General features: G+C 44.1%; 3 protein-coding genes across 7 annotated transcripts; 2 read left to right on the top strand and 1 right to left on the bottom strand.

Annotated features, from left to right (window-relative positions):
- Positions 1-36,213: 36,213 nt before the first annotated feature.
- Positions 36,214-64,611, bottom strand: SPATA18 (spermatogenesis associated 18). 3 transcript variants are annotated; one of them, XM_028143791.2, is made up of 13 exons: positions 64,521-64,611; positions 58,317-58,422; positions 58,089-58,204; positions 56,595-56,707; positions 52,022-52,117; positions 49,928-50,236; positions 47,981-48,365; positions 46,203-46,361; positions 44,669-44,844; positions 41,176-41,299; positions 39,372-39,455; positions 36,783-36,828; positions 36,214-36,412 (listed from the first exon to the last, which is right to left on the bottom strand). In XM_028143791.2, the coding sequence occupies exons 1-13, from the start codon at positions 64,605-64,607 to the stop codon at positions 36,405-36,407; spliced, it is 1,809 nt and encodes a 602-aa protein (XP_027999592.2). In that variant the 5' UTR covers positions 64,608-64,611; the 3' UTR covers positions 36,214-36,404. The 3 variants fall into 3 exon arrangements, 2 of the variants coding, with proteins under 2 accessions (XP_027999592.2, XP_027999593.2); XM_028143792.2 differs by lacking the exon at positions 52,022-52,117; XR_008558776.1 differs by lacking the exon at positions 36,214-36,412 and having other exon boundaries at positions 41,126-41,299.
- Positions 63,715-95,576, top strand: SGCB (sarcoglycan beta). 3 transcript variants are annotated; one of them, XM_054729125.1, is made up of 7 exons: positions 63,715-63,793; positions 64,229-64,379; positions 79,655-79,864; positions 87,037-87,222; positions 88,242-88,433; positions 89,007-89,138; positions 92,498-95,576. In XM_054729125.1, the coding sequence occupies exons 3-7, from the start codon at positions 79,685-79,687 to the stop codon at positions 92,699-92,701; spliced, it is 894 nt and encodes a 297-aa protein (XP_054585100.1). In that variant the 5' UTR covers positions 63,715-63,793; positions 64,229-64,379; positions 79,655-79,684; the 3' UTR covers positions 92,702-95,576. The 3 variants fall into 3 exon arrangements, with proteins under 3 accessions (XP_054585100.1, XP_054585097.1, XP_008138521.3); XM_054729122.1 differs by lacking the exons at positions 63,715-63,793; positions 64,229-64,379 and adding exons at positions 64,650-64,703; positions 65,129-65,159; XM_008140299.3 differs by lacking the exons at positions 63,715-63,793; positions 64,229-64,379 and adding an exon at positions 74,982-75,026.
- Positions 95,577-98,866: 3,290 nt separating this feature from the next.
- LRRC66 (leucine rich repeat containing 66) lies at positions 98,867-115,386 on the top strand. Its single transcript, XM_008140298.3, is given in 4 exon segments — positions 98,867-99,362; positions 108,124-108,293; positions 111,334-111,523; positions 112,725-115,386. Coding segments are annotated over 4 exon segments (3,075 nt in total). The 3' UTR covers positions 114,944-115,386.
- The last annotated feature ends 28,793 nt before the right edge of the window (positions 115,387-144,179 follow it).

Consider the following 144,179-nt stretch of genomic DNA (forward strand, 5'->3'; position numbering starts at 1 on the left):
GTTTTCCTAACTTGCTACCCAAGAAGAGTTTCCAGACCACAGAGCAAGGACTGGGAACCCAGGTACAACTTGGCAATCGCTCTGTGTTGAAAAGATAAGAGTTGAGAGTCCAGGAAAGCCCAAGAGTGTAAAGTTTCAGGGCAAAGGACTAAAGAAGAGAGAACGATACAAAGTGAGAACCCTAGAGGTCTGTCTGTAGATGGTTAGGGTGAATATATATTTTGGGCCCCCGGCCTCCTCCTTCCCAGGGAACCTAGGAATCAGTCCCTTGGCCCATCCTCACTGCGGCCCCAGGAGTTCAGGCCCCCAACCCCTTCCTCCCCAAGGTCGCTGGAGTCCAGGCCCCAGCCCCCTCCTCCCTCAGCCCTGAGTCCAGCCAGGCCTGTCTGTCTGGGGAAGGCACAGACAGCCCGGCCTCCTGGATCCTGGGTCAGAGGAAACCTCACCTGTTTGGGAGCTTGGCCCCTGAGATCAGAAGGCTCCCTACCTACCTGTCAGGTTCAGGACTCCAGGATCAGGCTGAGGCAGCCCAAGGGATAAAAAGCTTCAAAGCCTCTCTGGGTCTTTTCCCCTCTCTCATCCCTTCTTTTGGCCTCTCATCATTTATAATGACGACAGCTATAATCCCTGAGCTCTACCACTGCCCCAGGCCTCGGCCATCTTGGTCCAGAGACCCAGGTACCTTCAGCACTCTGCCTCCCAACACCCCCATTTTGCAGGTGGGAAGGCTGAGCCTCAGGGAGTTTCAGGGACTTGGGCCCTGTAAGTGGGGGAGGCTTCCCAGGTGGGCAGCACCCAGCACGTTAGGGTGAATATTGATCAGCACCTGGATGTAAGGAAGCTACCCAAAGCCAGGAAAAGAACCACCTTGGAACGATGAGAGCGAACAGGCCCCAAAAATCACACCCGGCCAGGAATAACTCTTGTTCCTACCAGCCAGAGTGGAAAAACCTCATAATTCATGGGCATTAAGTAGAGTACCTTGAAGGGTTTTGCCTCAAGAATGTGATAAAATCAGCCCTACACCAAATGCTGCTTTGGTGTCACCAAACAAAGCTTAAAAGCAAGCCCCAGGAGGATCAAACTGTTTACCAAGTAAGTTAATTTATTAGCTTTCTACTGCTACATTAAACACTACCCCAAAACTTAGTGACTTAAAGCACAAGCTATTATTCCTCTCTGGCACAGTTTCTGTAAGTCTGGAGTCCAGGAGCAGCTGTGCTGGGTGGTTCTGGCTCAGGGTTGCTCAAGAGGCGGTACTCAAGCTGTCAGCTGGGGCTGCAGGAGCAGAAGGCCTGACTAGACATGGAGGATCTACCTCCAAGATGACCCACTTACATGCCTGTTGGTTAGAGGCCTCAATTCCTTGCTGACAGTTAGCAAGAAGATTCAGTTCCTCACTACATGAACCTCTCCATAAGCTGGCTTGAGGGACCTAATGACATGATAAACTTATAGGCAGACTGACCAGGAATATCAAAGAGAAGACAGATTTCCATTATGAAAAATGAGAGAGGTGACATCACTAAAGATTCTATAACTATTCAGAAAATAATAAGGGAATATTATAAACAACACTATGCCAACAAATTAAACAACATAGATGTAATGGACAAATTCCTTGAAACAAGCTACTAATGCTCCCCAAGAAGAAACAGATAACCTGAAAACCCTTATACCTATTTTTTTTTAAATGGAATTTTTAGTTTAAAAAAGAAAACTCTAGGGCCAGATGGCTTCACTGAAGGATTCTACCAAACATTTAAGGAGTAAATAATTCCAATTATACACAAACTCTTTCCAAAAATAGAATGGGAGAGAATACTTCCCCACTCATTTTATAAGGCCAGCATTTTATTACCAAAACTAAAGATAGGATAAGAAAACAATAAAACCACAGACAAATATCCTTCAAGAACATAGATGTATTATTTCAAGAATTCTAAACTAAAAATACGTAAAAAGAATAATATATAATAACCAAGTGGGATTTATTCCAGGAGTAAAGATTGTCTTGACATTCAAAAATCACCAATCATTGTATATTGCTGTATATATGTAATTCACTGTTTTTACAAACTAAAAATGAAAAGGCATATAACTATTTCAATAATGAAGAAAAAGCATTTGGTGAAATCCAACACCCATTCTTGACTTTAAAAAAAAACAAAAACTTTCAGCAAACTAGAAATACAAGGGAATTTCCTCAACCTGAAAAAGGGCATTTATAAAAACCTACAGCTAATATCATATGTAATGATAAAATACAGATTGTCTTCCCTTAAAGATCAAGAACAAGGTAAAGATGTTCATTCTCACAACCTTTATTCATCAGGAACAAAATAAAGAAGTCCACTCTTACAACTTTTATTCAACAGTTATACTGGAGGTTCTAGCCAAAGCAATTAAGCAAGAAAAAGAAATAAACAATATCCAGATAGAAAATGAAGACAGAAAATTGTTTTTATTTACAGATGACATGATTATGATTATCTCTGTTTAAAAAAATGCTATGAAATATACCCAAAAAAAGGTACTAGAACTAATAAGTAGATTTTGCATGGTTGTAGGACTCAAAGTAAATATTCAAAAATAAATTTTATTTCTGCCCTAGCCACTTTGGCTCAGTGAATAGAGTGTCGGCCTGTGGGCTGAAGGGTCTCAGGCGTGTACCTAGGTTGTAGGCTCCATCCCTGGCCCAAGTTGGGGTGTGTGTGGGAGGCAACCAATTGATGTGCTCTCATATTGATGTTTCTCTCTCTCTGTCTCTCCCCACTCCCTTTCACTCTCTCTAAAAAAATCAATGGAAAATATCCTTAGGTGAGGATTAACAAAAAATAAAACTAAAACTAAAAATAAATAAATAAATAAATTTTATTTCCATATACAGTAAGAAACATTTAAAAATTGACATTTTTGGAGAGAAACCAAGATGGCAGCATAGGTAAACACCTAAACTGCTGCCTCGCACAACAATTTCAAAACTACAACTAAAAGACAAAACAGACATCATCCAGAACCACAGGAAGGCTAGCTGAGTGGAAATTCTACAACTAGAAGGAAAGACAAAAGCACACTGAGACTCAGAGGAGCTGCAGAAGGCAGAGGTACTGAGATGCGCACATGGAGAGGACTGGCAACTGAGTGCGCGGCTGGCTTTCTCAAGTGGGAGGGAGACAAAAGCTCCTGACTGCGGTGAACTCCAGTTCCGGGTGAGACTCTGGGGACCCAGACTCATACGGGGTGAAACTGGACTGTCAGGAAAGAGAAAAGCACACTGAGACTCAGAGGAAATGCGGAAGGCAGAGGTAACGAGACGCACGCACGCGGAAAGGGCGGGCAACTGAGTGCGCGGCTGGCTTTCTCAATCAGGAGGGAGACAAAAGCTCCCGAATGCTCTGAACTCCAGTTCCAGGTGAGACTTTGGGGACCCAAACTCATTCGAAGAGAAACTGGACTGTCTGGCAGCGGGTGAAACTCGAGGGCGGCTTTCTCTCAGAGGTGCTTACAGCAATTACCACGGGACACTGAGACACAGGGGCCTATTAGGGCAGGGCTGACAGAAAACCAATGCTGTCTGCTCCACCCTGAGACTCTGCCCCATCCAAGCTGAGCACAGAGGCTTTTGCAAGTCTTGTCTCATAAGGCTGTCTCCAGCACAGAAGTTCTCATCATAGACACAGCTGATTCTCACAGCCAATTGGCCTGGAGGTCAATTCCTCCCAGTGATACCAACAACAATCAAGGCTTAACTACAACAAGACTATGCACACAGCCCACAAAGGGATGCACCAAGAGTGACCACCTCAGATAACTGGGGAGGCTGAGCCACTGGGCCCTATAGGACATCTAGCATACAAAGCCACTCTATCAACTCAGGGAAGCAGCCAAAATGTGGAGACAAAGAAACAGATCACAAATTAAAGAAATGGAGGAAAGCAAATGACTGGATATAGAGTTCAAAACTACGATTATAAGGTTTTTCAATAATTTTCTAGAAAAGGCTGATAAATTTAGCGAGACCCTTGAGGATATGAAAAAGGACCAACTAGAAATTAAGCATACACTGACTGAAATAAAAAATATTATACAGAGATCTAACAGCAGACTAGAGGATCGCAAGAATCAAGTCAAAGATTTGAAATACAAAGAAGCAAAAAACACTCAACTGGAAAAGCAAAAAGAAAAAAGAATCCAAAAATATGAAGATAGTATAAGGAGCCTCTGGGACAACTTCAAGCGTACCAACATCAGAATTATAGGGATGCCAGAAAAAGAGAGCAAGATACTGAAAACCTATTTGAAGAAATAATGACTGAAAACTTCCCCACCTGGTGAAAGAAATAGATTTACAGGTCCAGGAAGCACACAGAACCCCACACAAAAGGAATCAATCCAAAGAGGACCACACCAAGACACATCATAATTAAAATGCCAAGAGCAAAAGACAAAGAGAGAATATTAAAAGCAGCAAGAGAAAAACAGTTAGTTACCTACAAGGGAGCACCCATACAACTGTCAGCTGATTTCTCAACAGAAACAGTGCAGGCCAGATGGGAGTGGCAAGAAATATTTAAAGTGATGAATAGCAAGAACCTACCACCAAGATTACTCTACCCAGCAAAGCTATCATTCAGAATTGAAGGTCAGATAAAGAGCTTCACAGATAAGAAAAAGCTAAAGGCATTCATCACTGCCAAACCAGTATTATATGAAATGCTGAAAGGTATTCTTTAAGAAGAGGAAGAAGAAGAAAAAGGTAAAGATAAAAATTATGAACAACAAATACATATCTATCAACAAGTGAATCTAAAAATCAAGTGAATAAAAAATCTGATGAACAGAATAAACTGGTGAATATAATAGAATCAGGGGCATAGAAAGGGAGTGGACTGACAATTCTCGGGGGGCGGGGGGGGAAGAGGTGTGGGGGGTGTGAGAAGAGACTGGACAAAAATCGTACACCTATGGATGAGGACAGTGGGGGGGGGGGGTAAGGGCAGAGGGTGGGGTGGGAACCGGGTGGAGGGGAGCTATGGGGGAAAAAAGAGGAACAATTGTAATAATCTGAACAATAAAGATTTATTAAATTTAAAAAAAATTGACATTTTTAAAGTAGCATTTACAATAGTATCACTGACAAAATCAGAATGATAATTCTGAAAAATATATGTAAAATCTGTGCACTGAAAACTATGTAACATTGCTGAGAAAAATTAAAGAAGACCTAAATAAACAGAGAGATAGATTATTTTTATGGATCAGGCACACATTATTAAGATGTTAACTCTTCTGGAATTAACCAACCTAAGTCCAATCAAATCCCAACTAGCTTTTTGTGCAAAAATTGACAAGCTAATTCTAAAATTTACATGAAAACAGCCTGGAAAAAAATTGAAAGACTTATATTATACTACCTGACTTCAAGACGTATTAAAAAGCTACAATTATTAAAACAGTATGTTACTGGTGTCCAGGTAATCAAAGATCAATGGAACAAAACAGAAAGTACAGCAATAAACACACACATGTATGCTATACTGATTTTTGACAAATGTACAAAGGTAATTCAGTCAGGAAAGGGTAGTATTTTCAGCAGATATTTTTTGGATAAATTAATATCCATATGCAGAAACAAACAAACAAAAGCCCCTAATTTAAATCCACATCTCACACCAAATACAAAAATTAACTCAAAATAGATCATAGACCTAAATGTAAAACCTAAAACTGTAAAATTTCTATCAGAATATAGAGAAGAAAATATTCATGGCCATGGGTTAGGCAAAGATTTCTTAGATAACATCAAAAGCATGAGCCTTAAAAGACTAAAAATGTATACCTTGGTCTACATCAAAATTAAGAATCTCTGTCCTTTGAAAGACCCTGTTAAGAGAATAAAAATAAAATTCATAGATTAAGAGAAAATATTTGCAAATAATATATCTGTTAAAGAGCTTGCACCCAAAATTTATTAAGGATCCTCAAAAATAAATAGTAAGAAGAAAACAAATAATTAAATTAAAAGTGAGTAAAATATTTTCCCCTTTATTTTATTTTTTCCATCACCATTTATCAAAAGTGAGTAAAAATTCTGAACAAACACTATATCAAAGAGTGTAGGTGAATGGAAGGAAAAGAAAGAAGAAAGAAAGAAAGAAAGAAAGAAAGAAAGAAAGAAAGAAAGAAAGAAAGAAAGAAAGAAAGAAAGAGAAGGAGGGAGGGAAAGAGGAAAGGAAGGAAGGAAGAAAAGGAAGGAAGGAAGGAAGGAAGGAAGGAAGGAGAAAGAAAAGAAAGAATTTATCTTTAGTGAAAAATCTGTCGAGGTGCTAGGGGCAAGGAATATTACTGCTGATATCCCTAAAAAGGTGTTCAGGAATCTGGAACTAAGACCTCAAGCTCTCTTAACCAAGAGCAGAAAAGTAAGTAAAATAACTAAACTTCAAAGATTCTTGTTTTGGAGACTTTTCCTTCTAGTTTGTTAGACCTCTTGCTAAATTACACAAAGCTTTTTTCAGTTCCAGTTTTCCAATATACATATACTGCTGAATTTTTAGTCAGGTAATACCTTCACAATATAGGTTAAAACTTAATAGGTTTATAGTGTGTATTAAAATGCTTTTTATTGGTGTGTTCCTAAAAGATAATGATAAACTATTCAAGACATTTATATGTTCTTCTCTTTCTCTTCTTCTCTCCCTATTCCCAGCTCATATCCTCTTTTCTTTAGGCCAAATACTGAACAGTGTATGTCAAAAGTCACTGGAAGTATAAGGAAATAAGGAAAGGCAATAAGGAAATAAAAATTGCTACTTTTTCAAACAGCAATTGTTTGTTTCCAGAATCCATATGAAAATAATTGGTTAACTGGGCTTGATCTTATTAAGTGAAAAAGAAAGGATATTGAAAGCATCACACACGCACACAAAAGAATTATTAAATTTCATTTATAGTACAATGAAACCTACACAATGCAACTGAAAAACGTTTGCTATGGCTGACTACCTCCCTGTTAGCAGATGTTGTTGCCTTTAACCAGTTTTATACCAACAGTGGGTGAAGAGCTTTCTAAATAGTGTGTGTGTGTATGTATATATATATAATTAGAGGCCTGGTGCACAAAATTCGTGCACGGTGGGGGAAGGTGTCCCTCAGCCCAGCCTGCACCGTCTCCAATCTGGGATGCCTCAAGGGGATGTCCGACTGCCCGTTTAGGCCCGATCCTATAGGGATCGGGCCTAAACGGGCAGTCGGACATCCCTCTCACAATCCAGGACTGCTGGCTCCCAACTGCTCACCTGACTGCCTTCCTGATTGCCTCAACCACTTCTGCCTGCCAGCCTGATCACCCCCTAACTACTCCCCTGCCAGCCTGATTGATGCCTAACTGCTCCCCTGCCAGCCTGTTTGCCCCTAACTGCCCTCCCCTGCAGGCCTGGTCCCCCTCAACTGCTCTCCCCTGCAGGTCTGGGTCCCCCCCAACTGCCCTTCCCTGCAGACCCAGTCGCCCCCAACTTCCCTCCTCTGCCAGCCTGGTCACCCCTAACTGCCCTCCCCTGCAGGCTTGATCACCCCCAACTGTCCTCCCTTGCAGGCCTGGTCCCTCCAACTGCCCTCCCCTGCTGGTCTGATCACCCACAACTGCCCTCCCTTACAGGCCTGATCCCTCCCTGCTGGCCATCTTGTGGAGGTCATCTTGTGTCCACATGGGGGCAGCCATCTTGGGTGTTGGAGTGATGGTTAATCTGCATATTACTCTTTTATTAGATAGGATATATATATATATATATGAGGCCCAGTGCATGAAAATTCATGCACTGGTGGGGGGGGTCCCTCAGCCCGGCCTGCCCCATCTCACAGTCCAGGAGCCCTTAAGGGTGGGAGTCAACCCGACTATCAGGGGAAGGCTACGCCCCCATCACACCTCTGCTGCTGCCACTGTCGGCAGCACAAGCCTCAGCCTGGCCCTGGTTACCTGAGCCTCAAGTGGCCCTGGGTGGCTGGGCAACCACCATCCGAGGCTTGCCTGTGCCTCAGGCTGTCCCTGAGAGGCTGGAGGGCTGAGGGGCCTGGGGGACTCCAGAGGCAGGCGTGCCTGCCACCCCAGTGGGGCTGAGGGGACTGGGTGCCACCATCTTGTGGCTGTGGGTGCCGCCATCTTTGAGGGAGTGGCTGTCAATTAGCATATTCCCTCCTTATTGGCTGTGGGCACTGCCATCTTTGTGAGGGTGTGATGGTCAATTAGCATATTCCCTCTTTATTAGATAGGATACACACACATATATGTATGTTTACAAGTTATCCAATAGTCAAGTGGCATAGATCCATTTTTTTAAAATCTGGGATTCGATTTCCTCTTGATTGCCTTGATCTGTCTAATAAGTTTCAAGTAATTGTGTCCTTCACCATATCCCCACACTGAATGGATTTGGCAAGAAATAAATAGAACACTGATTTTCTCTTCATCCACTCATCAAGGTTATTATGTGCTGTTTGTTTGGTTCTTTATTCCTCTGGCTCACAATCTGTTTTACTAAAAAGACATGCATGATGCAGAAAAATTTAAGGCAGGATTATCTCCTGGCAATCAGTGACCAAATGTGATTACTAAATTTGTCGGTTGCTAGTGCCTTAAAGAGCATTTGGGAGAAAGAGCATTTTTCAGTCTCACTTCATTTGTAATAGAAAATTTTAAAGTGGACCCTGGATGAATCATCTCCTATTGACACTTACATTTTTATTTTCTCTGCGAATCTAGTGAGTAAAAATTTCCGCTACATTTCTGCTGAGATGACAAATATAAAAGGACAATTCTGAATTTATTTTCTTAAATGGATTAATTCTTCATAAATATTCCCCCTTTTTCTTTAAAAAAAAAAAAACACACAATAAATTTCATTGGTTTTTTCAAATGTAAAAAAAAAAAAGTATCAATTTGTCTTGTACATGGATTCTTCCTAAAACCTTCTGGTTTTATAACTTAACTAGAGGCCCGGTGCATGCATGGGTAGGATCCCTAGGCCTGGCTGGGCGATCAGGGCCAATCGGGGCCTTCTGGCTGCCAGCTGGGGCCTTCCTTCCCTGGCTGCCGGCTGCTGACCCGGGCCTTCCTTCATTCTGCACCACCCCCTGGTGATCAGCGCATGTCATAGGAAGCGATCAAACTCCCGGTCTCCCAGTCAAACTCCCGAGGGGACAATTTGCATATTAGCCTTTTATTATATAGGATATACACTGAGTGGCCAGATTATTATGCGTTCAGAGATCATAATAATCTGGCCACTCAGTGTATGTAGATTCCTTCAAAAGCTGGCTTCATGGGTGTGTGATCCATGCTGTCTCACCGGATCTCTCTCCTCGGAAGGGCCCCATGCTAGGTTTAACACTCTGCTGTCACCATTTGAAATTCTTAATAATTATTAAACAAGGAACCCCACATTTTTTATTTATACTGCCCCCTCTCCCCCAATTATGTAGCAGGTCCTGCTCAGTTTATGTAATTGACCATCAAAGTTCAAGTGAAAGATTATAATGGGCCTTTGGGGTATAACAATAATAGAGAACATTTGTTAAGCATTATGTGCTGTTCTGAGAACTTTATTGGTATTAACTCATTTGAGCCTTGAGAAAATTACCACAAGGTAAGTGTTATTATTTGCCTCATTTTACAGATGGGAAAATTGAAACATGGAGGTTAATGAAATTAATCACTCAGTTAATTGTGGGGCCAGAATTAGATCCCAGACAGCCTGACTCCAGACCTGCTACGTTCAAAGTCATGAGAGCAGTTAAAGAAAACTTCAGAATCACATGGCTTCCATAACAGAGTCTCCACCCCCAGAAACTCATACATCCAATCTTGTTGTATGCCTCTATTTCCCCCATCCCCCCACCCACTTTCAGACATTATTGGGGTAATGTTTTATTTAGCAGAATTTATAGAATGCCCCCATTTCTTTGCTCCATAAAGTATATCTATGGACCAAAGGATCACATTTTAATTCCTCTGGGAGCATCCACATTGCTTCAGTACATCCGAGGGTGGGGGTGGGGGTCAGGTTAAGATTTATTTCCTAATTCATTTATTTGCTAACTCAGGAGACTCTTCCTTTTTACTTCTTATTTAAGGTGGCTCAATTCCTTGGCTGAACGAAAACTGCATTTTGCCCCATAAAAGTCACTCCAGCAGATTTGTAATTAGTTTGCCTTCTGTCAGCAGTGGGGAAACCAGCTTCTGGACACTAATATTTTTCAGGCAGGGAAAGCAGTAAAATCTGGCAGTCAGCATGTATGAGTAAAAACAAAGAAAGCAGAAAGGAATTCCCATTTTGTGAGACATGGTAATAACTCAAGGCCAAAATGTCTATGTGGTAAGTGATTTGTTTAAAAGTATTTTAAACATATAAAAGAAGGTGTAGCATAAATACCTCATTGAAGGAAACATGGCTGAAGGTGCTAGAAAGGCTTGCCAACATATGCCCAGTAAAGACAGTGAGAAGAGGTTAGCCTGGTGGCTCTGAGCTAGCTCTATTGCTCAAAGACCTGGCTTTACATCCTGACTTTACCACTTACTGAAATTTTAGGCAAAGGTCTCTCATGTGGAAAATGAACACCTACTATGTGCCAAGCGTTTTTGCTAAATTCTGGATACATAGAAGTGTCTGATAAAAAGCCAACAGGGTGTCCACCTTCGAGGCACTTGTGGTCTAGTGAGATGGTAGAGTTACACATATATAGAACACTGTAGGAGACATACAGTGAGTTCCCACAGCACTCTATATTCCCCTTCTCTGAGGAGCTGATTATAATTTTTTTAATATATTTTATTGATTTTTTCACAGAGAGAAAGGGAGAGGGACAGAGAGTCAGAAACATCGATGAGAGAGAAACATTGATCAGCTGCATCCTGCACACTCCCTACTGGGTATGTGCCCGCAACCAAGGTACATGCGCTTGACCAGAATCGAACCTTGAGTCCACAGGCTGACGCTCTATCCACTGAGCCAAATGGGTCAGGGCTGATTATAATTCTTAACGAAGGGCTAAAAAACCATCGGTACTTGGCCATGAGTGCCTGGCTTCTGAGTTCTTACTTGCAGTGACAAATAGAGTCCACTCTCTGCTTAGTGCTCCTCAGGAAGGAAGTCTTTGCTTCTTTCCACTGGGCTGTGTACAGTATTGACTACACACACACACACACACACACACACACACACACACTAGAGGCCCAGTGCATAGATTCGTGCACAGGTGGGGTCTGGCCAGCCCCAATGGGGGTCCATCGGGGGCGGGGCTGGCTCGGGGGAGGGCTCCAGGGCATGTCTGGCCCGTCTTGCTCAGTCCTGATCGGCCAGACCCCAGCAGCAAGTTAACCTACCGGTTGACTGTCTGCCCCCTAGTGGTCAGTGCACATCATAATGAGCAGTTGAGTGGCCTTAACACATCCTTAGCATATTACACTTTAATTGGTTGAACAGACGACTGGACACTTAGCATATTAGGCTTTTATTATATAGGATATACTTATTTATTTTGTAATCCTCACCTGAGGACAGTTTTTCCATTGATTTTTAGAGAGAGTAGAAGAGAGAGGGAAAGACAGAGAGAAATACTGATATGAGAGAAACACATCAATTGGTTGCCTCCCACACATGCCCCAACCAGGGCCTGGGCCAGGAAGGAACCTGCAACCGAGATATGTGCCCTTGACCAGAATCAAACCCAGGACCCTTTGATCCGCAGGCTGATGCTCTATCCACTGAGCCAAACCAGCTAGGGCAATTATGGCTTTATGATGCTGCAACTCAGTGTGCTTCTGACCTGTGTCATCATCTCTGGGTTCCCTCTGCAAGGGAGTACCTCCAGCAACCTATAGAAATGGGAAGGTGCATTTAAATTCCTTTGTTGGCAAGAGTCACTCTCCACTGAGAATCCAAGCTAAAAATGATGCCACATTGTGAAAACGTGCATCCCTCTGATCAATGCCACAAAACATCGCATATATGCAGTGACCCTTAACAACTGTACAGATGCTGCCTGATATCAGGTAAATGCATACTCCCCAAGAACCTAAAGTATAATGAGCACATGAAGTCTCAATAAGAAATCTTCCTGAAGCATCAATTCGCTCAAAGATCTGAGAGGAAAACATATATTTGGTATTTTTATATTCTTATTCATATGAATCTGGATTATCAAAATGTGGCAACAAGGCAGTAGGAAAAATGAAACAGGCTGACAGCTGGGGGCGGGGGTAGAGGAATACTGGATGAAAGAAGATGAAGGGATTAGCTAAAGAACATATATTCATGGCAAATAGTCACAGACAACAGCGTGGTGATGGCCAGAGGGAAGTTGGTTGGGGTGGGAGCTGGGTGGAGGTGGGCAAAGGTGGGGAAATCAGTACATCTATAATAGTGTCAGCAATAAAACGAAGTTTAAAAAAAGAGAGTAGGAAAAGGACCCAATGCTGACCTAATGTGCAGTGTTGGTTCTCTGCCCTTGAGCCCGGTTCCCCAAATTTATTTTATATAATTTATTTTACCCAGTGACCAGAAGAACAAGTAGGACTTGTTTTGGGGCTTTGAAGATAAAGCTGGAGCTCTCAAAGTTCCTTGCTTGTAAAAGTATATTTTCAGCTACCTTTCCAGACTGAGCAGGCATGACATGGTAGGGCCCCATGTTAATTCTCTTCTATTATTGGATGTTTTCATGATCAATATGAGGAAAACACTGATCCAGGAGATACCTGTGCACTCTGGGTGTTACTGATTCTCACACCACCAAAGAGGTTAAATACTAGAATTTTCAACCTACAGGAACCCTTAAAAACCACCCCACCCGGGGGTCTCAGGGGCCATGGCAGAGGTGAGGTCAGGCCAAGGGGGAACAGCTCTGTCTCCCCCACATCATTGCCTCTGCCACCAACATTGCCCATTTCCCTCATCAACCACATCAATAGGATCCACTTTGATCTTATTTTTTTTCTCTTTGCCCAGCATTTCCAAGTAAGATTTCAGTTAAGGAAAAGGTTATAAGAAAAGAAGTTTGGAAGTAGCCAATGTGATCCAACTCTCTTATTTTGTTGACTATTACCAAAATGACATCATGCCCCAACTCAGTCCCGCCCACCCTGACCTGAAGCCAGCAAGCACCTAACACAGGGACCCGGAGCCAGCCCTGCTCCAGAGGCTGGGCAGGCATCTCCAGTCTCCTTTACGCGGCTGGCACCAGGATTCTTTGACCCAGCATTATGGTTAATTAGCCAACTGAGTGAATTTAAGAAAGTATTGTTTCAAGTGGTGTATAACTTTCCAGCATTAGGGGACAGTAGATGTGATCCTTTCAGAAGAGGACACTCGGAAACTGTGGCACAAAACCCCCAGCGCCTCCAATTTGGCCCTTCTTGCATGCAGGGACCAGCCAGCCCATTCCTGCTCTCTCCCATGCTCCACCCCGCTTCAGAGCCTAGACTCAGAAAGGATGATAAACCGAGTGCTTCCTGAGACTCCAGTCATTCATATGCCATTTTCATGATTTTCATTATATCTACATACCAATTGCTCTTTCGTTTACTTAATGTTACTCTTTATATCAGATCAAGTTTTAATGTTAGCCAGGCCCTACGCAATAATATCCATTAAATCATGAGAACGTATGTCTTTTTGCTGATACACCTTAAATACAAAATTATTAAATGAAAAATTTTGCATCTATGCCAAACCATATGATGTAACTTTTTTTGGAAAACACTGATCTAATTCAGTCATTCAACTAATAGTCACTGAATCCTTGCTCTGGCAGACACTGCACTAGGTGTTAGATATACAAAAACTAGTAAGGGGCTATGGTGAGTTGGGTTTTTTTCTGGCTAAGATGATGTAAGCTCTTGTGCTCAAGTCCCAGGTGCTTAATGAGAACATGTACCCTTGAGAGAATCAATTTCAATGGTGAGTGTGTGTGTGTGTGTGTGTGTGTGTGTGTGTGTGTGTGTGTGTGTTTAACCAAGGCATGTTACCATCATTCATAGCAAATAATCATTGGCCCTGGAGACTCTTGCCTGAAATGAGGCATTGTCCTCTGAAAGCACTTTTGCGAAGGAAAAGAGAATGCTCAAATCTCCATGAGATAGGACCATAAGTGGCTATTGAGGACTCAATATGTTGCACCCCCCCCAAAAAAAAATAATAATAACAATAATAATTACCTACCCTTTTCCTCCAATGTGACTTTTTTAAATATCAGGTGCCTATACTTGTATGTAAGGATTTCTGGTACCAAGAATTAACCAATCAGATACAACCATATTATGCAATGTGACCAATAAGATGCAACTCAGCCTGGCTGGTGTGGCTCAATGGTTGAGCATAGACCTATGAACCAGGAGGTCATGGTTCAATTCCGGGTCAGGGCATGTGCCCAGGTTGCAGGCTTAATCCCTAGTAGGGGGCATACAGGATTCTCTCTCATCATTGATGTTTCTATCTCTCTCAACCTCTCCCTTCCTCTCTGATATCAATAAATACACACACACACACACACACACACACACACACACACACACTAGAGGCCCGGTGCATGAAATTCGTGCATGGGGGGGGGGCTGTCCCTCAGCCCAGCCTGCTCCCTCTCCAATCTGGGACCCCTCTCACAATCCAGGACTGCTGACTCCCCCAACTGCTCACCTGCCTGCCTTCCTGATTGCCCCTAACTGCTTCTGCCTGCCAGCCTGATCACCCCCTAACCACTCCCCTGCCTGCCTGATTGATGCTTAACTGCTCCCCTGCCAGCCTGATTGTCCCTAACTGCCCTCCCCTGCTGGCCTGGTCACCCCTAACTGCCCTCCCCTGAAGGCTTGATCGCCCCCAACTGCCCTCCCTTGCAGGCCTGGTCCCTCCCAACTGCCCTCCCCTGCTGGCCATCTTGTGGCAGCCATCTTGTGTCCACATGGGGGCAACCATCTTTGACCATATGGGGGCAGCAATCTTGTGTGTTGGAGTGATGGTCAATTTGCATGTTACTCTTTTATTAGATAGGATAGAGGCCTGGTGCATGGGTGGGGGCCAGCTGGTTTGCCCTGAAGGGTGTCCCGGATCAGGGTGGGGGTTCCCTTGGGGCGTGGGGGGGGGGGCCTGTGGTGGTTTGCAGGCCAGCCACACCTCCCGGTGACCCAAGCAGAGTCCCTGGTATCTTCTATAATTGAAACTTTGTAGCCTTGAGTGGAGGCCTGGGCCAGCCAGGGTGTGCAGGAAGCTTGGCTTCCTCCATTGCCAGGAAACCCAAGCCTCCTGTTCGCTCTGTGGCCGCAGTCATCTTGGTTGGGTTAATTTGCATACTCACTCCTGATTGGGTGTGACTTGTGGGTGTAGCAGAGGTATGGTCAATTTGCATAGTACTCTTTTATTAGATAGGATATTTTTAAGTCTGGAGTCTTGTCCCACAGTGCTGCCCTTTAGAAAAAAAAAAAAAAGATGCAACTCTATTATATGGCCTATATATTTATGGTTTAAGATGAGGCATTCACACCAGACAGCTATTGTCATTTTTTAAAATAGTCAAGTATTGCATGTTTTAAAATTCTTGCAGTACACCGGTTGAAAAACGCTGCCCTAGGAGATAGAAAGAGCTTCGCCTCACTCAGAGGGTCTCCCACAGTCTCGGGCTAAGAGAGGACACACAACACATGACGTCAGCTGCACACAGGGGCCGGGCCCACTCAACACTTGCCTTCAGCTGCTAATGGTGTTTAGGGTTCTGCCCTGGGAACATTTAAAGTACTGAGTCAACGAAGATGACTAAGTATTTTCTTAGGGCTAAGACTAAATTCAACTAGAAAACTGGGAAATTTTCAACCCTATTTCTCCAAAATGTGGGTGTTTGGGGTTTTTCAAAATACTTTTCCAGGAAATTACACACGGCTTGTCCACAGAAGTAAACAGCAGACCAAGGGCAGATGGTGGAAATCAGGGCCCTCGGAGCATGAGCTATGAGAACATTTCTCCCTGAAATGTCACTGAACTTCTGCAGCCAAGTTAAGCACAGCGTGTGTGCCATGTTTATTCCCAGGGCAACGCTTACTCTTATTCCCACCAGCAAAGGTTATGCATCATGGTTGGGTGTCTTGCAGCTTCGTAAATTGTGGTAAATGGAGTCAATATTCTTTTTTCCAATGTAACTGAGCAACAAAAACCATTGCTCTTGATAATACAAAATTAGAGTTGTTGACATGGGCTCACTGGGCATATGACAGGTTTATAGGTCCTTTCATAATATTTCCCATTTAAGGTCCAAGTTTGTCCGGTGCAGACTTGAATGTCGGTTTAAGTGATTTTTCACTCTTTTTTCTTTTGTTTTGAAATATTTTTATTGATTTCAGAGAGGAAGGGAGAGGGAGGGAGAGATAGAAACATCAATGATGAGAGAGAATCATTGATCGACTGTCTCCTGCACGCCCCACACCAGGGATCAAGCCCGCAACCCAAGCATGTGCTCTGACCAGGAATCGAACCAGGACCTCCTGTTTCATAGGTCGATGTTCAACCACTGAGCCACACAGGCCGAGCTAACTTTGTATTCTGATGGTCTCTCTGGATTAAAATACAAGTCTCTTGTCAAGTTAAACTTTCCAATGGAAACCTCCAACTAGTTGTGTGCTTTTCTTTTTTTAATGTGCTAGCAAGATTGTCAAGCAAATCTAGTAAAAAAAAAAAAAAAGGCATAGGGGCACAGATGAGGGGTGAGCTAACAGGGGTGGATAAGAAGAAAACTTTAAGCCCACCCGACATGGCTCAGTGGTTGAGCATTGACCTATGAACCAGGGGATCCTGGTTCAATTCCTGGTTAGGGCACATGCCTGGGTTGTGGGCTCAATCCCCAGTATGGGGCGTGCAGGAGGCAGCCGATCAATGATTCTCTCTCATCATTGATGTTTCTACCTCTCTCTCTTTCTCTCCATTTCTGAAATCAATAAAAATATATTTTTAAAAGAAGTGAGCTATCAAGTTATGAAAATACATGGAGGAACTTTAAATGCATATTACTAAGTAAAAGGAGCAAATCTGAAAATGCTACCTACTGAATGATTCCACCTATATGACTTTCTGGAAAAGACAAAACTGTGGAGACAGTGAAAATATCAGTGGTTACTAAGGGTGGGGGGTGCGGAGATGACAGTGAAAATACTCTGTATAATATTATGATGATGACCATATATCATCAGACATTTGTCCAAACTTATAGAATATAAATCAAGAGTGAGCCCTAATGTAAACTATGGACTTTAGGGGTTTATGATGTGTCATTGGGGTTACATTCTTGGTAAAAAAGTTTTTAAATGTACCATTCTGGTGAGCGATATTGATAATGGGGAGGCTGTGCATGTGTGGGGTAGGGAGGAAATCCCATATTTGCAGCAAGATGGGTGAACCTGGAGCACATTACGCTAAATGAAATAAGCCAATCACAAAAGAACAAATACTGTGTGATATGACTTATATGAGGTATCTAAAAATAGACTCATAGAATCATCCAATAGAATTGTAGTTGAAAGGGGGTGGAAAAGGGAGAAATGAAGACATTTTTCAATGGGTACAAAGTTTCTGTTATGCGAGATCAATAAGTTCTAGAGATCTGCTGTACAACACAGTACCTATAGTTAACAATATGGTATTATACACTTTGAGATAGATCTCATGTTAAGTGTTCTTACCAAAAAAAAAAAAAAAGAAAACCAAAAATCCATAAAAGAACATAAGGAAAGTCTTGGAGATGACAGATATGTATGTTTAGTACTTTGGTCATGGTGATGATATCATGGGTGTATTGCATATGTCCAAATCCATTCAGATGTATATATTAAATGTGTGCAATTTTTATGTATCAATTATACCTCAATAAAACCTTTAAAAGAATAAAACTTTTAATATATAATTTTATACTGATTGCTGTGCAGTGAAATGGTGTGAAGCTCCTTCACACTAACCCACAGACCTTTAGCATCCACAGCTGTGTATTTACCATTGTTTGGGGAGAAAGATCAAGAAGAAGACCCTAATTCTGGAGCACTATGGAGCAGAGAAAATACAAACAGCACTAAGATACAAAGTACAAAACAAGACTTCTGAGGACATAGGAACTCAGACCCTGAGGTGACAATGAATTTCAGAATCTTGGGTAGACTTTAAAGTCAATTTGATGTCTTTATTTGGGGGCCTAGGCCACACTTACCTAGATCAAAAAGGTCCAGGAAATCCCAAATGATGCCCAACTTACACAACCATTGTGTTTCATCAAGAATTTCTCATTGAAGTCTCCCATCTGGTTCCATTCTTCCTGCTCCAGGCAAATGCAAACCACAGGTATTCAACCTCAGTGGGGGGACAGGGTATCCAGACAGAGTGAATATGTGGGCTGTGATGTGTGTATTTTCCCAGCAGCCTCTGCAATTAAAGAAGTTGTCATTCAAGATTGGCATAAGTAGTTGTTTAAGAGAAAATGGAATCTGTTTGAGGTTTCTAGATGAGGTATGGATACCTAAATCTTTAACTTGTGTTGAAATTTTTACTTTTAAAGGTATGTCTTCAGAGTATAGGACATTTTGCCATTTTTGACCTGGTGGAAAGTTTGATCTCAAGCTCTTGACACTAAAAGCTATTTCGCTATACATTTTAATCAGTACTGTATCAATACTGATAAATTTCGTATACCATTTTTCAGTACAAAGTTAATTAAGCCAGTATACCAGTTAGGAATTATATTCATCTCTGAATAAACTGAGACATGAAAAAAAAAATAGTATATTGATCACAGTAGAGTTTATTCTCTCATGTAAAAGACGTCTGAAGATGAGTGCTCCAGGAATGATATTGTGATTCTATGTGGTCATCAGGATCCTTGCCTCTCCTATCATCCTACTGCTCCATCCTCAGCCTGTGGCTTCTGCCTTTAAGGTCCCATTTTTGTCTGAGGCTGCTGGAAACCCAGCAATAACAGGAGGAAAAGGAAGGAAGATGAAGAGCTTGTTTCCTCCTCTCAATGAGCGGCTTCAGAAATCCTCCCTATTACCTGTACTGACACCTCATTGGCCAGATCAGACATATGGTTACCCTTAAAAGCAAGGAACACTGGGAAATGTAGTTTTCACTAGGATGTTTTGACTGAGGTTCCACTGAGAAAATTGGGAAAGAAGAGGGTATGGAACTACACCACATCAATTCTTTGATTAACATTGCACTTTTTAATTATCTCAAAAATTTTATTCTACCCCAATTAATATTTAAGGAAATGTAAAAAGAATATTTCTCATGACTTGGGAATTCAAACAGCCCAGTGTATATAAAATGAAAATAAACATTCTCACCTCTATTGCTTTCCTCAGAGGTTACTACTATTACACATTTCTTATGTGTCCTTTCATAAAAAGCTTAATATCTATTATATTTGTTTCTTAGCTAGTCCAGGAGAAAACAGAGAATAATTTGATAAAAGAGAACCTTAGAAAAGCATAGAGGAGAAGACTGCAGGAGAAACCCACAAAACCAGTTTAACACAAGGAAGCCCAAGTAGACAGAAGGGCAAACAAAAGAAAAACCTGCTCCATCTGCCTCCAAGGATCTTGAGGTGAGGCAGGTGAGATAGTGGTTGGGGAGACAGGAGGCCAGAAATGTGCCCCATCTCCCTGCTCCTGATTGGGGAGAAGGTACAGTGGCTAAGTTAGGAGGACCTCTTGCCTTGTGGGCTGTTTGAGACTAGCTGGAGACCACTGTACAAGATAATCCTGTACTTTTGCTACCTGAAAGGCAGCATAGAGGATTCAGTTTCATGAATGCTGGCTTGAAACTAGCTGGTCTGCATGGTGCCCACCTTCTTGGGAGAAACAAGTGCACCCACAGCCCCTACTGCAGGCTAGACAGCCTAGACCAGAAACTGATGGACACATGCCAGGGACTCCAAAGGAAAGGATGGGGGAGAGCAGGGAAGGACTTCCAGACTCTGACCTGTCTGAGAAAGACCAGACCACACAGGTAAAACCCACAAAGATGCAGTGATGCCAGAAGGACATTCAAAGACAGGACCAGGCCAGCCATACATCAGGGGCACAAGTTCTGCACACCAGAAGTCCAATACAAGGTCAAAAGTGCCCTGCCCTACAAGACCATGAGGTTGTGGAAGCCCGTGGGTACCATCTTGGAGAAGAGTAGGGGAGAGAAGGAAGAGATCTGAAGCACTAAGAAATTATTCCCTGGGACACTGGACTAAACCATGAATAACTTTACATCATGAAATCAGGCAAAGTTTTAAACTGGGTTGGCTACATTAGTTCCCACCCACCCCCTTCCCACTTCCCAAAGGACCTGAGGATGGGAGGAGTTCTTGAGGCAGAGCTAATCAGTCGTGTATAACTACAGACGTTTTCTCTGCATATCAGACTAGGGAGAGGCCATGTGTGACTCCAACAGAACTGCTAAACTTTTTAGTAACCCAAGGGTCGAAATGTTCTGCTTCATTCCTTAACTGCTGTCCCATGTGAGTCTCACTGGAGGTGGCTCTGGAGACATGACGACCTTCATTGCACAAATAACCAGAGACAAAGGATGTGGGTCATAAACTAGGAAGAGGCAGGGCTGGAGGAAAGGCTCCGATTTCTCCAGCCAGTTCTTCCCCCTGACCAGATGAATGTGAGGGGCTCCAGATTCGCCACCAAAGACTGGAAGCCCAGCTTTTGCAGGGCAGTGGACTGCTCTCTAGACACACTGACATTTCTCACTCCAGCTTTGCACAGAGAAGGCCCCACACATCAAGGCCTGGGAGAAACTACCTGGCTGCCCTTGGCCTCTGTTCTGTTCTCCCCAAGCATCCACAAAACCTGTGAAAGCTCCAGACCCCCTTTCTCATTTCATTTTATGCCAGGGACAATTTATTTACAGCTTCATCAACTCCCACAAGTCCTCACTATAGCTCTATGGATCTGATTTCATTAAAATCAAGTCTTGAAAAAACTCACATACAGGACTTACAAGGTTCATTGTTCTTCTTTCCTAGTTTACTGGAAAACCATACATAGACCCAACCTTAGGATGACCAAATATTTATTCCTCACTTCTTAAACTAATTACATACCCAGGTTCAGGTTCCCAGGAAGCCCCAAGATCTCATGCAACTTTTCAGGGTCCAGGGATCTGAGCTGTGTTTCCTTTAAGATGGACTGGAAATCTAGCATCGAAATGATGTTTCTAAATCAGATTCTCTCCATCTGTGGGTTCCAGCTGCTCGGGTTTCATGAGGATGACTTCTCGGGGCCTTTGGATCTTATTTCACATCAAGCTAAGTCTGGTCTTGATTAACGTTGCAGTGAGGAAAGCATATGGCCGTCAGAGAGGCCGAGGCTGGGTAATAAGCCCCTGCAGGCTCACGCTAAAGAAAGTAAGAGCCCATAAACTGTCTGCCATCCATTGAAGTTGGGCTCCAAATGAAACACGAGCTTGCACCTTCCCCGTGTTTACGTAGTTGAGTTAATTGAGATTTTAATTATTAAAAGCGAGGAGAGCCAGGCAAGGGATTTAGTGAACTAAGTATTAAAATAACACATCATTGAGGCCAACGTTCTCCAAAGTCCCCCCCCTCCCCCCGCCCCAACACATTGCGTGTGGAGACGCTTGGCTGTCATATTGTCATGGAAAAGCAGGGCTGAAGCGGAGACATGCACATTTTACTAAGCTTTTGCATCTGCAGAGAGGAAGAGATGATGCCTGTAGCTTTTTTAATTCCGTTAGGACGAGACAAAACACTTCTCCCAGGAGACACTTCCATCGGCTGCAAGAACTGGCCATACGAAGAGGGAAGGGAGGCTCCCTTCCTGTCATCAAAGCCCCAGGCCGGGCCGGCCAGAAATCACACCACCACACAGCGCGGGAGCGGTCTCCCTGCGGGACCGGCCATGGGTTTGGTCTTCAGGGCTCAGCCGTTCTTCATGCCATCCGTAGGAAAAGAGCTTTGGAGGCGGTTAAGTTCCCCGGCCTCATAAATGGTTCTTTCTTAATAGAACAGTGGAAAGCAGCGATTTTCAGCCTTTTACACCACATGGCACACGTACACTGATGACAGTACACCATTCTGTGGCACCCCAAAAAATACATTTTTTGCTAATCTGGCAAAAAAAAAAAAAAAAAGGTATGATCTTGATTGGTTTACAAAAATAATAATAATGATATTAATTATCTCCCCTTTTTGCTCCAAAGTGACTTTTTAAAAAACCAGGTGCCTGTACTTATATATAAGTATTTCTAGTACCAAAAATTAACCAATCAGACACAACCTTATTATGCTACATGACCAATAAAATGCCACTTTATTATATGACCTATATATTTATGGTTCAAGACAGGGCATTCACACCAGGCGGCTATTGTTATGTTGGCTGTTGTCATTTCTTTCTCTGACAATCTAAGGGGTCAAAAGAGGTCAGTGCCCCTGACCAAATAGTCAGGTGTTGCCCGTTTTAAAATTTCTTGTGGCTCGGTGGTTGAAAACCACTGGTGTAGGGATATTTCAAAATAGAACAATAGCATTGCAGGCAGGGTGTGTTTTAGGATGTCTGCTTCCTTTCCTGTTAAAACAGCATGCTATTCGGTCCTTTATTTTATGCACCGTTTTTAACCACTGCGTTTCAAACAGATTAATTCTTTCTAAGGAATTAGAAAGGTGCTTCCACAGCAGCCGGTAGGAAAACCAGGTTTGACCTGGTCACCTGGCCACTGGGGTCTCCTTCCCTAGCAGCGTGTGCTGCCCAGCGAGAAGGCAGTGTCCTCCTGGGAACCGTACTCCAACCTCCCCGCCTCCCCGCCTCCCCGTCTCCCCGCCTCCCCACCTCCCCACCTCCCCACCTCCCCACCTTCTAACCTCCCCACCTCCTCACCTCCCCGCCTTCTCACCTCCCCGCCTCCCCACCTCCCCACCTCCCCACCTCCCCACCTCCCCACCTCCTCACCTCCCCACCTCCCCACCTTCCCACCTTCCCACCTCCCCACCTCCCCACCTCCCCACCTCCCCACCTCTCTCCTTACCTCTGGCCCTCATTTTGCACAGAATAGTCCCACTGCTCTCAAAGCTTAGCCAACGGAACGTGATCAAGTGGAGAACCCAGCTCTCTTCTCTCCATAAAACCTGGAGAGGTCTTCTAGCTAGGAAGACAGCTCCACGCCAGTTCCTGCTTCCACAGTCTTTGGTGTGCCCGTGGCTCTGAGACACCATGCCCAAAGCTGCCTCGGTGCGGCCGGCTCCAAAGTTAGGACCGTCTACCTGGGACACTGCGGGGTACTGAGCAGAGGGCCTCCCAGGTCACCCGGGGTCTTTGCTCCACGTGGGCCATAAGGAGCAGGGGCAACGGGACTCCTCCAGACACTCAGAACCTCTTTTCCAGTCTGGGTTTCTGGTAACAACAGGCCGGCCCATCACCCAGGGACTCCTGATGGGAGACATCACAAGAGGCTCTGGGGACCGAGCAGGCTGACCATTTTCTCTAAAGCCTTCCGTAGACAGACTGGCTTCATGTTTTGTCCCTTGTGGGTGTTATTTTGCCTTCAATGACCTTGAGCCTTGAACAAATTATGGTGCACCACCCCCGCATTCCGATTTTTACAGTCTAAATCCAAAGTTTAAGGAGGTCCAACAAAATCCTGATTTTTTTTGTAGAGCTACTTACAGTACTTTTGCTTAAATAACAGACACTAAATTGTTTTATTTTGGAAGTGACCTTGGTTTGCGGATGGATCCCCTAGTTCAGTGGTCGGCAAACTCATTAGTCAACAGAGCCAAATATCAACAGTACAACAATTGAAATTTCTTTTGAGAGCCAAAATTTTTAAACTTCTTCTAATGCCACTTCTTCAAAATAGACTCGCCCAGGCCATGGTATTTTGTGGAAGAGCCACACTCAAGGGGCCAAAGAGCCGCATGTGGCTCTCGAGCCGCAGTTTGCCGACTACGGCCCTAGTTCATGCTAAGTCTGACTAGCTGCAGCCAGGACTGGTCCTGGTCCTCGTTTTCCAACTTTAAGTCAAAACAGAGCGTCACTACTGGTTGGAAGCGTACACAGATCTGCAGATTTCTGGGGGAAAGGTAAACAAGCTTTATTTTGTTTTCGGAATTCTGTTATCACAATTAAGAATATTTAGAAATTCAAAACATTACCTAAATAAATCAACAGCTCTTGGAAAGGGGCTATTCAATGAGAGGAGGCTTAGTGGGACATCAGGATGGTCTCCAATGGACTATCTTTCCGAAGTTGCTTTATAAAGTTCTCATTGTACTTCAACGCCAAGACCAGTCACTGCATCCTGCAATGACTAAATTAACTTTCTAAGGCAACTGTTCAGTGTAGAGACTAGAGCCACACGAGACAAGTTTTTCAGAAAGCTCCCTCAAGGAAAGCACCACGGAATCGCATCCAGTAATGAACAAACTAACTCCCATTATCTTCGGCTTCCCGAGGAAACGCCTGCCTTACTGACACGAGATGTTCTCTTTCAGCGTGAATGTCAGAGACTGTATTTTGCTCAAATAAAACAGTTCCTGTGTTGTTGGGTCTCTTTACATTTTTATTCACTGCACCCTTGATTAGGAATGGCCGTTAGGTCCACCAGAACTAATGTCCTGACAATTCCATCCTATCTCCACACTGGCCTGAAGCACGCCTCGGAATAAAAAGGAAGCGTATTAATCAGATCAATGTAACACAGGTCACGGGAACAGAAACTGGAATTGGGCAACCTCTCGTTATTTCTTAGATCTAGCACTTTGCATTGTGTGGCTTCCGAGAAAAGTTGCTGGTAAATGCAATTTCACTGATGCCAGAAACGGCTACCTTGGGGCTGTTTCTGTTTCCGATCTGATTTACTGAAAAGATACAGAGCACAAAGCAGCTCTCTCGTAGGAGCCCAGGGATACTAGCGATACTGCGCTGCTCTGCAGACAATTCGGAGCAGCCATTCAGAACCTGGGAAAATGTGTTATCACTATCATTCTGCCTTCATTTAAAATGCTGACACCTTGGCGAGGATGCGGAGAAAAAGGAACCCTCGTGCACTGCTGGTGGGAATGCAGACTGGTGCAGCCACTGTGGAGAACAGTATGGAGTTTCCTCAAAAAACTAAAAATGGAAATCCCATTTGACCCAGTAATCCCACTCCTAGGAATATATCCTAAGAAATCAGAAACACTAATCAGAAAGGATATATGCACCCCTATGTTCATAGCAGCACAATTTACAATAGCTAAGATTTGGAAACAGCCTAGGTGCCCGTCAGCAGATGACTGGATCAGAAAACTGTGGTACATCTACACAATGAAATACTATGCTGCCATAAAAAAGAAGGAATTCTTACCATTTGCAGCAACCTGGATGGAATTGGAGAACATTATGCTAAGTGAAATAAGCCAGTCAATGAAAGAAAAATACCACATGATCTCACAAAAATACATGATCTCACTCATTTATGGATAATAAAGAACATTATAAACCGATGAACAAAAAGATAGATACAGAGACAGTAAAGCATCAAACAAACTGTCAAATTACAGGGGGAAGGTTAGGGAGAGGTGGGGGAGATATGAAATCAAACAAAGGACTTGTATGCATGCATATAAGCATAACCAACGGATGCAAAACTCTGGGGGGTGAGGGCATATATGGGAGTGGGGTGGGGGGCAATGGTAAGATATGTACACATATAATACCTTAATTTAAAAAATGATAAAAAAAAATGCTGACACTTTGGTCACCAAGGATTTTTTCATTAATTTTGATTTTTTTAAAATATATTGCATTAAAATATTATTTATTACTGAGTGTTTTGTACCCAATGCAACTGCATTGCTTGCTTCACCCTCATCCAGATTCTGGTCCACACTCTCCCTAAAGAACCTCAGAAGAAAGGCAGAAGCTTTGTTTGAAGAATATGGTTTCTATCCCTCAACAGGCAAATAGCCAAAATGGTCATCTCTTCTTACGTGAGGCTTTCTAAGAACTTTGAAGATGCCATCAAACCGATACTAAAGCCTCCTCCTCTGACGCCGGTCCCCTGCATATTATGGGGCAATGCTGTTCTCACCACTGTCTATGCAGAGCTCCTCGGTGCTACTGCCAGTCCACCAGCTGTTGGCTATCGGGCCACCATTAAAAAGGAGCTTGTATCAGAATTTACATCCACTGCGTCCCTAAGCATGCTGTTAGGTGCAGTTTGAGTTTGTTTGTTTGCATTTTTAACATTTGAAACTTTTCCTTTCTGTTTCCTGGGTTGGCTCTGAGGCAAAGGTTCTAGCACACTATTCTGGCTAAAGGAGACCTGACCCAGGATGACTTCTGGACCCCTGTTTATTTATTAACAACTATTTATTAAAATTTAATACCATTAAGGTAGAGGCTCCCAGCACTGTTCCAGCGTGCCGAGTGCCTATGATATCAATCAGCAGCTTCCTTGTTGTTCGTAAACCCACACCGAAGAAGTTTCCTTGCCTTCGGCCATCAGCGGCAATATCCTAGAACCTCAGTATCTCTAAGAATGCCAGCAAAGCTGAGCCCCTTCCACAAAAGTCTGACCTAGATGGAGTGGAACCTGAAGAGCTGGGGTTGGAGGCTTGGTGAGGGATGGGGGAAATAGACCTTTGTAAAGTTTTGCTCGGAGATTTTAACTTAAACTTAGGTATGTAGTCATTGACAGGAGGCATATGTAACTGATCAACTCATTGTAAAGACATCAATTTTAAGATAGCTGTTCTCTGAAAAATTACCTTGTTAAAAAATAAAATGGGGTGGGGGGGGGCGTGTGGATCAAGCTTAGGGAAACCAAATAGAAATCTACATGTTCAACAGGAAAAATCTGTTTCTGTGGAAACAATTTTTTAAAGAAAGAAAATAGTTTTAATGTCAGAAACTTTTTTTCCCCTTTCATACTGAATTGTGGCTTTTTCAAACACTCCTACAATATTATTCTGCTGAATTCCTGCAATTTCTTAGAGAGTTTCTTAGAAATATTATTCCATCTTCCAGATGAAAACTGAAATATTTGCTTGAAATAAGCCCACGGGTTTCTGAAACTGAGCTCCCTGCCCAGGAACTGGGGAGTTTGGGCTGCGTGAAGCACTAACAGTTGGAAAATCTTGGAAATCTTAGAGGACCATTAAAGAAACCACCCGTTTCTCCTATGTTTAAGAGCAAAGAGCTATGTTCAAAACATTTACTAACAAACTGAATTGTGTCTCAATAAGAACCCTAAGTTAACAAGATGGTGGTGTTAGGTTTCATAAACGGATTTTAAAATTAACACACACATAAAATCTTTGTTTGCCATGGCCAGTGTGGCTTAGTTGGTTGGAGCATCGTCCCGCACACTAAAAGGTTTGATTCCCCGTCAGGGCACATACCTAGGTTGTGGGTTTGGTCCTCATACATCGATGTTTCTCACTCTCTCTCTTCCTTCCTCTCTAATATAAATAAACATATCTTCGGTTGAGGATTAAAGAAAAAAATTTTTTTTGTTCTAGCAGAGGAATTGCTTTCTGAACCTTGGAGACCAAATGCATAAATCCCTTATTAGGTTTAATAATGTAGTTATTTAACACTACATTTTCTACCATACTCTGTATTTTATGCCTGTACATCCTCCCTTAATTTAAATTATTCTCCAAATTTGTGGAGAGCAATAAAACTAAAATTAAGTTATAGATTCTATCTGAGGCAGTACTATTTATTTCTGTTTGTCTTGTTACTGCTAGCATTCTCTCATTTCTTAAGCAACATTGCCATCTGGTGGCTAAGTCCATACATTTCCCAGGGAAACGGACTTAAAAAGACCCCCCCCACAGCACCAAAGATTGGAATTTATTTATGTCCCTAGAATTTCCTCCAGTTGTGGATCTTAGTAAGAAAGGGAGAGGTCATACTAAGACATATTACAACTTTAGTTTCCAATACTAAATGTTGTTTTGTTTTACATTTCCACCTTTGGCTATTCAATGCAGAAACGCTGAATTCAGACAAGGAAAACATTAAGGAAAAAGTCTATCATTATTTCCACCCAACATCTCTATTAGAACTATTAGCCCATGTATTTCAAATACTAGATATTCAGAACTGGTGATCCATTTGGCCCTCTGTATCAATATTTCTTTCCTGGAATTTTCCCAAACCTGCTTTTCAACTTAGACACTGTAGTGATGAGAGATTCTAATGGGATGTAAAAGGAAAAGATGTGCTTCATGAATAGATATTAAAACACGTTCATTTCCAATCTTCTCTTTGGGACATTTAGTACTTTGCAAAGTAAACAGAAAAGGCCAAATTTCTCTCCTCTATTCAATGTTTGGGAAAATTCCAGTTGAGATAGGCCACCTGTGAGGTCTAATATTTGGATGTCAGTTTCACTCTACTTTAGATTTTTCTCTAGAGACTCATATGAATATTCATAAAGATGTTCCTAACTCTGAGTCATCCAGGTGACTAGCTCCATCTGGCAGACAACCACGACTAGGCAAAACATGGCCAATCGGGTCTCATTATTCTAGCCATGACTAACTCTCAATTATACACAGTGAACACAGGCCTACAAGGTGGAAGGGAATGACTTATGAGTTCAGTATGAAATATATTTTGTGACAGCTCAACAAAGAAGCTGTCCAAATACAAAACATGAGAGGAAAATTCTAACCTTTAGGGAAGAAAATTAAAATTGCTATTCTTTTTCATCCCTTTCTTTTATTGAAAATCTAATTGCATAGCCCATGATTGGCCATATTTTTATATGTATGTATGCAGATAAAGAATACATGTATTAAATCTTTAGTAATTTGCCTGTTACTGGAGTGTAGCAAATAATATTCTCAGAGGCTTTTAAATAACATAAAACATATGCAATAAAGTACTTATGCAATATTTTGTTTGTGGGTCATTAAAGCCAGATCTAGACTAGTGTTTCACAAACTCATTCGCTGATATTAACAGATACCCCTGGGGATTCTGATGCAGTGTATTTGAGTGGAATTCAGTAATGTATCTCTGATAAGCATGCCAAGTGAGTTTCATCACCAAACAAATTTGGGAAATACAAGTCAACATGTATATTGAAGCGACATAAGATGTAAATAAAAGTATAGCTCTGACTTATTGGAAGTTTATCATTTAAGAATTGACTGTCATTTTAATAACCCACGCATTCAAAAATGTAGAAAACAATTATTTGAAATTTTCATAAAATTGATGCATTGTATAAATCAGAAGTGAAGATGCAAAGGTAAGGGATTTAAGGAAAGACACGAATGCTGGAAAAACAACAATGACAACTATTGGGCTAAAGGGAATTTTATTTCATGATACAAATGATAGAAGGGTAAAGAAAATAAGACAAAAGGAAAAGATCAGCAGAAGTATAAGGAACGGGGATAAATAAGACATTCCTTGCTTTGGCCTTTCATTAACTAATTTATTGCATGAAAGTCTTACCAGGTGATAAGAGTCAGGATTCTTCATTCACTTGTAAAAATTGATAAAACCTAACTCCAATGGTCAGCAGCATCTGCAATTCTCAAAAATTAAATAGGTCCTAAGGAAGCATTCCTGAAACAGGTCTTCAAGCACAGTACCTCTACAAGAGCTGCATGCAAAGAAAAGGGTTCCATGGCGGGATAAATTTAGAATGCTGCACATGACGTTGGCCTTGAAGTTGCCCACGAACAGTAGAACAGTGAGGCTCTGCAGAGTCCTGCAGAGAAGATTTGTTCAACTCACTTTTTTTTTATTGTCTATAGTTTTCCATATGTCTCCTTTTTCCCCCAATTGACCCCCTCCCCCAGCCATTCCCACCCAGGGCAAGCCTTTTTTAACTTATTTTTCAAACCTACGTGACCACAGAATACTTTTTTTTCACTCCACATCTTATTATCCTGTAGAATCAGTGAAAAGAGTATGAGCTCAACATAAGAAAACCTGGCTTTGAACTTTTGCTCCAACATTTACTAGGACAGCTTACTTAATAATGACCTTGAGCCTTAGTTCCTCCATCTATAAAATGGGTTTAATAATATAAAGTGCTTAACACAACATCTGGCATACAGTAAATGTTAGGTTAAGTACTAGTCATTAGCATTCTATAGATGATATTCTGGGAAACTTAAGGTCATCTTAAACTTTCCATCAGATTATCAAAAGTATATGTATTAAATTATGCCAAATCATTTATAACACCCAGAAAAAAAAATATTTTTCTAATTAAAAAAACAGCTACCCTCTTCCTTTCAGTTAAGCCATTTCAAATCAAACCAAGAAAGGTTAGAAGTCAGTCACATCATGTCAAGGCCAGAGAATAAGTGTCCCATCAGCAACTGGATATACATGAATACAAATGGGTCTTGGATCAAAGATAACCATTGTCTTAGACTGTTCGAGCTGCTATAACAAGAATGGCATAGACTGGGTGGCTTAGGCAACAGACATGTGTTTCTCGAAGTTCTGGAGGCTGGGAAGTCCAAGATCAAGTGCCAGCAGATTTGGTATCTGGTGAGGACCCACTTCCTCCTTCATAGAAGACTGTCTTCTGCTGTCTCCTTCCACGGCAGAAGAGGTGAGGGAGCTCTCTAGAGGCCTTTTTATAGGGGCACTAATCTCATTCGCGAGGCCTCCACCCTCGGGACCTAGTCACCTCCCAAAAGCCCCACCTCCCAGTACCACCACGATGGGATTCGGTTGCAACATATGAAAGTGTGGGGGGCACAAATAGCTCGTCCATAGTAACCATTTCCAAGATGAAGCTGCCTTTGGGGAGACAGAACTTTCTCTGGCCAGTAAGACTGTGCTCACACCAAATACAACAGCAGAGCAGGTGAAACCTGGTTTTCATGCCCTGGACCATCTCATTCAAAGGAAAAAACCTTCTCATTACATACCCTGCCAGCTCTAATCATGTTCTAAGGACCCTGATAGTTCCTCATCTCTTCCTTTATCCATAAGACTTTCAGGAAAATCATCTAAAACCTAATTCGTACTACGGGGTTACTGCTCCAGGTCATTTACATTTGCACTCTAACGTCCTTCAAAATCTTATGTCTGAGCATAGCTCGAAAAGTGACATGTCAAGAGCTTGCTAAGAAACTGTGAGTGGGAAGGCCTTCCTGGGAGGGCTCCTAAATTTACTTCTGTGGAAAGTAGATTTTCTGAACTCGATCGTGTGTCTTCTCTTGGTGTATTAATGAGTCTTTTCCAAGGGTAAGTACAAAGTCCTTTATGCCCACCTCCTCCTTGTCATTTCTAGCCCATTATTTAAGCTGCATCCGTATTTTCTCTGACCATTCTCACCACATATTACATGAAGCTGGGTAACCTCCCTGAATGAGATATCACCTGGTGCTAAGTCTGGGCCTCCAGGAGACAGTGCCATGGAAGACTGATTCAACCACTATCCACGTATAATTAACGTCAGCTTATCTCCCAAACAAGAGCTCATGGCCAGTCATTGCCCTGTCTTTCAGAGGGAGCGCAGACCCACCCCTTTGGCACACACTGCCCCCGAGTGTGAGCACCTTCTCTCCACAACGGAAAGTCTCGTTCACTGATGCAGCCCCAGGGCCTAGCACAGTGCCTGGAACCTCCGTTAACAAGCATCAGCAAATGCTTCTTTTTTAAAATTTTTTATTATTTTTTATTGGTTTCAGAGAGGAAGGAAGAGGGGGAGAGAGATGGAAACATCAATGGTGAGAGAGAATCATTGATCAGCTGCCTCCTGCATGTCCCCTGCTCGGGAACGAGCCTGCAGTCCGGGCATGTGCCCAGACCAGAATTGAACCCTGACCTCCTGGTTCATAGGTTGATGCTCATCCACTGAGCCACGCCGACTGGGAAGCAAATGCTTCTAAAATGAGATGATGAATGAACAGATAACTTTTTCCATTCTCACTTCAACCTGTGGCCCACAGAGCTAGGCCAATCCTGAAGTCTGTTGCTCTGAAGCTATGGCTCTGACACTTGTTCTCTGGTCTAAGACAACAGAGAGAAGTGTAGTGCCTCGTCCCCAGCATTGCAACACCAGAAATCGATTGCAAATGGGTCCCATTCATCAACGGCGCTCAAGGTCTTCTGATAATTGTCCAGTGACTAAAAACCTTTTCTGAAACATATTTCACATGACATTTCAAGACATTATTTTGGTTGTATCACTAAAATTATGGCTTAACCTATATTGAAATAAAGCTATAACATACTCATTTATCATATTCTTTTGTTTTCCACCCAATAGAAAAGAGCGCTAGCTGCCCAGTTTTGATATATTATTGCCAGTGATACTATGGAAAGTATGGTATTCATGCTGGCACCCAGTGGGCAGTTTTGGTTTTTTTTAAGTGTGAAATTGTCCCATCTTTAAATTTTAAAAAATTAGTTCCAGCTTCATTTTCAAGGCCCCTGTTCACTGACTGTACTAAGGCCAACGAAATTCATTGCTTTGGTATTTAAATGGCAAATACCAAAATGTCACCCATATGGTTGGTTCCTGGGCTCACATTTCAGTGACCTAATGCAGTTTGCAATTCTAGTTTCTTAAACGCTCTGTTTCACTTTACCCTTCATTATAGATATGATACTATTCAAAGTCATACTACTAAGAAATCTTCCACTCAAAACTGTATAGACCCTTATTGGCAGCAATCAGCCCCATGAAGGGTTTGTGGGGTGCCTCAAAGTGAACTATAATGGTCTGCAAATTGTCCTGTTACTTAGGAATATGGCAGCTGTGGTGATGAGAAGTGTTGGAATCGATCTTAGGAGTTTCTCCTCCCCAGACTCATTTTATGAAATTCATGCACTGGGGGCGGCGGGGGGGTGGGGGTGGTTCCCTCAGCCTGGCCTATGCCCTCTCTCAGTCCAGGAGCCCTCAGGGGACGTCTGATGCAGGGAGAGGCTAAGCCGGCAGTTGGACTTCCTTAGTGCTGCCATGGAGGCAGGAGAGGCTCCTGCCGCTGCGGCTGCACTTGCCAGCCATGAGTCAGGCTCAGGGCTTCTGGCTGAGCGGTACTCCCGCTGTGGGAGCGCACCGACCACCAGGGGGCAGCTCCTGCATTGAGCGTCTGCCCTCTGGTGTTCAGTGCGTGTCATAGTGACTGGTCATTCTGCAGTTTGCTCTATTTGCATATTAGCCTTTTATCATATAGGATGATCCTAGGGTCATAGGTTCAGTAGGTATTTGTTAAAAGACTGAGTAACTCACAATGGATGACATGACTGAGTTGCATTCTCTTGTGCAGCTCACCACACTTCTATCATTGCCTGGCATAGCTCTCTATATTGCAGTTATCCCCCCCAAAAAAAAAAATAAAATTAACATATTTAATCTCTTCAGTTAATATGTGGCATTTTCTCTTTTAAATTTACTGTAGGACTCCATTTTTCTTTCCTCCATCATATTTGCTCTCTATGGCAGGGAAATCACCAAGGAATGCAACTGGACATGACATTTAGCTCCATTGGAGCTGGAACCCTGTCCACAACCATATCCCTAGAGTATGTGTTGTATCTGACACACAGGAAGTACCACCAAATAAGTATTGGTGAGTGAATGAGTGAATGAATGAATGAATGAATGAATCAGTAAATAAAAGAACTAATGCTACAGGCTGTGGAGGAACAAAAGAAAACAGGATAGAATGTTATTCCAAAATAAAAGGCCTTGGAAGAAGACTGTGTGGTACATTGAACAGGTTCCTTATCTGTAAGACTGAAGAGATCTGGATTTGTTTGGGGCAGCAACTGAAATAACTAAGTGAAAGCTGCATGAGAATGGTAAAGTACTACTCAGAGAGAGTGTCCTGAATGTGATGACAATGAATTGTGAGCAACATGAACTAAAGCCACCAATTGAGCTTCAGCATGGAACTGCAGCAATCACAGCCTTAACCCAGACAGGGCGCAGTTGGTGTTATTCACTGAACGAACTCCGCCCTCTTCCAGGCCCCACAGAATGGAGGCGGGTGAAAGGCGTTGCTGACCTTGGGAATCTGGAAGGAAAGCATTTTATGGCAAAGAACCTACCGATACAGAAGCACTTTTTCCCCTCAGTTTTATTATTCGCTATTAAACCAATAATACAGAAGCTAATGTTTATCCAGATTATGAAGTAAGAGCTTTTCATTTTTCAAAGTCACTGAGGTTAAGGAGCGTACCCAGGTGAAAGGAGCACAGGTGGGCCTCCTTTGGTTTGGTGGATTTTCTCCAAAAATTCTTCTAGACTCCCCACCAATCCCCTGTGGTGGTTTTAGTTCAAATCGGAGACTTGAGAAATGGTACATGGCCAGACAGCGTACGGAGCAAATACACTGAATACAGGTGACCTTTTTCCAAACCAGGGCATGAACTTCCACATTCAACTCCAGAAAGAAAATTCTGGTATGTAAGCATTCCCTTTGCTTAGTGAGATGTTAGAAATGACCTTTCGACATACAGCCAAAGGTAATTGTGGCGTGGTTTTACGATCCAGCGACTATTCCAGGAATGCGTGTACTGGGTAAATCAAGGCACAACTGTAAGATTTTTGTTCAAAACTTTCCCAGAGCCGTCCACCACTCCAGAGAATCATATCCAGTGACAACACTGCGTGGAATGTTGCCAGAACAATACACACTGATCTGCCGTGGGAGCTTGCGACTCCACACACGGTGAAAGCACCTGATGACTTCATTCTGTCTTCCAGATGGTCACACCCAAGCTTTGCTATTAAATACATTTTATTCTATTAAAGAGTGCCTTTCCTTTTAACTGCGTCCTATTACAGTGAGGGTATTCTATTCATTGTTTAAATATATATATGTCACGTGGATCCTATTAACTTTGAATTTCATTTCAGAATTGCCAGAAAAAAACTTATTTGTTTAAAAAGGTGGGGGGGGGGGTGCGGCGCACTGACTCTGGGAGGGTGGAGAGAACCATTAATCTCATCCAGCCTTCTCACTCTACAGGGAACAAAGGCTCAGAGAGGTGAAGTAACTTGCTCAAGGCCACAAAGCCAGCTAATGACCAAACAAAGCTGGAGTTACCCAGCACCAGGTTCTCCTTCTAGCACACTGCATGGCCCCGAAGAGGTAACTACACAAATACTCAGCGTGGGGAAATCAACTCACCCTGCAGGATGAGTTGGTGACATTAGACCCAAGGGCAGCACTGAGCGGTCTCTCCCTCGTCTGTAGGGACAGATGTTTTAGAGAAATTCGGGGGAGGGGGGAGGGGCTGTTCCCACCTGAAAAGCCTCAGGTGCTGGGTTTGGCCCTGAGCTGATGCAGGCTGAGCTGTGGCCAATTCAGAGTTTCTCTCTAAAAGGCACTTGGCGAAAGCAGTCATTTGTCAGGCTTGTGTTCAAGGCTGGTGTTCAAGTAAAAAAAAAAAAAAAAAAAAAAAAGCCTAAAAAGACTATTACTTATCTTGAAAAGCCACATTCCGTTTTTATCTTGAACTTACAACAGTACTCCACAGTGAAGAAACTGAGGCATATACGCTCAATTTAAAATCAGTAAATGGTGTTCCTAGTTTTAGGCCTTGAGTTTAGGTATTAGGGGTCAGACAGAGTTCACAGGAGGCCTGAATTTGTAACCAAGTAGGGGGAATAGGGAAAGGGCATGGCCCAGGTAGCTTTATATTTAACACATACATTAAAGCTGCATGAAACATTCCCAGGAGATAAGCATAATGTAATAAACATTTATCTCAATGCTGCCTTCTGTCCAAATTCTCTCAACTCAGTAGCTTCAACCTACAGTACTCAGCTCAGCCACACTGGGCGCCCTAAGTAAGAAAACAGAACCAAGCCAATGAATGACCTACATCCTGGTCCCTCACCACCATCTGTATTTAGCCTAAAGTCACCATTCCTGCCACAAATTCCCCAATCTGAGATTAGGGCTGTCTTCCAAACCTCAAAAGCAAAGTAAAACACCCAATTTTGTTTTCAAGTTAAAGCTAATACTATTCGTTATAATGCTTATGGATCAAATTGTAAACTATGACTTCTCCTCTGTCTTTCGGACTCAGCATGGTCAAGGTTTTCCGTGTGTGCTCACCCAGTGGCCATGAGAATCCTGAACCTGGGCAATGGACTGCTTCGAATGAATGTGATCCTAAACACCTATGCAATCGTTTTTATCAAAGTCATGGGGTTGGTACCTATCAAGTAAAATAAAATGCAATATATCTGAAGTTACAAATGCGTCAAGCCAAAACATTTAACTCTCTGTGTGGAGTGATACACAGAATTGCCCTTTCACATTATCTTAAGTGAGGTGTGCGGCAGACACAGCAGGCTGGCGCGGGCGCCGGGGAGGCTGGCTGGTGCAGATGTGCTGGTGCAGGTGATGTGCTGTGGCAGAGGAACACGTCTGGTGGTTTAATACCCTAGGGAGGGAAAGAAGTTCATTGCAGCCCCTTCCTGAAGGGTTTCTTCTGGTAGGACCTAAATGAAGCAGGGTGCTTGATCTAGGTTAATGTCCATGAAGTCTCTCAATTGGAGGCTCCGTCTAGGTCCCCTCTCCCCGCCCCCCCCCCCCCGCTCTCACACACACACACACACACACACACACACACACACACACACACACGGGACCTGCTCAGGGAAGGCCCGCCCAGAAATAAAAGGTGTCAGGTGTCAGTAAAAGATGTTCCCTGGGAAGCAAAACATTCCTTTTGCTACACAAGGCTGAGTATTAAAAGGAGCATTAAAAAACAGAAGGTGGTTCTGTCTAACCATCTAAACCAGCCCACTTACTTGGCAATGCACATCTTATTGGAGAAGGACTCCGACTTCGAGATAGCTGGAAAATATACAAGTGGAATGTGAGTTACACCGTAGATGGAGCCCGATGAATGAGTCCCTTTGACTTTCTTTCCCTAAAACGTCAGCTAACTAGTTGCTTTGAGACACTTCAGAACTGTGATTTCCCCACTCAAGTTTCCTTTTTTCTTTTTTTTAAATATATTTTATTGATTTTTTACAGAGAGGAAGGGAGAGGGATAGAGAGTTAGAAATATCAATGAGAGAGAAACATTGATCAGCTGCCTCCTGCACACCCCCCACTGGGGATGTGCCCGCAACCAAGGTACATGCCCTTGACCGGAATCGAGCCTGGGACCCTTGAGTCTGCAGGCAGATGCTCTATCCACTGAGCCAAACCAGTTAGGGCCCCCGTTTCCTTTTTCACTTCCTGAAATAAATGGGCACTCAATTTAGTTTAAATTATATTATTAATTAAAACCTGGGCTCGGTGTCTTTGTTTTTTGTTGCTTTTTGTTATTGCTGTTTAATGGTTGCTAAATACTTTGAGATTGAATGCTCAGTGGCCATATTGAATTCAAAGCTTTCCAGAACATTATTATTAACAAATTAAAGCTCCAACGGTCAGATACTGTCTGGCAGATCCTTCCTATGAATTGCCCCCTGTGTCCCAAGCACTGCCCTATTAAGGGAAGTCACTAGGCAAGCCAGAAAAAAAAAAGAAAATTCATTTTTCAAATCTCACCTTTGCTTTCACTAAGCAAAAGCCACCGCCTGTACTTGCAAACCTGCTACGGCCCAGAAATAACCGCCTACAAGCATCACTCTTGCTCTGAGCTTTCAAACACTCCAGAGAGGCACTCACGAAGATGGAAGCTGTTCTGCACACAAGACCTCAAATAAGCCACGACCAGATCAACCAAAGACATTTGCATCTTATTTTGCAGGTGAACCCAGCTGGCTGTAAGGAGAGGATGCTGGAGAGGGACGGAATTTTGGCAGCAGTTTCACCTTTGAGAACATCGTCTATTCTGACCTAAAGTTTACATTTCTTTGTTCTCCCAGGGCACACAACGGGGAGGAGGCGGCAGGCCGAACCATAGAGGGGCTTATTACAGAGGGACGGAGCCCATGATAGCCCACGGTGCGTGTCCAGGGGGAACATGTGCCATGGACGTCAGCACACAGGCGTCGGATTTGCCCCTTCTCACATGCCATTTCCTCTTAGACTGGGGAGAATTGCGATCTTCCAGTACAAAACTCTCAAGGTTTCCTTTTCATTTATCAGTTTACTAAGTGCACTATCCTTCTGCTTTTACTGACTGTAAAACTTATTCCTGAATGAGGGCCATTACGTGATATTAAAATCTCCGAGAGCAAAAGAGCTGTGTCAGAATCATGCCTTTCTCAGGCCCCTTCCTGCATCAGGAGTTTTTTTCTCCCCAACTTCCCAGCTCGTGAAATTCTGCCAAATCCAATATAAACTCCCCCGGGCACCCCTTCCTCACCACCAAACCCAGAAGGCATCTTACCTGGTCTAAGAACTCTAGCGCTTCCTGCCTCTTTATGAACCAAACCGTATACCGCACTCCATTACTTTGTTTATAAAATACTGAAGCCCATCCAGGGGAAAGACCATGTTTCCGTTATTTTTGGGTCCCATTCCCCCATCCCGAAACCCAGCATCCACCCGACACAGAAGGAACGAAGGGCTGCTTCGTGAAGACAGTGTCCACCATCATGGAGAGGTGGAGTAGCCATAGATGCTCACCAAACCCGGTCACTCGGGTGGGTCTTGTCACTGCGAGGGGTTTGTTTCTGTTGTGCTGGGGGCGGGGGGTTCGAAGTTTGGGGCTAGAGCTGCATTGCTAGAGATAATTTCAGGGAAGTGGATGTGGGTCTCCTTCCCCACCACCCTCTCTGAAACAAGGGCGAAGCAAACGTTTTAATTTTTTTTTTTTTAATTTGAAGGGACAGGACGTTGTTAGCCTGCCTGGTGTCCACATGTCCTGGTCCAGCCCGGTATTCAAAAGGCATTGACTACATATTATTTGTTGAATAAATAAACATATTTATTTATGATGAACCATACTAATGTTTTTCGTCTTCAGAGGTGTTATTGCTATTTTTTTCCTTTGACAGAAGTATTAGTAATTCTTTCAAGAAGTAATGTAAAAGGAAACTAATCTTGCTTTTCCTACTTTGAAACTGGGAGGAGAATTAACACCTGCAGTGCCCTCTATACAGTACTGAAATCCAGACCATTTGATCAGTTTCTCCAAATCACAGAGTAAGTTCCAGAGGAGGCAGGGACCTGTGCTGAGATCAGTTGACTAAGGTGTCCCATTCTCTATAACTGATATCCAATAGCCCGTTTTCTTTAAAACAAACAAAAAAAAAACTATCTCTACTTCTTTCTAGGTGATCAATTCCTTAGTCCAGGGTAGTATAAAAATTAGCTCGGGGTTATTGCACAGGTTCTCTTTCTACCGACAGACTTATAATCAGCTCTTTGATAGGCTACTGTTGAACTTTAAAATGTCAATCATAGGATGATTTTGTGCAAAATGATTAGATACATACCATGCTTATCCCAATATGGCTACGGGGGCAGATGGGACTTAAACTCCTGCTTCGACTTCGGGTTATGGGTCGCACAGAGTTCCACTAAAAAGAGAAAGAAAAATAGTCGATGGTTCATAAACGCTCTCATGGCTTAGGACAATATGCATATCCCACCGGTAGAGGGGTTTTGCTGATATGATTACATTTGCCCATTACTGGTCGTCCGCATTAGGTATACGCCTTTCCTTTACTATAGCTGCCCAATATTTGACAATAACTTCAGGGTATTTCTCAAATAAAATCCCATTACAATGAACTTTGGAATATTCAAACCCTTGGTGCTAGTAGGATTCTGTTTTGATGAGTAAGTTGCAAAGTACATTAAGTTTGCAAGTGTTGGAGCTCCCTGTGGGAGGGGTCTGAGTCTGTTTTGTTCATTGCTGAACCCCAGCACCCGTGTTATAAATGACTACAGAGCAACTATTGTTGAATGAAATGAATTTAGTGACTAAGTAAATCACCATTGCTGTCCCCTACTCTTCAATTCAATTAATCAGTAAGAAAAAAATACATATATTCACTATAGTGAGATCTCACTAATAAAAAGCCTTCTTAAAAATTTCCCTTCATTCAACCCTTTCCTTCTCAAAGTTCTTCCTTTTAGGGTATTCTCATTTTGTATGAGGAGTTTAAGCTTGGGCAAATGTTGGCGCCATGCTTGATGGGAGCAAAGGAAATTAAAAGGCAACTGCTAATAGTGGCCATTTCTTCTCCTTCCCTTCTAAATTGTACTGCAGACAGTCTACGATGAGAATCTTTTAACAAGGGGTGATTATTGTAGGGGCAAGAGCATGGTTTATGGGCTCTTTCATTGCATAGCATATGTGGTTGTCAGAACAACACAACCCAACTTCTGCGGGCTCGGCTTCCATTGCACAAGTGTTTTATTGAGATACAGTTAGCTAAAGTGGGCTGCTTCCGCGGCAAAAACCCTTGAGTTCTATTACAATGCACTACTTCCCTTCCCCCCTCTGTGGGGGAAGCTGCCAGGAAGCACATCCCCTGTTCTCCAGCTCAAAGCGCGCAGAACAGAAGGCACCTGGATCGTGGCTTTGATCTGGACTGAGGAACTTCACTTCAAATTTTATTTAACTCTTTCTAGGAAGGGCAGCATCAAAACCCCATCACGTTCACATCATGTCCAGCACTTGTGGGCACTAGTTCCAATACCAAGTCACATTAAGACTCTGTTTTGAAGGCTGTCCAGTTATTTAACATGCTCAAAACATTCTACAGCCACGTACACAGGAAGCAACCTTCCAAAACTGATTGGTCCCTCTCTCCCCACCCCCTCTGCCCACTTTTTCTCCATCCCTCCCCTCTCCACACATCATACCAAGGAGAGAAAAATGGCACATTCATCGTTTCCCAAAATGGCGGCTCATAAAATTTGGCAAACTGTATCCTGAAAATTTATCCCTTTTAAATGCTTAGCGTTACAAAGGGCCTCCCGTAAGGTGAGCTCAAAAGGTTTTGCCTTTATAATGGCTTAATATTTCTAAGATAGGGGAGGCAGGTAGGACTAGTTCTAGCTTATAAATAAAGCAACAGGCAAAGAAATTGCTGCCAAGAAATTATGAAGAATTGTGGATGAATCGAAGAAAAGAATCTGTTCTCTCCCAGCCAATCCTTTTCCTCTCCTTTGCATGACATCAAGCAACTCTTTATGAGCTTCTTTTATAGAATCTCTGGGTGTATAAATGTTCTCGAACTTGTGAATCAAACACTTGGGACGAATTGTCACAATGCAAGGCCACCGTACAAAAGCCCCTCTCTTGGTGACAGCTTCCCCCTTCATAACGACGATGTCATTCTCCATGAGGGCAGGCCACACGTGATAGAAGACCAAGGGCGCCGTGAAATCCGAGTCATAGCTGCGACGGTACCTATTTTAAACACGCAAAAGGAGGAGAAAGAGAAGTGAAACAATTAGGTAGCACAACTGGGAGGGAAGAGCAGTGTAAACTTCCATTTTGATGCTTAGATCTAGATAAACACGGATCCTGATTCTGTTATTGAAGAGATGGTTTTGGGCCCTTAGAATAGGAACCAGTGATAAGGAGGATCCCCATGGACTAAGAACAAGTCATGTCAGGCTAATTGTGCCCTTCTCTTCTCCAGATTATAAGGGTTGTGATTCAAGGAAATGCTAGAGACTGTGTGAAGTCCCATAGGCTTCCTACAAGATTTCTCATGCTACCTTTGTGGACAAAACAGGAGAAATATAAGTGGATGATTAACTCAAGTAGGTGGGTTGGAAACTGGTTCAAGGATCAGATCCAAGGAGAGGTAATTAATGAACCCATGAGAACGTGAGTGAAGGTGCAAAGGGCTCTCTCTCAATCCCATGATAAATCAACATTGTCATCAATGATTTGCATGAAATAAAGAAAAATCATTCAAAGGTGGGGAGTGGGTCAAAAAAAAACCCACAGATCACAGTATCAAAAAATAGCTCGCCTGGCCAGCTTGGTTTAGTGGTTGAGTGTTGACCTATGAACCAGGAGGTCATGGTTCGATTCCTGGTCAGAGCACATGCCCAGATTGCAGGCTTGATCCCCAGTGTGGGGTGTGCAGGAAGCAACTGATCAATGGTTCTCTCTAATCATTGATGTTTCTATCTCTCTCTCCATTCTCCCTTCCTCTCTGAAATCAATAAAATCGTATTTTTTTATGAAATTGCTCAATTGGCTGGGAAAAATAAGCTGAATCTAATAAGACAGCATGTAATTTGGATTCCTATGGGGTCCTGCAATTGAATCTTTAAAAATATTTAACTACAAAGTTAGAGGTAATAAATGGCTTACACAGCCCAAGTAAAAATATAATAACAGATTTCAGTTGAACTCAAAATGAGTGAACAGTGTTATATGGCTGGGGACCGGGGGGAGGGGAGAAGAAAATAACTTTTAAAATTAGCTGAATTAATAGGGAATAAGAATGGAAAGTGTGTCGGTCCCTCCAGACTGGCCAGTCCAAACCAGGGGACTGCATTCAGTGTGGACACTCTCTTAACAAGGGATGCTCAGCAGAGCATGGAGCACAGGCCAAGGAAACAGATGTATTTGTCAAGAAGTCTCAACCCCCAACCCCTACATATGGAAAAAACCTGAAGGCATGAGGCCAGAAGGAGGAGAATTTGAGTAATTGCTTTTAAATGTGTGAAAGGCTGCCAGAGGTTTTTTTGTTGTTTTTTTAATTAAGAATTATGCTTGTGCTGTGAAGTCCTTGAGGGAGAACCAAATCCAATCATTACTAGGAACTCCAGTTTCCGCTCCACAGCCAACCAAGAGTACAGTCCACAGGACGCTCCAAGATGCTGCCTGCTCCCGCTGATAAAGGCGTGCAAGCAGGAGGCCTGTCAGAGGTTTAGGAAATGTGCAGACCCATAAACCAAAATGGATGAATATTTCTTTCTTTCTTTTCTTTCTTATTTTAATCACCACACGGGATATGTTTAGAGAGAGGAAGGGAGAGAGAGAGAGAAAAATATCGATGTGAGAGAAACATCTATCAGTTGAGTCCCATACCTGCTCCCAAACCGGGAATCGAACCTGCAACCTTTTGGTGTACGGGAAGAGGCTTGAACCAACTGAGCCACTTGGCCAGGGCAAATGGATGAATATTTCTAAGTGGGAACAGGCATCCTCTAAAGCAGTGGTTCTCAACCTTTCTAATGCCGCGACCCTTTAATACAGTTCCTCATGTTGTGGTGACCCCCAACCATAAAATTATTTTCGTTGCTACTTCATAACTATAATTTTGCTACTCTTAATGAATCGTAATCTAAATATCTGTGTTTTCCGCCGAAACCGGTTTGGCTCAGTGGACAGAGCATCGGCCTGCGGACTGAAAGGTCCAGGGTTCAATTCCGGTCAAGGGCATGTACCTTGGTTGCGGGCACATCCCCAGTAGGGGGTGTGCAGGAGGCAGCTGATCGATGTTTCTCTCTCATCGATGTTTCTAACTCTCTATCCCTCTCTCTTCCTCTCTGTAAAAAATCAATAAAATATATATTTAAAAATAATAATAATAAAAAATAAATATCTGTGTTTTCCGATGGTCTTAGGCGACCCTGCTAGCAGTTCTCAACCTGTGGGTCACGACCCACAGGTTGAGAACCGCTGCTGTAGAGCAGTGGAGAAAAGGGAACTCTTGTGCAATGTGGCAGGGGTGTGTGGGGGGACATAGATTGGTGCAGCCACTATGGAAAACAGTATGGAGGTTCCTCAAAAAATTCAAAATAGAACTACCATAGAATCCAGCAATTCCACTTCTTGGTATTATCTGAAGAAAACAAAAACACAAATTCGAAAAGATATATGCACCCCCATGTACACTGCAGCATTATTTACAATAGCAAAGATATGGAAACAACATAAGTGTCCATTGATGGATGAATGGATAAAGAAGATGTGATACACATATACAGTGGAATATTATTCAGCCATAAAAAGAATGAAAGCTTGCCATTAGCAATACCATGAATGGACCTTAAGGGCATTATGCTAAGAGATATAAGACAGACAGAGAAAGACAAATACCATATGATCTCATATAAGGAATATAAAAAACAAACAAACAAAAACCAAGCTCATAAATACAAAAAAAAAAAACAGATTGGTGGTTGCCAGAGACATGGGGGGTGGGCAAAATGAGTTAAGGGGGTCAAAAGATACAAACTTACAGTTATAAAATAAATAAGTCAGGAGATGTAATGTATACTGTGGTGACTATAGTTAATAATACTGTATTGCATATTTGAAAGTTGCTAAAAGAGTAAATCTTAAATGTTTTCAGCACAAGGAAAAAATTATGTAACCATGTATGGTGACAGATGTTGCAATACATAAAAATATCACATCATTATGTTGTACACCTGAAACTAATATAGAGTTATACGCTAATTATACCTCAATAAAAAGTGTTAAACAATAAAAATACATGCTTGTATTTATATAGCACCTTTCTTTTAAAATGTTACAGACAGGCTCCAGGTACTTATTAATTCTCCCCAAGACCAATATGATCAATGAAAGTCACATCATCCCCTCTGAAGCCCATTTGACTGAGAAGGAACGTGACCAAGGAGAGGGCTGTGTCCTGCAGTAACAGAGAAGTATATGGCAGGGCCTGGAAATCAGGTAGTATCTGTTGATTTCCCCACCCCGCGTTCTTTTCCCTAAATTGTTCCCAGGAAATAGAGACAAGATCACTTATTTCTATTCCTTAGCTTCCGCTCCCATGTCTCTTACTTGAAGTCATTAAACATTTCTCCATCGGCCCCAAATGCAATATCGAGGGGTGGCTCTAAAGTCTGCATTGCAAAGGCAATGCAACATATCTCCTGGATGAAGTTACTGAGGAGGCAAAAATCAACTTCCGGAGGGAAGGAAATCTTGGGATTGACATTCATGGCTCGAATCACGTCCTGAAAAACAAAAAGATGGCATCCCCTTGTTACCATCCTGTGGCCAGAAACTCTGACAACCCCAAGGACATTATGACCGATGGAGGTGGGGAAAGAAAGTGTGAGTGAAGCAAGTTAAAAGCGAGAGAAGGAGTACATGTGCTAAAAGGAGGAAGCCTCATGAGTAGGAAGGGGGAAAGATGGCAGAATACGAATGACATACTAACGGCCAGGAGAGTCTCAAAAAAAAGAAAAAAAGAAAAAACCCTGCCCTGACTGGTTTGGCTCAGTGGATGGAGCGTCGGCCTGCGGACTGAAGGGTCCCAGGTTCGGTTCTGGTCAAGGGCATGTACCTTGGTTGCGTACATATCCCCAGTGGGGGGTGTGCAGGAGGCAGCTGGTTGATGTTTCTCTCTCATCCATGTTTCTAACTCTCTATCCCTCTCCCTTCCTCTCTGTAAAAAAACCAATAAAATATATTTTTTTAAAAGAAAAAACCCTTAGTAGCTTTTATTTATTCTTTCCCCTTTTTTAAATTCTGGGCAAGTTATATGATATGCCCACACAGAACTCTGACTTGTTCATAATCTATAGTAATAACAATTATAATAGCTTGCGTTTATTGAGAGTTCACTATATGCCTGGTCTTGTGCTAAGCAGATGACCTGCTTTCTTTCATTTAAGCCTCTCAAGAACTCTATGGGGTCATGACTTTTGCTGTTCCCATTTAAAGATTAGAAAACTAAAGAACAGAGAGGTTAAGTAAATGTGCAAGGTCACACAGCCAGTAAGTGGCCAGAGCCAGGATGCAAATCCACACCTATCTTTCCCAAAATCTTAGGAACAACGATGTTCTATCTTCCAATCTTAAGGGCCCATCTAAAGAAGTAATTTTCATCTTTTTTTCATCTCATGGCACACAAACTAATTACTAAAATTCTGCGGCACACCAAAAAATTTATTTTTTGCCGATCTGACAAAAAAATATAGGTATAATTTTGATTCATTCACACTGGACAGCTATTGTTGTGTTGACTGTTGTCATCTTTTTTACTTGACAATCTAAGGGAAAAGAGGTCAGTGCCCCTAACTAACTAGTCAGGTATTTCGTGTTTTAAAAATCCGTGCAACGATCAGTGTGTCGTGGCTGAAAATCATTGATTTAAAGAATAGAACTAGCAAGCTCAAAATATTTTCTTCATACAATGTCTGAGAAAGAAACAGCCATTATTGGCTGGTTCTACAAAGTAACTTGCATGCTGCTTGTTTCTGCTTTTCCATTACCTAGAAGAAGCACTGAATGGGTTTCTGAGTTATTGGAATTCAGTGTAAATATCATTAGCAGCAAACTAGCCCCAATAAGAGACCCAAACACTTACGTTGACACTGTTTTGGGAATCGTATAGATCAAGGTGACAAATTATATAATCCATGACGGCATCCTCAAAGTCATTCGCCCCCATATAAGACGGTGTCAAAGATTTCCTTACACGGATCTTGAAATGTCTGAATGCCATTTTAGCTACATGGAATGCCTCCTGCACATAAAAATTGCAGCAAATTTATTTGGTGAGACGAGGGGGCCAAAGAGGTCCAAAGCAAGGAATGAAGAAATTCATCAAAAATTCAACATCATATGGGTTTTCTGACAACTAAACACAGTGGGTCAAAACAATTTTTAATCTGGGAGAAAATATCTCTCTCAATTTTGAAAAGGATATAAATTCAAAAAAGACTATTCACGTTCATTCATTTTAAGACAGTGGACCATTGTTTTGGTAATACGGAGTGCAGGACAGTACAGAAGTTCAAGGAAATAAATCACCTGTGGTTACATAAATATTTGGCAGATGCTACAGTAACACCATATTACTTGTCAAGAAATAAGAGAAAAATTATCAATTTAGTGTTTATTATACATAGATACATGTCAGGTTTCCTGACGTATATTAATTCAACAAACATTTATTAAATGCCTGTTATATAGTCAGCACTGAGAAAACCTAGTTATACACGCAAGACATGGCTTCTATGCTCACAGAACTTTAACCGACCCAGTAAGTAATTCTCAAACCAGGCACTGGAAAACTTGTTTCTGGAAAGAGCCAGACAGTACCTATTTTAGGCTTTGCTGGTCACATACTGTGTCTGTCACTTTTTTTTTTTTTTTTAGCAACCCTTTAAAAATGTAAAATCATTCTTACAGTCTTAGCTCTCGGGTGGTATTTTTCTTAGAAATATAGGTCACGGTCAGATATGGCCCACGGGTCCTAGTTAGCTGACTCCTGACGTAAAATCATAAATACAGGATAAAGTTCAGTGGATTCTGATCATTCTGCTCTCATACCAATGTCCTGTTTTATTTAATATTTAATCGTTCTCATGATGAACTCAGTATCTCAATAGGGTACCAAAGGAACAACCCTTAATTGCTTTGGGAATTAAGGATTACAGATGAGCACTTTGTAATCTGCCATATTCAAGCAGCTATGTTCCCAGTGTGGGTAACTACTCTTCTGATTTTTCGAAGAACAGAGGGAAATCAATCAAATGATAGCCATTAGCAAGCATATATACACTGGTATATCTATGCCCATTTTGAAGATTCCATGCACATTGACTAAGGTATATACCCATTCCAGATTATCCTATCATTATAAACCCTTCAACAAATGTCTGGTCACTATCAATATATTAATACATATGAATAGTTACTGATTGTGAAAAAAAAAAAGGATTCATCCCAAATACTTGCAATGGAAACAGGAAAGGAAGGAAGGAAGGAAGGAAGGAAGGAAGGAAGGAAGGAAGGAAGGAAGGAAGGAAGGAAGGAAGGAAGGGAGGGAGGGAGGGAGGGAGGAAGGGAGGGAAGGAAAAAAGGAAGGAAGGAAGGAAGGAAGGAAGGAAGGAAGGAAGGAAGGAAGGAAGGAAGGAAGGAAGGAAAGAAGGAAGGAAGGAAGGAAGGGGAAAGGGAAGGGAAGGGGAAGGGAAGGGAAGAAAAAGAAGGAGAGAGGGAGGGAGAAAAGGAAGGCGGGGACGCGTGGAAGTCCCACCCTCTTGCGGGGACCTCGGGATCTAAGTCTTTGCAGCTGTGCTGTGCAGTTTACCAACCCGCTGTCCCCGCGCCCAGGGCCGCCCGCGCAGCCGGGTCACCCACCACGGTGGCGATGTAGATGATGCGCTGCACCGTCTCGGCGCTGTCGATGCACTGCCGCAGCAGGCACTGCGCGTCCAGGCGCGCCTGGGAGTAGGCGTCGCTGAACCGGGACAGGAGCGCGGCCTTGCGCGCCGCACTGGACAGTTTGGCGCGGTTCGGGGACGGCGTCCGGATCTTCACCATCGCGTTGGAGGGGCTGCCCGACCGGCTGCGGCTGCGGCTGTGGCTGCGGCTGCGGCTGCCGCTGCGGCTGCCTCCGCGACTGTGACTGCGGCTGCGGCTTCGGCTGCGGCTGCGGCTGCGGCTGAGAGCGCCGGGGCTGCGGCTGCGGGCGGCCGGGCTGCGGCTGCGGGCGGCCGGGCTGGGGGACTGGCTCCGGGTGGACCTGTGGGTAAGCAAGGATCAGCGGGGAAACACTCGGATGCTGTCTCTCCTGGACTCCGCTTCTCCCCCACAGCGGCTGCAAAGGATGCTCAGGAGCCGTGGGCCCCTGCAGGCCCCGAGAGCCGCTGCCTCCGGGGCCTTGCCGCTGGGCCTGACAGAGGCAGCGTCTCCACGTGGCCTCAAATGTGAGCACAGCCATGAAAAAAAGACTCGTTTGCATGGTGCATGAGACTTGGAAAAGCTCTCTCGCTCCCTGAGCACCTCAGGTTAGCCTGCCGCAGCCCGTGCGTCCAGCACTGATGGCTGGCCACGTTACAGATGAGGAACTGGGAGCTCAGAAAGTGAGTGGGCTGTCCTGGAGTAACCCGGCTAGGAAGCCAGAGGTAAAGGAGAAGCCAGACTGTCTTTGCCTTGGTGAGCGGATGGTATAAAATGAGATGCACACTGAGCAATGAGAAAGATCTGTGCTGTAGTTCCGGCCCCACCCCGTCACAGACAGCAGCAGGAGCGACTGAAATCCTTTCTCCCCTGCAAAGCTTCAGCTCCGGCTTCCACCTACCGCATTTTTGCTCTGTTGCGGGCTGCGGGTGGAGGAGGCGGGTGGGAAGAGCAGGTGAGCTAATGCATGTGGAAGTACTGGGCGAATTGGAAAGCACCATATCAGTAAAACGTTTATGGCCACCGAGTACAACGGAAATTACCAGACTAGCTAGCCCAAAGGCAATGCCCTCCCCGCCAAAAAAAAAAAAGGAGGTTTTGTAGAAGACACTATAGGGCAAAGTGTGTGATGTCACTAAACTCGGAGGCAGAAATGCACAGAGTATGTTCTTAGGCGCCAACATGAGCCAGCAGCAGCACAACCCTGAGGGAGTGACTCCCCAAAATGAAAGACTAAGGTGGCATTTAGGGACATGGGGGCCGGGCATGGGGGTGGCTTTAATCACTTGAATCAGGGCGTGTTATCAGGCTGGGATGGGGAGGCGGGTAGAAAGCACAAGGAAAATGCAGCGACTACAGAGAGAAACATCCTACTTTGTCCTCGCTCGACACGGTTTGAATGGCCTGCCTTGAGGTCTGCCCATCAGTAGAAAGGGATGCCCCAGGAGCCGTTACCTGCACCTGCATCGAGCAGCTGTCAAAGGGAACTGCCCTACAGTAAGACAACAGCTGGTCCTTCCCGGACAGAGCACTCTGGGGCCTTAAGAGACCGGGCCCCTCATATCATGGAACATTCTGGCCGTGTGGGTACCACCTCTTGCCTTAGGGGCCCACTCAGCTCTGGCTTCAAGCCAAAGAACTTCCTCATATTGCTCAGGCTCCTGCCTTACGCTCCAGCGCCAGCCCCACCTCCATGAGTGCCTGGACTTGGCAATCCAGGAGGTCGTTTCTCTCCGAAGGGTCAGAGAGAGAGAACAATTTACCATTCAAAGCTTCCCATATTGTTGGGGTCTGGGTTCAAGGGTGTCATTTTCCTTGGTTTCTCAACCACAGCCTTTGGTTACTTTGTTGTTCCCCTAACACAAGGCGCTTTTAAGGGAGAAGATCTGTGAGAAGGGGTCGGACCTTCCTTGGAGGGCAGATTTTTCGGCCGTCAGAGCCGCGATCTCGTCCTTCAGCGAGCGGACCTGTTTCTCATAATCGGATATCACTTCGGGGTCACACCGCTCACGCTTGTCCAGGGCGGTGATGCGCTTGTCCAAGCCGCTGCGCTTGTCTGCGCTGCGATGCTCCGATCGCCTCAACTCCGAGGACCTCAGTTCGGGACCTCGCTCTGCACCTCGCTCTGCACCTCGCTCTGTGCTCTTCCGCACAGAGGCTCTATGCGCTGAGCTTCTGTGGCGGGACTCGTCCTGGGCTTGAAGAGATTTAAGCCTGAAGAGAAAAAATAAATATTTTTTAAGTCAAGAAAGAAGAGAGGGAGGGAGGAAAGGTAATGAGCAACAGTTGGCATACTTAAAACAGTCTACTCTACTTCGTGTGCCATTATTGCTTTGGACAAGTCTGAAGGAAATACATAGGAGCAAACACAGATCAGCAAAGAGTAGATTGCAGGGTCAGGGGGCCACGCCACCTCTGCAGCTCGCCTTGGGAAATACTTCTGAAGAAAAGATAGCTATGCATACCCTCCAGCAAAAGCAGGGTGGGCCTGTAGTCATAGTGTTCTAGATTGGGCTGATATGAACCACGCAAAATTCTAGAAGCATTTGACCTCCAAAACCTAGTCCAGAAGCTGGGCAAAGACATTATGAACTATGGGGAGAAACTACAATGGAAAGTGAACAACGTCTACCAGACTAGGTGGAAGTGTGGACCTACGAGAATAATGTATTACAGAACCAAACAGAGCTTCAGAAACCATATTGGCATCCTCATAAAGATACAAAGAGGCATGGCCCTCCTAAAACGGGAGCAAAAGCCACAAGAAGAGGACATGCTGGGGTGGAAATGACAGTGGTGTCAGACGGAAGCGTAAGGGGTAAGACTGAGAAGGATGTAGAGAAGCTGAAAATGCAACAGCAGAATTCAAAGCTAGAAGCAGTAAAGAACAGAGTCACTGAGTGGTCTGATCAACGCATTTGAGAAGGTATATCACATAGGAATAAGAGATTAAAGTGATGAAAGGGGAGATTGAAGTGGAAAATAGAAAAGTACTCCAAGCTAAAATTTAGGGGGGAATTCCTGAAGAAATCAGAACAATTGGAACGTGTGTGAAGCAACAGAACAGTGTTCATATATATAATATTTTTAATACAATGTCCACTTGCTCTTTGGGGATGGAGGGAATATCAAAATGAAAATCAAGGAAGGTATATAACCTTAAATGATCAGTGTTTGTTTTTCCCTTCTGGAAATTTATCTTTAGAGAATACCCAGAAATTTTAACTAAGATTTGCCACAGAAATCACCACAATGTTATTTCCAATGCTGAAAATTGGTATCAAAGTAAATAGTTGGCACCAAGACCGGTTTGGCTCAGTGGATAGAGCGTCGGCCTGCGGACTGAGGGGTCCCAGGTTCGATTCCGGTCAAGGGCATGTACCTTGGTTGCGGGCACATCCCCAGTAGGAGGTGTGCAGGAGGCAGCTGATCGATGATGTTTCTCTCTCATAGATGTTTCTAACTCTCTATCCCTCTCTCCTTCCTCTCTGTAAAAAATAAATTAAATATATATTTTTTTAAAGTAAATAGTTGATATTAAGGAAACACCCAAATGATGGAACATGATGCACCTATTCAAAAGTAAGTTCTGCAGAAGGCTTGTTTGTTTGTTTGTTTGTTTGTTTAGTAAGAGGGAAAAACAATGTTAACGGAACAAATGGGGTCCAAAATTGTAAACTTACACTTACTTTGTAGTCTTATCTCTATTTCTAATGTATGAATTGGAAGAAATGTCAGATAGTAACAGTAACTGGTTCTGGGATTATGAGAGGGTCTTTAGTTTCCTTTATACTACACTGTGCTTTGCAAATTCTCTCTATAGATAGGTAATGTTTTTGTAGTAAGAAAAATATATAAAACACTAATAAAAATATTGTTCCCTTTCCTCTTTGATTGTGAACAGATTCTTTCATATTGTAATGGGACACCAAGAAAGCTAAATGCAAAGATTAATCAGCAGGCTGCAATACTCCTGTCTTTTTTTTTTTTTTTCCTTACTGCTTTTTTAGCTGATTTATTTCCTCCTCTGCAGCCAAAAGGGATATGGCCGATCTGTTCTTGGTTGCTTCAAGAGTCTTTGGAGTGTCAGCCAGACTGTAAGAGAAATCAGTAACTAAAGACAGATTTTCCAAAATTGGCAGACTTTCTAAATCAAGGCATAGGTTCTTTCTCTCTTGGGAATTTTTGGCATATGATATAAATTCGACATAAACAAGATCAAATTATAAGACATCTGCATTCAATCAGATGATATTACAAATATTGTAATACGCTTATATGCAAAAGCATGCTAACACCCTTTCTCAATGTCAAACACAAAGAAATTATAAATCTACTACCCCCTAAAAGACTATGTAATAATTATTAACATTAAAATGTAAAGGACAAAAATACTTGTTTAATTCCTCCTTCTCACCCTCCTAATTCATTTACTCTAATTATACCAAGTCCCTAGGTTGCCTTACTCTATAAAATCTTCATTTTTATGCAATATACTAATACCTATTCTGATTACTTTGCACTATAAAGCTGAATTTGACTTCCAGACTTCCTAAATATAAAAAGAGATTATTTGCCCACCTATAAAGCCCTCCACAATTATACTTGACTACCAACTATTTTATGTCTTCCTGCCTCTGACTTCCATCACTTACTAAGCACGAGTTTCCTGCGTTTTCTGCATAGCTCAGTCACTGTTAGTTTCAATGACTCTCTCCATTGTAGATGTCATAGTAAATTATACTATTTCTTTAAGTCTGTCTAAATTTAAAAGGAAATGTGAATGTGCTGGGTGACAATGGATGAAGACCAATGGTCCTCGATTAAGTCGCCCCAGTACAGTGAGAGATCATGGGTTGGCAAAGGTTTCGTGACTTAGCTGACCCTGCCTCCCTGGACCATCGCTTTCACCACAGTAGTCCTGCGGCTAAGAGAGGGCAACTGCTAACTAAACTCACAGTTGTCCTCACCCATCAAGTGCTACTCTCTACCTCCTTTAACTCTCTCAAGTAAAGTTTGTCTCCCCTTCTCTGGGTTCCTCCCACACTCAGCTCACACTTACAACCTCATTACAAACACACTGTGAACTACTTGAGGGCAAAGATTTTATTTTATTCATATCTTTATCCCAAGCACCTAAAACAGTGCCTGTCACATGTAGATTAAAAAAAAAAATTAAAAAAAACACACACACCCCAAAAAAATAACACCCTGAAAATTAATGAACAAAATGTCTAAAGTCTAAAACAAAGCCATAGTAGCAATAACTCCAGGCCTACTGGAGGTTGAAAGGAAATTGTTGTGATCTAATTCAAATATGAATATGTTATAGTTTTTAAAAAGTATATATGGGAAAATGAACATTTTATTAAGAGAAAACTTTAGAAAATTGAAAGGACAAGATAGACTAAGAAATGAAAGTATGAACAGGAATAAAGTAGGGTTTTTCCCTCTCAAAACATGGCATATATGTGTGAGTACATATACATATAAGCAAAGATACATGTTAATTTGGTACCCTTGGCTGACATACAGAGAGAAAAGAGGAACATTCATGTGCCAAGAATTGTTTTAAGCTGATGAACAGCTTTTTAAATTTGTATTATGGACTTATTCATTCTTTGATCAAATTACTGAGAATTTACTATGTGCCAGGCACAATGCTGGGTGCTAAAAATACAACAGTGTCAAAACATCAAAACAAATATGCAGTTCATCAGATCACAGATATGCAAACAAGTGTTTAAATGTCCCAAATTGTGGAAAGTGCTATTTTTAGGTCATTGTGAAAGAGAACTTAAGGAGGGTAAGAAGAAAGACCTTTTGCTGTATCGTGGTCACAAACAGACGCTGAGGAAGTCGCATTTAAATTGAGGCTTGAAGATAATCAAGAGCCAGCCTTGCAGAGAGCCCATGGAAGACTTCCATTGTTCTGAAGGAGCACGGGCAAAGGCCTCAAAGTGAAGAAAAGGACATGGACTAGGTGAGGGGAGTCTGGCATGAGATGAGGGTGAAGCGAGAGGTAGGGTCAGATCGTGCAGGGCCCTGAGAGCCCTGGGAAGGCTGCTCACAGCTTTTAAGCAGAGTGATGACTTAATCAAGTAAAAATACATCTGTATTTTCTATGTGAGAAATGGCTTGTAGTAGATCAAGAATGGGAACAGGGAACCCAGTTGGAAGGCAATGAGTTGAGGCAAGAGGTATCAGAAGCTTGAACCAGGGCAATGGCAGTACAATAGAAAGAAAGGGACAAGGGTGTGGGATGCTTAGGAGGCAGATTCAACTCTATTCTAATAGACTGGGTATAGGAAATGCAGGAGAGCGGGACTCCTAACCAGAGTCCAGGCATAAAATCCATTAGCATATCGCAGTCTTTCCATGTCTAGAGTTCATCACACCTGGGCAGACCTGTCCGCACTCAGCACTGTATTGGAGTCTGCACCTTGGGAACTGAGTCACAACCAAACTGGTCTCCTCAAGGACAGACCTGGGAACCTCCTTGGGTGGGCCACTCATTCCACCACAGGTAGCACCCTGACTGTAGAGACAGAGGTAGGCAGAGTGAGAGAACGGGGAGAGAGATGACTCCCACAAAAGGGGGGGAACAGCCTCCATCATTTGTAATGCCTTAAATAAAAGTAGAATATGAGCCACATATGAGTTCATAACAAAAACAAAACTAGGAAATTCAGAGAAAAGCAACAAGCACCTTCCAGTGTGCAACTTCCAAATGGACGGTGGGGGATGGGGGTCATGTACATAGATAAAGAAAAATATACACATGATCAAGCAAATAGAGGAAAAGGTATAGGAAAGGGTATATGGGTGTTCCTAATACTATTCTTTCAAATTTTCTGTATTTGAAATTACTTCCAAATAAAAAGTTTTAAAAATGCATACAGTCCCTTTTTCTCAGTCCATGGTGCTCCTTATAGCTAACTACAGAGCCATAGTGACAAGAGAGAGAGGTAGGAACCTGGCTCCTATTGCTACTGATAAAAGAGAGAATCAGCAAACTCCCAAGCAACGATAGGCAAATGGAGAGACCTGGTCATCAGCAGCAGAGGCCAGTAAATGCCCCCAGGTGACCTAACCAGACAAGCCATAACTCAGTCTCTAGCAGCACAAGACACCAGTGTCCAGGAGGAACTGAGGCAAGTAAGAACCCAGCAGGCAGAACAAGACCAAATCCCCTCTTCTCTGGCACCAGGAGGGCATGCAAGCATCCCTCACCCCTAGATGTCAGTCTAAGGAAGGAGGAGGAAAATTAGACCCCTTGAGAGAGCAAACACAGCCCCTAAGGAAAGTCTGAACTTGGAATTAACTGAATATTTACACAAAAAGAACTACAATAAACCAGAAAGGAAGTGGCACCCCCCTCCAGATCAGCTGACATTAGTTGAAATGAGTTACAGAAATTCAGAGGAATTATGCTTTTTGTACCTTACAGTTGTAAACTTCGTTGCAGCTATAAAACTGCTCATTGATGATGGCTCCCATTAGAAAAATGGATGGGGGGAGGAGGGTGTGGAGATGCATGCAAGCACACACAAAGAAAAAGGTCTGGAGTAAAATATACCAAAATGTTAACCAGGATGGATAACAAGTGATTTTCTTTTTTTTTCCTTTTGATTTTCAGCTTTATATTCTTATTTATTGTATGCATTTTGAGAAAGAAACTTGTATTTTCTAATCAGGCAATTTTCTAAATCAGTAGAGATGTTTTCCATCTGAGGAAAGCTCATCAGAGAACAAGGCAGAATGCCATACCCTATTCCATCACAAGCCTGAACTAGTTAAAAACAGAATCCCCTGCTGTCCCATATAGTATGTCAGCAATGGAACGATGCTGTGGGAGGAGAAATACCTTATTGATGGATGGGTTCGTGTTAGGTGTGTTGAATGCAGTTTCATACACATTATGTCTATCTTCCTCAATCATGACCCAAAGTTTGCAATTTTCTTTGCAGTGATTCCTTGAGCTTGCTACCCTGGTTTTGTACATACCAAGCATCTGATATGCTGCCTGACCCTGCTTAACTTTTTTAAATACTTTTTTATATCGAATAGTTATTCCAGAATCTTGAATTATTCATCATTTCAAAAGTCTGATCTCTCAGTCCCACCCCCAAGTGAGTACAACAAACAAATAAATGCAGCCTGCTTCATCCTGCTTTTGCTCTCCTTAATTTTTCTATTTACCCTCCTTAACCCTTTCCCTCTCATCTTTTCTCATTTCCCTCCCTGAAAATAGATTTTCATATAACAATCTTCCTCTGTTTATAAATATGGGCTGACAATAGGCCTATGGAAAAGAAGGGGCTCCAGGAATGGAGCCAAAGGGAGCAGGGCCTTGGGGATCATATGGAAATCCTGGCCCCAAATTCAAAGACACTGACTCCCAACTCACACACACACACACACACACACACACACACACACACACACACACCATATTACTTATTACTTATTAGCAAATGTTTACATTTGACATGATTCTCCTTTCAAACCTAAAAATTAAATGAAGAATAAGCAACTCTTTTTGGAAAAAGATAACTTGCATTCCTCTTACTCGTCTTGAATCTGGTTGATTTGATTATGAGTTGAGCTCAGCTCCACTTCTAATTGTTTCATCTCCCGATCCCGACCACCAACCTCTTTCTGTCTCTCCTTCTCAAATGTGTCCTAGAAAGATACACACATCAATAAAATAGTCGGAATACATGAAATAGCAGAGACAGATTGCACAAGGATTATGCTGAACAAAGGAAGTCAAGCACAAAAGAGCATATAATGTACGTTCCATTCACTTGCAGACAAAATTAACCTGGAATGATAAAAGTCAGAAGAGTGGTTGCCCTGGGGGCAGAGGGGCATGCTTGGGAAGTGGCACAGGAATGTTTTATATCTTGATAGGAGTGTGAGTTACCTGGATACGTGCACTTGTCACTATTCATCAACCTATGGATGTCACTGTAGTTAAGTTATACCTCGATTTTAAAAACAGACATTTAAATATCATCCTATATGTCTATACCCAGAATAACATGCATAGGGGGTAAAAATTTCAAAAGCATATGAAAATCCCCAGGGGGAGAAATTGCTTAAAGACAACGGATGACGATTGTACTTACCACATATATGTTGCTTCTCGTGCTTATCACATTTAATTCTCACAATGACTCTATTAGGCCAGCAAAAGCATTGTCCCAATTTAGCAAATGTGGACACTAAAAAATAAAGGTTAGGCAACCTCCCCAGGACTATAGAAGAGGGACAATAATTCTGTCCAGTGATCTCCAAAGAAGAATCCTTCAGCCACTGCCTCATAAGGCCCTGTTGCTTAGAACAGCCTGCTCAACATGCTTTAATTTTGGAAAGAAATTTATGGAGATCCATGTAAGCATTTAAAGTCAAGGTCGCTAATGTCTTACTTACCCAAATATAATAATGCCAATGCCTTAAGCAAGGTATGCGTTCTGTTTCCAGTCTGACCTTCCCCTGTTAAGACACTGACACTGTCCATGGAAACCACCAAGATCAACCACCAATTATGAGACCCTTTGTCAGTCTACCAGAACTGAGCTTCCTTCTTATCTTGGAATTTTCCAATTAATTGTATTTCACTCTTTCAGAATAGAATACTGAGCTTTCCCCGTCTAATAATCTCTTTCTCTCCTGAACCCCTTGGTACCCTGTCTGGAGGACTAATTGGTCATTTAAAAGTTACTATTTAATGCCTAGTGTGGGCCAAGCAATGTCTCAGATGTAGATCATCCCCCAGGCCCTTTTTATAGCTGAGGAGGCCGAGGCTCATTGATTTGCCTGGTCATACCACTAGTAAGGAGGCCAAGCTGAGATTTGAATCCAGGTTTGTCTTAAGAGAAAATTCCATCCAATATGCCCCACACTACTGTAAACAGGAACTCGCCTTTTATACCTGTGTCCCAACTCCCTAAGTAGAGTTGAGTCCCTCTCTAGGTCAAAACTGTATCTTATGAATGTTTGAGTTCACAGAGCCTGACCATGGTGCTGAAAATCAAGGGGAACCCTTCAGCATCCTTACCTGTAGAGAGGGGACCTTGCTGTCAATAGGTTTTCCCAGGGAAGCAGCAGTAAAGGAGGCCTCCAGCCAAGGCAAAAGGCGTGATTTGATTACTTCCACACCATCATAACGTCCTCCTAGAAGAATCCACAAGTCAGGTCAGCGAGAGAAACCCAAGCACGCCAACTCAGTCAGAGCGCACAGAGTAAAGGGTTAGGGGCTGGATGGGAAAACTGAGGCCATTCTCACCTTCTTGAGCTGTTGTAGTGAGGATTCCAAAGAGTTGTCCCTGCATCTTGGCAACTTGTTCAATGAATTCCAGGCAATAACTTAGATTCTGATCACATGAGTTTGACTGCAAAGCCAAAACAGTAGGCATCAGTATAATTCTTCACTCCCCCGGCAGGTAGACAAGGGCCTCACTTTATACCAGGGCTGCCTGGCTCCGGTCTGCTCCCAGAGGCAAACACTGCTGTGCATTCACCAAAACACGGTTACCTTGCCTCCGGGGCACACAGCTCGAGCGCTTCCCCCAGCTTGTTTGTGGGGCCGTGTAACTGCGTGAGTTCAGGTCCGTGGGAAGGAAAGTGATGTGTGCCACTTCGGGGTGTGACCCCAAAGAAAACCTCTTGAGGGATTCTCTCCTTTTCTGCTTGCCCCATCTGCCAGCCAATTGCAGAGGACCCCAAAGGCTTAGCGGGTGGTAAAGCCACAAGATTTGGGAAGCTGCTAATTGAACACTCACGATGACTGTTACATAATTGAGAAAGTGTATTTGTGGGTGTTAAACCACTGAGATTTGGGAGTTATTTTAACATCATTAACCCTGACTCACTACTCAACAGAATCCTGCAACAAGTCCTTTCATAAAGTGAATAAGCCTTTTATAACAGTACAAATCATTGCTCCCTAACTCATCTGCTTTATTGGTTCTTGTCCTCTACCTAAGTTCAATATGTACACAAAGAACACTACTTGTTAACAGTAAACAGGTATTGCTGGGTTGAGGATAATGGAGAATAAGACCAAAAAAATGAGCCAGGCCATTTGGCACTTGCAGATGAGTAGGGGAGACAAGAGGTAGACCAGTGGTCGGCAAACTCATTAGTCAACAGAGCCAAATATCAACAGTACAACGACTGAAATTTCTTTTGAGAGCCAAATTTTTTAAACTTAAACTATATAGGTAGGTACATTGTGATTAACTTAATTAGGGTACTCCTAAGCTGGCCTTTGCTAAAAACTCAAGGGGCCAAAGAGCCGCATGTGGCTCGCGAGCCGCAGTTTGCCGACCACTGAGATAGACAGTTATCCTGCAGTGGAATAGTAAGTCTTACCATGGGGGTGCACACAGGTCTACTCCAGAGCCCACTGTCTTCGAAAGTCAGAGAAGACTTCTTCCCAAGAGGAAGTGTAATGTAGGTGAGAAGAAAACAGGCAGACTAGGGGAAAGGGTTGGTTCAAGGGGCTGTGGAACATCGAAGCAGTAAGAGCAGAACATGACGAAGCCAAGAGGTTGGTCTTTTCGCTATTATCCTGCCTTTGCCATCTCCTTGGTGAGCTGCTACTATTTCTCATTAGCTAAACCTCTAACTGAGTCTGATACTAAAGGAAGGGACACAGCTGTAAGCAGCCAACAAATCCTGTGGGTGTAAAAATGCATAGATTGACATGCCATCTTAAGCCGTTAAAAGGCACTAGTAGTGGGCACTGTAAGTCCCGAGACAGGAAGTGTATTACGAGGAGGATAGAAACTGGAATAAATAGGAAAAGTTGAGATGACCTCTAGCCAAAAGTTGAGTAGCACAAGGCAAGTGCCCTGTGGACAGAGGCTGTGCCTGCCCTGATCATTCACTGTTGTATTTCCAGCCCTGCATTCTAGAGTCTCTATATATTCAAATACAGTAAGTATTAGATGGATGAGTGAACATAAGACAATTCACTCATTTTGGATTTATTACATCCCTCCTAAGTGCCAGGCACTATTCATTCTTGTATATATAAGCTCAGTTAAGCCCCACGATAGTACGCTATGAGATAGAAGTACCTTTATTATTATTCCCATCTTCAGATGAGAAAACTGAGATGCATAGAAGTTAAATAACTTGCCCAAGATTACTTAGCTAATAAAATGTCAGAACTGAGATCAAAACCTTAGCTGCCTAGTTCCAGATCCCATGCTCTTAACCACTAAATGATACTGATTTTTATTTTATGTTTTTTTCTTTTCTTTTTTATTGTTTTTATATGTTTTTTTTCTTTATTGATTAAGGTATTACATATGGGTCCTTATCCCCCAAAGACCCCCCCCACTCATGCCCTCACCCCCCTGGATACTGACCTTTAGATGGTGATTATTGCTGGGAGTAGAGGGAGGACTAGATGATGTGACAGAGAGGGAATGAGAAGGGTGGTTAGGGAAGGCCTCTCTGATGAGGAGACCCTGAGCTAAGTCCTGAATGCAGAGGCTAGAGAGGGAGCATGTAGGGTTGTGGAAACAGCAGGGGCAAAGGCCATATAACAAAAAGGAGTTTGGTAACCTTGAGAACCAATAGTAGGTTCTCAAGGTTACCACAGGAGGCCAGAGAGGTTGGAGGGCCTTCCAAGGAGTTTGGATAGAATGGACTCATCATTGCTTAGGGGGGGCTGATGGTTTCTTTTCCTTACCTGGTAAAAATACCTGGTGATGAGCTCTGTTGTAGCATTTATTTCTGTTTTAGTCATTTGCTTCTCTGTCTCATCCTCTATCCCTTTCTCCTAAGAAGACTATGTCTTTTTAAAAAATGATTTTGCAAAATAAAATAAAATAATAAAAAATGATTTTGCATTTCTCGTGTTTGTATCAATTGCCACTAGTATCCATAGCAAATCGAAGGGCCCAACAATATTTGATGGATGAGTGACTAAATGAATGAGTGACTTAGCCTAATACTGACGGGATTAGAACATTTGGAGCACACAGCTTACACAGCTATCTCCATTCCTTCCTTGTTGAACCAGCAGCTCCCTGCCCTTGCTGTTTAACTCCTGCACTTGTAACACTGACCTTCAATTCCCCTTTCAGCCTCTGCCCCCTGGCTAGACCATGCCACGTGCTAGGGGTCATGCCGACCTGAAGGAGTGTCTCAGCTTTGCCACTTGTCACAAGTTCTATGTGATGCGGCACAGGTTACCTCTCCGAGCCCACTTCCTCTCCAGAAATAAGGATAGATAGTGCCTTGCAGAATGTTAAGAGAATTAAATCAAAATAATGCATATTCAGCACCTCAGAGACAGAAGTGTTCAACAATTGGTGCCTTGAAGTGGCATTCGGTATTGAAAGGAGCAGTGGATTTAGGAATAAGGCAGACATTGGTTCAAATCTGGTTCTCCACTTACTAGTCACATTCCCTTAGAAAATAAATTTCAAATATGAGCCACCATTGTTTATATTTAGGAGGTGGTTGACCTCGCGAACTAACTTAGGTGCAGAATAGAGGAGATACACAATAATTAAAAGTATTATTATGGTATTGTTACTATACTAGAGGCCCAATGCACAAAATTTGTGCAAGAGTAGGCCCTCCTTCCCCCAGCTGCCGGCACGGGCTTCCCTCCGTCACCGGGACCCCGGCTTCCCTCGCAGCCCCAGCTTCATCCGGAAGATCGTCTGGAAGGACGTCCAGTCTAATTAGCATATTACACTTTTATTATTATAGATGCTCCTTTGCCTTGCCCAGTGCCTGGTATAAGTACGTGCTCAAAGGAATGTTTGCCACACGTTTGTCTGCACAACTTAAATAACAGAAGAGAATATACCGTCAGTTCCTGTTCCCAAGACATGTCACAATGCGCTGCAACTTCTAACACAAAACATGGCCCAAGATACTCACGTTTCAGTAGGGTCACATTACCAAACATGTAGTCACACAGGTAAATAAAATACAGGTATGACCTAATTATCCTGTCTCCTAATTCCAAAGCACAGACTCTCAAAATCCCTTCCTTCATAAATCATTGAGTTTCTACTGGATGGAAGGACTTGGGCTGGCAGCTCAGGACACACCACCATATTAAAAATAAATAAAAATTTAGGAATGTTGCCTGCTGTCAATGAGCTCACCGGCTGGAGAAGCGGGAGGGAAGATGGGAAACATACTGGGGTTGAATGATTACCTTATAGTTGATTAAGGGTTCTGGATGGATAGCGAACTGCTGAAGGGGCAAAACGCACACATTTCAAGGGGAGAAATAGCAGGTAACAGGGCCAGAAACAAGGTATATTATAGGGGAAAGTGGAATACAGGGTCCAGGGACCAAATAGCAAAGGACTCTATTTGTCACATGGCCTCTGGGCTTCATCCCATCCCTGAAAGATATAGCAGGGCAAATAAAGAAGCATGGGTATGACATGGTCAGATTTGCTTTGCATTTTACAAAAATCAATCTGGCAGAAGCAGACTCCACAGAGTTTGGATCAGAGCGCCTGCTGGCAGGGCAGGAGGCAGTTTTAACATCTGGCTGGTGGATGTTGAGGGCTGTGGCGAGGCCAAGGGTCCACTAAAGGTCCTTCCGAGCCTCGTGTCACATCTGGATCCACTAAGGTCCCACTGATGCTGTCATTACCCGAGGAGGACGTTGGGAGGTTTGGAAACAAGTCAGAGGTATAGGGATGATGCTGTTTGGGGGACAGGTTAGGGGGTCTGCAGGACCTTCAGAGGGAGATGTCCAGTCGCAGGGCCTAACAATTATTCTGAGACTTTGTAGCAAGTAGGCACTTTTAAAGGGGGGAGGGAGGGACCTAAGGCCTTTGTGATAAAAAGGTAAATCTTCATTTCCTGCAATCTTGGGGAAGGAATCGTCAGTGTGGGTTCTTTAAAAGAGGACAAAGGGGATAAACGCTAACACTAGGAAGGCAGGCCCAGGAGAACGCTGTCCTTGTTGGAGGATTACCCACCCACCCTGGGAGCTCTGGTTAAAGGGTGAATGGGAAAGCCTAAGGCAGTGGTCGGCAAACTTATTAGTCAACAGAGCCAAATATCAACAGTACAACGATTGAAATTTCTTTTGAGAGCCGAAAACCGACTTCTGCACATGGGCCACGAAGTTTCAATCGCACTGTACGTGCACGCCCGCACATGGTATTTTGTGGAGGAGCCACACTCAAGGGGCCAAAGAGCCGCATGTGGTTCGCGAGCCGCTGTTTGCCGACCACTGACCTAAGAGATGCAGGACGGGAGCCAGTTGCATTTTTCCTGTGGGATTTTAGAAACAATCGGATGTAGACTCAACAAACTGAGATCCGAAAAGGAACTTTATGTATGATCTAGTCCAGTCTCTCCCCTTTAACTGGGACCCAGGGAGGTTAAATAAACGGCCCGTGTCATTCAGCTAGTACCAAGCAGAGCCAGACCTAGAGCCTAGGGGTGCTGAGTGCTGGTCCCCAGCACTGTCTGCCTCGCAGTTAGTTCTACTTGCTATTAAGAGTGGAACTGTCTTAGTTAAGACGGACGGACCAAATGTAAAGTAAATTCAGCACTGGAGTTCTACCTTCCGCGTGGGGCTGGGGAGTAGAGACTTGAAGAGCACTCTGGGTTTGCTGACAGAATGTTGGCCTCTGACAGACACCCTGGCAACAGTCCTTCTGAAGTCTGCCTTGGTGTTGAAGCTACGACTTACAGGCCATGCCGACCAACACACCAGTGAAACCCGCAATGCTGAGAAGTGACCGTTTCACTCACTTCTGGGTAATAAATACTGGGTGTGTTCTTTAAAAAAAATCTATTCTGATGCAACTCCTGGGTATCCTCCTAGTGCAGTGGTCGGCAAACTCATTAGTCAACAGAGCCAAATATCAACAGTTACAATGATTGAAATTTCTTTTGAGAGCCACATTTTTTAAACTTAAACTTCTTCTAACGCCACTTCTTCAAAATAGACTCGCCCAGGCCGTGGAATTTTGTGGAAGAGCCACACTCAAGGGGCCAAAGAGCCGCATGTGGCTCGCGAGCCGCAGTTTGCCGACCACTGTCTAGTGGGAGACTTGCGGAGAAGCAGGGGTTGGAGTGTAGTCAAAGACGATAGGGAGGTGGATTGCTGGCAGAAGGGACGGGAGGGAGCAGGGAACGTGAAGGGCTTGACCTTCAGACCCCTGGCAGATCGCAGGCCTTTCCCGTTGCTAGGGCTGCCAGCGTCCTTGGTTACCACTCAAGGGGCTGCGCTCTCTACAGCTCCACTCCGGTCCGGAGCGCATCCCCAGCGCCACCTCGCGTCGCGGGAAGAAAAGGGCGCCGCCAGCAGACACCTGTGGGTCCTTCCTTCCCCGCGTTCCGGGTACGTGGCTGGTAGGGGGTCCCAATCACCGGGGCTTTGCAAAGCGGCACCCCGACGCCAGGCCTAACAACCCCCCCGCGGAGGAGGGCTGTGTAAGGAGCTCGAGGGAAAGCCGGCCCAGGCTCTCCCTCGCCGACTCACGTTGTAATCCCTCTGCCAGCGCTCCAGGTTCTCGAACATCGTGTGTAAAAATTCGTTGGAGACCAGTTTCCTCAGGTTTTCCGCCATCGCTGGTTTTTCCGCGCGGTCCGGCTCTGGGAGATGGAGACTTGGAGGGAACGGATCGGTGGCCTCCGCTGGACCGCAGGGCGACGAGGCGGGCAGGTGGTTATCTTCCTGAGGGGCTCAGAGTTCGGCCGATGTTTCCATCCCCCCCCTCGGGTCTGACCGGGCAGGGTTTGGGAAGCCGGGGGGAGGTGCCCTGGGCCACAGCCTCCGCGCCTCATCCGCTGCCCGGCGCGGTCTCCTGGCTCCCCCGCGGCCCGCCGCGAGCCCCGGCCTTAAATACCCGGGCGATTATTAAACAAACCTTGACGTGGGCGGGCGGCTGCTAGGGACGCGCGCCCCGGGCACCGAGGCAACGCCGGTGCCACCGCCCAGCCCCCACTGCGCCCTCCCTTCACCTCCGCCCCGCGGGCCTCCTGCTCTCCTCCGGGGTCCGGGACACCCTCCGAAGGGAAGGCGTGCAATGCTGCTGATCCTGTTGCTGCTCTTCCTCCTGCTGCTGCTGCTGTTGCTGCTGGCCGAAGGCGAGTGGGCCCTGTGCTGCTGAGTCTGCAGGTGGGGCCTGGGGCTGGAGGACGCCAAGACTACATCCGGATGGCAGCTGCGCGGGACCGGCCGCAGTGCGGGGTGGAGGGCTGGGTGGGGGACAGCTGAAGGCCTCTTGTCTAGAAAAAAGCAAAGAGGTTCCTTCCCCGTCGAAGTGTTCGGTCAGGAAAGCACGTTTGGCTCCTTCTTTCTCCTTCCACTTCCCAGGCTTTTAATTCTTCGTCTGTAACACCTAGGGCTCACCTGGAAGAAACTAAAATTTCAATCCTTCCCTCTTCAGTCTTTTGCAATGCTCCATGGCCCAGTGGGTGGGTGCCCAAGTCATTAGATTTTAGTTCCAGGATGTTCACAATGTAATCCCTCGGGATTGGGCCAGATTTGGTAGTGTATTTTTAAATATATTTTATTGATTTTTACAGAGAGGAAGAGAGAGGGATAGAGAGCTAGAAACATCGATGAGAAACATCGATCAGCTGCCTCCTGCACGCCCCCTACTGGGGATGTGCCCGCAACCAAGGTACATGCCCTTGACCGGGAATCGAACCCTAGACCCTTCAGTCCGCAGGCCGACGCTCTATCCACGGAGCCACACCAGCCAGGGCTGGTAGTGTATTTTTAGATTCGTTGGGCACTTTAAAGTTTCATTGGACTCTGAATTCTCCAATTGAGACTCTGTGAAAGTTCAGACCTGGTTTGACACTGTTTCAAAAGGATGGAGTGAGCCACAGTGGATAGTTTGAACTACTTAAGAAATGAAACCATTTCAACCTTCGTTAAGCACTTCAGAAGCCCTTATTTCACATGCCATCAAATGATGTATCGATTGCAAATCATCCTTATCTACTCATTGAAACAGTGGGAGTGGGGCAGGGCCTCAGCTTGCCAAATACTTTAATTCAGTTCCATTTCCTCAGGTACTTGAAATTATATGAACATTGTATTGTGTCCAAGTACCATAAAATTCAGAATTTTGATCACCTCTTGTTTTTATTTCTCTTCATTACAGTGATTTTATTGTTCTCTAATAAAAAATGAGAGGCTCGTTTCTGGGACCAGCGTTCCTACTATTTTCTGTAGAACACAAAAATAAGGGCTCTAAGGGTACATAGCACATATTATTTTATCACTGTAGAATCATTACTAAAGAAAAAAATCACAAAAATCCTGTTAAATATGTATTAGACGCTCTCTTCCTTGAAAAGAATATAAAGGAGGACAAAGGGGATGGAGAAAAATTTTACAAATTTCTTAATTTGGAACCAATTTCATATTTTAATAGGCAACTGGAATCTTCAACAGTCCTATTTACATATTCATAAAAAACAAATTGAAATATTATGTCAGATTAGGGATTAAATCCTCTTCCTTGCTGTGGGCACTTTAACTGCTAATTCTTGGTTTCATCATCTTTAAGGAGGGATGATAGTTCTTACTTCACGGAATTATATGAGACTAAATAGTTCATGCCAATTACTTAGAGCACAGTGCTTGGCATATACTGTCAGTGCTTCATAAATGCTGTGTCACTACCACTACAAATGTAGATCACAGTATTATATTTTTTATATATTTTTTTATTGATTTCAGATAGGAAGGGAGAGAGATAGAAACATCAATGATGAGAGGGAATCATTGACTGGCTGCCTCCTGCATGCCCCCTACTGAGGATCGAGCCCACAACCTGGGCATATGCCCTTGACCAGAGGGTCCCAGCCTGGGACCCTTCAGTCCGCAGGCTGACACTCTATCCACTGAGCCAAACCAGCTAGGGACACAGTATTATATTTAATGGGGATAGTTAGGTTGGAAATGATCTAAATCTTCAACAATAGGATTCAACAATGATTATTCTGCAACAATCATTGAGTGATTGTCTTCAACAATCATTCGATGAAATGTTGCCAAAAAAAAATCTTATGACCAAAAATATCTAGTATCTAAGCATTCTTGCAATATAATGCAAAGTAGAAAAAGCAGGATATCAAATGTCACTTATATTGTGTGATATTATGCAATATGAACGCCAGGTATAATTATGGTGACTTTAATATGCTCCTTTATATCTTTCTCATTTTCCAAATTTCTACCAGGAATATAAATTGCTTTTATGAAAACTTATTCAGAAACAAAATTACCCAAGAACTTTAACCACCCTCATAAAAATGTTAGCCAAAATATCAATATTTAATCTGAATCAAAACAGAATATGCTTTGAGCAAATGTCCATATTACTAAGGTAATAATTAAACTTATAGAGTCCTAGGATAGAATGCATCTTTGAAATCCCTTAAGAATATGCTACCTGATATTACTTATTTCTACAGTGCTCTAGCCACACAACTAGATTCAAGACGCTTAAGGTCTGTAGTCATTTTGTACTTCTTGGTTTCCTTAGAACTCTGGAGTGTGGTGGTGCATAGTAGAAACTTTTTATTAATAACAAAGAAGCATAGCCTGGCCCGCGTGGCTCAGTGGTTGAGGTTTGACCTATGAACCAGGAAGTCACAGTTTGATTCCTGGTCAGAGCACATGCCCAGGTTGCGGGCTTGATCCCCAGTGTGGGGCGTGCAGGAGACAGCGGATCAATTGCTCTCTCTCATCACTGATGCTTCTATCTCTACCTCTCCCTTCCCCTCTAAAATCAATAAAAATAAAATTTTAAAAACTAAACTCTTAAAAAAAATAACAAAGAAGCATAGCACTCAATGAGTCAAAACAAAGGAAATGTTTTAATATTCATAATTTACCCCCACTACTTCCAAAAAAGGATCTGAAATGGTTTACAGTAAAAGACTTGCAGAAAATATCATTGTTATTTTTTAATGGAAAAGCAAAATTGAGCATCGACCTATGAGCCAGGATGCCATGGTTCGAGTCCAGGTCAGGGGCACATGCCAGGGTTGCTGGCTCGATCCCCAGTAGGGGGCATGCAGGAGGCAGCTGATCAATGATTCTCTCTCATCACTGATGTTTCTATCTCTCCCTCTCCCTTCCTCTCTGAAATCAATAAAAATATATTTTTTAAAAAGCAAATATGCCCCAAATATAAGCCTATGTAGTAAGATTGAGCCATATTTTACATTTATTTCTGAGCTCTGTGGAAGCCAAAGCAGAAAAGAAAATGAGGGTTATGAAGAGTAATTTTTAAAATATAGTTATCAGTTCTTTGAATGTAAATGCATTTTCTAAAGTATGTTTATTCTTTTTCAAAGAGTATAGAACAACAGAGATGAAGGTGTCTTTAACAACCCCCTATCTTAAAGGAAAATATGGGGGCAATCTTCATGTGATTGTTTCTTGCAGTCACCTTCCATCAATGCCGAAGGGATAACACTGAGACACATGTCATCAAAGAGAGGGACAAGCACCTGACACCCATCTCTTAGCTCTGGCGATGTTACTTGCTACACACTTAGAATTTCCATACCTGTAGGAATAAGTGGACATCCTCATAGGTGCCCTAAATAGTGATCCCCTCCTCAGAGCTTCTTTGAGTACGGCCTAGCAATCAATTAAAGGAAGAGCTAGAGCCTGGAGTGCAAATAGTCTTTCCGATTAAAGAAGAATCCATATGCTTCAAATTCCAAGCGAGCAGTCAATAAGATAGAGGTTCTGTTCAAAACATTGGTGAGCCTATTTTTGTGTATATATGGAAGAAAATGTCAGCTACATAAAGGTTCTATTTGGAGAATATTTTGACATTCTAATTTTATCCCAATTTGGTTATTTTAGGATATTACCAACTAGGCAATTACTTGGAAAGGAAGAATAAAAAGCAAACCTTTCTTTTGTGATACACTTTTAGGTATCTTGGAGAAGTTGAAAGAACAGCTAACTTGGAACATGGACTCTTGCTTTATCTCACACTCTGCCTATAGGGTTTTCATGACTTCACATAACACTTTAATCACTCTGAGCCTCATTTTTCTGTATTTGTATAATTTAAAAAATGGACTAAATGAGTTCTAAGATCTCTTGTAGTTGTGACATTCTTCAATGCTAATGTTGTTGTTTTTAAACATACTGGTTAAGGTTCAGATTGAGCAAATCTTGCCCTTTGTTTCAATTTTTGGTTCACGGTTCAGTTCGAGTCAAGCCTTGATTTTGAGAGCATTAGCTAGTCATCAAAAGTTGAGCCTCTTTCTTGAGCACAATTTATTCTCTGGAATAACCTAACCTCTAAGAAACAAACAAGGTATTTTTCCATAGCTGCACTTTAAATCAATTTACACCCAGCTCAAACTGACAAAAATCTTCCTAACTCCCCCAACCCCTCAGAGCTCATCACTCTCATCTTTACATTTTCTGTCTTTATCTTTCAGAAATGTTAACAAATACTGTTGCAATTATCACAGGATATTGTACTCATTTGTCTGCCTCCGATATCAGCTTGTGAGCTTCTTAATGAAAAGGAAGAGGCTTATTTAGCTTTATTATCTTCAGCAGAGCAACTGTTATGTTCTAGACCCTCTACATATAGTTTGATACACTAAATTTAAAAAAGGGGGGAGGGAGGGAGGAAGGTAGGAAGAAAGGAGGGAGATGATTGGCTCTTTTGTATCTGATGTCATAATCCCTTTGAGTTTGAAGAAAGCAAATGTAATAGCCAGTTGGTGTTCTATGGCATCATAATTCTCTCGCCCAGCCAGAAACCATTTGTCCTAGAGAATGTAATGGGCTGAACATCTGGATGGAATAAGCTTCTGAACGTCCTTAGTTTTTGTCCACTCTGAATTTTACCCACATTGGTCAGCGGGAGAGATTTTTAATTTGGGATTTGAAGAAGCCAATGAAAGATTAACCAGAATCACTCAGTGACGTGGGAGCTGTGTGTGTAGTTTCATGCTACACCGAACATGAATATAGGCAATAAGCTACAGAGACCGATGATGGGATGCTTATCAGATGTCCCGTTCTTCCCCACTCCGGACAGCGTAGCTAAAGAATAACCTGTTCTGCTCTGGTCCGGATGCTTTTTCAGGCGCCCCTGATTCTCTTCTGTGTGTGCCGTGCTGCTCGTGGCCCACAGCTGCCTGCTTTAGGAGCTTGCTCCTTTGGGTCAGGGCCCTGCCTGCATGAAGTTTCCTTTAGAGTCAGTGTTTCCTGGTGGTATTGCTAAGGCACGTTGTCTCCCTGTAGGTGGCAAAACACTAATGTGCCCACTCAGTGTTCTGTCACCTGACAGTTCGAGGTCCTCAGTTTACCAGCTTCCTTTGGTCCTTGTTCTCTGCCACACTGGAAGGGGAAAATGCTTTTCAAAACCCACCCACTGGAGAAAGAACTACAGTTGACCCTTGAGCAAAATGGGGGTTAGGAGTGCTGACCCCTGCAAAATGGTAAATTTGTGTATAACTTTTAACTCCCCAAAAAACTTAACTAGTAGCCTACCATTGACCAGTGCCTGACCGAAAACATGAACAGTTCATCAACATATTTGGTATGTTATATGTATTACATACTGTATTCTTACAATAAAGTAAGCTAGAGAAAAGAAAGTGTTAAGAAAATCATAAGGAAGAGAAAATACATTTATAGTACTGTATGTATTTATTGGAAAAAAAACCCTGCATATAAGTGGCCCTGCACAGTTCATGTCCACGTTCAAGGGCCAACTGTAACTGGTTGGGATGTGAGCTGAAGAAGTAATAACAATAAGCATTCCCTGTCCCACGGGACAGAAGTAATAACAATAAGCATTCCCTGCTCAAAGCAACAGTTCAGAATTTTTCTGAAAAAAATATGCCCACTATTGATTAAACCACAAAAACAAGAGGAAATTTTTAATATATCACAACTGTATCACCTTAGCATCTAAATGAACTATAGGACATTTGTAACAAACATGGCATAGAAGGAAAAAATAGATTGAGTGAGATGTTTTAGGACCACAAGATAGCCCTCCTAGTTCAACCCAGGTTTCCATCATTACCGTTAGTTCAAAAAAGAAGGCATTCTTGCCCTCAGTTTTTCAGCTCTGCTTGCTGAATACGTGGCTCTGTGAAGCACTCATTGAAGGGGTGAGCTTAGGACACATTAAGCTATTGCAAAGGTGCAGTGAGCATGATCTACATTGTAAGATACCCTTCCACACCCCAGGAGAGGGACATGGGACGGCATGAGGGCAGTCCTAGCATGAAGGATGTTGAAATACATCTTTGCAGCACATTTGATAAAACATTTACTAAATTTCTAGTGGGACAGAAACATCTGCCTTAATCAGAAAGCAAAATCAGACTCGGTCCCTACTTCCTATGTCTCACAATCTATGCTAGAGAGAGATACACAACCATGGTTGAATGCGACAAATTACATGAGGTAAATATAAAATCCCATGGCAACACTGACTCTCCCCTTACCTCCTCCTCCATCCCCCTGAAGAAAGGATCAGGGAAAGTTACAGAAGAAAGTGACATAGAGAGCCAGCTCTGGAAGGATGGAGAGGAGTTCACCAGGAAGAGAAGAGAACATGGAACAGGATGGACAGCAGCAAAGAGACATGAAATTGCACGGAGAGGCAGGGAATGATGACTGCTAGTCCCATGGGATCACAGAGTCAGAGAAAAGACTGGAAAGACAGTTCTGAGTTCAGCTACGATGAGTCTTATATATCAGGCTAACAACGTGATAACTAGCCTGGCTGGCGTGGCTCAGGGGTTGAGTGTCAACCTATGAACGGGGAGGTCATGGTCAGATTGCAGGCTCAATCCCCAGTGTGGGGTGTGCAGGAGACAGCCAATCAATGATTCTCTCTCATCATTGATGTTTCTCTCTCCCTCCCCCTTCCTCTCTGAAGTCAATAAAAAATACTTTTTTTAAAAAAAAGGAGAGAGATTTATTTTGTAGGCAATAGGGGAAGCAGCAATGGACTGTAAATAGATGAACAGTGCGTTCTGGTATCTCTATTATATCCCGTTGGAGGTTCTAGGGGCTAACTTTGGAGGGGCCAGGACTGGACCCAGGAAGCACACTTAGGAGACACAGAGATGAGAGTGAATGGGGTTCTTCTCTGGGGTGATGCCTGGTGAGCATTAGAGTGGACACATGTCAGAAACACTCGGGTATTAGTAATATTTTTTACACAATAGAAGAAAATCAGCCCCATCTTCATCCATCAAAGTTCCTAAGCACATATTATCTGCGTGTCTCCTAACGTGTTCAGGATTTGGAGCAACCGAAATAGGAACACGTTGCCCCTGCTTTGTAATGAGTTTACAGTTCCCTTGGGAGAGAACCACACATGTATGCGTGAAAGGTAAAATAACATCAGGTAGTGTTTTATTAAGTACCAAATGGGGGTCACAAGCAGTTGAAAAGAGAGAGCAATAATGATTGGCTGTTCCTGTCAGGAGGAGGTGGAACCGATGAGGTTAGTCCTTAAAGAGGAATGAAATTTGGGGAAGGGTAAATTCCAAGACAAGACAGACGGGCAAGTGCGTCAATGTCAGCGTAGTAGGGTACGTGTGACGACAAAGACATGCTTGGGGACCCCAGACAGGGGCACAGGAAGCAGAAATGTGTGGTGACGAGACAGATGAAGGAAGGCTTTCCAGAAGACACGTTCCTGGAGCTGTTTTAGTGGACAAGTAAGAGGATAGCTAGATGAAAAAGAGAAATACCCACATTTGCAAAGGCACAGAGACATTAGCGACTTGATGTGTCCAGGCAAATAAATGGGAATGGCCAACACTGCATGCGGCTGGAGTAAAGAGTGAGTTGTGGAAGGGCCAGGAAAGGAGGCCGGAAGGAGGTATATGGAAACCAGTGTGGAGGACCTTATGTGCTCATCTAAGGGGAGTCGTTTTTACCGTGAACGGTCCTGGAGGGTTTTTAAGCGTCAGGGTGAGGAGTGATCTGCTTTGTATTTTAGGAAGGGCACAGCAGAAGTAGTATAGAGTGACTCTGAGGATTCTGACTGGACGGTGGTGCCATTCACGAAGGGAATTCACAAAGAGCAGATGGGGGGCGGGGGAGAGATTTTGAGCTCAATTTGTAGACGTGTTGCGCCTGAAGTGTGCATTCGTTTCTTAAGGGCTGCTGTAACAAGTTACCACCAACTCGACGGCTTCAGACAACCGAGATACAGTCTCTCCCAGTTCCGGAAGCTAGAAATCAGCAGAGTAAGTTCCTCCGGAGGCTCTGAGGGAGAATCTGCTCTGTGCCTCTCTCCCAGCTTCTGGTGACAGTCTTCCCGTCCCGGGCCTTGTAGACACATCACCCCAATCTCTGCCTGTCTCCACGTCATCCTCGCCTCTGTGTGTGTGTCTCTGTCCTCTCCTCTTATTTTAAGGACACCAGTCATTAGATTTAGGGCCCACCAAAATCCAGAGTGATCTTATCTTGAGATCCCTGACTTAATTACATATGCAAAGACCCTGTTTCCAAATATCATCCGATTCACCCATAGCATGAATTCTGACTTGTATATATCTTTGAGGGGGGGAGAGGGAGGATACTATTCTACCCACTACAAAGTGAATGAAGGGATAACTGTCTTCATAACCTGACTAGTACTGGCACCTTGGTTTGCACTTCTAAGTGCTGATAATATGCAACAGGCGAAGGGAAATGCAGAGGGAAAGACTCTTACATGGCAGAGAGAGCCAAGACTTTAGTCAGGTGGACCCAGGTTCAATCCTGGCTCTTTATTCGTTGAAAACCTGGTTAGCTGCTTAACCTCTATGAGTCTTGATTTCTTCATTTGTAAAATGGGGGAAACATGACCTATCTCAATAGACAGTTGGGAGAATTAAAGAGGAATTGCCAGGTACACAGTAGTCTCTAAATAGATGTTTTTTAAGCTTGAAGGTAATACATTATGAAATGACCACATTATCCAAAGTTGGGGGAGAGAGGGAAGAGTTTATTAGGGGTTCCCTGTGCAACAGATTATCTATTTAAACTTCCCAGGAATCCTATGACGTGAAGTAGGCAGAGCAGTGAAATAACGGCTCCAGACCTCAGAAAGCAAAACTGACCCTAGTTCCTAGAGAAATAAAGGTTTTTGCCAGCTAGTTTCTGGTGCTTCCTGCGGAGTTAGGCAGCCCTAGCGCCCAAAGTTGCTTAGGAGAAGTGGTTTCAGCTACCTGAGGAACAGCTTCTGCACCTTGGTTGCTACTGCCCTCACTGCATTAAAAAACAAACAAAAAAACTAACAAAAAACGGTAAGAAGGTTTTTGGATCATAGTGAGGACTGGGAACAAGGAATGTGTACTCAGGTGACTTGGACATTTGGGTGCTTCCTGATGGGCAGTACTTATCTGTTATGTTATGCCCGCCCCCCACTGCCACCCCCACCCCAACCCCCTTGCACTATCTCCAATACCGAATGCAAAGCCCCCTGCAATGCCACGCCCCCTGCAATGCCACAGAAAAAAAGCATCAGACTTTACAGGCCCTCCAAAGTTAGGCAGCATCCCTGCAGTGACTGCCTTCCTTAAGGACTCTCCGTTTTCATGATTTTAGTGGCTAATTGGCGATTTGTGACCTCCTGTCCCCACTCCGTCTCCGCCCACGTGTCCTTTCGAAAACGCCCCTTTCCAGCCCAGCCCGGGAGACCCGGCGGTGATGCGCCAGGAGAAGGTCCCACCGGGGAGGGCACCCGCCCAGCGCGATGGGGAGCGGAGGGGGCAGGGAGAGGCGGCGGCGTGCCCTTTCGGGACAATCCAGAGGCCGCCCAGGTCGCGGGGAATCCCCACGCGCGGCCGGGCGCTGGGGCGGCGGAGCCGGCTGGCAGCCCCGCGGGCTCCCCCCTAACCCCCCCTCCCCTGTCGCCAGGGCGCATGCGCAGGCTCCGGCCCCCGGGGAGGGGGGGCGCGTAGAGGGGGAGGCGGCGGCGGCGCGAAGATGGCGGCAGCGGCGGCGGCGGCGGCCGAGCAGGTCTGAGACCCCCGCCGCGGCCGGAGGGCTGGAGGGGCAGGGGCGCCGGGATCCTGGCGGTGGGGCTGCCGTAGGGCCGACGGGCGGGGACCGGCGCGCGGGCGGGCGGGCGGGGCGGGGCGGGGCGGGGTGAGCCGGGAGGAGCTGTCCGCAGCCCGGGCTGCTGGCGGAGGCCAGCGGGACCCCGGGGGCTCCCGAGCCTCGAGGGCGAGCCAGCTGCCCGCGGCCTGGCGGGGCTGCCCCTCGGCTGCGGGGACAGTCCGGAGGCGGCCGTGGCAGCCGGGAGCCTGGCCAGGGCGGGCCCCGCTCAGTCGCCAGCGAAGATGCGGTAAAAATAACCTCAGCGCGGCGCCAGGCTGCCCGACGGCGGCCAAGGGGCGGTCCGCTGCTGCCGGCGCCCCGCTCGCTCCTGCGCCCCCGGCGCGGATCTGCGGGCACCCGGGGTGCGCCTGCCCTTTGGTTCTTGGCGCTTTAGTCACCAGCGTAAAACTGTCTCCTGTCCGGTGGTTTTCTTAAAAATGCTGTATCAAGGATTTCCTGATCTGCACGGTAAACTGGGAACTTAGAATAGCTTCGAAGGCTGTTTTCCCCCAAAAGCAAGATATACACATGAAAATGTGCGTGTAAATTATACAGGGTGTCCAAAAAAAATAGGTATACACACACTGAATAATTATTCATTCCAATGGGTTAAAGCTGAAAAGAGAGAAACATTAATGGAGCTGTCAGCTGTTAAGTGTGTATACATTTTGGGGGGACACCCTGTATATAGGGTGATTTCTAAAACAAAAATCATTTTCATGGTCACTTTTTCTTTTCGTTAACTATTTCCTTTTAGGAAAAAAAAAACACGATGATGTGATAAGATGTCTTTTAAGTCCCATTCTTAAACAGTGTTTAAAAAATAAATCCGAGTCAAGTAACCAACATTCTGTTTCCAGAAAACCTTTTTTTTTTTTTAATTTTTTTCTGGAAAGACTTTCGTAGGTAATGAACTGCTTTTAGGGACCTAATAGATATATGTCCCTGGAAGAGGCGTTCTGAGGGATATAAAATACTGAAGACATGAAATCTGCCTTCTAGGAGCTTACAGTCAAATTGCCTCGTAGGTGCAGGACAGCCAGCTAAAGACAGTGGGCAGGTCCCACTAACGATGTAGCAGGTCCTACCTGGGAGTCATCGTAGATCCCACCTTGTCCCATTCACATCCAGTCACTCACCGGGTCCTGTCAGTTCCACCTTTGAACACCTCTGCCTAATCTCTTTCACCTCCAATGCTACAGCTCAGTCAAGCCCTCATTTTGGGGCTGTTAGAGAAACCTGCTGTTGATATCTTCACCTCTAAACTCTTCCAGTCCGGTTCAGCACGTTTTGGGTTGATTTTGCTTTAATGCAAATCTGGTTTATCACTAACCTATTTTAAATTTTTGGTAGTTCCCCATCACCTTACGATAAAGTCCACCGTTCTTGACATGGTACTTACGTCCATTCATTTACTGGCCTCTAACCACATCTCTCACCTCTTTTTTTGCCCCATTTCTGTACTTTTCCTCTTCATCACCCACTTAAAGCTACCAAATTAGTCTGCCCAGAGATGACCTGAACTCAGAATCTCCATGTTGTTCCTTCTGCCTGGAACACCTTTCTCTGCACTTTTGCCTGGCGAACTCCTGTTCATCCTTCAAGATTCAACTGAGCCCTAACCGTTTGGCTCAGTGGATAGAGCGTCGGCCTGCGGAGTGAAGGGTCCCAGGTTCGATTCCGGTCAAGGGGCATGTACCTTGGTTGTGGGCACATCCCCAGTAGGGGATGTTTCGATGTTTCTCTCTCATTGATGTTTCTAATTATCCCTCTCCCTTCTTCTCTGTAAAAATATCAAAATGTATTTTTTTTAAAAAGATTCAACTGAAACCTCAAGTGTCTTAAAAACCTTCAACTGACGCCCTGCTTGCTAAGTAGAATTTCATCCCTCTTGTGTACCCGTGTAGTGCCCTGCACATTGCTCCACTAGGGCACTTGCCTTGTTGAACTGCAGTTGTTAGTGACCTTGACTATCTACCCTACTTGCTTGTAAGTTCATTGAGGGTAGGTGCTATGTCTTGCTCATCTTGCTGGTCTGAGCATCTGGCATATAGTCACTCTTCAGTAAATGTTAAATGCATGCAGTGAATGTAATAATGTACATGAATTAGCAGAGAAGACTAAAGAATGCATCCCAGCAGGGATAAATTTTGCCCTGCCTCTCTTTTATGTAGACCATCATTCAAACTCTGACTAGGACTGAAATTGCCCACCTATCAGCACTGTCACAAGTGTCTGTGAAAATTAGAAGAAAGAACACCTCCCGTAAGGTAGTTTACTACCTTCAGGAAAAAACTACCAACATGCATGTTCAAGGCTAAAATGTCTGCTGTGTCAGTGCACCCTCATAGACATTGCACCGCATGCAGATCTACAACCTACACAACTGTACCAGCATTCTGTTTTGTGATAAAATCTGTTAAGTAGATTGAATTATATTCTATTGAGCCTTCCTTACTGCTTTGTGGAGTTTAAAAAAAATGTTAACTGCCACATTACTCACAGTGATTATTCCTGTCTTTTTGCGTCAGCCCCCAACCAGCCTGCTACTACTCCTGACACATGATAAGATTCCAGATGGCCTTGCCTGGAACATCGCTAGGAAACAGAATGGTTTCCCTTAGTGGTGTGAACCATTTCAGTGAAGTCGGAGGCCACCCTTTAAGGCTATTCTTTTCTCCTGTACTCTGTGTCACTGTCGTTCCTGCCTCCACAGGATCTTGTTCCCACGTTGCCCTGCTCTACTCAGACGTCTGCCTCTCTTGACATCTTTCCCTCTGCCGTCATAGATACAAGTGCTCCCCCAAATTGGGGAGGGGAAAGGTACTAACAAAAACAACTGGAGAAACACAATTCTCCTCGGACAGTACATAATTCTTTTAGATATAATCTTTCTTCTCCTTCCGGATTCGAAAATAGATGTAAACATGCTGGCTTTTCACGACTATTCCCTCCTTATCAATTTGCTATACAGAGTTCATCTTTGAAGGTTGCAGAGGCACTTCCTGACAAAGCAAGTTCAGCAACTGTACATCCTGGGTTTTCTTGACATTTATTGTATTTCTTGTTTTCCATTGTTCCTGCACACTTAATTGAAGTCTCACAGTACTGTCTCCTTAGCTCTTTGTTCTCTTCTCTGTATACTATTTTTTCACAATGAACTGATGTGGTCTCATAGATTTAACTTATCTCGAGGCTGAGAACTCTCAAATCTGTATCTCTAGTCCTAACGACCTAATATCCCATCCTTCCCATTGCATTTAGGCATGTGGTTATTTTTCATTGAGTTCAAATGCAACATATGTGAAATCGCCTCCCTCCTTCATTCCACATATTTAACTAGTCACCATTTAGTAAACATGAGATTCTTTTTTTGAACCTGGCTACAAATTCAGTTAATTTTTCTCTTGAAGTATATTTTTTATCTATCCTTTTACATTCCACTTTAGTTTAGGCCTTCATTACCATAAACCTCTATTCCTGCAACATCCCCCAACAGCCTGCTTCCTGGTAGTAGTATTTACTAACTCTCCTACAAACGCCAACACATTTAGCATCCTGAAACATGTCATTCATGTTCAAAAACTTCTAATAACTCCCAGTTAAACAGCATAAAGATTAGAGTTTATACCCAGCAGTCCAATAACTTTCAGAACCTGCCCTACTTTTCCTACTTTATTCTCCCTGAATTGCCAGATCTGACCCACCCACTCCATCTGGTTTTCCTGACAACTCCAAGCCATCCTGTGTCTCCTCTCATTACACTCCACAGCATGCATTGTCTATACTATTGATTTTGGTCTTGGGTACTCTTTATATTCTTAAAAATCACTGAGGATCTCAAAGAGCTTTTGTCTACATGTGTTATATGCATTGATATTTACTGTATTAGAAAAACTGGAAAAATTTTTCAACACAGGAATATACAATGCACAATTTCATTAGCTGTTAGAGCAATGATGTCATCCCATATAATCACGGAGCCTATGGAAAATTCCTCTGTACATTCACGAGAGGCGAATAAAAAAGGAAAAATAACATCTTAGTGTTATTTTGAAAATGGTTTTCACCCTCCAGACCCCTCCAGGACTCCCCAGCTCATACTTTGAAAACTGCTGGTCTAGGATAATGTTAGTGTTAGCCCATTTTTGGCTTTGATAAATAACAAAGTCTGTCAGCCTTTCCAAATTCTTTTCATATAAATGAAAACATATATAATTTAAAATAATTATGAATCATTAATTAAAAGATTATCCACTGTAGAATGTATATATGTCAACTCTTCCCCCAAATGAGCTTCACTAGAAGTAGGACTATTCAAAGCAGAGAGTGGAAATCTGTTGTCAGATAGTCACACTGAAAGTTCTCCCTGCCACCCCTCTCAGCATCATAATTAATGTCCTTTCTTGGAGCCTGGAACTCAATGTGATTTGAAGTTTATTAGGGAAAAATATATCACTGACCAATTTAGCTTTCTTTGGTTATGAATATGCACTTAATAAATAAATACATCAAAAGCTGTCCCGATGTGCTGTGCTTTGTTTTAGCAAAGTTCCAATGGTCCTGTAAAGAAGTCCATGCGTGAGAAGGCTGTTGAGAGAAGGAATGTCAATAAAGAGCACAACAGTAACTTCAAAGCTGGATATATTCCAATTGATGAAGATCGCCTCCATAAAACGGGCTTGAGAGGGAGAAAGGGCAACCTGGCCATCTGTGTGATTATCCTCTTGTTTATCCTGGCCGTCATCAACTTAATTGTGAGTATGCAGTACTGAATATTCTTTTTTTAATTACCATGGGAATTTTGCTCTGTTTTTCAGTGAAATAATGGACTTTGTTTCTATAAGTTCTTTCAGGATCCTCTTACTTTCTGTTCCCCTACACATATTTTCATCCTCTATCTCTTATTGAGTTTTAATGAATATATCTATAATAATAAAAGAGTAATATGCTAATTAGACCAGACGTCCTTCCTGATGAAGCGGGGGCCCGAGGGAAGCCAGCCCAGGTCCTGGGTGCCTGTGGGTGGCCAGAGGAGGGAAGCAGCCTGGGTCCCAGGTGCCGGAGGGAAGCCGGTGCCAGCAGCTGGGGGAAGGAAGGCCTACTCTTGCATGAATTTTCATGCATCAGGCCTCTAGTATATATATAAAACTTAGTGTGCTGATATTGCCATGTATTCATTTCCTTTTTTTTAAATTTCTTTATTGATTAAGGTATTACATATGTGTCCTCATCCCCCCATTAACCCCCAACACCCCCCCCCCACACACACACACACACACATGCCCTCACCCCCCTGGTGTTCGTGTCCATTGGTTAGGCTTATATTCATGCATACAAGTCCTTTGGTTAATCTCTCCTCCTTTCCCCCACCCTCCCCTATCTTCCCTCTGAGGTTTGGCAGTCTGATCGATGCTTCTCTGTCTCTGGATCTGTTCCTGTTCATCAGTTTATGTTGTTCATTATATTCCACAAATGAGTGAGATTATGTGGTATTTATCTTTCTCTGACTGGCTAATTTCACTTAGCATAATGCTCTCCATCTCCATCCATGCTGTTGCAAATAGTAAGAACTCCTTTTTTACTGCAGTGTAGTATTCCATTGTGTAGATGAACCACAGTTTTTTAATCCACTCATCTGCTGATGGGCACTTAGGCTGTTTCCAAATCTTAGCTATGGTGAATTGTGCTGCTATGAACATAGGGGTGCATATATCCTTTCTGATTGGTGTTTCTAGTTTCTTGGGATATATTCCTAGAAGTGGGATTACTGGGTCAAATGGGAGTTCCATTTTTAGTTTTTTGAGGAAACTCCATACTGTTCTCCACAGTGGCTGCACCAGTCTGCATTCCCACCAGCAGTGCACGAGGGTTCCTTTTTCTCTGCATCCTTGCCAGCACTTGTCGTTTGTTGATTTGTTGATGATAGCCATTCTGACAGGTGTGAGATGGTACCACATTGTCGTTTTGATTTGCATCTCTCGGATAATTAGTGACTTTGAGCATGTTTTCATATGTCTCTTGGCCTTCCTTCTGTCCTCCTTCGAAAAGTGTCTATTTAGGTCCTTTGCCCATTTTTTGATTGGATTGTTTATCTTCCTTTTGTTAAGTTGTATGAGTTCCCTGTAAATGTTGGAGATTAAACCCTTATCGGTGATGACATTGGCAAATATGTTCTCCCATGCAGTGGGCTTTCTCATTGTTTTGTTGATGGTTTCTTTTGCTGTGCAAAAGCTTTTTATTTTGATGTAGTCCCATTTGTTTATTTTCTCTTCAGTTTCCATTGCCCTAGGAGCAGTATCGGTGAAGAAGTTCCTTCGGCATATGTCTGAGATTTCGCTGCCTGTGGATTCCTCTAGTATTTTTATAGTTTCCCATCTTATATTTAATTCCTGTATCAATTTTGAGTTTATTTTTGTGTATGGTGTAAGTTGGTGATCTAGTTTCATTTTTTTGCATATATCTGTCCAATTTTCCCAACACCATTTGTTGAAGAGACTGTCTTGACTCCATTGTATGTTCATGCCTCCTTTGTCAAATATAAATTGAGCATAGTGGTTTGGGTCGATATCTGGATTCTCTATTCTGTTCCATTGATCTATATGTCTGTTCTTGTGCCAGTACCAGGCTGTTTTGAGAACAGTGGCTTTGTAATACAGCTTGATATCTGGTATTGAGATCCCACCTACTTTGTTCTTTCTCAGGATTGCTTCAGCTATTTGAGGTCTTTTTCTATTCCAGATGAATTTTTGGAGAGTTCTTTCTAGGTCTGTGAAATATGCCATTGGTATTTTGATGGGGAGTGCATTGAATCTGTAGATTGCTTTGGGTAGTATGGACATTTTGATGATGTTTATTCTACCAATCCATGAACACGGTATGTTCTTCCATCTGTTTATGTCTTGCTCTATCTCTTTTTTCAGTGTCCTGTAGTTTTTTGCATATAGGTCTTTTACCTCCTTAGTTAACTTTATTCCTAGGTATCTTAATTTTTTTGGTGTGATGGTAAATGGGATTGCTTTTTTAGTCTCTCTTTCTATAAGTTCACTATTGGTGTATAGAAATGCCTAGTATATATATAAAACTTAGTGTGCTGATATTGCCATGTATTCATTTTCTTAAAAAAAAAATGTTCATGAATTCTTCCCTTTAAAGACTTAACTTTTAAAAGGGTAGAATCAACTCAATAGAAGAGACCTTGCCAGGATGATTTTATTGACTTCACCTCTCCTAAAAAATATAATCCTTCTACTTTCATTCAACTTTTTCTGCATTTAGTATTATCTCCTCAGCTAGATTTTTAAAATTATAAACCCTTGGATGGCAGTTAAAGGTGATATTTTATAGTCTTAAATCTCTGTTGTCAAAGAATGAAAGGATCTGGTAAGCTAGTTTACCCTGAGGACACGGTATGTTGCCTTTCCAAAGATATTCCTTTTTTAAGGAAGAAGACTTTTAATCCAAGGTTGTAACTATGTGAGTGTTAAATTTTCAGAGAGTGATTATTGGTATACCTAAGACTGATCATGAAAATGAACTTCAGCAGTTCTAAAGTGATTCCATTTATTTTTTACTTCTAATATTTCCAAGTCCTTTGTATTTATGTACACCTAAAAGATTTTGTGTCTAATTCTTTTTTTGTTTTTTTTTTGTTAATCTTCACCAGAGGATATTTTTTCCATTGATTTTCAGAGAGAGTAGAAGGAAAAGGGATGGAAAGAGAGCAAAACATTGATGTGAGAGAGACTCATTGATCAGTTGCCTCCTGCACCCTCCTCAAACTGGGCTGGGATCGAACCTACAACCCAGGTACATGCCTTGGGGAACTGAACCCACAACCCTTCAGCGTGCAGGTTAGTGCTCTAACCACTGAGAAACACAAGCTCTTTTTTTATTTAAGTCAAGACTTAGCCCTGGCCAGCATTACCCAGTGGTTAGAGCATTAGCCCAAGCATCAAAAGGGTATTGCAGGTTTAATCTCAGCTCAGGTCGGGGAGAGAGGCAACCGATCAATGTGTCTCTCTTACATCAATGTTTCTCTCTCTCTCTCTCTCTCTCTCTCTCTCTCTCTCTCTCTCTCTCTCTCTTTCTCTTCCCCACCTCTCTCTCTCTCTCTCTTTCTCTTTCTCTTCCCCACCTCCCTCCCTTCCGCTCTCTCTGAAAATCAATGGAAAAAATATCCTTGGGTGAGGGTTAACCAAAAAAGAAAAGAAAGAGCTAGTACTATAAATAGCTTTACTGGGAGCACATATTCCCAATTTATTTCAGTTTGTTAATTTATTTTATTGGAAACCTATGATTAAGATGGCAGGCTAAAGATATTTTCATCCTCTTTCTCTCTAAAAAGCCCATTCCAATGTGAAAATGTTAATATCTTGGAAGAAAGTGGGAGGCAACTGAAATCCTTAAACATATATGAAGACAAAAAGGAGGAGGCATGGCAAATAACTTATCCGAGAAAAGTAACTACTGTGTGTGTTCGGGAGGGGTGGCAGGGTGTCTTGGTGAAGTGCCTTGCAGAATCCTGAAAAGCTTCAGGAATAAGAAGTACAAGCAGGAGTGAGGCGAGAACTGAAAACAGAGCTTGTTTGAAAAATCTATGGAAGCCATGAGATTCCTAGCCTTCCTCTCCCTTCCAGCCAGCAGTTAGACCACAACCCCTCCTCACCCCACAGAGGAATACCCTGAACCAGAGAGTCTCACTGCCTGAGGCTACTGCACTGAGGAGGGTAAGCATGGGTTTCTGTACTGAAGGCAGGAAGTCTGAACCCTGAGTACTCAGAGTCCCTTTCCCAGGCTCCCTAATCCTCATCCTCCACCTCCAGCTTCCTGGCACCAGGCTTACATCCCCAAGGCAAGAGATAAAATAATCTTCTTTGGAGAAATTGAAGCACCTTGAGAAAAGACCTGAAGATGCTGGCAGTTGGCAGGTCCCAGTGAAAAGGCTACAGGAAGCCTGACAGTCACACGCTGCACCCCACACACAGAACTTTTCATGGACTTTTTGCAACCTCACTGTTAAATATGAACACTGAACCTCCAGGGATCAGTATTTTTCTTAAATATTTTATAATTGAAAAGTGTTAGAGACCAAAACTATCCAAACCATGGGGAAAGGAGGAATTCAAGGAGATGGAGAAAGTGCAATGAATGACAAAAACTTAAATAAATAAAAAAACTAAAATATCTTCAGAGAAATGAGAGGGTATTGCATCTATGGAACAAGGACAACATGCCATTAAAAAGGAGCAATTAAAGAATAAGGAAACTCATAGACACACACACATGGGTGGGTGGGTAGGTAGATGATAGGTAGGTAGGTAGGTAGATAGGTAGGTAGGTAGGTAGGTAGATAGATAGATAGATAGATAGATAGATAGATAGATAGATAGATATTGGAAGATAAAGAAAAGGAACTCTTCCCGAAAGTTCAGCAACATTGAAGAATTAATCCAGGATCTGTATCATTCTGTGAATAGGAGTTAGTATCTTCAGAAAGAGAAGAGGAAACACACTGAGGAGAATGTTCTCAAATAAATTAACCAAGAAAAGTTTCTAGAACAGATTGAAGAGTACCATTCTGGGTCCAGCATAGCACACAGAAAAGACTCACACCAAAGCCATCACTTCGAAACTGAAGAAAACCAGGAATAAAGAGACGCTTAAATCTTATAGAGGAAAAATAAACAGGTTATGAATGTATAAGGAATATAACCAGAGTGGCATCAGACCTTTCAAAAGTAGCACTGGGAAGCTAAAAGGCAAGTAAGCAAGGGCCTTCAAAAATCAGAAACAAAACAATGTCCAATCTAGAAACATCTACCAAGCTGGACCACCAGTCAAGTGTGAGGGATGATACAGATATTTTTAGCCATGCACACGCAAAAAAAAATTTCACTTCACATACATTCTAAGGAAGCCACGGGAGGATGTGCTCTACCAGAAGGAGGTACTAAAGCATGGAAGTTGAAGACACCGATACAGGAAATGGTATCCACAGGGAGAAAGACAAAAGGGAGTTCCAGCCTGAAATGAAGGACAAGTTCATGATTACAGCTGTGCTGCAGGCCCAGAGGTGACAGTCCAGACTGGAGCAAGAAGATGGGGGTTTCAGGTAGATTTCCTGAGAGAGAAAAATAGAACTTATAAATTATCTGGGAGGCTTGGACTCCTAGAACATTCTATTGAGAGACATTTGACAGAAATACTGGAGGGTTTGGAAAGACTTAGTCAGATTTTCAAAGAAACTAAGCAAAAGAAGGGAAGACAAGTATTAAACTCTGAGCGACACAGAGTATGAGAAAGGGATTGCTGCCATATATAGTATTTGACTTAGCATGAGTAATATTTATATGGTCATAATACTGAAAATCCTAAACATGGATTTAACCAAAACTTGATGAGAGAAGAAATAATGCACAAATATTATGTTTAAATGTGAAGATAAATTCTAGACAAAATAGATAAAATTGTTGAAAGTGGTTGTCATATGGATGAGATATGGAAGGGGTAGAAGAAATAAACTGCTGTGTGTCTATTATAGACCTTTTAGTACTTTTTGACCATCAGCTATTTGCATATAATATCCTGATAGAAATTAAATGATCCTATCTAATAATAGACAAATATGCAAATTGACCATACCTCCAACACACCCACAAGCCACGCCCACCATCCAATCAGAGCAAGTATGCAAATTAACCCAAACCAAGATGGCTACAGCCACAGAGAGCAAGGTTTCCTAGGTAACAGAGGAAGCCAAGCTTTCCGCCTGCCTTGCCAGGCCTAAGCCTCCACTCAAACTACAAAGTTTCAATTATAGAAGGTAAACAAATTCAAACAAATGGCGGCAGAATGAAGCTTGAGAGAGCAGGCCAGGGTTGCTGCCGGCAACAGGGGAAGCAAAGCTTTCCGCACACCCTGGCTGGGCCCACCTGCTTAAGGCAACAAAGTTTCAATTATAACCCCAACACAAATGGCTGCCAGCCTCGGAGGGAGCCCCAGGCTTGGCTCTGCTCCAGGCTACAAAGTTTCAATTGTAGAAGGAAAATAAATTCCAGATACCAGGGCCTCTGCTTGGGTTGCCAGGGGGCGTGGCCGGCCTGCAAACCACCACAGGCCCCCCCCCCGCTCAGGCCGCCCCACACCCCAAGGGAACCCCCACCTGATCCGGGACGCCCTTCAGGGCAAACCAGCTGGCCCCCACCCCTGTACCAGGCCTCTATCCTAACTAATAAAAGAGTAATATGCAGATTGATCATCACTGCAACACACAATATAGCTGCCCCCATGTGGTCAAAGATACTGCCCCCATGTGGACAGAAGATGGTCACCACAAGATGGCCAGCAAGAGAGGGCAGTTGAGAGGGACCAGGCCTGCAAGGGAGGGCAGTTGGAGGCGATCAACTCTGCAGGGGAGGGCAGTTAGGGGTGACCAGGCCGGCAGAGGAGGGAAGTTGGGGGCAAACAGGCTGGCAGGGGAGCAGTTAGATATCCATTAGGCTGGCAGGGCAGTGGTTAGGGGGTGATCAGGCTGGCAGGCAGAAGTGGTTAGGGGCAATCAGGAAGGCAGGCAGGCAAGCAGTTGGGAGCCAGCAGTCCTGGATTGTGAGAGGGATGTCCAACTGCCCGTTTAGGGATCCGACTGCCCACCGGGATCGGGCCTAAACGGGCAGTCGGACATCCCTCGAGGGGTCCCATATTGGAGAGGGTACAGGCTGGGCTGAGGGACAACCCCCTTCCATGCACGAATTTCGTGCACTGGGCCTCTAGTTTTTTTAATAAGTGGAAAACCAACTGATATGTTCATCTCACTGATGAAACACTTTATTTAAGAAGTTTTATCTTTTGGCAATAATCTTTTCTATTTGTTTTCCAAGTATGTTAAGTGTTTGCTTCCTGTTAAAAGCCGGCTTGTTTTCTTTTTTAGATAACACTTGTTATCTGGTCTGTGATTCGCATTGGACCGAATGGCTGTGACAGCATGGAGTTTCATGAAAGTGGCCTGCTTCGATTTAAGCAAGTATCTGACATGGGCGTTATCCACCCTCTTTATAAGAGCACAGTAGGAGGAAGGCGAAATGAAAATTTGGTCATCACTGGCAACAACCAGCCTGTAAGTTATCAGACTTAATTGAGGGACGTGAGAGAAAAATTCATAAATATATTTAATAATATTGTTGGTCTTTAATCTATTAATGTTAAATGCTTTCTTAATATTCTAGATTTTGTTACATTATAGCATATTCTGTGATAGATATAATTACTATAAGAATACATAGTTTACTCCTGTCTTCTCCATACAAGAAAACCATTTTTTAAAAAGTACCTTTCCTGCTCAGCCAGTGTGGCTCAGTGATTGAGTATCAACCCATGAACTAGGAGGTCACTGATGGATTTCCTGGCAGGGCACATGCCCAGGTTGTGGGCTCAATCCCCAGTAGGGGGCATGCAGGAGGCAGCCAATCAGTGATTCTCTCTCACCATTGATGTTTCTGTCCCTCTCTCCCTCTTCCTTCCTCTCTCTGAAATCAATAAAAGAACATTTTTTTTTTAAAGTAGTACCTTTCCTGGTTAGAATACTCTCTACTTTCTGGGAGTTTAGAAGAGAATATGCCAATCTAGTCAGTTGTAGCCCATGCCAAGGGGCTGCTATAGCAAAGGTTTTTAACCGCATAGAACCTCAATGTACCCTTACCTTCCCTGCCCATCACAGGCTTAGACCCAAGTATTTGTGCAGCGCAGTATAAGCAAACAAATGCATAAGCCCTTGTTTTTGTGTTTTCTTTTGTTGTGTGTTTTTTTGGGGGGTGAGATTATACTTTTTCTAAATTATTTCAGTTTATTTTTTTCTTTTAATTGAATTTATTAGGGTGACAGTGGTTAACAAAATTATGCAGGTTTCAGGTGGGCAGTTCCACAACACATCATATGTGCATTGTATTGTATGTTCAGCACCCCAATAAGCCTCGTTTTAAAGAATTTTTATCCCGAGTGGGTGGAGGGGGGACAGACAGACACAGTTAAAATATTTGAAATTAGTCTGTTATTATAGAGTGTTTTTATAATGTTCTTGATGAATTTTGGATGCAGTCTTCTTTGAAAACATATTCATAATAAAGTGTTTTTCTGAAGATTGTTTTTCAGCAAGGGACAACAAAACTCAGTGTAGAAAAGAACAAAACTTCTATTACAAGTGACATTGGTATGCAGTTTTTCGACCCAAGGACTCAGAATATTTTATTCAGCACAGACTATGAAACTCATGAGTTTCATTTGCCAAGTGGAGTGAAAAGTTTGAATGTTCAAAAAGCATCTACTGAAAGGGTATGATTTATTTTCTTTGCTTTATTAATGGAAGAGAGTTACTGTCCAAAGCAGCGATTTTCAACCTTTTTCATCTTATGACACACAAACTAATTACTAAAATTCTGCAGCACACCAAAAAATATATTTTCTGCCAATTTGACCAAAAAATAGGTATAATTTTGATTCATTCCCATCAGACAGCTATTATTGTGTTGGCTGATGTCATTTTTTTATTTGACAATATAAAGGAAAAGAGGTTAGTGCCCCTGGCTAAATAGTTGGGTATTGCATATTTTAAAGATACGTGCGACACACCGGTTGAAAATCGCTGGTCTAAAGGTACAAATTGTGAGGGGAGTTTTACTGTTTTATGTGGCATGAAAAAATTCCAGAACAATGAAAAGGATAAATTCTAGATTTGTCATTACCTAGCTTATGTGATCATTATCAAGTCATCGCTTTACCTCAGTATCTGTAAAACATGAATGAAAACACTTGCCTTTCATATTTCATGGTAAACCTATTCCTCTGTCTCTGATAATATTCACTTTAACTTAGTAACTGTTTCACTGCTTTTTTTTAAATTTCCAGATTACAAGCAATGCCACTAGTGATTTAAATATAAAAGTTGATGGACGTGCTATAGTGCGTGGAAATGAAGGAGTGTTCATTATGGGCAAAACCATTGAATTTCACATGGGTGGTAATATGGAGTTAAAAGCAGTGAGTATTTTTTAAGAATTTAAGAGAATTATAAGATTCTTGGGTATATATAAATCCGCATGTGGAATAGTGTACAATTATTAAAAATGGTAATGTAGTTGTATATTTTTTGACATGGAAAGATGTTAAAAATGGATTATGAAGTGAAAGTTATAAGACAATTTGTGAAATACCTCATTTTTACATTCCAAAACATGTTTAATTATAAAATCTGCAAGGGGATGCCAGATGTCACAATAGTTAGCTATGGGTAGCAGAATAACAGATGACTTTTATTTTTATTTTATTTCTGCTTGCCTGTCATTTTCTTTTAAAAAAAATGTATATGATGATACCTATATTATTTTAAAAGATAAAAACAAAACCAACCAACACCAACAACAAAAACTTACAAAAGAGAATTCTGAAAGATCAAATTAAGTATCTATCTCTGAAGTTGGATTTCTTTTCAGTTGAAGATTTTCATATCACTTACTGGGTTTTATATCCAGTGTCATGAAAATCAATTAGCAAATGTATAAAATGTTTTTTTATTTATACATCCATTATTAATTCTAAGGGAAAAAGGTTTCCCTTTATTCTAGCTGTGGAAATATGAGATTTTCTTTGTGCTTTACACATTATATCTGAATTTTAATAGGTAAATATTTCATAAGGGAGAAATTAGTCTGAAAATGTTTTACCTGCTTACAATTCTGGTTAAAGCATATTTATTCAAAACTAGAGGCCCGGTGCAAGAATTCATGCACCAGCAGGGTCCCTTGGCCTGGCCTGCAGGATCGGGCCGAAACCAGCTCTCTGACATCCACCCAGGGGTCCTGGATTGCGAGAGGGCACAGGCCAGGCTGAGAGACCCCACCAGTGCACGATCAATTGGGGCCGGGGAGGGATGCGGGAGGTTGGCCAGCAGGGAGGGACCAAGGGAGGGCTCCAGGGTGTGTCCGGCCAGACCCCAGCAGCAAGCTAACCTACCAGTCAGGAGGGCATCTGCCCCCTGGTGGTCAGTGCACTTTACAGTGAGTGGTTGAGCAGCCTTAGCATATCATTAACATATTACACTTTGATTGGTTGAATGGACGACCAGACATTTAGCATTTTAGGCTTTTATTATATAGGATGTCTTTGGGCACCTGCTATATGTTAATTAATTCCAGCTAATTAACTTTTTTTTTTTTACCAAGCACTAAATGACAAAAGTGAACTTAAACCTAAGGACTTATAAAATAATTCTTTCCTTTATTTAAATTTAATCTCATAGTTCTTAGAAAAAATAAACTTTAAAGAATTAAGTTCTTTCACCTTCATAAACAGCTTTTCTCCCCTAAAGCACATATTCCAATCTCTGAATAAAAAAGATGGACATAAAATGTGATTCTTGCCAAAAATTCAATAGCAATACAGGGTATTTTTTACATTCCTCTAAACGAATAGTGTTGAAGAATGGTCACAGTGGGGCCATTGTTCTCTGCACTAGAAACTCAAAGAAGCGATAGGTGTGATAGATTTGTACCTTACCATTAGCAAGTGACCTAAGTCTTTTATTTTTTTCTACCTGGAAATTCTTCCTGTTGTTAATATGACAATTATTAAAATAATTTGTAATATAAATACACACATGTCTGTTTTTCCACAGTTAAAGAAATAAAGGCCAATATTGAAAAGATAATTTGCTTCATAATTTAGTTAATATTAGTGGTTAGTTTTAAGTGGATAGCTAATAATTAGAAAGAATTTTATGAAACTGCTTTTAAAATATAACTGCACTAGCAATTTAAAGAAAATAAAATTAAATGACCACACGATGGCAGCATTGGAACAAAATTGGACTATATTTAGTCCATATACTATCACTTCCTGATCAATGAGCCATTTTCATTACTTCGTAACCAACTTTCTCTCATTGCTTTAAATACCTTCTACAAGTTGATGATTCTCTAATTCCTGCTTTAATCTTTCCTTTGAACTAAGATTCACATATCCAACTACTTTCTGTACTTTAATATCTAATAGACATTTCAAACACAACAAGACTAAAGTCTTGATATCTTCCCTCCCTCCCCAAACATGCATTTCTTTCAAGGTTCCCAAGTGGTACCTGTCAGTCCATCAGCAAAGCCTTCAGGCTGTGCCGCCACCACCACCAATTTCCTGCCTGCACTGTTGAACAGCCTCCTGCGGGTCCCTGCCTCCTCTCTGGCCCTGGAGTCAGTTCTCTGTACAGCAGCCAGAGTGATCCTTTTCAAAAGATCATACCACTTCCCTGTTCAGAACCCTACAGATGGCTTCCCATCTAGTTCAGAATAAGATCCAAAGTCCATTCCTCGGCCTTACATGTGTGGCCCCTAGTTATTTCTTTGACTCATCTCTTACCGATGTACCCCCTCGGTCTCTGCTTCAGCCACACTGGCCGCCTACTTGTTCCTGAACCCCAGGCACATCTTCCCCTTGGAGCCTTCGGTGCCATTGCCTCTGCCTGGAGTGCCCTTCCCCATTAACACACGTGGCTCACTCCTTCACATGACCCAGTTCCCTTTGGACTTGGACCTCATCAGAGAGGCCTTCCCCAACCACCTGTGTAAAGTGGAATCCTGCCTGGTCACTCTCTCTCTACGCACCCTGACTGACTTTTCTCAGATGATGTCCTATTAGTTTTCCCTGTTCATGTGTTTATTGTCTGTCCCTCTCCATTAAAATGCTGCAGGAAAACTTGGACTTTGCCTGTCTGTTGGCTGCTGTATCCCCAGCACCTAGAATAGTGTCTAACACAGAGTAGACATTTAATAATTATTTGTTGAATGAATGAAAAGAAGAAAAGGAAACAGAGAGCAAAGAAGGGAGATAGAAAGGGCCTATAATACAAGCAAGTTCCTGGGACTGAAGATGAGACCCTCCAGGCAGTTCCTTGGAGTGCCTGGTCTTCAAAAGTACACGGCTTGAATCTTCATCTGTGTGATGCAAAAACAGTGGAAATTAAAGTTAATTTTCTCTAGGGGAAAATTCTTATCCTCATCAGAAACTTACCAAGCAGTAACTGTGAAAACTCTCTCAGGAAGTAAACAAAATGCTCTGAGACCTTATCAACATCAGCCTCGTCACGCACTTAGGAATTCTGATGTAATTTTAACTAGCCAAGAAGTAAATTGTGTAACTGTGTATTGGTATCCGTTGTAAACGATTACTAAGAGGCCACTGGTTGAATCTTGACGTTAGTTTTGGTTTCTTTGTTGTCGTTTAGGTCATGACTTCACTCTTTCTTACTGCCTTCTGTACTTGTTAATATTCCAGTAAGTTTTGTTTATTAAACTTGTTGTGTCCCCATTTGTGGAGGTAAATAGGTCTTGTTATTATTCTCCTCCTAGGAAAACAGCATCATCCTCAATGGGTCCGTGATGGTTAGCACCACTCGCCTGCCTACTTCCTCCAGTGGGGACCAGTTCGGGGCTGGGGAGTGGGTGCGCTACAAGCTCTGCATGTGCGCCGACGGGACTCTCTTCAAAGTGCAAGTGACCGGCCAGAACATGGGCTGCCAGGTCTCAGACCACCCCTGTGGGAACACTCATTAGAAGAACCCGAGAGGTCCTCCATATGTTCAGATCTTGACTTGACGTTTTTTTAAGAGTATGCATGCAATTATGTTTTTACAGAGTTTGTGATACTGGTAATTATTTTATCTGCAGAGCACTACTGTATCTGTTACACAGTCTCCATATTTAAAACAGTCTCAGAGAGCCTAAATTTAATACACCTTTCATTAAGTTGCACTGATCTTCAAGTTAACATTTTCTAAAATAATTATCAGAAGTGAATAAAATCCAAAATTTTTAAAAGTGTTTTTAAAACTCCACTATTCCTTGTCTAAAAGATGAAGGGCTGAAGCAACTGTTAGATTCAATGTGAGTAAACTTTCGGTAACTAATGGGCATAGACCCCCTTGAGATGTTTAAAAGGTACACTGTCAATAAATGTTACATGCTCTCTTTTGGCTTCTAAGAGGCAAGACAGGTTTTTAGTGCATTAACTTTCCACCACATTCTCACTGCACATATGTGAGGTGGTAAAAGACCGTGGTTCCTTAGTTTGCACTAGGAAGAAAATACTCTGTAATAGAATGTTTACTTGTTAAATATTAATATTAACTGTTCACTGTGTGGTAGAAATTAAAATACCATCCTAGCTTTAACTTTTAGATAATGATGACAGTTGTCATTCATCAAGCTTCTTATACATCCTAGGCATTGTCTAGGCATTGCATGTGTACTCTCTCTAATTCTCACTCGAGCTCTGTAACTAGACATTATTGTCCCAATTTTTACCATTAGGAAATTGAGGATCAGACAGTTAAGAAACTTGCCTGATCTCACAGTTACTGATTGGTAAAAAAATAGCAGAGTTGGGATTCAAACCTAGATACACTGCATCCAAATACCTTGTTATTTTCACTTAATGCATTGGTTTCAATTATTTAAAACTCTACAAAGATGAACAAAGACAAATTCAGACTTACAGATAAGAATCAAATCAACTTTAGACAATAAACTTTAAAAAAGGAAATCAAGCAGGTATACTTACTCTGGTTAAAAAAACAGTCAGCCTCATGTTTAAAAAAAAAAAAAAAAAAGGCCAATCCTTTCAGATTTTAAACTCTCCTAAGCCAGTTCCAAAATGTCAAATTGGCCTGGTTGTGGGTTACCCAGTTTCCTGACTGGTGGGCCGTGGCGCACTGAGTACCTGAATTGGGGAAAGGGGGCTGCCAAACACTTACACCCTCCGCCCCCAGGGCAGCACAGCAAGAAGGGGCAAGTTCTGCTGTCCAGGAATGGCTGGTAGTGCACCCCAGTGTGCACCATATGATTACCACCCCTTTTCATGTGTGCCACGCCTTGAAAAAAGTTGGGATGCACTGGACTAAGGGTGCAGTGCAGAAAATAATACACGTCAGTTTTTAAGTATGAGAATTGATCTCTGTTCTAACATCACCATCCCACTGTAATGATTTTCAACCTTCAAGTCAGTGATTTTTAATGTATTTTCTATTCAACTTGAAAGGCACTCTCTGGTGTTATTAAGACATGCACAGTATCAAGGACAGAGACTTTGAAGTAGTGTGCTGTAAGGAGGCAGTAGTGATAAATCGTTGGCCCCGGCCTGCATTCTGGCATGGACACTTTGAGCTGTGTGGATAGGAAAATCAATACAAAAACAATTTGCATTCAGTATGTTACAGTTCTCTCTGACAGAACAACCCAATGCCTTAGAGATTATGAGTAGTGTACTAAAGTATACTAAAATAGAAACTGACTTGCTATACAATACTGAGTGCAGTTTTTAAATGAAGAAGAAAGAGAAAGAAATTTTTGACCTCTGGGTATTATAGTTGCAGTGATATTCAGAACCTATTTTAATATATTCAGTACCAATTAACATCTGAGTGATATTAAAGAAAAAAATCATTGAAATTTTCATTCAGATGCTTAGTATATTTTTAAGTTTTACATTCATCACTTGTCTGCTCTATTTAGATTTGTTTTTAATATTTCTTTAAATATTTTTACAAAAACTACAAAACACTATCTTAACAATGTTTTATTTATTGAATATAATTCATGAAATCTATTTTTGCTCCTCTTTGAGAAATACTTCTGTTTTTGATACATCTCCATTAAGTGCTTTTGACAAAGGATATTTTGATATTTTATAGAACTGATTGTTAAGGTAACAGGTATAGTATTTGAGGACACTTTGAAGGTCGTCCTTGCCTTTTCACTAAAATGTAGAGTGGAAGATTCACAGAGAGCAGATCAAGAACAAACCATCCTTTTTACCTGTGACCTATTTTGCATAACAGTAAAGCTTCAGCTACTCATTCTCACCACCAGATGGTATTTTTCTATAAACTGAAATGTTACCTTCCTCCTTCTACCAGCTGTTCCTCCCCCACGCTGAGCACTGCTGTGACTAGCAGCAGGCTGGGGGAGAGGGCTAGTGCGGTACTTCAGAGGTGGATTGCAGCGGTCAGGGGGACACATGACATGAAAGCAAGATAGTTTAGAGCAGGTAGGAAAATACAAAGCGACAAAGGTGGGGACTGCCCATGTATGGTCTGTAATACTTAAAATACACTTATTTGTATTCTTCTGCATTGTAAAACAATATTTGTGTAATAACTTTGATTATAAAAGGTGGAAGTTCTACCTTGTTTTGAATGAGTTTTCTTAAGAGGGTAAGGATGTTCTGGTGCTAAACTTGACAGAAAGGAGACCATTGATATGCTGATCATTTTAGCAATCTTTTTAAAAGTGCTGCAGGCGCAAAGATGACAAGTTATGCCAAACAAAAATAAACCTATCAATCTGATTCAGATTGCTAATTTTGAGTTTCAGTTCAGTTTGTAACAACTATTAATGACCTCTGTTTACAATAAAGATTCTGTCAACTGTTTGCTGTTAATTTTTTAATGGCTAAAATATTATCAGGTTTCCACTTAATCATACAGACATGATGAGTTTAAATATAGCTTGAGAGTGGAGCACCCGTCAGTATCTGTGTGATCTCTGATCCTCGAGCTCAGAGGTAGAAGCTGTACAGCTTGGATAGTCTCCCTCCCTCTGCGCATTCCCCAGTGTCCCAGGGGCATGTGCACGCTGTCGCTGTGGCAAGAGGCCAGGGCCTTGTGACGAAAGGGTGAAGGTTTGCCACAGGGCAGCTCCGTGGGCAGATGGGTGGAGCCTCAGAAGCTCAGGTCTAAAATTCCCACCTGGCTTGCTCCAGGTAGAGACCCATTTGGAAACTACCTAAAGATCATAAGGTATGGCTTGGAAACAGTGCTGCTGTTGTGTGTTTTTAACTTCTCTTCCTTTTATATAAGAACGAACTCTATTTCCTTTCTACTTTGTTTTTTTACTGCCCTCCCTTATCTCTCTCAGTCTCCGACACCCATACACACCCAGTAGTTCTGCTTCCTCATACTTCAGCTTGAATATGTCCATTTAAAGATTTACATTTTACCAAGTTGTTTATCATTTCCTCAGAAAAGTTTTCTAGAGTTCTCAGGGGTTCCTTACCTAATATGTATAAGCTTACTAGTATATGTAGTCCATGTCATTTTTCTTTACATATTAATAACTTTTACTTTAAGGACATAAGATTACCATTACCTAGCTGTTTTGAACTCAAATCTATTAGTCAATGTATAGATCTCTTTAACTTAGAAAGAACCAGGTCCATGAAAATCTTTAATTTATCTCCCCTTAAGTATTTTTTAACCAAATGTTTCTGTTCAATATTGGAAAGTAGCATGCCTGTGAATTACTATATTTTTTATTGCTGATATTGCATTAGTTTGGTATACAGTTGTATATATAACGATTGCAGCTTTTGTTGTAGAAACAAATATCTTTCCAACTAGAAATTAATTCAATTTCTGGTATTGCATAAGAGCCACATTATAAAAATAAGTCACTTCTCCATGCTGCAGGGCACCTTTGCAGTTCATGGCCCTGTGTCTCTGAATTTAGATGCCCTTCAGAACATGGAGAATTGACCTTATGTGAAACAAAGTTTAAAAGTTGCCTGGTACATTTCATTCGCTGTGTGCATTCATCCGAACAGAGCATAGCCCCACAACAGACTGCGGACTATTAAAAATGGAAAACATGAGGGAGACATTTACATATGCAGCATACCCCATGGAAAACATGGCCCTTAAGGAACTTACTGCCTTCCAGGGAGTTTAAAACAGACACAAAACAAAGAAATAGGAATACAGGATAATATTGATATTCTGTCAAACTGAATGTTACTAATGCATCCATTCATAAATATTTACTGAAAGATTTCTGAAAAGATAAAATAGGCTAAAGCTGGGAAAGGGGTCTTCAGGCCATATGTAGGATTTGGAGTGAGGAGAGGAAAAGGCATTGAGCTTGGATTTGGGAATGTATGAAAGCTCATTTCAGCATGAGATGTCCATATATAGTGCTGAGACAGCCACGTCTTGCAATGGCTCCATGTGTATCTGAGTGGTCCGTGAGTTAGTTAGCCCTGCATGCCAACCTGAGGGACTGGACTACAGGCACTAAGGAGCTCTTTGAGGCGTTTCAATGAGGGAATGATATGAGGAAAACAGTGTTACGGGGCAATACCCCATTGGAATAGGATGGGCCAAGAAGAAGGAAAATCAAGAGGCTGTGGCAGGAGAAATAGTTAAGCCATTCTAGTATTTCAGATCAGTAATGAACTAAATGGTGCCATTAGAGCAGAAAGGGACAGTTTGCTGCAAGCCTACATACTGAATAATGTAGTTATTCATGGAATTTAGTGTCATTAAATAAAAAATTATCCATTTACTTTTAAAAATACTTTGTGTATATATTTAGCCATTGAGATGTGTAAATATTTGTTTTAAAACTTTTCATTGCTTCTCAGGAATCTTTGGTGAAAAAGATCCTTGATGTTTATATCTTAACTAGGGGCCCAGTGCACGAATTTGTGCACCTTAAAAGAAACTGTGGGCCACGAGGCTGCGGTAGGCACAGAGGCAGGTCTCGGCCCATCCTCCCTGCCCTCTCCCAGCCCCTCCCACCACAGCTCCCCATCCCCTTTCTGCTGGCAGCCCCCCACTCCCGCTGCCGCTGCTCCCATGTGCTGATGGTGCCAGCCCCACTCGCACATGCTGATGATTGTGCCCTGATTGCCCCTCAGGAGCAGGGGGAGGTCGAGAAGCCCTCAGGGGCAATCAGGGCTGGCAGCTGCTGCTCACACCTGCTGCCTGCGCCAAGCAATTGGGGCTGGTGCCCGGTGCAGGCAGTGGGTGCAAGCGGGGCCAGCGCCAGCAGCAGGTGCAAGTGCCTAGCAGGACCATGGTGCGCGGGAGCAAAGAATTTTCAGCAACCACCAGAGGTTCACCCCAATAACAGCGGCTGGCATCCCTGCTCACCTGCTCCACCATCCTGCCGCAGCCAATGCCTGCTATATTCCACACTCTTCCGCCTACTGCTGACACCCGCCATGTTTAGCGCATGCCCCTTGGTGGTCAGTGCACATCATAGCGACTGGTTGGTTGGTTGTTCGGTTGTTCTGCCATTCGGTCTATTTGCATATTAGGGTTTTATATATATAGATACATCTTCATGGTTCAGAGGCAGAGCACGCTTTTTATAACTATTTTATTTGTGTTGAATATATCTAAATGATTTCAAAAGGATTTGAAGTCAGACAAATCTGTGAGTTGAACCTTCCACCCAAACAGATCCACAGTTCAGTGTAACTGGATGGCCTGCCACTCACACAGTAAGTCACGTGACTGATTATGTAGATACTAGTGTTGTAGATACTAGACTTTGCTCTGTTCAAATGACCAGCAAGGAAGCAGAGAAGCCTTTGATCTTGGTAGGTTTCCCTCATTCCAAAGCAGACTGCAGCGTGAATGGTCCTGGAAAAGCAGGCACAGAGGTGAGGCCAAAGTGAATACGTATTTTTCTGAAAAATTGGGGGAGTTCTTTTTGTAGAATGTGACATAAATGTAGTTTTAAACTATAATTATACCATTTTTGGTAGCTACACTTTAATGCTGTTATTTCTAAGAAATTTCTAAGAAATCATTCACTTAAATTGGCGATCAAGGCAAGATAATTTGCCTTGATCTTGAAAAGTAAATTTTCTGCTTATTTGCTGTTAGTTTTTACGTGTTATAATGAATACGTCAATTCATTTTCCTTTCTCCAGGCATTATGAAAAACCTTTGTTTCAGAGCCATTACCATGGCTCTGGGTCTTTATTTTACTGGAGCAATGACAAACCCGGCAAGGAAAAGCAGTATTTTTTTCAATTCTGAGTGCCAATGGAATGGATATCGCCTGGCGAATTGTTCCTTTACTGGAAAGCAGGATATACCTGTGGACATATCACAGACGGCAGCCACAGTGGATGCAAGTTCCATTTTATTTAAGGGCCTCTTACAATCGCCCACAAACGAAGAAAAACGGAACATAAAACATCTGGACCTCAGTAACAATCTCAAGTTGAAAATAACCTTAAGCCCTCTTGCGCATTTACCTGGTTTGGAAACCTTAAACCTCAGCAACAATGCCATCCACTCCCTCTCCCTGGATCTGCCCAGTCCTAAGTGCCCCTGGGTGAAAGGCCACAGAAGCAGCTTGGGAAGTGGGCTTCCACATCTGAAGCTGCTAATTCTTCGAAGAAATAAACTCAGTGACATTCCCAAGGGTAAGTACAATCTTAAGAGGCGGACTGGACCGAGACATCATAAGTATGTGGAGAATTCATGGTTTATGCCAAGGAGAATTCCATGTTTGCTTTCAGTTTTGAGGAAATGGCTGAAAGTAAAGCAATTTGATCCAAGCAAATATAATAAAAGGAGTTTCTTCGTGGAATTTGAAGTTAAAATATGTGGAATTTATAGTCAATGCTTTTTAATCTTCCATCACTATAATTTATATTAATGTTATGTGGATTTGTCGAGAGACATAGGAAGTATTAAGTGCTAAATAATAATGCATGATTTTAAATTACCTGAGAAATAACTAGTTCAGATGTTTTTAATACGTAACACAATTCAAATTTATTGCCATATTTATAATTTTTTCTTGGAATACCTTTTCTTTCTACTTATCCAATTGCCCTCCAAGTGTAGACTAGAAAAATGCTAATTTTATACATTAAAATGTAAATTGCTTATCCTGGTTTCTAACGGGATACTCTACATATCCTCCTATTATAATAAACTCTAATCCATTCTGACATTCAATAATCTACATGTTGGAGTTCCTTAGCTAATCCATCAATGTTTTATTTAGAAAATGTATCACGCTCATTAGCCGGAGCTTCCTTTGCCCTTTTTATAGTCAGGAATGCTAGACCATTTCCTTTCCCTGTTTGTTTTGGGGAATTATTTGCTAAATTCTTAATTACATAAGACATTATACTAAAAAAGAAAGTGTGAGGATATTGTCATTTTTCTCCATCCCAAATGATGCATATTTGGTTTTTCTCATTTTTCACTTCTTTCATTTATTTAGTTTTTGCTCTTTCTCCACATCTGGTCTGGTTTTAAGCACCATTTTGACAATAATAGCCTGAAGGGGTGAAGGAATTACTATTCCAGCCATCATATCAGCAGAAGTGGGTGAGAATGGCAGGAGTCTTCTCTCCCTGACCTTTTCCATAAAAGCAGTGTGCAGTATTTTCAGTGTAAAGTGTAAACTAATTTCATCTTATTTTACAATGTTTATTGTATTGTACTTATTATAAAAGGAATACCTGTTATTTGTGGGATATTAGGGTTTAAAGAAAAAATTTAAGGGAAAAATTGAAGTCCTTCATGTAATGTATATTATTTAAGTTTATCTTTTTTTAAAAATATTTTATTGATTTTTTACAGAGAGGAAGGGAGAGGGATAGAGAGTTAGAAACATCGATGAGAGAGAAACATCGATCAGCTGCCTCCTGCACACCCCCTACTGGGGATGTGCCCGCAACCAAGGAACATGCCCTTGACCAGAATCGAACCTGGGACCCTTCAGTCCACAGGCCGATGCTCTATCCACTGAGCCAAACCGGTTAGGGCTTTAAGTTTATTCTTTAGGTCTATGTACCTGTTTTTATTTCAAATTGGAATATACTTTCCATAATATTTCATAACTTATATTTTCATATCACCAAATAGTTTGAATATTTTTACCTAATTAAGCAATTAGATATAATGGTATAACATATGTAATAGTGTAATGATATAATATTTTTTAACTAGTATGGTAGATGTGAATCTCAACCCACAAATTCAAGTGTACTAGAGATATAATCTTTTATTGTCTACTAGAGGCCCGGTGCACAAAATTCGTACATGGGGAGGAGGGTGTCCCTCAGCCCAGCCTGCACCTTCTCCAATCTGGGACTCCTCGAGGGATGTCCGACTGCCCATTTAGGACCGATATCCCTCTCACAATCCAGGACTGCTGGCTCCCAACCACTCGCCTGCCTGCCTGCCTGATTGCCCCTAACCACTTCTGCCTGCCAGCCTGATCACTCCCTAACCACTCCCCTGCCAGCCTGATTGATGCCTAACTGCTCCCCTGCTGGCCCAATTGCCCCTAACTGCCCTCCCCTGACAGGCTAGTCACCCTTAACTGCCCTCCCCTACAGGCCTGGTCACCCCCAACTGCCCTCCCCTGCAGGCCTGATCGCCCCTAACTGTCCTCTACTGCTAGCCTGGTCGCTTCCAACTGCCCTCCCCTGCAGGCCTGATCGCCCCCAACTGCCCTCCCTTGCAGGCCTGATCATCCACAACTGCCCTTCCCTGCTGGCCATCTTGTGGTGGCCATCTTGTGTCCACATGGGGCAGCCATCTTTGACCACATGGGGGCAGCCATCTTGTGTGTTGGAGTGAAGGTCAATTTGCATATTATCCTTTTATTATATAGGATAACTCAACATAATTTCTGATTCTGAGCCTGAATTCTACTAGGATAGGTTGTGGGTGGGTTACAGGGTACTTGTACTTAACCTCAGTCTTTTGTGAGATTTCCTCTGTCTTTTCTCAGACTTGTACCACAGCTCTAGAATCATATACCCTGACAAGGCATCAAAGTATGTGTGTGTGTGTGTGTGTGTGTGTGTGTGTGTGTGTGTGTGTATCTGACCCTTAACCCCATTAACCAAAAAAACATTTCTTTTCAGTCTTTTCAGTTTGGAAAAAATTCTTCCCCCTTTTTGTTTCTTCAAAACCTTCTGTCTAGTTCTAGAAATTTCTTTCCTTTAAAACTTTAGGCCTGTGGAAAACAAAAGCCAGAAAGACTTGTGGACTCCTCTGCTTTGTGCCTCACAATGTGCCTCCCCTGGAGCAGTTAACACAGACAGCTTTCTGCTTGAATGGAGGAGAGAAAGGAAAAGGGGAAAACGGAGAGAGGTAAAAAATTAATGTGTCAAATATTATCCCACCACAAGAGTAGATAGAGAAATGCCGAATGTGTCTCCTGACGGCAGATGAATTTCCCGGAGCTCATCGGAGGTTAGGGCAAATACAATTCCATTTAAGGACCAAATATCCCTGTAAAATGCAGATGCAGCCCCTATCTTCCTTTTCTGAGTTAAACTTGGCCTCCCAAAGGAGAAAAAAGAAGGGAAATGACAAACCCTATGTTTTATATTCTATTAGAATTCTAGCAAATGAAACCACAGAGAGATGAATGAAACAGATGGGTGATGGAAGTCTAGTGTAAGCCCAGAATCTAATTGGATATAATTCAGAGTTCTTTTACCCATAGCATTTTGTGATATGAATTATTTTTCCAAAATCAACATGCATTTTCAGTTTTTACTAGATTGAGCCCGCTCCGACATCCCTTCCCATTTTATGATTCTCTGACTATGGCTGGATGAATCTGGCTTTAAAATCCTACTTTGGAGGGAAAAGCTGGTAAGAGAGGTGCTGCCTGCCATGCTATTTCTGACATTTCCTTTGTGCTTTTTCAATACCTTTATTCTAAGCCTTTTTAAAGGTAATATCTGGATAATGTGGAATTTACTCATAGAATTGCTGTGAGGTGTAAAGAAAAAAATGTCTTTCAAGAACCTAATTTAACATAGTATTTGGCATAATAAATGATATTATTAAAATATGTGAAAAGCACTTTGTAACCTTGTAAAGCAGTATGCAAATATTAGTTATTATTACTCTCTTGGCACAAACTGAGAATAACAATCTATTCAGAAACAAATAATAAATCTGTTTTTGTCAGAATCTCAAGTTATCTTTTAAAATGCTAAATAGCCTTGGCCAGTGTTTCTCAGTGGTTAGAGCCTCAGCCCTCACACCAAAGGGTCTCAGGTTCAGTTCCTGGTCATGGGTACATATCTGGGTTGCAGGTTCCATCCCCTGCCCCCCATCAGGGAACATGCAGGAGGTAACCAATCAATGTGTCTCTCTCACATGGATGTTTCTCTCTCTGTCTCTTTCTCTCTCTCTCTCCTATTTCCCTCTCTGCCCCTCTCTCCCTCCCTTCCACTCTCTAAAAGCCAATGGAAAAAATATCCTCAGGTGAGGATTAACAACAACAACAAAAGTTTAATAACTATTGCAGTAGATGGGACTCCTAGTCCACTGTAATTCATGAGCCAAGAATCATTGGTGTCTAACAATTTATATAGGTGTTTGGTCTTATCTGAAATACTAACTTAGAGATATGTATCTTGGAAAGCAGGGATCAACAACTGGCCTTCCAGCACACGTTGTATCTGTATAGCTCATGTCCCGTGGGCTAACAAAGAATTGCTTTCACCCAGGAAACCCCACTTCTGTGAGGGTGAACTATCACAGTGACTCACCCACTGTCGGCCCAGCCTGTCTTCAGAGGCAGCTGTGATGTCACCAAAAAGCTTCATGTTGGGACAATACCCAGAGGAGGTGCCAGCCAGTGTATTTACAAGACAGAAGCCAGCCATGAATTCAACCTTAATGACCATTCTACCTTTCTCCCACATTCTTGGAGTATAGTGTTAATAATGGAAAATCAGTTTTAAAATTTTAAAACAATGGGGCAGGTCTCCAGTTACACTATCCCACCTTCATCAAGCAGTATTTCCGGAATGCCACAGAGTGCCTAGAAATCTCTCAGAACCAACATGTTACTGGGATTCCAGTTAGGTTGACAGTCCAGATGTGATAGCCTGACATCATTTAACAACTAAGTTTCAGAACCCAAAAGATAAATGTGTTAGAAATTAGATGAAATAATACCTGACTTTGAAGCTGGTAGAATAAAAAAAAAATACAACCACAAAATCATGTATTTTAAAAACAAAAGTACATTGTATTCTTTTCATTTGTAGGAAATTAAGCATTTCATCTTGATTGCTATGATTATGGGAACACCAATAACCAATGTTTTCAAAAAATTCAGGTTGGCTTTAGCTGGTTTGGCTCAGTGGATAGAGCGTCGGCCTACAGGCTGAAGAGTCCCGGGGTTCAATTCCGGCCAAGGGCACATGCCTGAGTTGCAAGCTCAATCCCCAGTAGAAGGCGTGTAGGAGGCAGCCAATCAATGACGCTCTGTTATCATTGATGTTTCTATCTCTCCCTCTCCCTTCCTCTCTGAATCAATAAAAAAAAATATATTTTTTTAAAGTTCAGGTTGTAAAGTAGTAACAAAATGTATGTCATTAAGCTAAGAGGGCAAGGTCTTTGGCTCACCTCTATAAATTTGACTACATTAAGGGTTGGCCTTATCAATAACTCTTATCTAGGACCATTCCAGACTCTATTCTAATTCTTAGTACTCTTTGAACTTGAAGCCATGACCCCTGAACATTATTGTTCTGTGTTATTAGGTATCATACTTGGGAGAACATTTAGGAAGTTCATACTCCAAAGGAATATTTTTAAGGTGGTGTAATGTCTGGGCATACCTTCTCTGGCCTTTTTTCCAATAAACACTGAGATAATTTCTTAGAAATAATAAAACTGCCTCTGGCCTCTTAAATGCAAAGGCTAATCAAATTCCTGCCTTCCCCAGCTTATACAATCATCAGAAAGCAGTTCAATTAAAAAAAAAAGTGCCTCCCTATTTTCTTCCCAGCATTTGACTCTCCTCTCTTGAAATATAGAATCTACCCTCTGACGTCCAGGCTCAGCTAATGCACTTCCTAACCTCTTTTAGTCACTTGAGTACACACCCCCTCAACATTGACTCACCATGTAAAATTTTTAAAAAAACATATTTTCCCCCATTGAGAGTGTCAGCCAAGTATCATGGAAGAGTTCTCAAATTCCCCAAGTCCGTTTTGAGAGACCCTAAATAAAAAAGGTAATCTCTCTCATTATCTTCGGATCAGCAGGCTAATCAGGACATGTTATTTTCATAACTGTTCTTTGGCAAAATCCAAGGGAGCAATCCCCATCACATTTCAAATCTTGGCTCACATCATGTCTGCTAACATCTCATTGCCCAAAGCAAGTCACATGACCAACCTCAACTCAACGGGATGAAGAAGTAAAGTGAATGCTTGCTGAACAATGATCTAAACTGTTACATCTGGCTTCCACTGAGCTCAAAATACTTGACCATAGTAATCAAAGATAGATTCAATTTCACCTGCAAGAAACAATTTTTAAGGGAGGAAACTGAGGCATGGAGACCTTAAGTGGTACTTTCTGATTCACATTAAAAGTTATAAACAGATGCCGAAACCGGTTTGGCTCAGTGGATAGAGCGTCGGCCTGTGGACTCAAGGGTCCCAGGTTCGATTCCGGTCAAGGGCATGTACCTTGGTTGCGGGCACATCCCCAGTAGGGGGTGTGCAAGAGGCAGCTGATCGATGTTTCTAACTCTCTATCCCTGTCTCTTCCTCTCTGTAAAAAATCAATAAAATATATTTTTAAAAAAAAGTTATAAACAGAGCTGGATAAACCGAACATCTTAAGTGCCCTATTTGCTATATGATACAAGTAGAATCACTAAACAATCCCAATACACTTGGTATTTTATGTATACCATGATCCATACCATTCTCTTTCATAGACAGCCCAGCCCTACTCCCCACCTTCTTTTTCCTTTTCTAAACTCAAGTTATCTTTCAGGACCTTGACCGTGTCTTTGTGTGTGTGTGTGTGTGTGTGTGTGTGTGTATGACTAAATGGTAATGAATGGTTAAAAGATCTGAATTTCAATCCCAGCTCCACCCACCATGACGTGGGGCAAGTTCTTAACTTGCTGCACCTCAGTTTTGCAATTTGTAAAATGGTAATAACCCCCAGGGCTTTGTGAGGATTAAAAGGGGGTGTTTGTGAAATGCTCAGAGCACAGAAAGAGTACACAATTAAACAGAGTTTTAAAAATAATTTTTTCCTTCCACTGATCTCCAGGTGTACATATTTAATTCAATTAAGTGCTGAGAAATTGCAGGAACCATAAATTCTCATCCCTGCATAGGGCAGGCAGGTATCACAAAAATGTCAAGGAAACTATAGCTCCTTTCATATTGATGTCTTCTGTTTCACTTTTTTTTTTCTCACAAACCCATATGTTTGCATGTTAAAATATGTAGGAATATTCTTTGCTCCACAAAGAAACATTTTCTCCAGGGGGCAGGAGGGGAAATATTGAAGTGCCTAGGACAGCAGAGCAGCTCACAGATGCTGGGGCATTCAGTCAGGAATGGCAAATTTACCAACCAATATCGACGTATTTCCCACCAGCATATGCCAGCTGAACATCAGCCCTGGTTCTCTCCCATTTTTTTTAAAACATGCACGTTTCTTGGCCTAGCCTTTGTCTTCCTACTTTTGATAGAGACATGAGTAGAAAGAAATCACACTTGTCAGTAAGTGCATGCCCATCTAAGACAGGCACCCTCATTAAGCTCCAGCCAAACATCTTGTGCCACTTGAAACTTCCAATAATTCAAGAGAAGCTATATATACACAACATTTTTGTATTGAATCTTTATTGTCAGCTCATTAATTTTTAAATCTATGTGCAGGCCAAACACTGTGACCTCTAACTTACTGCGTGCATGTTATATTCCAGGCATTGGAGGAGTTCACAAAGACATGCACTCTGACCTGAATCGTCTTATGGATAGTTGGATGGAGGGGTATAAGTGCTTTGTATAACTAGTAACTTTTTCTAGGTTTTATCATTCAACCAGACACAAGGATTCTATGCTATATTTGTCCTCATCACCAAAGACAGTAGTCAAAGAATAAATCCTTCTGGAATTGAACCAACTTGATCTGTTATGTGGTAGTTGGTTAAAGACACAGACTATACATGAGAGCAGAGCAGAAGGAAATGTAAAAATGCAGGGCTTCCTTGTGGGACTCAGATGGTAAATCAAATTTGGGAGACGCTGTGACTGACACCTCCTTCTCAAGCTTTCTTTTCAGTGCCAAATGCGCCTCCTGGTGACTCTGGCATCAGGTGAAATACAAAGGCAATTAGATTATTTTGCCAGAACACAAAATCTAGCTAGAATTTACTACCTTTGAAACATCCTAGAATGCCTAGAAAATAGTTATAATATCAACAATAAGTAGATAAAAGAAAGGATATAGCTACAAAACAGAGTCATTAACATTTGAAAACTCTGAGTTCACCCATATAAATAATTCATCAAAACAACTATTCAGTTTTACCCATAGTTCAATCAAATAAATATTTACTTATTCTTCAAAGTTAGATTTTTTAATTGATGCTTTTATCATAAAACTAGAGGCCCCATGCACAAATTCGTGCACCAGTGGGGTCCCTCAGCCAGGCCTTTGGGATCAGGCCGAAACCAGCTCTCCGACATCAACCGAGGGGCTTTTATTATACAGGATTAGCACATACTCATTGAAAGAAAGAATTCAAAGATGTCTAAAATAAATTTTCCTTCTTTCTCTAACCCCACCTCTCCTCCTAAGTGTAAGTACTATTAATAGCTTAGTTCACCTCTTCCAGGCCTTTTTTTCCTGCCCACTCAAAATATATGTATATGGGTACAAATGGCTCCTTTTTTTCAAGAACACTGGCATTATACTTGATACAGCAACTTAACATCTTCCTTCTCGTGCAGTCTTGTTGCTCTACCCCATTCTCTTTTAAGACTGTTCCATAGTATTTTCTAGTGTTGACGTACCATGCTTTGTTTAACCACTTCTCTATTGGAAACCACTTAGGTTGTTTCTAATCTTTCGCCCTTACAAACAGTGCCTTCAGTCAATATCAACAGTTTATATTTTAATTTGATTTTTTTCCTACATTTCCATTGATATTTTTAGAAAGAGGAAGGGAAAGAGAGAAAGAGAAACGTCTATGTGAAATTGGCTGCCTCCTGCATTCCCCCTATTGGGACCGAGCCCAAAACCCAGGCGGTGCATGTGTCCTGACCAGGAATTGAACCAGCAACCTTTCTGTGCACAGGACGATACCCAACCAACTGAGCCACACTAGCCAGGGCAATGTTTTAATTTGCTTTTTAATTTTAATAGGATTGTGGAAACTGAAGTCATTGCAGAGTTTGGATCTATCATTCAATGGAATATTGAAAATTGGTGTGTTTGATTTTCATAACTGCCTGCAGTTGGAGAACCTCTATTTAAGGAGCAACAAGATATTCAAAATTCATCCAGAAGCCTTCAAGGACCTCAAAAAGTTACAGGTTATAAAATAATTTTTATAATATTTCAAATACACAGACATATGGGCAATTACATTAGAAGAATATTTTAAGAGTTTCTTCATGTTCAGTAGTACTGACTATTAATCAAAAAAATGTAAGTCTATTTTAAGATTCCTCTAAAATTGCTGAAGTCTCTCTCTTGCCTTAAAAATCAGTGGTCTCAGTAATGAATTTTGCTCAAACATAATACTCAGCAGCAACAATTGGCACATTATTTTTCTAAATCAAATTAAACCCAACTCCAAGTCTCCATTTGCCGCTGGCTTCAATCAAGGTGTTGGCCAAGACTGGATTCTCACCTGAAGGCCTAGGTGAAGGTCATGGGGAAATGAAGGGGAAACCTTCATTCAGTTCCTTGTGGGTGTTGACTGAGGGCTCAGTTCCTTGCTGGCTGTCAGCCGGAGCCTGCCCTCCGTTCTGTGCCATGTCAGCCTCCCCAAAGGGCAGCTCACAGCATGGCAGCCCAAAGGAGAGAGCCTGCTAGTACGAAGAATATGAGATCAACAAAGTGATGTCCATTGCTTTTTCCATACTCTGATTGATGGTTAGAACCAAGTCACAGGCCCCGCCTACACTCAAGGGGAAGAGATTTCTCAAGGGCATGAATACTAGGAGGCAGAATCATTGGGGTCTCTTTCAGAATCTGCTGAATTATAAAAGCAGATGAGAAAGCCCACTTAACTTTGCTCCCCAATTCACCACAAATATGTAGTCAGATTGTCTGGGGACCTGAGTTAGTATATTGTCTACTGATTATAACTATATTTGTGTGTGTGATTGCCCTGTGTCTGTTTTATTTCCTATGCATTTTTATTGTACTTTATAAGTCTTCTGCAGCTCACAGGTTATAGATGCTGCAGGCAAACTAAAAAACAATCCCAAGAATGATTTAAATCATCTGTAATTCTCGATTCACCTGAACTGCCCAGAATTATACAATCTCTCCTTCTCTAATATTCCTTCTACATGTTTGGTAATAACTTAAAAACTGGTTTGGAGCAGGTTGAACATATTTGGTACCAGAAAGCTGCATATTAAAATAGATGGTATGTGGGTTGTTGTGGTTTTTTTTTCAGGAGATGCATTTAACATTTACACAGTGCAATATGTCTTCCCATGTCGGAATCTTCTCAGAAGCCAGATAGAGTTTTCATATCATGAATTCATCATCATGTTTAGATAGAATACATTTTCATTAGCATTTCAAATTAGCATCCTTTTTCTTACTCTTACTCCATTCTTCTTAGATTCAGTGATTTGTGTAGTAACATATACTTCTCCCAGGCTTTCTCTAATGTATATTCCTGCCACTGATGGTGAATGGCTGTTTTGTTAGCCACATTGGACTATTCTGTTTTCATCTTTTCTCAGAAATTATTTCTCCTGAATCATCTTATTAGTTTTCTGGCCTCTCTCCAGTTTTGCTTTCAGTTCAATGATTTGTCATAACATAGTTGCTAGACTAGAAAGAAAAAAAAAAAAAAAAAGCCAGCCGTGCACAAAAAAGAAAATAACTACCTGAAAAACAGTAGAATATTTCGCTCAGCTGTTGAGGAGGGTTACAAAAGAAAATTATTGATCCTTGGCAAGACCAGGCCAAAGGAAAGTTTTGTTTTTTTCCTTCCCAATCCCGGTCTACTACTTCCTATTTTTGGCAACCTTCCTTAGGGAGTCAAGACTGCTCGGTTACTCAACATGGGAAAGGTCAGCCTCATTGCTCATGCCCAGGAGAATTCTGATTCCGCATGTAGTGGTCTTGGTGATGGTGCCGTTGGATTGGCTGTTTGAATCAGCTCTTAGGGATTTATTTAATCCAGGATATCAACGCTGCTTTTCCCGTGGTGTTTATAAAACATTTGACCTAGATAAAACATCCAGCCTCTCTAGTTTTCACCCATAGCCCTCTTCTTATTCTTCAGCAAGGCTTAGGATTTTCCCTTCTTCTGATAACCACCTGCCCCTCCCCAGGCCCCAAGATCGATCCCACTCTGGTGCCTCATGCTGCAGGCCCCCTCCGCCCAGCCCTTCACTCCAGTTTGGTGGGAGCTCAGGCTCCAGGAGGGTGTGTTGTGGAATAGAAGGCACACAGGGAAGCCAGATCAGATTTCAACTCTGCCATTTCATTCATTCATTCTTTTCTCCACTATTTAAGGAGCACCTGCTATGTACTAGGGGCTATGTGGAATATACTGTGTGCCCTAGCCCAGTTTCCTCCTCTGTAAAAAAAAGGGGGTGGGGGGTGGGATGAGGAATTTGTTGGGAGGTTTAGAGATAATATATGTAAAGCACCCAGTAAGGTGCCTGGCACACAGCAGTGCTCTGTGAATGGTAGCTAGAACTATACCTAACTATGCTTTCCCTGCTGCATCATGCCACGGCCACATCCATCTTCATTGGGTCCTTCTCTGTGTTTCTAGTGTCACTGAGTCCTTTTTGTTCCCTGGTTTCCCCTTCCTGATTAGACTAGAAAAACTGGTCATCTTGTGCACACTAAGTAGTGCGGATGCAGAGAAATGCACTACTACCCTTGAAGCAAAAGATCTCTCTTCACTACTTCTGGTCAGCTGCAGATCTGTGTTGTATGGGCTCATCATTCAGTATCTTCTGCCACTTTCAAGAGAACACCGTGCTTCTAGACATTTTAGATCTGGTATCTAATTCTAGACCGTGATAACAATGGGGAGTCCAGGTTTCATCTAACAGTACAAATCACAGCTCATAGGGAAGAAGGAAGGGAAAATGATTGATCATCTAATGTAGGCACCATCCTTAAAGCTTTTGCATGCATTTCATCCTAACAACAACCTTGGCAGGTGGGCTCATGGACAGTAAACAGTTTACTTAGGCTCACAGAACGGTCGGAGAGAGAGCAGAGATGGAATCCCCGGTTCCTCTGACTCTCAAATCAGTGCCAACTTCTCATTGCCTCCCTTTAGACATAAACAGGACCTGGAACTCGTTTATTGTCTCTCAATGTCTTTATTCACAGACTGCCCCAAATTTGCTTCTTCTCGAGCAGGTTGTGGACCTCAGCAGCAATGCTCTGACCACCATCCTGCCCATGATGGCCCTTGCTCTAGAACTTCCCCACCTGGAGGCTGACTTGGCCCATAACCAATGGCAGTGTGATGACAGTGTGGCCGTCTTCCGAAATGTCATTTCTGAATCCTGGAGGAGAAAGTGGGATGTAGTTTGCAACAAGTCTATAGGTATGTCAGTAGTCCCTCTTCTCTCCGAAAGGGTTCCAGCTGAACTGAAACAATAAATAAATATATAAACAAACAAACAAATGAACCAAAAAACAGGACCAATTTAGTCTTGTTTGAAACAATGACAGTAAGAGTGGTGATCCATGGCCTTGGGCAGCCTCAGGCTGGGTCATAGAGCAGTCATTGGTTTCTAACTGTTTTCCTCAGTCATGAATGACTTTCTTTACATGGGCAAAGAAACCCAGTTCCACCATCTCAGAAACTGCTGGATTTGGTCAAAAACAGAAATTTCATAAAGAGAGAATTTTGCCCTGAAGACCCCACAAGTGTCATTTTTTTTTAAATCCCAATTCTTAACAAATAACCAAAGAAAGGACATTTAAAACTTGAAACCTGATTATTTTAAATGTCTGCCAACATTCTAAAAATATAACCCTACAAAGACACCAAACACACATACTTCAAAAGCAGATTTTTTCTTTTATTTGTTCCCTGCCACTCTCCCAACGTGATAGAATATGTTATTGGAGTTGAACATTCTGGAAAGTGTTTTTCCACTATTGTGGTGGTTTAAACTTCTAACTGGGGAGTGGGGAAGAAAGTCAGATTTTTTTATTTTTTTTTATTTTTTAGTGGTCCTGGTCCTGGATTCTGTTCTGTTCAGGACTGACATTAAAATAGGAACATGGCCCTGCTTCCCAGGTTTAGAAGAAAACCACGAAGATCAGAGGGAGGCCAGTGTTGTCAGCCACATGTGTCCCGTGCTCTCTCAAAGCCGCCTGGCATCTGAGTGCGGAGGGCAGAATGCCAGGAGCCACTAGAGAACCCTGGGAGTTGCTGTGCTCACCAGCACTGGGCATGCTGAGGAAATGCTGCTGCGAACATGGGTGGGGCTGATGGAATGTTCTCAAGAAGGTGCAGTAGGTAAGGGTATGGAAGAAGGAGAAGTCACGAGGTTACCCCTCCAGTCTGGCTTCTTTCCTTCCCACAGGTTAGCCATCGGGCGAGAAGCCTAACACACCACTCCTGGCTGGTGAGCAGCAGCCCTGAGCCCACAGCCGCATGTGCATGCACACAGAGCCATACTACGGGCCTTAGACATCACTCAGCCCATCAGGAGAGCTGCTTATCATCATGCAATCTGCACTTTAACTAGAAACCCATGGACTCTAATTTCAGTGTGTTTTCCCCCCACGTTCAGGGCCCGAGGAGGCAAACTGGTGGACACCCAAAAGCAGGATTCCCCGGGAGGCCCAACTTCCTCCCACGAATCTGAATCACGCGAGAAGCCTCATCAGGAGCAAAGCTGAGAGGCCCCAGGAAGGAATGCATGTGGGCTCAGCCACGCCGGGGAAGCAGGACCACACGGGCTCTGAGGCCCGTGAGCAGCACAGACGGCCGCCGAGGCGGGTGAGGAGCACCCAGGATGGGCAAGCTGCTGGCGGCACGGAAGCCGCGTCCCCGGACCTCGCCCTGGCCGTCTGCTTAGCGGTGTTCATCACCTTCTTCGTGGCCTTCTGCCTGGGGGCTCTGGCCAGGCCTTACATTGACCGACTGCGGCAACAGCGGTGCAGGAAGAAGAGACCCGGGTCTGCCCTCGGGTATTCCAACGAGGGCTTCTACGATGAAACGGAAGCTGCCGGGGCCGGCCAGCACCCCGGGGTGGGTCTGCACCTAGCGCCCCGTGGCCTAAGCCTCTGTGAGCCCGAGCACCCTTTCTCGGGGACACGGGCCAGCCCACAGGCTGCTGTCACTGCTGGCAGAACTCGGGGCACGAGCAGAGAGGAGGCTGGCGGCGGGCAGAGCAGGGGCCAGTGCGGGGCCGGCCCTGGGGCAGGAAGGAGGAAGGACAATGTGTGTCCCGACGGCCGTGCGGCCCGTCCCGCTCTCCACGGGCGGCCCGGTGCTGACAGGAACCCCCTCGCGTCCGCAGAGCCGGACCGCGTCTGCAGGAACGGTGTCCGCGGGGAAGTGGATGCTGAGGCGGAGGCCCAGGAAGACTCGCTCAGTGGGTGCTCGATGGGCATCCCCGGGATGGCTGGCAGCTTACCAACCGGCTCTGGCTCCACCCATAAGGATTCGAATGCATTAGACCCACCACTGTCCAGAGAGATGACGGCTGCTCTCTCCAAAACGCCAAGCTGTGCAAAAGCACGGAGGCCGGGAGGGCGTGAGGACAGAGAGGACACGGGGCGGGGACCGTTGGAGTTTCCTAAGGACACGCCAGTGCGCGCTCCCAGTTTGCTGGATGCACAGGAGCCAAGGCTCAAGGGAGCCAGGGCTGGGGAGGAACATGCCACCTACCATGGTTCCGCCAAACTCGGTGACCTAGGACATAGGGACCCGTCCCCAGAGGTCCTTCCCCCAGGACGGGGCAGGGACCCACATGTCACTCCTGCTGACGGGGACCCAGCCCAGAGACACGCTCCTCCTGACACACAGGACGAGCTGGACACCGATTCCGATGAAGGCTCGTTATTTACTCTAAGCTCCGGGAGTTCAGAGGGTGCGGGAAATGGGAGTGACGGAGAGGCAGACGGGGAGGAGAGTTCTGGAACCAGTGAGCCTCGGGAGGACGGGGACCCAGGGGTGAGGAAGGACAACGTTACATCATCCGAGAGCCTTGGGGACATCACCTTCCAGAAGACGCAGGGGGAATGTGAGAATCAGGAGGATCGCTTTGGAAAACCTCTCATTTCCCGTTCAGACTCCGGTGTGTCCAAGAGTCATGGGGAAAGTGCCTCTAACACCCACAAATGTGAGAACCCAGTGACCTTGCCCGGGTCACTGGGTGAGCGTGCTGCCCGTGACACGACCCCGGGCATGTTCGCGTACGACTGCGTCACGGCTCTTCAGTCTGAGGCAGCAGGGTGGCATCGCTCACTCAGAGACCTCGAGTTTTCCAACGTGGAAACACCACCGTGCTCTGCTGAGGTTCCCTCCGGTCCCGGTAAGACTGCCTGTGGTGAGAGAGATGCAGACGTTTATACATACGAACCCTCCACTCAGGGATCAGACACGGATGAAAGCAATAGTCCCTCGCGACACGATTCTGAAGCGGGCAGCACGCCTTGCAGCCAGATCGACACAGGTGCCCACGAGGGCCGTGGCTCCAGAGAGGCTGTGAGCCCAACACAACTGTTACAGTGCTCTGGCGACAACCCAGCTCTTCCGTGTGCCAGAGGAGGAGGGGAATATCTTGAAGAGAGTTCTAAGAGCCAGGTACTGTTGTTACAAGCGCTTCCAAATAAAACCAGTCCGTGAAGAACACAGGAGCCCTTCAGTGACGGGGACAGGAGTACGTACTCAGAGGAGAATCTGTTGCAACGAGAAAAAGATGATTCTGACTTCTGTTCTCAAACGCAGACCCACGGCAGCCTGATGGGAGTTGGCCGTCTAGGTGAGGACCGGCTCTCCTAAAACAAAGACGAGGATGTTCACCTTGAAAGTCAAAGGCAATGCGAGTAACATTCTTAGTACAGACCGGAGCACTCAGGTGGGACGGCTGAACAGATTTTAACAAATTCTGCACAAAGAACAGCACAGCTTTTGGGAGGTTGATCATGAACCTACAAAACTGGAGGGATTCAGAGACTTTCTAAATATTTTTAATAAGTTGTGTTAACAGTGGGACCATTTAGCCATGGCTGATATGGCCTGGTTGGTTGGTGGTTGTCTTGTGCACAGAAAGGTTGCTGGTTCATTCCAGGTCAGGGCACATACAGGGATTTAGGCCCAGTCTCCACTAGGGGGCGTGCAGGAGGCAGCCACCTGATGTTTTGGTTTCACACTGATGTTTTGGTTTCACATTGATGTTTCTCCCTGTCTCCCTTCCTCTTTCTCTAAAAATCAATTTTTAAAAATCTAAAAAAAAAAAAAAGTTGGACCATTTTATAGAACAAAGTATAAATTAAAAATCAATTTTCAAGAAGAGAAGTGATGGTTTTTGCAAAAGAAAAAGAGACTCCACCATTATCCATGCTTCACCTTCTTTGGCCTGACTTGCCAATCAGGGCTCTCACGATCTGTGATCTTCTGTTTATCCTCCTGCTTCTCTGACATTTTCCCCTTTGCTTTCCTGACACTCCTCCTCGGCTTGTCCTCTCAAACAGCATTCCTCAGGAGAATGTTTCAAGTCTCCCTGGATCTCCCCTTTGCCCCTCTCCTTGGACCCTGCTGCTTCACGACCAGCTCTATACAGGTGATGCCCAGGTCTGCACGACTAGGCCCAACCTCCCTCCTAACTTCCAGACTCACATTCTCAACCCAAATGCCCAAATTCACATAGGTCCTCCTGAGACCTAAAATTCATCATTTTCCTTCACAATCATGATTTCCCATATTCTTTTTATTGGTCAGTAATATCATGACAGCCATGCAGCAAGACCTGTTAAAATTTTTTACTTATCTCTGACTCCTCTTTTTTTTTTTTTTTTAATATGTTCTCCCATGCAGTGGGCTTTCTTGTTGTTTTCTTCTTCTTTTTTTTAAATATATATTTTATTAATTTTTTTACAGAGAGGAAGGGAGAGAAATAGAAAGTTAGAAATATCGATGAGAGAGAAACATCAATCAGCTGCCTCCTGCACACGCCCTACTGGGGATGTGCCCGCAACCAAGGTACATGCCCTTGACCGGAATCGAACCTGGGACCCTTCAGTCCACAGGCTGATGCTCTATCCACTGAGCCAAACCGGTTAGGGTGACTCCTCTTTTCTATCCTATATCTGAGCAGCCTCTAAGCTCTATGCCAGGCGTCCTCAAACTATGGCCCGCGGGCTACATGCGGGTTTTTTTGACGTTTTGTTTTTTTACTTCAAAATAAGATATGTGCAGTGTGCATAGGAATTTGCTCATAGTTTTTTTTAAACTATAGTCAGGCCCTCCAACGGTCTGAGGGACAGTGAACTGGCCCCCTGTTTAAAAAGTTTGAGGACCCCTGCTCTATGCTGTGGAAGATCTGTATGTTGGATACAAGGGGGCATTTAGTATGGCAATCTGGAAGGGGTCAGCCAGTTTATGTTGGACCAGTGTTTGCATAGATAGCAGCTTGTTTTTACTTAAAGTGTATATTTAGGGTAGATTAAGATAGAAGGTGACTGAGTTTGTGGGAAAGGCCCTAAGGATTCCCCAGTCCAACTGTTGGCATCACCACTAGTCTTACAGGTTCTAGCTCCTCAGTAACCCTACTCTTCACCCCAAATAAGGCACATTCCTCACCTAACATCTAGATTATTTTAAGGGCTCTTTGTGAGCTTTAGTACTCTCCTCGCCCTCACTCACTCTTCTATCCTATTCACCTCTCCACAACTCAAAAACCTTGGGTTGTTCCCCATTGGCTATATGAGACCAAATTCCATAGACACCCGCAACCTTTCCAACTTTATCTCATGACACTATCACTTCACCACACATTTTTATCCTGGTTTACATCATTTATGCCGATCATGTATTTCACTTATTTCAGCAAGATTTTGAGGCCTTCACTGGTCCCTGATCAGTTCCCCACGCCATTCAAAATTACTATTTTGAGATTTCCTGTCCTTGAATTTTCACTGAGAAAATTTTAGACTATCAGAAAGAAACTCCCTCACTCCCTACCCCATAGCAGTACACGTTTTCCTAGTCGTACGTATACTCACTCCTTCCCTCCAGTCTAAGAAGAAGTCAGAGTTATGTGGTCAAGGTTAGTCCCTCCCGTCTGCTCTCGGTGCAGTCCTGGCATGGATCTATTCATCTTTCCCATTCCTGCACCTCCACGCCTTCCCTATCGAATGGCTCCTTCCCACAGGCTAAAGCAGGCTCAAGTCCCTTCAATATTAAAACGAAGGAAAACTCCACCCTGTGGCTCCCTCAAAATACCACCTTCTTCCCTCTTCATAGCTAGCCCCTCATGGGAATGGCCAGTGACTCGTTGGCTCTTCGGGGCACTGGGGCCAGGCTTCAGCCCAACTCTCCTGTGCCAGGAGACCATCACCAGCAATCTCTACTTGCCACATACGGTGACCTTCAAGGTCACCTCTGCCGCATTTGTCACGGTAGATCGCTCCCACTTGACACCCTGTTCCTGTGGTTTTGTGATGCGACTATAAAGGTGTTGGTCCCAGCAGGACACAGAAGGCAAGGACCGGGGATGGCTAGAGAGAGCTGAATGAAGGAACCACTTGGGAAGATCTGGGCAGAATTAAAACTAGCAAGGGAAGGGGAAGGACCTAAGGGCTAGCAACAGAGAAAGGCCTTCCCATCCTTAGGCCCAAAAAGACAAAAGAAATTGCAGCTATGGCGCACAGCGGGAACTGTGGTCTTTGGTAGGAGAATGCAGCCGCGAGAGATCTGCAGCCCCGCAGGAGGGAGCCCAGAGAATCACCACCCAGCCTCTCCCTTCCTCTCGCCCTCCAGTCTTTCTACAGCGCCCCCCAGTGGCCAAGCCCTGGAAGCCAGAGGGGACGTCCACAGAGGTGGGCCTCCAGGCCACAGAGCTGAGCGGAGAAGGGTAGAAAGTAGACTTGGAGGGGCAAATAGTGGCACATGTTTTCTTTTGATTCTTCTGCTTCTCTGGTCATCCTTCCTTGGGCTCCATTTCCCCGTTTCTTTCTATGTTTGAGTCTTAAATATCTGTGTTCCCCAGAGCTTGGTCCAGGAACCTCTTGCCTTTTTAATCAGTTCACGTTCGTTGTGTGAACCATCAATTGTCAAGGCTTCCACCTCTACCTAAAAGCTGGTGTTTCCCGTATCTGTAACTCCAGCTTTGAAATCTTTCTGGCACGTTCCCCTCCCATCCAGCTGCCTTCAAGTTCAGTGAGTCCAAAAAGAAACTCATTGCTCCCCCTAGCCCTCCCCACCCGCCAAATCTGAGCCTCTGCATCCCAGTCCGCTACACACCCGTGGCTCCGTCCAGAAACCTGGGAGTCGTTCTTCTGACACCCCTCTCCTCACTTCCCACATCTAATTCTGGTCCCTAAGCACAGCGCATTCTAGCCCCCAAATAGCTGTCAAACCTGTTCCCTCCTCTCTATCCACACTGTCACCGCTACGGTGCTCACCTTGACACTCCCACCAGGCCCACCCACTGGCTCTTGACCTCCGTCCTATGTGCCTGTATGATCCCCGCACGACAGTGGGGGGGGGCAGGGGGAGGGTTCTGAAATGCAAATATGATCGTGTGGCACCCTAGTTAGAGCCCATCCGTAGGCTACAGGCTTCTCTGTTTCTCCAAAGCTGCACATAACCTTTGCTCATGGCACTGGCCTGAAATGTTCTTTCCAACCCACTCAACAGCCCTCGGCCAAGCAAGCCCTCCTCCAGCTCCTACTTAGTTCTCAGGTGAGCCCCACTGCCTCCGGGAACTCGCCTGGACTCCAGACTGTGTTAGCTTTCCCCATTACAAACCCTCTCCTTCACAGAGGAGAGCTTTCACGGGTAAAATTAAATAACGATGTGTGTGAATTTTTGTGAAATTCTGTCCCCTTTTTATAGGACAAGCACCATGAGGACAAAATAGAAAGTGCCTTGTCACCCCAGAGCCCTCACCACATAGCTCGTCGTTTTTGTCTGTGGTCTGTCTTCCACGGAGCCCTTGTCTGTCAAGTCCCGTGCATGCCCTCAACCGAGCGGGCCTCCTACCCAGGGCGGTGACCGGGTGTCCTCTGTCCAGGCTCTTTATTGAGCTTAATTGATTCCAGATCAACTTTTACATCAGGTTCACAGCTTGTGGGAAAGGTCTGAGAGCAGAGAGAGTGAGGTCCCTGCAGAGACCGCTGCTGTCAAGTGGGCCTTTGCCAGAGAAGGGGGAGGGGACACAGAAAGGAAAGGACCAGCCGGTGAGACAGTACAAGGTTAGGACCCACCGTGCTGATTGGCGAACCCAGTGCCTGTCACAGAGGGAGGCTAGTCCTCCCGCCACCAGCACCTCTTTCCCGGCCATCCATTTGCTAAAGGGACGGGGTACTTGTCCTGCGGAGTGGCCTACACCCTGGGCCTGGCAGCTTGCTTCCTCCCAGTGTCATCTGTATTCCATCCAGTATTTGCAAGTCGTGCTGTTCCTGTGTCCAGGAACCGTGTCTCCCCATTACATGCCTGGGGATACCCACCCACCTTCAGGCCCAGGCTCAGAAGCTGCCACTACCTTCCTCTCTCTGTGCTCTCTCTTCACCTTGGACTTCTATTTGGCTTTTACTTCATTCTGCTTTGAACCACATCGTTGTCTGGCATAGCTGCGTCTTGGCAGAGGTCCGGATAGTTTCCTTTGGGAGCTTGCCCTTCGCCTAAAACACCAAGACTTCACGCTTGCTTTCTTTAGGCATCAGATGTCCTCAAACGTCTTGAGACAAAGAGCTTGCTGGTGAAACCTGGTTATTAACTAGAAGCTTAAATTTAGGCCCCCAAATTATGTATGAAATGTACGTCTGGGACTGACTTTTTGCCATAGCTTTTGAATAGCAATGGGGCGGGGGGGGGTGGGGGGGGCTGGCGATTGTACCAGGGCAGCCTGGCCCTTGAAGCTGGCCTTTCTTGATATGGGTCAGGACTACACCACTGACTCTGTGCCGGAAGCCAGTTCCAGCATGTCATAATTGCAAGAGTTTCATCGAAAGGTTGATGGAACTTGGGGACTCAACAAGGGCTGAGTCACATATGTTATCGCCTGCTGGAATGGCTAAAGGCATTTCCCCAAACCTGAAAAGGATGCTTTAAATTGATTGTTTGCTGCCAGACAGCTCAGGGCATCTTAATCTACATGTTATTGCCTCCTACTGGCCAAACACCTGAACAGCCGTAGGCTATTCCCCAATCGGACAATGGATTCTGTAAGAAACCCTACCCTTTGAAGTGTATATCTCCACCTTGCCTTAGGACAATTTGTGTTAATAAAAAGCAATGGGTCCTGAGACAAGGAGAACTTGGTTTCTTTAGCCAGGCTCCTCTGCCTCCCCCAATATGTCTTTCAGAATAAGTTTCGTCTCTGGACTCTTATTTAATCTTTCTCCAGATAGCTGAATCCTTCTAGATGCCAGATCAAGACCACCAGCGTTAAATGTCGCCCAACATCCGGCAACCCTATATACAAGGAGGGCCTTCTGGCTTTCTCCACAGGGGAGCCCAGGCAACAGGGCGAGCCCTGGGTACCATAGGAGACTTCTGGCTGTCAGAACAACTCCTCCTCCCTCTCCTCTCTGACACACCCTGTGTGCCACCCAGAGGAGCTGGAGAGGCATCAGAGCTCACTTTGCTCATACCTCAGGGGACAGCATAAAGATCCACACTTCATAGAAAAAACAACAAACAAAAAAACCTGCTTCTGATTTTATCCTCAGAACTAGAAAGTCAGTCCTTAGACTAATGCAATCTGTAAGCTCATTGAGAGCCAGAGTCATGTTTTGACATACCTCCCACCCCTATATTCCAGTTCCAAATATTGAACAGAACTTATTTAAGGAAAAGCCACATTTCAAATAATCCTGATGTGGAGAATTATTTTATCAAAATAAAATAAACAGAGTTGACTCCTCAGTTTTAATTTAAAAAGTAGCTGCAAGTAGCTAACAAACAAGGAGAACTGGCAGAGCCAATTCTGCAGGGAGCTTTGTAACCCATTCAGTACAGGTGTAGCTGCATGGAGGGGCCCACTCCTGCAAGTGTTACCTAGAATCTGCTGTAGAAATTAGAAATGGCTTTTTTTAATCCTCACCTGAGGATATGTATTTACAGATTTTATAGAGAGGGAGAGAGAGAAACATCAATTGGTTGCCTCCTACAGGCGCCCCTAACCAGGGATTGAACCTGCAACCTTTTGGTATATGGGACAACGCTCCAATCAACTGAGCCACCTGGCCAAGGCAGACATGCTTTTCAAATTAAATGTAAAGTTCTAAAATGAACAAAACTGAAAATCATCCCTCAGTGGCATTCATGTAAAAGTCAAGTCTTTCTCTATACCTAATGCCCTTAATAACTAGTATAAATATTGTAGTCATTTCTTATATCTCAGTGACTTAATAGCTCATTTCCCATTCAAATGCCATGCTTTGGCCACTTAAATAGCAGTTACGGAGACTTAGATAACTCCTAGAGTTACATACACTTTCTTTGACTATTTTTAGATTCACTAATTAATGTTATTGCCATGTTTGCTTTTTGGCACTCCCTGTATGTAAACATATATACATTTATGTATGTATGTATAGCTACAGGGGTGTGCAAAAGTAGATTTACAGTTGCAAGTACAAAAAACACAGTTTATTCTTGTATTATATTTATTATGTTCCATATGAACAGCTGTAAAACTACTTTTGCCTACCCCTGTATGCGTGTATACAATATATATGTATATAGTGTAAACAACGTCTTATCTGATGTGTAATAACTTCATATGTAAAAAATCAGGTAACTATACTAGGTGTCCATAACATCCAGAAACATAGGTGAATATACATAATGTTGTTACCAATATCTTCAACCTGAGAAAAAGCAAACAGTGTTATCTGTTTTCAGACTCTCTGCGCACCTTGTTGATATCACTATAGATATGTCTGTTTTTCTTCAGCATCAATTTACGAATGTTTATAGCATTCCCTGAACGCCATCCTCACACCCATCAGTAAGAAGAACGCCCATGGGAGGCGGGATGCTGAGAAATAATGCTGACAATTATGCAGGGAATAACAAGTCTGCTCCCCGCACTCCCCCCACCCCACCCCCAAACTTGTCATTCTGCTCTCTCTCATGGACGATACAGGTACCATGAGTGACTTCGGGGAGCTGTTTCCAGAGCAATGAGATCCGAGCTGGAAGGCCCACCATCTAGCCCAGCCTTGACCTGTAAATGGGAAGCTGAAGCACAGATTAACGCAATGGCGTGCCCAGGTCACCCAGCTCCTTGTTCCTGACCAGAATGCATTGCCAGGCAGCTGGGACCTCTATGGCACAGCCCCCTCAGTGAGGGAGAGCCTGCCGTTGGCCTCCCTCTGGCTGGCTGGTCTGATGAGGAGGCCCTGCCACCCAGGAGATTTAGCAAACATTCTTTCCAGGCTGTCACAGCCACTTCAGAGGCTCCTTCCCAAGAAAACGGGCCGCCTGCAGCCAACGCCTTGCCGCCCTGGGCCGAGCCGTGGTCCTCGCTGCTCCAGACGGATGGGGCGGTGCTGCTGGCTGCCTGGAGCCCTGTGCTTCCCACCGTCCCAGCCTGAACTTCCCCTTCTTGCCATCGGTGATGGGCTCCAGGCGCCAGCTTTGAGGGGCAGGGTTTCCACGCTCTCGCTTTCCCTCGCTCCCTCCGACCAAGGGGCACCCTGCCATCTCCCTCTCCCAACCCCCCCAAACCTGCCCCCCCCCCCAGGTTGCCTTGGTGCCTGCTGCCAGGCAGCTGGGACATCTATGGCCACCAGAGACCTCGATTCCTTCTCCTACTTCATTTATTACTTTATTTTGTTTTATTTTATTTACTATTTTATTATTTTATTATTATTATTATTATTATTATTATTTTCCACATTTCAGCAGCTGGGGTGTCGTTCGTTCTGGGCCCGTTCTGCTGTGGACAGCCCTGTCCCAGCGGGCACGGCCCCAGTTCACTCTAAGACCAGCCTCCTCCCAGCACCATACAGGGCTGCGGGCTGCGAGCCTCGCTCCCCCTAGGAGGGGAATTGGGGGGGAAGGGGTGCGGCGGACAACTGGGCACAGCCCAAGACCTTAAAGAAAAGAGAAATGTTCCACTCAACGTCTCCCCATTTACAGAGGGAGAGTGCCAGCTGGCGGTGCCGGCTGGCACTGTGCGTTCAGTGAGGGCTGCCAGATTTAGCCCATAAAACCACGGGACGCCCAGTTGAGTGTGCCTTGCAGGTAAACAACCAATACTTTCTTAATATTTAAGTATGCCCCAGGCAAAATTGGGGGTTTATTTATAGTAAAATGCTATTTGTTGTTTATCTGAAATTCAGATTCAACTGGGTGACCTGTATGTCACCTGGCAACCCCATTTTAGTGTTCACATACTAAGGTGAACTGGAAAATCGTCCACGCCAGGGACTGAAAGGGCCCGCCGTCGGAGCAAGCATGGCCGAGCTCCATTTGCTGCGGCAGAGGAGTGATTAGCTGCCTGGCATGGTCTGCATTAGGCATCAAGCACGTGCCATCCATGCCTGCAAAAGCGCCTCCCTCAGAGCCTGGGCAATGATTTACAAAGCAGTAAACATGGAAATTCACTCACACCCAAATCCAGGGGCAAGAACACCCAGAACAGCAGGTCCTGCCTGCAGTTGCCAAGGAAGACACAAAATAAACCGCGACAAACTAAATAGCTGGGAAAGTGGTTTTGCAGGGAAGCAGAGTCACTCGTAGGGAGAGAGGATGACCTAAAGCCGCGTTGTTACAAGGAGGGGGTCCTGAGAGCCTTCCGCTCTGTAAGCGACCACCCCACTCACACGCACACTCCACCCAGGCCCAACCTCACGGCTCCAACACGCACCAGCTTCACTTTGGCTGACGCCGCAGCCTGGAGCGAGTTCCTTCCCGTTAACTCGGTAGCACATTTAAAAATCCTGTAAGCACTCCTGGCCGGAGGCCCAGTGAGCTGGGCATTGCCCTGGGCACTGAAAGGTTGCTGGTTCAATTCCTGGTCAGGGCACATGCCTGGGTTTCAGGCTCGATCCCCGGTTGGGGGCAAGCAGGAGGCTGCTGATTGATGTTCTGCTCTCATATCAATGTTTCACTCTCAAAAAAAACCAATACACAATCTTTTTAAAAAATACTGTAAGTACCACTTTGGCTAGCTAAACTGCACACGTGTATGCCCAGAAACATTCTTGTATTTACCACTCAATTGAACTGAATGCCTCATGAGCAAACTGCTGTGCAGCTATGGGGTGAGGGTGGGATGTGGGGTGCGAGGGAGCATGGGGGTGTGGGCTGGACCACACAGTCCTGCCCACAGAGCGCTTAGACTCCAGAGAGAAAGACTCACAAGGAGAAGCTTCCGATACCAGAGGTACCTACAACTGTCCAGAGGAGTCAGCTCCATGGTTGGGAAGGGAACGGTGCAGGCGAGGGGGTAGGAGTGAGAAGCTAGGGAGGCGGGAAATATGCATATCCTATCAAATATGCAAATGCCCATATCATAAAGTAATTTATGGAGGAGTGCAGAGGGAATGTCAATGTATTATTTAGACCACATATCTAAATAATGGATGTTACATTGAATCCAAAAGTACTAAAAATGTAATGGGCTAGAGCCCTATGGGGGTCAGTAGAGGAAAAATACAATTTATAAATGCATGAGCAAGATTCAATTTACATTTTATGATGAAGGCCCAACCATTCTGGATGGTCCAAATCCGGAAGTACGTGGAAATTTTGTCTTTGAGTCCATAATGCTATGAACTGCAATATGTAAGCAAAATTCCACACCCTGAAAGAAATGCCAGCAATGCTAAATGCTAATAAATACTATGACCATTAAACAAAACATGATTTGTTTCTTTTATAAACAAAATGTGAACCCTGACCCAGAAGTGAATGCATAGTTTGCTCTTCTGTCATTCTCCATGGACACATAGTTGGGACATACACAGTTCCCACCTGGTAGCCAGATCACGTCGCTGTCCTGTTGGAAACCTTCTAAATCAGCTCCATCCTCGGCCCACACCACCCCGGTGTCACCCACGCCGCCTCCCTCCCCAACAACCTCCGCACCTGCTAGTCTCCTGATTGGCTTCTCTCAGCGCCAGAGCACGCCGCGTGATCCCGACACGGAGCCTTTCTTCATGCTGCTTCCTCTGCGGGGAACGTGCCTCTGGAATAAAGATCTCAGCTCAGCTCTCACCTCTGCAGACAGGCCTCCTCATCTCCTCCTGTCTAAAGTGGCACTGACCCGGCCAGAGTGGCTCGGTTGGTTGAGTGTTGTCCTGTACACTGAAAGGCTGCCAATTCCATTCCTGGTCAGGATACATACCTGGGTTGGAGGTTCAATCCCCGGTTGTGGCACGTACAGAAGGCAACCAATTGATCTCTCTCTCTCTCTCTCTCTCTCTCTCTCTCTCTCTCTCTCTCTCTCTCTCTCTCTCTCCTCCTCCCTTTCTCTCTCTAAGCATGTCCTCAGGTGAGGATTTAAAAAATAATAACAATAAAATAAAATTTAAAGTGGCACGCACCCCAGCCAAAGCATTCTTTATCACATTTTGGTGCTGTCTTCATACCTTCTTAAATTAACTATAAAATTATTGTTTATTTAAATGTTTCCTTGTGTTATTGTCTGTCTTCCCAATAGGGTAAGGTGACCAGACGTCCCGCTTTTGGCGGGACAGTCCCGATTTTTAACAATTTGTCCCGTGTCCCACGGCGTTTTAAAAAAGTCCCGATTTTTGGAAAGAATGCACGACAAGCTAGGGAACGGCGGGAGAACGGGAAGGGAATATACGGTTTTCGGCGGCCACGTGGCTATTTAGCCAGGATAAATAATGCACTAAAAATTGTGGAATACGCGCTGTCCTTACCAGGAACTAGTGCTGCGACTGAACGCGTTTTTTTCTACGGTAAATAAAGTGTGGACATCAGGAAAATCACAATTAAGTGTTGAGACTTTGAAAGCCATTTTATGTGTGAAATATAATTTAACAAATTCTTGTGAAAAATTTCATGACCTTTTAAACAACGACAGCAATCTACTAAAAAAAATTCACTCAAATGAGAAATATGCCAAAGAATAAAATAATACTATACATAATTTTTTTATTTATTATATTTGTAAATTGTACTTATGTTGAAATTTTAAAAAATATATTACAATACTATTTTTGCGTTCTATGAAAATTTTTGTTGCTCCATATAGGCCAAATTTTTAATCAAGAACATCCCCCCACCCCCCCCGGTCAATGGTGTCCCGCTTTACCAATGTTAAAATCTGGTCACCTTACAATAGGGGGAAAATCTCATTTGTCCTGGTCACTAGAGATCCCTGGGCCAGAGACAGTGCCTGGCACAGAGTAGGTGCTCAATCAACACCTGTTGATGGAGCAAATATATTTCAACTCCAGATAAACCAGCAGCAGCCCTTTTTAACATACTTGTATTGGAAAGGACACACATATTAGTGATGGGAAAGAAGTCCCAGACTGTGCACTTTTCAGAAATTACTAAAAAAAAAATCATTTAATCTCTTCTAATAATGACCACATGTGATTTCCTGGAAAGCATCCCCATAAAACTTAAAACATTTTCACAACATTTCAATAGATAGAGCTACCAGGTTCTGGCTCTCTGACAGTTTTCACCATTGGAAGATGGCTTCTTTGACCCAATTTTTTAATGCTTTGGTGAAAGGAAGCCCACCTGTAAGTGTATTTTTTAAACTATATTTTCATTGATTTCAGTGAAGAAGGGAGAGAGAGAGAAAGAAAGAGAGAGAGAGAGAGAGAGAGAGAGAGAGAGAAATGATAAGAATCATTGATCCTCTGCCTCCTGCACACCCCACACTGGGATCAAGCCTGCAACCCAGGCATGTGCCCTGACCAGGAATCAAACCATGACTTCCTGGTTCACAGGTCGATGCTCAACCACTGAGCCACACCTGCCAGGCGGGCTATAAGTGTATTTTTACAAAACTGGAACAGTGGGTCCAGGACCCCCACCGTGGCCCTCCCTGCAGCTAATTGTGTGATTCTGTCTTGTCACCTTGAAAAGTCTTTCCCAGGGCATGTATACAGCACTGTGATAAGTCAGTTCATCTTAAACACTTTGATCAGAAGGACAGTGAACAGCATCATCTTCCCCCCACCACAGGGTTGGCACTCATGACAAATCACCCATCAGATGATCTGGAGCCAGGAAACCAGTGAATAGCTGCTTGTTTCTGGAAACAGCCAGCCACTGGCTTTGACCTGTGCAGGCTACACAGCAGCCCTCCCACCCCAAGTCCTGCCCTGGCCTCACCGGTGCTCACAGGAAACACTGGGGAAGGTGAGAAGGCTGTGTCATGGCCCAGGGGCACTGCGTTCAGGGACTCACCTCTTGCACAGCAAGCCTGCTCTTTGGGGAAGGTGCTCCCTCACCCCTCAGTCTGCTCCCTACAGACACAACCCGGACAAGTGGCCAGGAAAAGGGGCGAGAGCCTGCATGGCTGGCACACCCAGGAGGAACTTGCAGGGACCCCCATCCCCTCTCCAACAAAGTCAAGAACCAGGCTCTGAGGACCCAGCCGAGGGGTTCTTCCCTGAATAGGGAGACCCCCTTTCTGCCCATGGACTTGAGGGCTGGAGGCTGTGAACTAGTGCAGTGGTCGGCAAACTCATTAGTCAACAGAGCCAAATATCAACAGTACAACGATTGAAATTTCTTTTGAGAGCCAAATTTTTTAAACTTAAACTTCTCCTAACGCCACTTCTTCAAAATAGACTGGCCCAGGCCATGGTATTTTGTGGAAGAGCCACACTCAAGGGGCCAAAGAGCCGAATGTGGCTCGTGAGCCGCAGTTTGCTGACCACGGACTAGTGGAAGGGAAAGGTAGGAACCTGCCCTCCTGGTCTTGAGGGATTGTAGGAGGTGACAGGAGGAAGCAGGAAGAAAGGTGTGTACTTGGGGTCCATGAGACAGGAGAATGCTGAGCGCATCAGGGACTCTGGGAGGGGATCACCTGAGATGGTCCCCCCTGCACTGCCCTGGGGCCCCCAGAGCCAAGCAGACTCCGTGGTGTGGCCCAGTTTGGAGGTGGGGCTGGAAGGTAGCTTTCCAGAGCTGCTCTTTGCACCATTGTGGAGTGGCTCAGCCCCAGGCAGTGACCCAGAACGGGGTGAACTGGCCCTCATTTATCTGCCTCTGCAGATTCCTCTGGCCACGTGCTCCTGGGCCGCCGTGGGGTTGCTGCCACAAGCTAGCAGCACATCACTGCCGGTAAGCCTTGGTTTCTTCATCCGGGTAATAGGGGCAAGAATAGCATCTGCCCCATAAGCTCACTTAACTGCCTGTTGCCTCACGTGCAAAATGAAGCTATACCTACTCCTTTTTCCAGGTTTTACTGAGATATAATTGACATAAAGAAACGTATAAGTTTAAGGTGCATAGCATAATGATTTGACTGACATATATTGTGAAATGATTACCACCATAAGTTTTGTTAGCATCCATCGTCTGACATAATATTACCTATTTCAAATGACTGCTGTAAGGATTACATGATTTAACACATGTAAAGTGCTTCAAACAGCGTGTGGCACTAAGAAGTCCCATATAAATGCTTGTTATTCGATGTCCAAGTTCAATTTGCTTCATCCAACTTTCTTTGTGCACCATCACACTTAGGAAATAAATATTTAAGTGTCACAGAGTTGCAGCCTTTTACGACTGGAGCGGATTTTTGAGAATGAAGCCCAACCCTTTTGTGTTGTTAAGTGACAAGAACAGGCTCCGAGCAGCAGACCCACGATGGCAGGCTGGGACTGGCAGCCACTGCAGCGCCCCTTGCGACCCGCCTCGCCCTGCTCAGTGCTCATCAAACTCCGCACCCAGCGCCCATGGCACGAGCAAGCCAGCGCCTTTACTGCAGCCATCGAGCTGCAGTAACACAGGCAACACAGAAGCATGATGGGCTGATTTGTAATGACCTCAACACCACCACGATCCCACTGTCTGGCTTTGGAGCACCTCTAGGAACCTGACTCCAGGCCCACTCCCTCCAGAGCGGTTGTAGAGCCCGACCTCTGTGTGTCCCACCCCGGCCCTGACTGGAATTCCAGGGATTCAACAGGAAAGTCCTTTCTGGTTTTTCTGTTTGTTTGTTTGTTTTAATATATATTTTTTTAATTGATTTTTTACAGAGAGGAAGGGAGAGGGATAGAGAGTTAGAAACATTGATCAGCTGCCTCCTGCACACCCCCTACTGGGGATGTGCCTGCAACCAAGGCACATGCCCTTGGCCGGAATCGAACCTGGGACCCTTGAATCCGCAGGCCGACGCTCTATCCACTGAGCCAAACCGGTTAGGGCGGAAAGTCCTTTCTGTTCTTTCCCAGCGAACTCTGCCTCTACCACCTCTGAATCTCCCTCAGAAGTCTGTTGTCCACAGAGAGTGTGTGTCACTGTCTGCGAAGGCCAAAGCGGGGTGCTCTTTCAGTTGCGGGATATTAGTTGGTCATTGATTTTTGAGCTCTGGCTTTCAGACTGCTGGGCTGAAAAAAAAAAAAAGGAAAAGCATGCATTCTTTCCCTTTCCCTTGCTGGGTGACGTAACACCCAGGTGCTATGGTGAAGAGGATAGTTTTGGGGTGAGAACTAGGTTGCATTAATGTGCAGGGAGGTGCTGTGGGGGGAAGTTACTTAACGCCTCTAAGCTGAGACGCGAAAGAGCTGGCTCCACACAGGAGCGAATTGTGTGCACCTCTTCCCAAATCTGTGTTCAGTAACGTCAGGTTGATAGTGTGAAATCAGCCATGGCGATGTTTTACACCATGGAAATGGGCCAGCACTACAAATTGTCATCCCCCTCCCTGCCCAAGCTGCGTGCTACCCACTCACCAGCACATCACTGCCTCCAAGCCTTGGTTTCCTCATCCAGGTAATGGGGATGACAACAGTCCTACACCAGAGGGTTGTTGTGAGAGTTAAATAAGACAAAGCATGTAAATGCCCAGAAAGCCTCAGGCACGATCTTCGATCTTAACCGTTACCATCCCCTAGTCTAGCAGCTCCAAGCTACTTCCATTCTAACCCATCACTTACTCACTCAACCAATATTATTGTCAGCCCAGCCATGGTCCAGGTAAATCCTTCTACACCATTTTCCCATTCTTTCCTACTGTCTATGATCATTTCCCCCAATCCCAACTACTAGTATATGGCCGACCTATGCTGGATCATAGGTTCTGTGAATAGGGGGAGAGGAGGACAGGGGATGTGAGACAGAGGAAGGGAAATATAGAGTAAATATAGCACTGAATTCCTGCTTCCCTGCTTCAGGGACTGGATTTTGTTCCTGGATCTTCCACTAATTCTTTGTTGTCCTGGAATGTGACATTCTCTCCATGCCTCTGTTTACGCATCAGCAAAACCTGGGCAGACATACCTGTGTGTGTGCGCACACACCACCCCCACCCCCACCCCCCTGTTAGTGTGGGAGGGCTCTGAGCTTTAAATTGTGATGGACATACCAGTCCTTTAAGCCTAACCAATGGACACAGACAACTGGGAGGTGAGGGCATGAGTGGGGGGGGATAAAAGGAGGGTAATGGGGGAATAAGGACACATATGTAACCCCTTAATCAATAAATTTTTAAAAATTGTGATGGACAAACTTTTCCAATGGATGGTACCTAAAGTATGGTAGCAACCATACTTAGGTAAAAACTGCTGTTTGAATTTTAACCCTGCTATTCTGGCTTCTGCACGCACTTGCTTGCTTAAACAATAGGGTAGTTACCTCAGCTTCCAGACTGAGACCTGGAGACTCACAGAGGTGATTTTCCTGTGCCTGTGGACCAGGACTACAGGAGATTGATTCCCACTGACTCAGTAGCTCCAGGAGTAGAAACTGTAGATAACCTTTAGAGATGACTGAGTCCGCTTGGTTCTGCTTCTGTAAAAACCTGCTTTCCCAAGATAGGGCCACATTCCAATAATGTCCAGCAGGATGTGGCAGGGAGCGGCCCTGCGGGCTGTTCCCAGCATTTAGAATTTAGAATTTAGAACAAAGGAAAATTTTTGTGGTTTGGACCTTTAAAAGGACTGCCTGCACCTGGGACAGCGCAGTCGTGAGGGTGGCCACCTGCGTGTGGTGCCCTCTCGGCCGTCCTGGCCAGTTCAGTAAATCCTTGCCTGCTTTTTTAATCAACCAGCAGCCTCCGGTGGTCTTATTCTGACTCCAGGGTTCAACCCCACAACAGTACCGCCTGGCACTCAATTCGTCAGGGATGCCCTCCGGGCACTGTGTTGCCTTTTCTATTTCCTGCTTGGCTTTCAGGTTTTCTTGTCTGTCAGTATCATCACCTCGTGATGGAAGGAGGAAAAGGAGGTTCACTGAGACGGGGCCCACAAAAATGCCCAAAAGCTATGGAGCCTGAATGTGTACAAAGCTAACTTCTTCCAGAACTCACTTGCTATGTATTGGTCTGCTGGCTTCGGAAAATCTGCTCTGTGATTGGCTCTGAGCTCCAACGGAGTAGCGGGAGGAAGAAGAAACTATGAACTGTCCTTACGTTTAGAGTTTGCAGGGTTAGTTATTTAGTCAGGGTTCTGCACACTCCCTTGAAAAATGGGACGGGAGAGGTGTTTTTCCACTAGCTCTTTCCAGCTGCTCCTTTCTGCCCACATCCTTACCACCGCCCTGATTTGCTAGCTGGCCTGCGGCTACCGTCCCTCTTCCCTGACCCTCTCGCAAGCCCACAAACCAGGTCTAGGCCACTTTGCTTCCCCTTGCTAGTTTGCACCAGATGCAGACAAATCTCCTTCTATTCAGTTCAGTACTGCAGAGTTGGAATGTTTTTACTTTAAGAACCTAAAGGGCATTGAGCTGTCATTCACCAGTATGATCCTCCTGATTATTAAGATATTGAAACATTGCAAATGACATGATCTGCTATATTAAAAAAAAAAACCTGTTAAAAATAATAAAATCAACATACAAAAATCAGAAGCATTTCTATCATTAAAAAACCATTTAAAAAAGAAATTAAGACAATTCCATTTACAACAGCATCAACAGTGATAAAATACTTATGAATAAATTTAGTCAAGGAGGTGAAATATCGGCACACTGAAAACCATAGAACACTGATGAAAGAAATGGAAGATGACACAGGTAAATGGAAAATTATCCTGTGTTTATGGATTGGTATTTTAATATTATTAAAATGCCCATACTGCCCAAAGCGATCTACAGAATTAAAGCAATTCCTATCAAAATTCCAATGGCATTTTTCGCAGAAATGGGAAAACAATCCTAAAGTTCATATAGAACCAAAAGACCCCCAAATAGCCAAATCGATCTTGAGCAAAAGAAACGAAGGTGGAGGCACACACTTCCTGATTTCAAAATACCCTACAAAGGTATAGCAGTATGGCACTGGCGTAAAAACAGACATGTGTCCCAGCCCAAACCTGGGCTCCCTCCCGGCTGCATGAGGCCTCCCAGCCCAGCGATTCTCAAATGGCCACTGAGGATTAGTGCCCATCTGATGGGGAGGAGAATGAAGGCTTCTCTTATTTTACTTCTTACAAATTCCTACACGGGTGAGTCCCTCAGCCTGGCCGGCAATGGAGGCCTATCAGGGGGCTGGCCAGCTGGAGGGGGAGGGACCGCAGGAGGTTGGCTGGCCATGGGAGGTTGGCTATGGGAGCGTACTGACCACCAGGGGGCAGCTCCAGTGCCGGGATTCTTTTCCCAGCCTTACAAAGGGTTCAGCATTCTGGAGAAAGGGGATGCATGTAGATTCAAGAAGAAGTCCAAGGACGAAAGATAATTTTGAAAGGCATTGGGGGTCAGAGGATCTTCAGCTGAAGGAGCTAAAGACTCTCTTGTCTAAGGACACTTTATTTAACACAATTTGTCCCAAGGCAAGGTGGAGATATACACTTCAAAGGGTAAGGTTTCAAAGGGTAGAATACAGAAGCATTGTCAGTTTGGGGAATAGCCTACAGCTATTCAGGTGTTTGACCAACAGGAGGCAATAAAATGCCCTGAGCTGTCTGGCAGCAGATGATTATCCTATTCAGGTTTGGGGGAGGTGCCATTTAGCCGTTTCCAACAGGTAAACTATATATGTGGCTCAGTCCTTGTCGAGCCCCCAAGCTTCACCAACCTTTTGGTAAAACTCTTGTAATTATTACATGCTGGAATTGGTTCCCGGCACTCCTGCGTTAAGCATTTGCCCCCTGGTGGTCAGTGAGTGTCTTAGCGACTGGTCGACCGGTCATTCCAGTCGTTCCAGTCGTTCGGTTGGAAAGGTCACTTAGGCTTTTATATATATATAGATTGTGATGAAAAACATGTAACAAAATTTTCCATATTTTTTTCAATTATAGTTTACATTCAGTATTATTCTGTATCAGTTTCAGGTGTACAACATAGTGGTTAGACAATCATATTCTTTACAGAGTGGTCCCCCTGATATTTCAAGTACCCCCCTGGCCCATACATAGTTGTTACAATATTATTGACTATATTCCCTATGCTGTACTTTACATTCCTATGACTGTTCTGTAACTACCAATTGGTACTCCTTAATCCCTTTACCTTTTACACCCAGCCCATCAACCCCTTTCCCCTCTGGTAACCATCAGTCTGTTCTCTGTATCTATGAGTCTATTTCTATTTTATTTCGTTCTTTAGATTCCACATGTAAGTGAAATCATAGGGTATTTGTCTTTCTCTGACTTATATCACTTAGCAGAATACCCTCTAGGTCCATCCATGCTGTTGCAAAAGGTAAGATTTTATTCTTTTTATGGACAAGTAGTAATCCCAAGTGTCCATCAACAGATGAGTGGATAACAAAATTTTTCATCTTAACGATCTTTATCTTTAAGCGTGCAGTTCAGTAGTGTTTAATATATTCACACTAGAGGCCCAGTGCATGAATTCATGCACAGGTGGGGTCTGACTGGCCCACCCCCAATGGGTCCAATCAGGGCCAGGCTGGTGGGAGGAGGCCTGCAGGAGGTTGGCCAGTCAGCCCTGCCCCTGATTGGGTATTGGGGGCCAATCGGGGGCCTGGCCGGCTGAGGTGGGAGCAGGCAATCGGGGCCCAGATCAGGCTGGTTGGCTGCCGCAGTGTGCATCATAGCCACGGGTCATTCTGGTCGTCCTGCCATTCTGGTTGCTGGGCTTTCATATATATATATATTGCTGTGTAACACTTCCCCAGAACTGTCTCATGCAAAACTGAAACTCTGTACCAGTTAAACAACAACTCCCCACCCCCCTCTTCCTCAGTTCCTGTAAGTTCCACTCCACCTGTTTCTATGAGTTGGACTACTCTCAGCATCTCATATAAGTGAATCGGACAGATTTGTCTTTTTGTGACTGGCCTATTTTACTTAGCATAATGCCCTCAAGGTTCATTTATGTTGTTCATTCCTTTTTAATATGTGCAGGGTGGGGGAAAGTAGGTTAACAGGTGTTCATATGGAAAATAATGCAATCATAATAAGTAATCCAAGAATAAACTTTGTGTTTCATGTACTCACTGTAAACCCACTTTTGCCCCACCTGTATATGATGTGGATTATCTATAACTAGAGGCCCAGTGCACGAAATTCGTGCACGGAGGGGGGGTTGTCCCTCAGCCCAGCCTGTACCCTCTCCAAACTGGGATCAGGACTAAACGGGCAGTCGGACATCCCTCTCACAATCCAGGACTGCTGGCTCCCAACTGCTTGCCTGCCTGCCTTCCTGATAGCCCCTAACCGCTTCTGCCTGCCAGCCTGATCACCCCCTAACCACTCCGCTGCCAGCCTGATTTATGCCTAACTACTCCCCTGCCAGCCTGTTTGCCCCCAACTTCCCTCCTCTGCCGGCCTGGTCACCTCTAACTGCCCTCCCCTGAAGGGTTGATCGCCTCCAACTGCCCTCCCTTGCAAGCCTGGTCCCTCTCAACTGACCTCCCTTGCAGACGGGGTGCCTCCCAACTGCCCTCCCCTGCTGGCCATCTTGTGGTGGCCATCTTGTGTCCACATGGGGGCAGGATCTTTGACCACATGGGGACAGCTATATTGTGTGTTATAGTGGTGATCAATCTGCATATTACTCTTTTATTAGATAGGATAGAGGCCTGGTACAGGGGTGGGGGCCAGCTGGTTTGCCCTAAAGGGTGTCCCTGATCAGGGTGGGGTTCCCTTGGGGCGAGGGACCTGTGGTGGTTTGCAGGCCGGCCATGCCCCCTGGCAACCCAAGCGGAGGCCCTGGTATCTGGAATTTATTTTCCTTCTACAATTGAAACATTGTAGCCTGGAGCAGAGCCAAGCCTGGGGCTCCCTCCGCGGCCGGCAGCCATTTCTGTTGGGGTTATAATTGAAACTTTGTAGCCTTAAGCGGGTGGGCCCGGCCAGGGTGTGTGGAAAGCTTTGCTTCCCCTGTTTTTGGGAGCAACCCTGGCCTGCTCTCTCAAGCTCCATTCTGCCGCTATTTGTTTGAATTTGTTTACCTTCTATAATTGAAACTTTGTAGCTTGAGTGGAGGCTTAGGCCTGGCAAGGGCAGGCGGAAAGCTTGGCTTCCTCTGTTACCTAGGAAACCTTGCTCTCTGTGGTTGTAGCCATCTTGGTTTGGGTTAATTTGCATACTCGCTCTGATTGGATGGTGGGCGTGGCTTGTGGGTGTGTCGGATGTATGGTCAATTTGCATATTTGTCTATTATTAGGTAGGATAATAAAAGTGTAATATGCAAATCAACTGAAGGACTGAACAGCAGAATGACCATCAGGACGACCTTCCGGACGACCACGCTATGACATGCACTGGTGTCAGGCCAGCCAAGGCAGGTGTGATGTGATTGGTTGGGGGACTCCGCCATTGCCCCACAATCACCCCACAGAGGGAGGCCCAGGCCACCCTCTGCATGGCGATCGATTGCAGAGCCCTGGCCAGGTGGGTGGGGCCTCACTCTGCGGGGCAATCAATTGTGGGACTCCAAAGGGGGAGGACCAGGCTACCTGGATGGCAGTGCTGTGGCAGGTGTATGGGGCCAGCCAGCGATCACCCCACAGAGGGAGGCCCAGACCAGCCAAGCAATGGCACCCATGCTTGTCGCCCTCAGAGGGAGGCGACTGGTGGCGGGGGAGGGGGGCAGCAGCGGGTGCGGGGCCAGCTGCTGGCAGCCGGGGGAAGGAAAGTCCCAATAGGCCCTGATCACCGGCCAAGCCTAGGGACCCTATCTGAGGGGTCCCGGATTGTGAGAGGGTGTAGGCAGGCTGAGGGACACCCTCCCCCCCCCCATGCACGAATTTCGTGCACCGGGCCTCTAGTTTGGTATAATATGTACCACCTTTGGTTTTTCCACTTATCTGTTAATGGACATTTAGCCTGCTACCACTGTTTGGCTATTGCACTGGTAGGAATATGGGTGTAAAACTATCACTTCACACCTTGCTTTCCATTCTTCTGGGTATATATCCAGGAGTAGAAAAGCTGGATCATAAGGCGGTTTTGTTTTTAACTTGTTGAGGAACCATTCTATTGTTTTGCACCAACAGTGCACAAGGTTTCCAATACCTCCACAGCCTCATCAAAGCTTGTTATTTTCTCTTTTTTTCATAGTAGCTATTCTAGTGGGTGTGATCATGCATGGTGAGAAAAGATAAGTCTATTCCATTGTCCTTTATTATAGGACTAGTGGCCTGGTGCACAAAATTCGTGCATGGGGGGGGGGTGTCCCTCAGCCCGGCCTGCACCCTCTCCAATCTGGGACCCCTCAAAGGATGTCCTACTGCTGGTTTACACGGATCAGGCCTAAACTGGCAGTCGGACATCCCTCTCGCAATCGGGACTGCTGGCTCCTAACCGCTCACCTGCCTGCCTGATTGCCCCTAACCACTCTGTCTGCCGGCCTGCTCGCCCCCAACTGCCCCCCGCCACCAGCATGCTCACCCCCAAATGCCCCCCCCACCAGTCTGATCACCCCCCAACTGCCCCCCCTGCTGGCCTGCTCGCCCCCACCTTCCCTCCCCACTGGCCTGCTCACCCCCCAACTGCCCCCCTGATGGCCTGCTCACTCCAAACTGCCCCCCCGCTGTCCTGATCACCTCCAACTGACCCTCACTGATGGCCTGCTCGCCCCTAACTGGCCCCCCTGCTGGTCTGCTTACCCCCAATGGCCCCGCTCCCCACCAGCCTGATCACCCACAACTGCCCTCCCCTCTTGGCCTCTAACCACCTCTACCTTGGCCCCGCCACCATGGCTGTGTCCTGAAGAACATCTGGAAGGCCTCCTGGAAGGTCTCTCAGTCTAATTAGCACATTATCCTTTTATTAGTATAGATAGAGGCCTGGTACATGGGTGGGGGCCAGCTGGTTTGCCCTGAAGGGTGTCCCGGATCAGGGTGGGGGTTCCCTTGGGGTGTGGGGCGGCCTGTGTGAGGGGCCTGTGGTGGTTTGCAGGCCGGCCATGCCCCCATGGGGTGAGGGTCCCTGCTGGGAAGGAGTGGCCAGCCTGGATGAGGGGCTGAGAGCTGTTTTTAAGCTGGCCACACCCCCTTCAGGGAGGGGGTCCCCACTGGGGTGCCTGGCTAGCCTGGGTGAGGGGCTGATGGCTGTTTGCAGGCTGGTCAAGCCCTCCAGTGGGGACCCCCACCCTGAAGGGGGTGTGGCCAGCCTGAAAACAGCCCTCAGACCCTCACCCAGGCTGGCCAGGCACCCCAGTGGGGACCCCTACCCTGAAGGGGCTGTGGCGAGCCTGAAAACAGCCCTCAGCCCCTTACCCAGGCTGGCCACCCCCCCCTCATGGAGTAAGAGTCCCCGTTGTGGGGCATGGCCAGCCTGCAAACAGTCATCAGCCCCTCACCCAGGCTGGCCAGGCACTCCAGCGGGGACTCTTACTCCATGAGGGGGGTGTGGCCAGCCTGGGTCAGGGGCTGAGGGCCATTTTCAGGCTGGCCATGCCCCCTGGCAACCCAGGCTCCCAGCCCCTCCTTTTTTTCTTTTTTTTCAGCGCCTCCTTGAGCAGAGGCCAGGGCTGGCTGGAAGCAGGTATCTGGGATTTATTTATCATCTATAATTGAAACTTTGTAGCCTTGAGCAGAGGCCAGGGCAGGCCAGGACGGGCGGGAAGCTTGGCTTCCTCCATCACCGGGGGCAACCCAAGCCTCCTGCTCGCTCCAGCTCCGTGGCCACCATTTTTGTTGGGTTAATTTGCATACTTGACCCTGATTGGCTGTGGGCATAGTGGAGGTATGGTCAATTTGCATCTTTCTCTTTTATTAGTGTAGATTATGTTTTTCAATCTCAAAGGTTAAAATCTACTTTCTTTCATCAAATGATGGCCATCACAGATGCTTCCTTTATTTTAAATATTCTTTACATGGAAAAATTAGAAGTTGACATCACTGTGTCCGTCCCTGCAATGAAAAGAAAATGTTCAGACCATGCAATCCAAGTCTAGTAACCTATTAGGCAGGAAAGAGCAGTAAAAGCACCAATGCCTGCTCGGGGTAAGAAGAGCATGTGTTTAAAAAACAAAGAGAAAAAAAAATTGATCTTTTCACATGTGCAACACAGACAGAATAACATCACCTAGTTCAAAGCCAATGCCACAAGCCCTAATCTAAGTGGGACAGCAGATGGATATCAGAAGCTGCAGAGTAGCGCTTGCCTTACCCACCCCATTCTGGGGGTGGGGGGGGGGGGGGTACTGGTTTTATATGGCAGAATTTACAAGGGATTATATCCCAGCATGGATCAAAATATCCAACCCAGGTAAAATGATATGAAGCCTTATATTAGAGGCTGGCTTTTTAACTAATACATTAAATGTGAAAAGATGAATTGTTGTGTCCTTTTAAATGCCATTACCTTGAAGGCCATATATGTATTTTAATGATTTTTGGACACATTCTTTTGAATGATTCCCCAGGCAGTAATCGCCATGCATTCAGAATGGACGTGATTCCTGGAAATAACTAGCAGTGATTCAGAGCCGCATCTGGTGAAGATGATTGGCATCACGCGGGGAAATGCTAGCGTCACCAACAAAAAGAGATATGGCCTCAAAATAATAGAGCCGATATGTAAACCGTCTGAAGGCAATTCCAAAAGAGGAATTCCGAAACTATTTTGAGCAATGGTAAAAGTGTGTAGGTGTCCAACTTGACTCTTCTGAAGGAAAACCTGCGAGTTTAAATTCTGCTATGAATGTTTTGGGGGAAATAAAACAGAGGCAGAAACGTTGCTTTCCAAGGTCACCTCATTCTCTTGGAATGCCCAACACAAGCTAGTCACTCGCAGGCCATGTCTTGGACCACACTTTGGTTTTCTCCACCTTGTAGAGTCTTTTTTTTAATACTCTGGTTATTGCCCTGGCAGGTGTGGCTCAGAGGTTAGGGTTTCGGCCTGCAAACCAAAGGGTTGCAGGTTTGATTCCCTGTCTGGGCACATACCTGGGTTGCAGGTTTGATCCCTTGCCCCAGCTAGGGCATGTATGGGAGGCAACCAGTCGATATGTCTCTTTCACATTGATGTTTCTCTCTCTCCTCTCTCTCTCTTTCTCTCTCTCTCTCTCTCTCTCTCTCTCTCTTTCTCTCCCTCTCCCTCTCCCTCTCCTTCTCTCTCTCCCTCTCCCTCCCTTTCACTCTCTCTAAAAATCAATGGAAAATATATCCTCAGGTGAGGATTGACAACAACAAAAATTACCCTGAATATTTAAATTGGGAGATTTAAATATTTTTAAATCTCAATTTCTGCCCAATCATGAACAATCAGCAGAATTGTGCTGTCATTCTCGGGCATACTCCGCAGCCAGATTGCCTGAGTCTGAACCCCGCTCAGCCACTTTCTTGTTTGACCTTCAATTTACTGACCTCAGTGCCTTAGCACTCAGAGCAACTCCAGTCATTTTCCTCATCTGAAACATGGGGATAGTGACAGACCCTCCAGCAGAGGTTACTGTGAGCCTGAAGTGAAATAATTGATTTGTCTCATCTGGGAACACTGCACCCACTCCTCTGCAGCAGCTGAGCCGTGGGTGCCCAGATTAGGGGCAAACATTCTCCAATTTAACACAGTTCCCACCTGAGCCACAGTAGTGCTTCCCGCTGTCTGTCCGTCCAGGGCCATTTCTAGTGCTCCTCGGACTGTCCCTGTAATCTTGGCAAAGGCTCTCCCCTCTCACTCCAGTAAGAATCACTCACAAGGCACGCAGCCTTGCAGAGCAAATGGAATTTCTTTCAACTATAACTGATATTCTTCCCAGGAGAGCAGAAAAAATATTTATATCTCTTCCAATCTGGGGCTCTTCTTGCTGTTTAGGGTTTTAGTCTGTTGAAAATTAACTGAATTCTACCAGGACTGGTTTAAGGCGTTTTCTTGGAATGACTTCACATCTCTGACTCTGGCCTCATCGCCATTCTTCTCCTCGGGTAGGTGTCTGGGTGTATGAGGGCCACACTCTGTCTTTGAGGCTCTGGGGAGAAAGGGTCCTGAAACCAGGCTTTGCAGGAGGTGATCCTAGCCTGCCCAGGGGCTGCTCATCGTCATTGGCTGTCACCTGTCTTGATGACCCGCCCAAACTGACCCACCCTCCCTGGGCTCTCACAAGCACCGGGGTCTGACGGACGCCCCTGCACACCCATCCCTGTGGCCCTGCTGAGGGCCGCCCTGTCCCCTCTCTATGATCCTCTTTGACAAGGTCCCCAGGCAAGCCTTCAACTAACCTCCGTACCTGCTGCCTGAGCCTGGGTCCCGGGGAAGACCGTCTGCAGTAAAATGTAAAGGCCAGTGTATGATGGGTAGAGGGATGGGAAGGAGCAATTCCAGGGGAGTCCGAGGTAAAGGTAACTGCAGGGGAATGACTGGTGCCTCTGGCACAGGGACACCCCCGAGAGGCTGCATGGAATCACGGAGTCTCAGAGGAGTCAGGAGGCAGGAGGTGGGGTCGAGGGAAGGGGAGGAAGGGTGAGAAATGTTGCTGCTCGCCTCTTCCTAGTTCCTGTCTCTCTCTGTTCAAACGTCACTCCACCAACACCCTCTTCTGTACTTCTGGGCCGTGTTCCCTGTCCCTCCCGGCGACACTGGGAGAAGCCCGATCCATCCCGTGGCCCTGCATCTGAACTTGAAAATCCTGGGGCTCTGGCTTCAGCGGCAATGGTTCCCTTAGCGCCGCACAGCGTGACCTGAGCGGGGACAGAGTCCTGCAGATGACTGCTGATCGTCATTAGAATCCCGAGTTAAGCAATTCACAACCACGGCCACGTGTGGCTTTGAGAAAAAAGATTTCAAAGCTGCACAATCTTACTGACCGCTAAGTCGTGAGCAGTAAGCGAAGCATCCCAATTGTATGTGGCTGGTTGTTGCTCCAGTTTGGGGACACATCAAAACCACAGAACCCAAATCTGTCCCACGGAGGAAATTTGAATCAGCTCCTCTCCAAGAGACAGAAATTAAAGTTCGGGGAGCCCTGGCTCATGGTAAGGTTGGCGTTTCTATGACTCATCTTTCCTGCTTCAGTGACTAAAAAAAAATTTGACTTGCTTGTAGCACCAAGTCGGCAACCAAGAGTGCCCTTAAAATCAGTATCAGATAACCCAGCGGCACGTGAGGAGCAGGGCAGAGCGGGCCTCACATGCTGAGGTCGCCGCGCAGACACGCCGAGACACTGGCGTGGCTGCACTTCAACTTGGCTTCAGCCGCGCTTCATTCCAGCGAACAAGCCCGCGGCCGCCTGCCGATGACACCCACAGTTGCCTGGGTTGGATCCACAGCGTTCCCAGACAGCCTGGCACCCCGACACAAGCTGAGCCAAGTCAGGGTTCCCTTCCTCGTCTTCTTCTGAAGCTCTTGCTTTAACCAAGGACGGCCAGAATCACGTGTACGGAAAAGAAATGAGTCACGGGAAATGATGTGTCATGTTTTAGCGGCTAGTGAATTCCTTGGGCCCCTTCCCTTTAGTGGCTTAGAACCCAATGTGAAGAGGTAACTGGCTTCCGCTTACTATAAGATGAAGTCGGGTCAAGCAGAAATGGAAAGTTAGTGTTCTCAACAGCTTAAAGGAGGGAGAGGGAGGCGTCGAAATCTGTGTGGCTGGTTCCCACGTAGGCCCAGTTGCTCATCAGAGAAACAAATAATAAACTCATACAAGTTCCTGTACCTTCAAATCAACAGGTAAATAAAAACCGAGCAGCTGACCCCTCCCCCCTTCTCTGAATGGGGTCCCAGAGAAAAGAACTTGGTATTACAATATGATACGCAGTCTATAACCTTCCTTCTTCCTGGGGAACTCGTGTTGAAACCCGGGATGGTGTTGAGCAGAACAGGGCTTTGCAGAGAGAGGACTCCTTTCTGCTTCCAAAAATGGGGAGCTCCTCACGGTCTCCGCCAAGCCCCCCAAGCTCAGAAGCATCTTCTCCTTGGTCAGCAGCCCCCCTCACTCCAAGCTGCCCCCAGGACTAGGAGCAGTTCTCTTTTGCAAAGCTGCCACAGAAAGCCTTCCCACACGCAGAGCGTCTCTAACCACAGCCAGCGGAGCCAAACATGTATTTCCTTTGGGTGGGAAGAGCATTCCTCCCGAGCATAAAGAATAGTGTTTTCTGTGCCATCCTTGAGCCATATGTGCCGGAGCCGTTTGGAAAGCTGCTAATGAGCCTCAGAGCTGTGTGGATAGAAGTGAAGAAGCTGGGAATTTTCATGCCTGTTAATTCCCTGTGAGCACGTATTAAAACTTGATTTTCTGTTTTTTAAAAAAGGGGCAGGGTGGGGGGCGGGGGGAGAAGAGTATGGACTCTGTAGCCAGATGGCCTGGGTTCAAATCTTGCCTCTTCACTTTTTAACTGTGTGGCCTTGGGAGAAATGCATAACCAGTCTGTGCCTCTGCTATTTTCACCTGTGTCATGAGAATAGTAAGGTTATAGTGAGGACTAAGTGAGTTGTCTGCAAGGAGCTTAGGATGGGCCTGCCTCATAGAAAGCCCTGAGCAGATCTTATCTATGATTATTTTGGTGGCGAACTTTCCACATCGCAGTTGTTTGTGATCCATGAGGCGCCCTCTACCGGTCAGCGGAGGAGGAACATCTGAGCGGTCCCGCGGGGTGTTGATTCACTGAGCCTTCTTTGAAACTCTCCCCATGCCTTCGTCTGTGCATCTCTTCCATCTGGCTGCTCCCGTATTATCTCCTTTTATGATAGACTGGTGATCTAGGAAGCAGAATGTTTCTCTGAATTCTGTGAGCCGCTCTAACAAATTGATTGAACCCCAGAAGGGGTGTGGGAACCTCCAATTTATAGCCAGTTGGTGAGAGGCACAGGCAACAATTGACTTGCTTGGCATCTGAAGTGAGAGGGCACAGTCTGGTGGGACTGAGGCCTTAACCTCCGGGTTGGATGCTCTAGGCCAGTGGTCGGCAAACTGCGGCTCGCGAGCCACATTCAGCTCTTTGGCCCCTTGAGTTTTTAGCAAAGGCCAGCTTAGGAGTACCCTAATCCTACCTAATAATAGACAAATATGCAAATTGACCGCACCTTCGCTATGCCCAAGCCAAGCCATGCCCACCAACCAATCAGGACGAGTATGCAAATTACCCCAACAAAGATGGCGGCTAATTTGCATATCAAGACAGCGTAGAAAGAAGCCAAGAGCTGCAGAAGGGAGCAAAGCTGCAAAGAAGCAAGCAAGCCGGGGGGAGGAGAAGGGAGGAGCAGAGGCGGGGCTGGGGGAGAAGGGAGAAAAGCAGGAGGGCTGGCAGAGAAGGCGGGGCAGGGGAGAAGGGAGGAGCAGAGGCGGGGCCAGGGGAGAAGGAAGAAAAGCGGGCGGGCTGGCGGAGAAGGGAGAAAAGCAGGGGGGCTGGCGGGGCAGGGGACAAGGGAGGAGAGCAGGCAGGGCGGGGTAGAGTGCAGCAGGAAACCCTATTGCAGGATTTTTCCTGCAACGGGAACGCTAGTTAAGTTAATAACAATGTACCTACCTATATAGTTTAAGTTTAAAAAATTTGGCTCTCAAAAGAAATTTCAATCATTGTACTGTTGATATTTGGCTCTGTTGA

Source organism: Eptesicus fuscus, chromosome 2, assembly GCF_027574615.1.
Source record: "Eptesicus fuscus isolate TK198812 chromosome 2, DD_ASM_mEF_20220401, whole genome shotgun sequence".
Lineage (NCBI taxonomy): Eukaryota > Metazoa > Chordata > Mammalia > Chiroptera > Vespertilionidae > Eptesicus > Eptesicus fuscus.

Bases quoted from the DNA above. Each gene is read 5' to 3' on its own strand.
- SGCB (XM_008140299.3), top strand. From the start codon at position 74,994: ATGGCGGCAGCGGCGGCGGCGGCGGCCGAGCAG. The intron at 79,865-87,036 runs GTGAGTATGCAG...TTTCTTTTTTAG, and splicing joins TGGCCGTCATCAACTTAATT to ATAACACTTGTTATCTGGTC. The intron at 87,223-88,241 runs GTAAGTTATCAG...GTTTTTCTGAAG, and splicing joins TCACTGGCAACAACCAGCCT to ATTGTTTTTCAGCAAGGGAC.
- SPATA18 (XM_028143791.2), bottom strand. From the start codon at position 64,607: ATGGCGGAAAACCTGAGGAAACTGGTCTCCAACGAATTTTTACACACG. The intron at 48,366-49,927 runs GTCCGACCCCTT...GCTTACCCACAG, and splicing joins AAATCTGCCCTCCAAGGAAG to GTCCACCCGGAGCCAGTCCC. The intron at 41,300-44,668 runs GTAAGAGACATG...TGTTTAAAATAG, and splicing joins GAAATGTTTAATGACTTCAA to GTACCGTCGCAGCTATGACT.